The 129585-nt window shown below is 44.1% G+C and overlaps 1 protein-coding gene across 1 annotated transcript; it reads left to right on the top strand.

Annotated features, from left to right (window-relative positions):
* Nucleotides 1–27867: 27867 nt before the first annotated feature.
* plxna3 (plexin A3) lies at nt 27868–87504 on the top strand. The gene is made up of 34 exons (XM_072366357.1): nt 27868–28000; nt 28895–28911; nt 29031–29171; nt 37065–37165; nt 39995–40118; nt 40200–40356; nt 40453–40552; nt 40660–40774; nt 47924–48124; nt 59157–59253; nt 61499–61689; nt 62362–62510; nt 62580–62700; nt 63268–63404; nt 63486–63656; nt 64727–64820; nt 65399–65518; nt 65617–65736; nt 65821–65964; nt 67504–67738; nt 73109–73251; nt 73473–73628; nt 75711–75811; nt 75954–76020; nt 76213–76359; nt 78802–78961; nt 79724–79827; nt 82273–82369; nt 82852–82929; nt 83013–83125; nt 83807–83976; nt 84051–84263; nt 85647–85797; nt 85899–87504. The coding sequence occupies exons 1-34, from the start codon at nt 27868–27870 to the stop codon at nt 85992–85994; spliced, it is 4464 nt and encodes a 1487-aa protein (XP_072222458.1). The 3' UTR covers nt 85995–87504.
* Nucleotides 87505–129585: the final 42081 nt, after the last annotated feature.

Below are 129585 nucleotides of genomic sequence, written 5' to 3'. Positions count from 1 at the left end.
TTTCCCTTCCTTAAGAACGGCTTCTTGACAGCCACCCTTCCATGGAGCCCATTTCTGATGAGGCTTGGGCCAACAGTAGATGGATCAGCTGAAGGTCCAGATGCATCTCTCAGGTCCTGTCAGGTCACAGCTGGATTTTTTCCTCTTTCTTAAGGACATCACTTTCAGATCCTGTTCATCTGCTGGAGATAGTTTTTTAGGCCTGACACTTCTTCTTTTGTCCTCCACTTGTCCAGTTTCCTCAAATGTTTTAAGGACACACTGCACACCATGCTGAGATATGCCAAGTTTTCAGCTAATAGCTCTTTGGGAATCACCTTGTTGCTGCAGAAATCCTATTTTCTGTCTGTCAAACTGTGTTTTCTTTGCTGTTTTTCATAGATGCAGCTAAAGAAATGGGAACAAATGATGTGTCTTTGTGACAAAGTGCCTAAAGATCCAGTTTAAAATGGCTTCTTTGCTAAGTTGTCTGTTCTGTGTCGACACAACACTGGTTCATCCCTTGAGTTAGGAGCCTTTTTCTGAGTTAAGTAGTCACAGTTGATGAAAACAAAGTTTTTATGGGACATAGAAGAAAAAAGTCGATATGAAACTGTTATAAATGGGAGGATTGACCAGTTTTAACTTGAACAAACATTTAAAGTCCAAACAGGTGCAGATTTCAGAGCTTCGTCTTGATCCTCCGACTCAGAGACATCATGTTTTATAGATCAGATCCTGAGTTTACAACCTTTCCTTCAGCAATGCTCAGAAACCAGAGCCTGGAGCATGTTGGCTGTTTAGGAGCCAGACTCGTGTGATTCAGGCAGGTTTTCCTCTGTGAAGCTTCCAGGGAAGCTTCAGGCTGCCAGCGACAGTCGCAGCTGATGTGATTATGTTGTTAGAGGAAGACGACCGGGCCCCAGTCCCAGCAGCCCGCTGTGGAAAAACACTGAAGCAAAGAATACCACCTTAACCCGTCCCAGAGCAGACCACCTTAAGCTGCAGCAGGGAGCCTCTCATTAATCAGACGTTTTAATGTCTGAGGTCCTCATGCAGGTAAATAAATCATACTGATGAGTTTATTGATCACCGTGCAGGGAAATGGGAACGTTTCTGTTCAAAGTTATTATTCAGATTTATTCTTTCTTCTGTGCCATCTTTATCTTAGATAAATATATATATATATATCTGGCCAAACTAAAGTTTGCCAGCATGTGTTTTTTAGGTTCATGTCTGACTATTTTCCACTCAAACAAACTTCAGAACATTTTGGTTTTAGTTTCAGTCGATGTCAGAGCTGCAAAGGATTCACTTTCTGCTACAGCAACAAACTGTTTATAATCCATTTAAAACACCACTTTGTTTCTTCAAATACGGTGTTCCACAGGGTGCAAAACTGGGACCTCTTTCATCCACCGTTCTCCACCTGCTCAGATCACACAAAGCAGCAAAATACAGTCATAAAAACAGATACTGATGAGTTTATTGATCACCGTGCAGTGAAATGGGAACGTTTCTGTTCAAAGTGCTTGTTATTATTCAGATATATATATATATATCTGGCTAAACTAAAGTTTGCCAGCATGTGTTTTTTAGGTTCATGTCTGAATATTTTCCACTCAAACAAACTTCAGAACATTTCGGTTTTAGTTTCAACAACAACGTCGCTTTCATCGCTCCAGGGACACGAAAATGTTCTGTTACAGCAGCAAATATAATAAATATATAATAATAATCTATAAATATAATAGATTATAATAAATATAATCTATTTAAAACACTACTTTGTTTCTTCTAATACGGTGTTCCACAGGGTTCAAAACTGGGGCCTCTTTCATCCACCGTTCTCCACCTGCTCAGATCACACAAAGCAGCAAAATACAGTCATAAAAACAAATACTGATGAGTTTATTGATCACTGTGCAGGGAAATGGGAAAGTTTCTGTTCAAAGTGCTTGTTATTATTCAGATATATATATATATATATATATATATCTGGCTAAACTAAAGTTTGCCAGCATGGTTTTTTAGGGCAGGTTCATGTCTGAATATTTTCCACTCAAACAAACTTCAGAACATTTCGGTTTTCGTTTCAACAACAACGTCGCTTTCATCGCTCCAGGGACACGAAAATGTTCTGTTACAGCAGCAAATATAATAAATATATAATAATAATCTATAAATATAATAGATTATAATAAATATAATCTATTTAAAACACCACTTTGTTTCTTCAAATACGGTGTTCCGCAGGGTTCAAAACTGGGGCCTCTTTCATCCACCGTTCTCCACCTGCTCAGATCACACAAAGCAGCAAAATACAGTCATAAAAACAAATACTGATGAGTTTATTGATCACCGTGCAGTGAAATGGGAACGTTTCTGTTCAAAGTGCTTGTTATTATATAACTAAAGTTATCATATAACTAAAGTTTGCCAGCATGTGTTTTTTAGGTTCATGTCTGAATATTTTCCACTCAAACAAACTTCAGAACATTTCGGTTTTAGTTTCAGTCGATGTCAGAGCTGCAAAGGATTCACTTTCTGCTACAGCAACAAACTGTTTATAATCTATTTAAAACACCACTTTGTTTCTTCAAATACGGTGTTCCGCAGGGTTCAAAACTGGGGCCTCTTTCATCCACCGTTCTCCACCTGCTCAGATCTCACAAAGCAGCAAAATACAGTCATAAAAACCAAAGTCCAGCCTCAATAAACCCTCAGTAGTGTGTGGAAAACTATGTGAACCCCTCTGATCCAGCAGCTCGTAGAAGCACCTTCAGCAGCAGTCAGTTGAAATGGTTTTCTGTGTGATGTCATCATCTCCCATGGGACCAGGGGCTCTGGGTCGGTGGTGCTGGGCCGGTCAGATCCCAGTTTAACTGCAGGCGGGTGGAGCTGCAGGTTAACCACCAGTTTCTTGGGTTTAATCTGGGTTTGAAACACCGAGGTTTCGCCTGTGTGTGGTCGTTCAAACCAAACAACCCATGTTGCTGTTTCAGGGTCAGGTCCACTTCCATTTTGAGCTCAGACCACAAGAGCTGGAGCTGGATTTTCAGACTTTGGGTTGTACTTTTTTTAATGATCCGTTCATTTCAGCTGTAATTTACTCATAAAAGTATCTGAAAAGCTCCTGATTCACTGTCCCGACTGAGGAAGAAAACTTTCACCTTTTCAAACCCAATCTGCAGAAATAATCATCCTCTTATCTGAGTTCCTCCCAAGAAAGAGTCTGAAAGTTCCCAAAAAGTCCTAATCCTGCTGTGATTGGTCGGCTCGGTGTGTGTTCTGCTTCCAAAACAAACAAGCCTGCGGCCGAGGAGACACGCTGCGCCGACCGCACACACACACACACACACACCCATCCTCCTGGGACGCCCCGGAGCTTCCTGTTGCTTTGCTGACACTTCGGTGACATCACGCTCTGAGAGCCAATCAGCTGTCAGATCAGCTGACGCTCCAGCAGATGGGAAATCCATCCAGTGTTTCTGTTTACTACGGCGTGTCGGAAGGTTTTTGGGGCAGAAACAGATTCTTTTCTTTGCTGGAACTGTTTTCGCTGGAGTTTAAAGCGTTTTATGAAAGAGGTCGCTGGCGATCGGGGGAGGAAGATAAATCTTCTGTGTTTCTGTGAAACCTTCGTGGTCACGTTTATGGCTGTAACCTGAGAGTTTATGAGCTGACAGAAGGTTCTCAGGTGACCCCCTGAATGAGGTCAGCTGGACTTCTCGGTTCAGCTGAAAGGTTCTTCGGTTCTAAAGGAGTCTGGTGGTGTCTTTATTTTTCATGGTGTGAAACGGCGAGTTTCTGAATATGTCTGAATATTTTCCACTCGAACAAACTTCAGAACATTTCTGTTCTGTAACTTTCTGCTACAACAACAAACTGTTTACAATCTATTTAAAACACCACTTTGTTTCTTCAAATACGGTGTTCCACAGGGTGCAAAACTGGGGCCTCTTTCATCCACCGTTCTCCACCTGCTCAGATCACACAAAGCAGCAAAATACAGTCATAAAAACCAAAGTCCAGCCTCAGTAGTGTGTGGAAAACTATGTGAACACCTCTGATCCAGCAGCTCATAGAAGCACCTTCAGCAGCAGTCTCTTTATCAGTGTTTTTATTTTTTATGGTGTGAAACGGCGAGTTTCAGACCGTCTGTCTGTCCTTTCTGAGCATGACGGACTTCAGCCAGTGGCTGGATTAAGGAGCATCTGGGCGGAGCGTTCCTGAAATCTGATGTTGGCCACATTAAAACCAGTGATATGAACAATAAATCCGATCTGAGCATTGAGGCCCAGACAGAGTCTGTGCCCCACAGATCTGTGGAAACTCTTCTTCTGATAAATCCGACTGAGGAAACATTTCCAGTCTGAAGATTAAAGCTCCAACAGCAGAATATTTCATCCAGAGTCGGTGCAGCGGCTGTTTAATGAGCTCTGAGAGGATCTGAGCTCATTAAAAACAGCCAAACGACCTGTTTGGTGCTCTCTGGGAAACTGTTGACCTGGAGCTGCAAACACAAAGAAAACCTCGGCCCGATCGGCTCTTTAGGAACTCACCAAACTTTTCCTGGAAATGATTCATATTTCATGAACTCTGTCGGCTGAAAACACTTCAGCCTCACTAACAGCTGCTTGGTGGCTGCGACGGGTTTAAATACAGATCCGCTCAGAAGTTCTGATCCAGAGTCCTGATCAGCTTCATTCTTTATATTTTAAATAAAAACAGGAAGCAGCTGCAGAGATTCACTGAAACATGTTCAAACCTGAACATAAACCCAGAATCTGAGGCAGAACCAGAGTTTTTATCAGTTCTCAGCAGCTTTAAAGTGAATATCTGGTCTGAGCTCCTTTATTCTCCAACACAGCCTGAACCCTCTGAGACAAGCTTTCTGTCATTTCTTTAAGGAGTCTTCAGGAATAGTTCTCCAGGCTTCTTGAAGGACATCCCAAAGCTCTTCTTTGGATGTGGGCTGCCTTTTGTTCCGTTCTCTGTCAGATGATCCCACACTGCTTCAATAATGTTGAGGTCCGGGCTCTGGGGAGGATTCATCCCTCCATAAGACCTGTTGCCACTGATTTTCAGTCCACTTCTTGTGTCATTTGGCACAGCTCAGCCTTTTCTCCCTGTTTCCCTTCCTTAAGAACGGCTTCTTGACAGCCACCCTTCCATGGAGACCATTTCTGATGAGGCTTGGGCCAACAGTATTAACAGTAGTAACTTTTCTCCCCGTTTCCTCTGCCTTTTCTCCCCGTTTCCTCGGCCTTTTCTCCCCGTTTCCTCGGCCTTTTCTCCCCGTTTCCCCGGCCTTTTCTCCCCGTTTCCCCGGCCTTTTCTCCCCGTTTCCTCAGCCTTTTCTCCCCGTTTCCTCAGCCTTTTCTCCCCGTTTCCTCAGCCTTTTCTCCCCGTTTCCTCAGCCTTTTCTCCCTGTTTCCTCTGCCTTTTCTCCCCGTTTCCTCTGCCTTTTCTCCCCGTTTCCTCGGCCTTTTCTCCCCGTTTCCTCTGCCTTTTCTCCCCGTTTCCTCTGCCTTTTCTCCCCGTTTCCTCTGCCTTTTCTCCCCGTTTCCTCGGCCTTTTCTCCCCGTTTCCTCGGCCTTTTCTCCCCGTTTCCCCGGCCTTTTCTCCCCGTTTCCCCGGCCTTTTCTCCCCGTTTCCTCAGCCTTTTCTCCCCGTTTCCTCAGCCTTTTCTCCCCGTTTCCTCAGCCTTTTCTCCCCGTTTCCTCAGCCTTTTCTCCCCGTTTCCTCAGCCTTTTCTCCCCGTTTCCTCAGCCTTTTCTCCCCGTTTCCTCAGCCTTTTCTCCCTGTTTCCTCTGCCTTTTCTCCCCGTTTCCTCTGCCTTTTCTCCCCGTTTCCTCGGCCTTTTCTCCCCGTTTCCTCTGCCTTTTCTCCCCGTTTCCTCTGCCTTTTCTCCCCGTTTCCTCTGCCTTTTCTCCCCGTTTCCTCGGCCTTTTCTCCCCGTTTCCTCTGCCTTTTCTCCCCGTTTCCTCTGCCTTTTCTCCCCGTTTCCCCGGCCTTTTCTCCCCGTTTCCTCTGCCTTTTCTCCCCGTTTCCTCGGCCTTTTCTCCCCGTTTCCTCGGCCTTTTCTCCCCGTTTCCTCGGCCTTTTCTCCCCGTTTCCTCAGCCTTTTCTCCCCGTTTCCTCAGCCTTTTCTCCCCGTTTCCTCAGCCTTTTCTCCCTGTTTCCTCTGCCTTTTCTCCCCGTTTCCTCAGCCTTTTCTCCCTGTTTCCTCAGCCTTTTCTCCCCGTTTCCTCGGCCTTTTCTCCCTGTTTCCCTTCCTTAAGAATGGCTTCTTAACAGCCACCCTTCCATGGAGACACTAACAGCTGTTTGGGGTCATGAGACCTGTGGTGTAGCAGTCCAGCTGGTGCCTGACCCCCAGGTCATGATCCTGTGATTAAATGTTTCTGAATCTCTAAAACAGAAACTGTGATGCTGAGCAGGACTGATGGAGCTGAAGCACTGAGCTCCATCTGAAGCTTTGGTGAATCCAAAGTGAACTCAATGAATCACATCTGCAGCCATTCAGCGGAGTTTTTGTTTCTTTCCTCTGCTGTGGCTCCATCTATGACCTGAACTGCTTCATTTGAGCTGCTGGGATTCAGTTTGAGTTGAAATGGACTTCCAGATGTTCTGCCGCACCTCCTCCTGTGGAACAATGAAAACCATAAATTATTGTAGTTCTGGCTGCAGATTGAATCTGACAGACTGAAAGCTTTTTCTTTCTTAAAAAGAACACTTCCTCTTTTCCATTAGCTCAAAGTGAATTAACGGAGATGAGTCAGCCAATCAGCTGCGGCATTCAGAGGGAACAGAGCCATTATTGGCTAATGAGACGACGGGGAATTAAAGCTTTCATTCTAATAACAGTAATGTCTGTTTGTAAGCGAGCCGCTGCACCTGCTTCCCTCTTCTTCTTCTCCTCCTCCAGCAGGGACTGGAAGCTCAGAGAGGGAAATGAATCTGTTGATTTAGATCCATACAGATGATTATTATTAGACGACAGCTGCACCTGTTTCTCTCTTTCACTGCAGAGCACAAATCTGGAGATGAACCAAACCATTTCAGAGCGAGTGAAGCGCTCACAGCTCCATCTTCCAATAATCATTATTGATTAGCTTTCTCTTTTTAAGGCAGTTGCACCTGTGCGTCTCACCTGGGAATCATTTCACACTTTTTACCTGCCAAGACTCAGCGTTTCAGGAATAATTTGAATCAAATGAAGCAAACGAGTTGCTTCACACGTAAATGATGGTTAAAAAGGTTAAAAAAGCAGGGAATGACACCAGGGTGCAGCAAGTTTTAATGAAAATGGACAAACTTTACAGCATTAGTGGAACAGTTTGCCCCACAGGAGACCCGACGTGCTGCAGCTCAAGATAAAAACATTAGTTTTTTATTGATTCCTGATTACAGGAAGATTTGTTGATGATGAAGCAGCAGAAAAAGAAAACATAAAACTTTAACTGAGGGATGAAAATCAATCAAAAATTACCATTAAATGGCCTGAAATATTGTAACTCTGCAGAATCAGTTACTTCTACTAAATCACTTCTTATGACCCATTTTAATCACTTTATTTTGACTGTTTTTAATATTCTAAGCTTTTATTTCCCGTTGTTTGCTTTGATCTTTAGCTTTAACAGTTTCCTGCACCTGCTCTTTGTAAAACTGTTTAAAGGTGCGGTTTAAATAAAGTTATTGTTATTAACCTGAACTGCTCAGAGACTTTTAATAAACACGGCTAAGCTTTAGCAGACGGTACAACCCTGAATATGTGGAGCGAACTCCAACTGCTGTGATGATCTTTAAAAAGCTTTAAACACTTTTTATAAACAAACACATCTTTTAGTCGGTATTTCATTTGAGTTCCAGACCCACTTCCACGGGTTTTATTGTGAATTTGGGCACAGAAAAGTATTGTCACGGTTACTTTCTGCTTTTAGTTTGGTTCTGAATTACATTGAAGATAAAGTGTTGCATTTTGGTTGCATCAACCTCTCAAACGGGAGTGATCTTGTATCCAGTTTCCGGTCTTTCCTGTCCTCTCAGCCCCAGCTGGTCCAGGCAGATGGACCCTTCCTGGTTCTGGTTCTGATGGAGGTTTCTTCCTGTTAAAAGGGAGTTTTTTTCTCTCCAGAGTCGCCTCCTGCAGCTCAGGACGGGAGATTGGATCAAAAACAAGGTTCAGTGCAATCTGATTTGGATTTGATTGGATTGAATTGGACTTTATCTTTTAAGTGTGACGTTTGTTGTGATTTGATGCTTTATGAATAAAACTTTTATAATAAAACTAACTGAGATGCTAACTGAGAGGCTAACAGAGATGCTAACTGAGAGGCTAACTGAGAGGCTAACAGAGATGCTAACTGAGATGCTAACAGAGATGCTAACTGAGAGGCTAACAGAGATGCTAACTGAGAGGCTACAAGGTGGAAAAAATGGAAAAATGTTGCCACCTGGTTGAAATGTGAAGCTGAATTACAACATAAACAGCTTTAAACTTTGAAATAAGAATCATTAACAGCATCTAAATGCTTCAATTTAAATAATTTTATTTGATTGGATTGAATTGGACTTTATCTTTGAAGTGTGACATTTGTTGTGATTTGACGCTTTATGAATAAAACTTTTATAATAAAACTGAGATGCTAACAGAGATGCTAACTGAGAGGCTAACAGAGATGCTAACAGAGATGCTAACTGAGAGGCTAACAGAGATGCTAACTGAGATGCTAACAGAGATGCTAACTGAGAGGCTAACAGAGATGCTAACTGAGAGGCTACAAGGTAGAAGAAAATGGAAAAATGTTGCCACCTGATCGAAATGTGAAGCTGAATTACAACATAAACAGCTTTAAACTTTGAAATAAGAATCATTAACAGCATCTAAATGCTTCAATTTAAACCATTTGGAACATAATTATGGTCACGGACGCACACACAGCCTTACAGAAATTAATTGTTCAACCGTTTAGATTTTAATTAAGATGACAGCTGAGGCCTGTTATAACCAGTTTACCAGCAATACGTCCTATTAACTGAACCTTTATGAAACTTCTACCACACAGATAATATCTTAAAAACCTTCTGCATTCTCGGCTCCACAATCTCAGAAATATGAAAATAACAAATGATTTTAAAGTAATTTTTTCCTATTTCATCTATAAAGTCAACCTGAGATATAAAAGTTATTTTTAGAAACACGTCATAGAGCCATAAAACACGATGAAATGCAAAATAAAATCACATGAAATCATTCTCATTCACTGCTTTCTTTGTAATGTTCTTAAATTTAAGATGGAGGGTCTGTTAGATGGAAGGTCGCTGTGGTTAATTATCACGCTGAGCTTTCAGCCAATCGTATCTCCATCAGATATTGACTGGTTCAATGTTTTCTAGAAGAGAATTAAAGTGTAAACATTCGTTTTTGGTGCAATCTGTCGTTTTCCTGAGATAAGCACCTTTTTTAACTGGCTCTGTATGAATTGGACTAATTTGGAATTGAATTCTTTGGACTCCATGAAATGAATTGTAATTGGCTTGAATCGGACTGTATCTATGAGGCACCTTGACAGGACATTTGATGTGATTTGGGGCTTTATAGATAAAACGTTTATTTCATGTGTTCACATGGTCCTCACATGGATACAAAAAACCGAAATCCCGAATCAGCCAATAAAGAGGGATCTTTAGTTTGACATAAACTCTGTTTGATTGGTGTATGATTGCAGGATGAAGCTCCACACCTGGTCTCACACACACACTTACATATATACTGTACAGCTCACTCTATTCCCCCTCCTAATACTTAGTGAAGAGCCAGCTGGTGTTTTTGTTTTGATTGGCTGTAAATTAGATTAGAGACGATTGGCAGTTGCTGTGGCAACAGAGAAATCATCCTTAACCCCTGCAACCCCCACCAGTTGGGTTTGGGACCAACGGGGGTTTAAAGATTTGTTTTAGGACTAACAGGCAACTGTGTTTGTGTTGGTTGTTAGAAAAGTCCCATTCCTGACATTAGAGGGAGGACTTTAAAGAATCATCTTAAAGAATCATCTTAAAGAATCATCTTAAAGGATCATCTTAAAGGATCATCTTAAAGGATCATCTTAAAGAATCATCTTAAAGAATCATCTTAAAGGATCATCTTAAAGAATCATCTTAAAGAATCATCTTAAAGAATCATCACTCATAGAGTCTGTGGGAGGCCTGTTGGACACCCTGAAAATCTAACATTATCAATCTATTGTTGAAAACCTGCAACTTCCTCTTGGTCATTAACCATATGAGCATAGAGGCCCTCGACCCCTGAGCAATTCTGTCTTAAAACGAGGTGAAATTAGCAAGTCTCGCTAACCTCAGCTTCATTAACATTTAAACTTTTATAAACTTTCTTGCACACAGTTGAATAAAGTCTAAATAAGCTCTTGTTTTGGATCAAGGACCAAATTTGAACCGAATCAGAACGCCAAAATTGTAATTGAATCGTTGCTCTAATTGTAATCGTGTGACACATCGTCTGTTTGGCTCTAATGAAAAATCATTTGTTTGTGTTCAGCCTTAAAACAAAAGGGGAAATTCACTTGAAATTTGATGAAATTCTCTTTCCTGGTGACTTCCTGGTCCTGCCTGTAGGGGGCATCTGTTAAAATACAGCATATTTCCATAAAAGAAACACCAGAGTGGGTTGATTTTGATTTAATTAGATTTATTTAATCATTTGACGCCAGGCGCCATGTTTTAACTTCCCATTTGAGGCATAAACGCTGCTGTTTTTAAAAGATGAATATTTCATCTTTTATTTTGAACCGTTTTAACCACCAAATTTGAGCTTCCTCTGTGGAAGGATGTCCACTCCTGCCTCTTTCCTCCTGCAAATAAACAAGAGAAAGCAAAACAAACACACGCATACTTTGAAACTCTTTAGTTCAGGGGCCCTCCTCAGGAAATCTTCACCTCTGCACATTAATATTCTGCATCTTATCTCGACTCGGTGTCTTCATATTTGTGCAGATTGTTTGTCACAGACCAGAGAAATTAAATAATATGGATGTTTAAAAGTATTTAGGCCTGAATCAGGGCTTTAAAGTAAAGCAGAACCATAAAACATGGTCACTTTCGTGGTTTTTCTGAAGGTAAAACAGGTGGGAAGAATCAGCTGTTAGCAGCTGAAGCCTGAGTTCTGCAGCCGCCGCTCATTCAGGCCGGAGCGCCATCCTGACCGCCGCCTCCCTCTAATAGGCTCTAAATGGATCAGCGGGACCAGGCCAAGTCTGAGGCCCGGTTGCAGATTTATGTCTCCGCCTGGACGAGCCGCTGCTGTCAGGGTCCGGCCAGACGGCCATAAATCCAGCCTCAGGCTGTGTTTTTGTGCTTACATGCACTTGTTTGCCTGTTTATGTATTCTGTGAGTGTGTGTGTGTGTGTGTGTGTGTGAGTGTGTGTGTGTGTGTGTGTGTGTGTGTGTGAGAGAGTGTGTGTGGACTTTATCCAGGATGTGATTTGGTTTCCATGGCAGTGTAATTCAACCGTTATGGGCTGAAACAGAGGAGGGCAAGGCTTGGCAGGCAGGAATCAATGAGGTGTTAAAACATCAACTTACAGTATGAAATGTGTGTGAAGGGAGTGTTTCCAGATGTGTCGGCTGAAAGCAGATGTGGGGCCAGCTCCCGTCATCTTCAGCTGCCCGTGTTTATTCTCTCTGATGACTTATTTGACTTCTGACTTTGTCATTTCAGGCTTTAATCTTTCCACACTCAAACGTGTTTGTAGGTAATCCATAAAAACCTTGTTTCCAGCGTTCTCTGCCTAAATGAGTCGCAGATGACTCATGAACACATTCAGCTGTGGGACTACAGTTTATCTGCTTCCTCATTGGCAGAAATTGTAAATATTTATACTATAATGTTGCAGTTTTTGTTCAGTTTCCCAAACAGCCCAATCCCCTCTGATTGGTCGGGCACAAAGTCCTCACAGCTTCTTAGATTTACTCTGATTTTATCGTGTTTGCTAAGTTCTTCCATTAAAGAGCAGCTCTGTTTGAGCTGGATTCCCTCCTAAAAGGGCTGCTCTGATTGGTCAGCTGTTGATCAAGCCCCGCCCACCAGTTTGAATCAGATCTCCTGATTTAAAAAAGTTTAACTGAACCTCCTCAGGTACAAGATGGGATCAACATTAATTTATAGTTTATTTCAATTCTAAAGTAAACACATAAGACACATGTTTTTGATAATATTAGTATTACTGGTATTATTGGTATTATTATTATTGGTATTATTGGTATTATTATTATTGGTATTATTGGTATTATTATGACTGGTATTATTGGTATTATTATTATTGGTATTATTGGTATTATTATTATTGGTATTACTGGTATTATTATTATTGGTATTACTGGTATTATTATTATTGGTATTATTGGTATTATTAGCTTTTTTAGTGATGGGATGGACCTTTTTTTAGGAGAAGACGTGTGATTTCTGACTCAGATGTGGTTTAAATGAGTTTTTTAGCTGCTACAAACGGCACAAAACTGGTCCTAAATGTCATGCATCCTGTTAAACTTGATGACCCTTAAAAAGGACCAAAGCTGAATGGAGTGACACCTGTCAGCAGATGACAGGCCGGAGGGTCTCCTGATGCCTTCGGTTCCTGCCACAGAGCGCAGTGACGGCTCACTGTGTCTAACTGTTCCACCTCAGTGTGTTTATGGCACTTTGCCTTGTTTCCAGGAATTATTTTAAGCAATAATTGTTTTTCGTGCAGCTGTACAGGGGCTGGATAGTTTAGTGGTATCATTGCCTCCTTCCATGTGGGAGACCTGGGTTCAAATCCCCTGCATGAAAGGTATTACAGTATTCCAGTAGGGGTCCTTAGGCAAGACCCCCTTACCCTACCTGCCTACCTGTAAGTCGCTTTGGATAAAAGCGTCTGCTAAATGCATAAAGACATAAACATAAACGTGTTTAGAGGCACCTGGAATCCCCTGGAATCCCCTGGAATCTGTGTATACTACCTCTGCTATACTTGTAGATGTGTAAATGTGGGGACCACAGCTATTCATGGACCTTGTGGGGACTTTAGTGGTATTTTTGGTATGAAGGCTTGTGTGGAGCTTCCCCAGAGCAGGTCTGGGGGTGCAGATATTTTAAGTGTTGCTACTTTAGTGTGTTTATACCTTGGATGAAATGAGTCGTCTTACTCCCCTCCAGGCCGTCGGTTAGCAGCTCATCGTTGGTCAGATCAGCAGCTGGCTGCAGATGGAGCTTCTGCCAGCGTCTTACCTTTGTCCTTTTTTACTGTTCCAGGCTCCTGCTGTAGTTCAAAGGCATTCATTGAAGAATTAACAAGTTGTAGCAGGTGCACCCTTCCTGGTTCTGGTTCTGATGGAGGTTTCTTCCTGGTTCTGGTTCTGATGGAGGTTTCTTCCTGGTTCTGATGGAGGTTTCTTCCTGGTTCTGGTTCTGATGGAAGCTGTTTTAATTTGGATCTGTATGAAGCTCGGTGCCCTGAGATGATATTTGTTGTGATTTGATATTTTCAAATTAAAAGACTTTGATTTAATAGAATTTAATAGAAATTAATCCATTAAAATTCAGGATTTAATGGATTGAATTGGGCTGAATTATTAAAAATAGGTTTGAGTTAACAATAGTTTGAACCCAGTTTGTTTTTCTGATTTCGCACCACGGTCTGATCAGAACCAGAACCTTTCAGATCCAGTAGAACTGGAGCCTTCATCCGCTCGGATGTTTGCTTTAAAGCTGTGAATTATTTGAGTTTTCAGGAACATTTCAGAGTCGTATCGATCCTGGCAGGATGTTTTTCCCGGGGTGTGTTGCTCTGCTGGAGGGAAGCTGGGTGACCTCACAAGCGTTTTCATCCTCACATATCACCTCGGGGAATGACTTCATCTCTCCTCCTCTCTCTGTTGTGTCTCCATGTCTTCTCCACCCTCCTGTTATTGACCGTGTTTTAGAGCGAAATCCATAAAGATCGTCCCAAAGGACAAGTTTTAGCTTGACGTCACAAAATAAAAGTGTGTGGTCTGACTGAGAAGTGATTGTAAAAGTCTGTCTGTGTGCTGCCGCTCCCAGTTTAGACTTCAGCTCGCTCCGACAGGCCCAGTAAATGTTTACACTGTTAGGATTTAAAGCGTGGGACCCGTCTCACATCCTGGGGACCCGTCTCACATATTTACATCCTGGGGACCCGTCTCACATATTTACATGGTGGGGACCCGTCTCACATATTTACATCCTGGGGACCCGTCTCACATATTTACATCCTGGGGACCCGTCTCACAGCGTGGGACCCGTCTCACATGGCGGGGACCCGTCTCACATATTTACATCCTGGGGACCCGTCTCACATATTTACATCCTGGGGACCCGTCTCACATATTTACATCCTGGGGACCCGTCTCACATATTTACATCCTGGGGACCCGTCTCACATATTTACATCCTGGGGACCCGTCTCACAGCGTGGGACCCGTCTCACATGGCGGGGACCCGTCTCACATATTTACATCGTGGGGACCCGTCTCACATGGCGGGGACCCGTCTCACATATTTACAGCGTGGGGACCCGTCTCACATATTTACAGCGTGGGGACCCGTCTCACATATTTACATGGTGGGGACCCGTCTCACATATTTACATCCTGGGGACCCGTCTCACATATTTACATCCTGGGGACCCGTCTCACATATTTACATCCTGGGGACCCGTCTCACATATTTACATCGTGGGGACCCGTCTCACATCGTGGGGACCCGTCTCACATATTTACATCGTGGGGACCCGTCTCACATATTTACATGGTGGGGACCCGTCTCACATATTTACAGCGTGGGGACCCGTCTCACATATTTACATCCTGGGGACCCGTCTCACATATTTACATCGTGGGGACCCGTCTCACATATTTACATCGTCTCACATATTTACATGGTGGGGACCCGTCTCACATTTTTACATGGTGGGGACCCGTCTCACATTTTTACATGGTGGGGACCCGTCTCACATATTTACAGCGTGGGGACCCGTCTCACATCGTGGGGACCCGTCTCACATCGTGGGGACCCGTCTCACATATTTACATGGTGGGGACCCGTCTCACATATTTACATGGTGGGGACCCGTCTCACATATTTACAGCGTGGGGACCCGTCTCACATATTTACAGCGTGGGGACCCGTCTCGCATATTTACATCCTGGGGACCCGTCTCACATATTTACATCCTGGGGACCCGTCTCACATATTTACATGGTGGGGACCCGTCTCACATCGTGGGGACCCGTCTCACATCGTGGGGACCCGTCTCACATATTTACATGGTGGGGACCCGTCTCGCATATTTACATGGTGGGGACCCGTCTCACATATTTACAGCGTGGGGACCCGTCTCACATATTTACAGCGTGGGGACCCGTCTCGCATATTTACATCCTGGGGACCCGTCTCACATATTTACATCCTGGGGACCCGTCTCACATATTTACATGGTGGGGACCCGTCTCACATATTTACATGGTGGGGACCCGTCTCACATATTTACATGGTGGGGACCCGTCTCACATATTTACATCGTGGGGACCCGTCTCACATATTTACATGGTGGGGACCCGTCTCACATATTTACATCCTGGGGACCCGTCTCACATCCTGGGGACCCGTCTCACATCCTGGGGACCCGTCTCACATATTTACATCCTGGGGACCCGTCTCACATATTTACATGGTGGGGACCCGTCTCACATATTTACATCCTGGGGACCCGTCTCACATATTTACATCCTGGGGACCCGTCTCACATATTTACATCCTGGGGACCCGTCTCACATATTTACATGGTGGGGACCCGTCTCACACTTTTACATCGTGGGGACCCGTCTCACATATTTACATCGTGGGGACCCGTCTCACATATTTACATCGTGGGGACCCGTCTCACATATTTACATCCTGGGGACCCGTCTCACATATTTACATGGTGGGGACCCGTCTCACACTTTTACATCGTGGGGACCCGTCTCACATATTTACATCGTGGGGACCCGTCTCACATATTTACATCGTGGGGACCCGTCTCACATATTTACATCCTGGGGACCCGTCTCACATATTTACATGGTGGGGACCCGTCTCACACTTTTACATGGTGGGGACCCGTCTCACATATCTACATCCTGGGGACCCGTCTCACATATTTACATGGTGGGGACCCGTCTCACATCGTGGGGACCCGTCTCACATCGTGGGGACCCGTCTCACATATTTACATGGTGGGGACCCGTCTCGCATATTTACATGGTGGGGACCCGTCTCACATATTTACAGCGTGGGGACCCGTCTCACATATTTACAGCGTGGGGACCCGTCTCGCATATTTACATCCTGGGGACCCGTCTCGCATATTTACATCGTGGGGACCCGTCTCACATATTTACATCCTGGGGACCCGTCTCACATATTTACATCCTGGGGACCCGTCTCACATATTTACATGAATGGGACCTGGATGGCGTATAAAGACCAAAAGTTAAAATAATAAATTAAATATTCATATTTCAGGGACCTGAAGGGTTTATGAAGACTTAGCTAACTTGCATGTAGCTTCGTCAGCCATTTTGTATGAATTATTTAAGTATGAGTTTAGGGTGATTCTGTTTATTTTTCTGATTTAGCCAAGTTAATCAGTGGGAATCTATTCTCTATTTTCTCTTTTCTGGTTCGATATAAGGAGGTGTTGCAGTTCATTGTTGATCCAAATGTTGAATTTCCCCCACTGGGGGATGGATAAAGTGGGAAGGTTGCACTCTGTATCTTCCACGTTATGCTAAGCTAACGGCTAAGAACACTTTTAAGAACACAAACTGATTAAAATAAGCGAAGGAAGTTAAGTTATTTAACTTTCGACTGGTCCAGCAAAGTCAATCTTTTCTAATTGGCTCATTATGAGTTTGATTTGAATTTGGAGTTTCATTAAATTGCTTGGATTGATTTTGAGGTACTTTGTTTGTTGTGATGAGCGCTTTATAGATAAAACTGAACTTCAGAGTGTGTTTAAAACACTGAATATCGGACCTGGATGAGAAAGGTTTTCCATTCTCGTTGTGGTCTTTTTCATCTCTGGTTCCACGTCAGTTTCTTCCCATAAAAAGATTTCTCTTCACAAAAGGTGAAAACTCTGCAAAGGTGTGAACATAAATGTGACTTCAGACAGGAGAGGTCCAGGCAGCGGTTTCCTCTGTGGTTCTGTGGGTAATCTGGACGAAACGATGAGCTCTTTATGAGCATTGTTGGTGTTCTGGGGTCAGAAATCTTTGGCTCCATCGGGCTTCAGCAGCAGGATGATATGCCTGAGTCCAGCTGAGCCAGAACCAGGAAAGAAAGTGTGTTGTTGGGAAACTGTAACTCAGTCAAAGCTGTCTTTAAGGAGATTCATTTCCCCCACGGTCCCTGAAGAGGAGAAGGCAGCTCCGCTGCTCCTCATGCTTCCAGAAACGAAACGACACAAAGTCAGAAGCTCAGAGAATGATATGGAGCCGCTAACAGCTGCTGCTGATCGGGTCTGACTGTAGGAAACCAGCAGCTGAGGGGAGGGAGGAAAGGAAGGAAAGGTGAGGAGGAAGGGATGTTAGAGAAGAGGAAGAGGAAGATGGAGGGAGGAAAGGAAGGAGATGAGATGCAGAAGGAGTGAGAGAGGAGAGGAAAAGTGTGGGAGAAAAATGTGAAGAAAGTGTCTGAGGAAGCAGAGCTTTAATCCAGCAGCACCTGAAACTGGGTCAGGTTCCCAGAAGGGGGGGGGGGGGCTCTCTGAAGCCGGTGTTCGTCATGTGATGTGACCCCAGAACAGAGATGAGGCGCTCCTGCACCTCCTGTTTATCTACAGCTGCTCCTGCTGCTCCTGCTGCTCCTGCAGCTTCTTTAGCTCCTGCAGCTCCTGCTGCTCCTGCAGCTCCTGCTGCTCCTGCAGCTCCTGCACCTCCTGTTTATCTACAGCTGCTCCTGCTGCTCCTGCTGCTCCTGCAGCTTCTTTAGCTCCTGCAGCTCCTGCTGCTCCTGCAGCTCCTGCTGCTCCTGCAGCTCCTGCAGCTCCTGCTGCTCCTGCTGCTCCTGCTGCTCCTGCAGCTCCTGCAGCTCCTGCTGCTCCTGCAGCTCCTGCAGCTCCTGCTGCTCCTGCAGCTCCTGCAGCTCCTGCTGCTCCTGCAGCTCCTGCAGCTCCTGCAGCTCCTGCTGCTCCTGCAGCTTCTTTAGCTCCTGCTGCTCCTGCTGCTCCTGCTGCTCCTGCAGCTCCTGCTGCTCCTGCAGCTCCTGCAGCTCCTGCTGCTCCTGCTGCTCCTGCAGCTCCTGCTGCTCCTGCAGCTCCTGCAGCTCCTGCTGCTCCTGCAGCTCCTGCAGCTCCTGCTGCTCCTGCAGCTTCTTTAGCTCCTGCTGCTCCTGCTGCTCCTGCTGCTCCTGCAGCTCCTGCAGCTCCTGCTGCTCCTGCAGCTCCTGCAGCTCCTGCTGCTCCTGCAGCTCCTGCTGCTCCTGCTGCTCCTGCTGCTCCTGCTGCTCCTGCAGCTCCTGCAGCTCCTGCAGCTCCTGCTGCTCCTGCTGCTCCTGCTGCTCCTGCTGCTCCTGCAGCTCCTGCTGCTCCTGCAGCTCCTGCAGCTCCTGCAGCTCCTGCAGCTCCTGCTGCTCCTGCAGCTCCTGCAGCTCCTGCAGCTCCTGTTTATCTACAGCTCCTGCAGCTCCTGCTGCTCCTGCTGCTCCTGCAGCTCCTGCAGCTCCTGCTGCTCCTGCAGCTCCTGCTGCTCCTGCTGCTCCTGCTGCTCCTGCTGCTCCTGCAGCTCCTGCAGCTCCTGCAGCTCCTGCTGCTCCTGCTGCTCCTGCAGCTCCTGCTGCTCCTGCTGCTCCTGCTGCTCCTGCAGCTCCTGCTGCTCCTGCAGCTCCTGCTGCTCCTGCTGCTCCTGCAGCTCCTGCTGCTCCTGCAGCTCCTGCAGCTCCTGCTGCTCCTGCAGCTCCTGCAGCTCCTGCTGCTCCTGCTGCTCCTGCTGCTCCTGCTGCTCCTGCTGCTCCTGCAGCTCCTGCAGCTCCTGCTGCTCCTGCAGCTCCTGCAGCTCCTGCTGCTCCTGCTGCTCCTGCTGCTCCTGCAGCTCCTGCAGCTCCTGCTGCTCCTGCTGCTCCTGCAGCTCCTGCAGCTCCTGCAGCTCCTGCAGCTCCTGCTGCTCCTGCTGCTCCTGCAGCTCCTGCAGCTCCTGCTGCTCCTGCAGCTCCTGCAGCTCCTGCAGCTCCTGCAGCTCCTGCAGCTGCAGCTCCTGTTGCTCCTGCAGCTCCTGCTGCTCCTGCTGCTCCTGCTGCTCCTGCTGCTCCTGCAGCTCCTGCAGCTCCTGCAGCTCCTGCAGCTCCTGCAGCTCCTGCTGCTCCTGCTGCTCCTGCTGCTCCTGCAGCTCCTGCAGCTCCTGCTGCTCCTGCAGCTCCTGCAGCTCCTGCAGTCTCTGAATCTGTTTCCTGGAGTTTTGCTCCCTGAACCTTCCTGCAGGAAGCAATCCTGTTTCCTGCTTCCTGATCCTGGACCTGATCAGTTGAGCTCTGGTGTCCAATCAAATACTGATCTGCAGCTGCTCCCCAAACTGAGCTTTTCAGCAGTGATGTCATCAGTGATGTCATCAGTGATGTCACCACATGCAGATTAGGTGATTAAACTTTCTACCATGGATTCTGTTGTTAAAAAGTGACGTTTTCTTTAAAACAACCCGGTTCTTAAAGGGTTAAATCCACTCAAAGGTGAATAAACTGGTACAGAATTGAAATTGATTTGAACAAATGTGTTGATCAATGGCAGATGGAAGCATCTCTCCCAGCCAGCAGTGCTTTGAGCGCTGTTAAAGAACAGCTTTTAAACTAATTACAGCTAGAAGTTGGTCTGTAGTTGCTCCATTGTTCTGTTTGGAAAAGCTGCTGAAGGTGAAGAGTTCAGATTCAGGGCTGTATTTGTTCTTAGGGACCGCTAACGAAGGAGTCAATGTGGTAACCTGTGGTAGCTTAAACTAAGTGAAAGTAGTAAATACAGTTCTTTTAAATATAAATATAAAGCATTGGTTAACACTGACATGTAAGACTGTAGTTAAAGTGTCGTTTACATTCCTGTAAGTTCTGCTCTTCGTCACCATGAAAGCTGAAACTCAGACTCACTAAACTCACTAAAATCGGCCGTTTTTTGAAGGCAGTTCTGACTGTGATTTGTTTCCTTCTCTTGTTGCATCATCTCTCTGCTGACTGACATATTGAAGGATGGATATCGTTGCATCGCCACGGGCAACGCAAAACATCACACACACACAGAGGTGGATTAATTATTATTCGGTTGCCACGGAGATGATGGAAGAATGAGCAAATCCGTCAGCTCCCAGAAGAGACAGAAGAGGCTTCACACTCCATCCTCTCTCCCTCGGTTTATCTCCACCTCGTTCTCCCACTCAGTCCAGCTGAGTGCAGGGGGGGGGCAGTAAATGGAAATATAGGATCTATTATAGCGTCTGTAATTGTTTCCATGGCAATGAGAAAAAGTGGAACCACTTCTGGGCCACAGATAAGTGTTTCTGTCAATCCTGAGTCAAGCCGATTCATCAATTAGTCGATTTAAGTCGAGTTAAATCAGCTGTTTTTTAAAGGAAGTTTCTGTTTGCAATGATAGTGAAAAGGTTTGGGGCACGTTAATGTTCAATTCAATTCAGTTTTATTTATACAGCGCCAGATTACAACAAATGTCATCTCAAGGCACTTATAATAATATAAAATAATACAGTCCAATTCAAGCCAATTGAATTCAATTAATTCTTTAATAACCGAGCGGCTGACGTCCGGGTGGAGAAACACGGTCAGGTTTACCTGAGATTTATAGCCTGTACAGTGAGCGGTGAGGGTCACCAGGGCAGCTGGTTAGCAGCCGGTTAGCATCTGGTCATCAGCCGGTTAGCAGCTGGTTAGCAGCCGGTTAGCATCTGGTCATCAGCCGGTTAGCAGCTGGTTAGCAGCCGGTTAGCATCTGGTCATCAGCCGGTTAGCAGCTGGTTAAAAGCCTGTTAGCAGCCAGTTAGCAGCTGGTTAACAGCTGGTCAGCAGCCGGTTAGCATCTGTTCATCAGCCGGTTAGCAGCTGGTCATCAGCCGGTTAGCAGTTGGTTAACAGCTGGTTAGCAGCCGGTTAGCAGCTGGTCATCAGCCGGTTAGCATCTGGTCATCAGCCGGTTAGCAGCTGGTTAAAAGCCTGTTAGCAGCTGGTTAACAGCTGGTCAGCAGCCGGTTAGCATCTGGTTAACAGCCGGTTAGCATCTGGTTAACAGCCGGTTAGCAGCTGGTTAACAGTCGGTTAGCAGCTGGTTAGCACGCGTTAGCAGCCAGTTAGCAGCCGGTTAGCAGCTGGTTAGCAGCCAGTTAGCAGCCGGTTAGCAGCTGGTTAGCAGCCGGTTAGCAGCCGGTTAGCATCTGGTCATCAGCCGGTTAGCAGCTGGTTAAAAGCCTGTTAGCAGCTGGTTAACAGCCGGTTAGCAGCTGGTTAGCAGCCGGTTAGCATCTGGTCATCAGCCGGTTAGCAGCTGGTTAAAAGCCTGTTAGCAGCCAGTTAGCAGCTGGTTAACAGCTGGTCAGCAGCCGGTTAGCATCTGTTCATCAGCCGGTTAGCAGCTGGTCATCAGCCGGTTAGCAGTTGGTTAACAGCTGGTTAGCAGCCGGTTAGCAGCTGGTCATCAGCCGGTTAGCATCTGGTCATCAGCCGGTTAGCAGCTGGTTAAAAGCCTGTTAGCAGCTGGTTAACAGCTGGTCAGCAGCCGGTTAGCATCTGGTTAACAGCCGGTTAGCATCTGGTTAACAGCCGGTTAGCAGCTGGTTAACAGTCGGTTAGCAGCTGGTTAGCACGCGTTAGCAGCCAGTTAGCAGCCGGTTAGCAGCTGGTTAGCAGCCAGTTAGCAGCCGGTTAGCAGCTGGTTAGCAGCCGGTTAGCAGCCGGTTAGCATCTGGTCATCAGCCGGTTAGCAGCTGGTTAAAAGCCTGTTAGCAGCTGGTTAACAGCCGGTTAGCAGCTGGTTAGCAGCCGGTTAGCATCTGGTCATCAGCCGGTTAGCAGCTGGTTAAAAGCCTGTTAGCAGCTGGTTAACAGCCGGTTAGCAGCCTGTTAGCAGCTGGTTAACAGCCGGTTAGCAGCCGGTTAGCAGCTGGTTAACAGCCGGTTAGCAGCCGGTTAGCAGCTGGTTAGCACGCGTTAGCAGCCAGTTAGCAGCTGGTTAGCAGCTGGTTAGCAGCCGGTTAGCAGCCATAAACTGCAGCAGATGTTCACAGCAGAAAGTTTCCTTCTTCAGTTCAATTCTTCCTTTGGAAATCTGTAGATTTAACTTGGATTTATGCTGCATGACGATATTTTTTATTCAAATTGAATTATTTCTGAAATCCTACAAAAAAAACCATCAGTTGAGTGTGTGTGTGCACGTGCACGCCTGAAGGCTGAACCATCAGTTGGTGGTCTTACTGTCTGCAGTGTGTGCGTTGGGGGATGGGGATGAACTAATAAGCTTAACTGCCCCCCCGCCTCCTTCACCCTTCAATGCCCTTCCTCCTCTTCGTCTTCCTCCCCCGGGGTCTGACGGCTGACTGAACAATGTTTCATGTCTGTCTGAAGGAGCTGAGCGGACTCGATGCTCCTCCTTCTCACCGTCTCCTCTTTGTCTGGACAGAAAAACCAGGTTTTACAGCAGCTGGGTCATGTGACCCGCCTGTGAAGCCTGATGGTGGCGCTGATGAGCCAGTTCATGATACTGAGGAGTAAATAAACTCTGGACATTAACTTGGATGAAATAAAACTTGTGAAGATTAAAAGGTTAAGATTTAGTTTCTTTATTCTAAAGACAACAAATTTAAAAGTTCAGTGAGAAAATCTGCAGATTTCAGATGGAAGTTTGGCTAAAAATCGCTTATAGCAGAAAGTTTAAAGAAAGTTCGTATATTTAGTGGAAGTTTTGCGTTTAAAATGAAGTTTAAATCAACAGTGAATAAAACAGGCTGAAAGTCCCACATTAACATCAAATCTTCTTCATCTGAAGAGTCTCAAACCTTGCAGTTATGCATTCACTGTGAGGCTGGAAGAAAAACTCAGTTAAAGGATGTTCTTTGTCCTCAGAAACCAAATAAATGCACTTATTAAACTCTCAGCTGTGAAAAGCCTGTTCCAGCCTGCTTTGAACAGATCATTCAAGCTGCTTCCGGCTCTCGCTCGGTGGTTTCGCCGCTCTGTTGTCGCGCTGCTTCGGTTTCAAAGGAGAACTCAAGGAAAACATCATTTTCAAATTTGTCCACATTAAGTTGAACAGGGAGAGCGGCAGCAGCAGCTGAAGGAAACCCGAGTGCAGCATGCTAACATGCTGAGAGAGCTGCAGTGAAAGCAGTGCAGGTGTTGAGTTTCAGCCTCCCTAATGTGTTTGTGAATGACACAGCGAGGCAGACAGATTGAATGAGAGCTCAATGCGTCCGCTAACAGACGCTAATGTGTCTGACAGAACAGGACTTCCTTTAGAAAGCACCAAATTCAAGGCCGCACCAAAATAAAGCCAAACACTCAAAGTGACAGTTGAGAGGCTGAAAAATGCCGTCACGCCACCCTGAAAGGATCCTGGAGGACATTCAGCTCAGGGTGGTCTTTTTCAGTCTGTTGGGGGATGAATTATGAATTAAAGAAAGACTTAAATAAGACGGTTTGGGGTGAAAGTTCAGAATGATTTTAGCTTTGATTCAAGAAAAACGTTAAAAAAGACAATTTAATCATCAGATTTCTGAAAAGGAGTCATTTTTTATCATGAAAAAAGGGTCCAAAGCTTTTGTTTCACCTGCTGATCCCAGAAAAAATGAGAAAAATGATCAACTGCAGACGTTTTTATTGAAAACTGATTTTTAGAATCGTTTTGTGAAAGAAAACATTCTGTTTGCTAGTTTATTTAGATGTAAAATACCGTGAGTCAGGATTGAAAAAAAGCTGCATTTCAATGAAATTTGAAAACATAAATAAGATTTTAAAGGTCTATTTGTGAATGTTGAACATTATAAATGCACATCTTTAGGATCTGACACCTTTTTGCTGATGGAAAGGCGGCAGCAGGCCATAAATATGCAATCATTCAACCTCCAAAGTCCAGCATTCAGCCACATTTGGGCTCTGATTAGATTAAAGATGTCTGGGCCAAGAAATGAACCATAATACAACTTTAACTTGGATTCAACTAAACACAGAAGGGTTAAAATTATTATTAAAATCAGCACATTTATATCTTCTACCTCCTTCAGCTTTGATGATGTTGAAGTGAAGGTTGCAGAAAATTTAGCCAGAAACCAGCGATCGAGTTTCCTTTAGAGAATCAAAGAATCTAATAACCGGCAGCAGGACAGAAGATTTCAGACCTCTGTAACAGTATTTCACATTTCAAGCATCTGTGCATGTAAACAAACTCACTAGGATCTAGTTTTGGATGTTAAAGCGGCAGCGATGAGCCTCTTTGGACCATCACTGAAAAACATTGCTTCTTCTTCTTCTTCTTCTTCTTCTTTCGGCCTCTCCCGTTATTACGGGTCGCCACAGCGAGTCAAGTCATTGATTTATCATTGATTTATGCTAAAACATATAATAAATAAATAAATGGAAGATTCAGTGACTTAGCTTCTACATAATTTTCATTTTGTTGGATTTAAAACCAGTTTTAAATGACACAGATTGAGTTAAACTGCATTAACTGAAGGTTTCAGCTCACTGAGTCTGATCAGAAGTCAAAGTTGAGCAGAATGTCACTGAATCAGCTGCATGAAACAGAAAAACTACGTTACAAACATTTAAAACAAGATAAAGAATAGAAGTGGGCCCAGGATCGATCCCTGGGGAACACCTTTGGTCACACCAGGGAAGCCAGAAGTCAAACCTTCTGCCTGCTAATTATTTTTTAAGCCAGATTGATCTCACAATGAAGGTAAATTTATCAAATTTCCAGTTGAAGCTCTGATTTCTCTACAAAATCATTGTTATTTATAATTTAAGTGTAAAAACAATAGTTTGAATGTTTTAATAAAGACAAGATTCAACTAGGAACACTTCCAGGTGAATAATCTTCCATATATACATATATATCTCTTGGAAATGTGCATGTTGTTGTCATAGAGAGACAATTAGCTCTAAAATGAGATGAACATGAAAAATAAATCAGGAAATGTCGGCCGTAGGTTTTAACCTAAATTGATATAAATGTGGAACATTCGGTGGATCTAACAGGGTCAGAACATGACTTTATCAGCCTTATACACACACACTGGGTCAGTTTTATCAGTAATGGAGTGAGTTTATCTCAGATGAGCTGGCAGCTTTACTCTGGACCTCACAGTTACTGCACACACACACACACACACACACACACTGCATGGGATTGCATTACAGTGGAATTTCAGGCAGCTGGCTGCAGGCCTGTGGGGGGGGGGTGTCATGTTTCCACCAGCATCGGACCAGCTGAGCAGAATAAACACTGAAAATGAACAAAAACAGAAACTCTGCCATCATAAACCGTCTCATTTGAACCAGCCGTGGAAGTTAAATCGGCTTTTTAACAGTGGAAGTTTTGACTGTGCTGCAGAAACTCTGATTATGTTTTGTTCTGCATCTCCAAACAGCCACAAAATGTCCTCCTAATCCAGCAGAAAGTTTTCGGTGGAACTTCTGACTTGTGTTTGTAATCAGGTGCAGACAGCTGCTGCCGACATAAAAGCCAAAATCTAATTTGGAGGCTTGTTTTGGTCACATTATCCCGCTGTTAATGAGACAGAGAGAGTGTGTCTGTCAGCACACAGTAGCTTTCATCCGCCCCAGAGGACGTTAACTTCCAGTTACTGAAGATAACACAAATCTAACCTTATATTTGGAGAAATAAATTACAAACATGAAAGGTTTTCCTTTTTGTCCCCATAAGGAGGGTTAAGTCCACAATGTGGTAAAAAACACAGAATCAAACTCAGAAAGTCCAACAGACGGATTATGTGTGTGTGTTTGGGTCAAAGGTCAAAGGTCAAAGGTCTGTGTGTGTGCGTGTCCTCGGGCTGCGTTCTGAACAAAGCAGGTGTTGACGGTTCGAATCTGAGCCGAAAGTCACAGTTCAAAGGTTAGAGGTCACTTCCTCTGACGCTTTGTCACCAGGTTTTTATTTTTCTTCTTCTCCTCCTTCTTCTTCTTCTTCTGTTGATGGAGGAGTTCTGTTCTTCTTCTTCACTTCCTTCTCCTTCTGTTCCTCCTCCTCCTTCTTCTTCTGTTGATGGAGGAATGGAGTTCAGTTCTTCTTCTTCCTGCTTTCTGTGTGCTGCAGTGTCCTCCTTCTTCTTCTTCTCTTCCTCCTCCTTCTTCTTCTTCTCTTCCTCCTTCTTCTTCTTCTTCTGTTGACGGAATGGAGGAGCTCTTCTTCCTGCTCTCTGTGTGCTGCAGTGTCCTCCTTCTTCTTCTTCTTCTCCTCCTCCTCCTTCTTCTTCTCTTCCTCCTCCTTCTTCTTCTTCTTCTGTTGACGGAATGGAGGAGCTCTTCTTCCTGCTCTCTGTGTGCTGCAGTGTCCTACTTAAACGTCTCCTCCTTCACTCTGCTGTGTCTCTGTTAAACAGATTTGTGTGCACGTGTGTGTGCACGTGTGTGTGCACGTGTGTGTGCAGCTCGTCAGCTCTAATTAAGTCGAGCTGCTTAACGAGCAGACAGCTAATTAACACACTGAGAGCTGCACTCGTCCTTCATCCCTCGCTCTGCTTTCCTCTTCCTTCACTGCCTGTTTCCTTTTCTCTTTCCTTCCTTCCTTCCTTCCTTCTTTTGTTCTTTCCTTCCTTCCTTCCTTCCTTCCTACCTTCCTTTGTTCCTTTTCTCTTTCCTTCCTTCCTTCCTTCCTTCCTACCTTCCTTTGTTCCTTCCTTCCTTCCTTCCTACCTTCCTTTGTTCCTTTGTTCCTTCCTTCCTTCCTTCCTACCTTCCTTTGTTCCTTTGTTCCTTCCTTCCTTCGAACCCATTCCATTTCCATTTTCTCTCCTTCCTTCCTTCCTTCCTTCCTTCCTTCCTTCCTTCCTTCCTTCCTTCCTTCCTTCCTTCCTTCCTTCCTTCCTTCCTACCTTCCTTTGTTCCTTTGTTCCTTCCTTCCTTCGAACCCATTCCATTTCCATTTTCTCTCCTTCCTTCCTTCCTTCCTACCTTCCTACCTTCCTTTGTTCCTTTGTTCCTTCCTTCCTTCGAACCCATTCCATTTCCATTTTCTCTCCTTCCTTCCTTCCTTCCTACCTTCCTTCCTTCCTTCCTTCCTTCCTTCCTTCCTTCCTTCCTTCCTTCCTTCCTACCTTCCTTTGTTCCTTTGTTCCTTCCTTCCTTCGAACCCATTCCATTTACATTTTCTCTCCTTCCTTCCTTCCTTCCTACCTTCCTTCCTTCCTTTGTTCCTTCCTTCCTTCCTTCCTTCCTTCGTTCCTTCCTTCCTTTGTTCCTTCCCTCCTTTGTTCCTTCCTTCCTTCCTTTGTTCCTTCGTTCCTTCTTTCCTTCCTTCCTTCCTTCCTTCCTTCCTTCCTTCTTTCCTTCCTTCCTTCCTTCCTTCCTTCCTTCCTTCCTTCCTTCGAACCCAGTTCCATTTTCTCTCCTTTTTTGCTTCCTTTTATTTTCTCCACCTTTTCTTTCCTTCTTTTAAAGCACATTTCCTCACTTTCAGTGTTGAAAACTCCTTTTCTTTGGCTGTTTCTTCCTCTTCATGTCTTATTTTTCCAGTTATTCCATGTTTTTTTTCTCCTCTTCCTTTCTTTCATCGTTTCCTTCCCCTCCTCTTCCTCTGTGGTGTTTTTCTGGGTCAGGTTGGGGGATGGGGGGGGTGTTGGAGAGATTTGGTGAATCTTATTTTAGTCGCTCCACATTTCCAGGCGTTCGCCTCTTCATCGCTGCTCTGCTGTATTTAACACTCCTCCTCAGCATCGTCGGCCTTCCTCCACTGAAATGTAATCCCATTTCTCGCCCTCTCGTCTCAGAAATGGCGGGTGTTTTAATGCGAATCAGAAACGCTTCAGAGTGAGACCTCCTCTAAAGCTTTGGGGGATGTTGTTGGTCACAGAGGAAGACTCTGGATGAAGATGATCAGATTTGCTCTTCACATGACTGTCATTGGACAGATTATAGGATCACATGATGCACAGGTGGGGAAGTCACAGGAGCCAAATCCACTTCATTATGGACTTAAATGATGTTCTGATTGAATCTCAGTTCATCAACGTTCAGCACGTGAAAAAGATTTGACCCAAAACAAGAAAAGTTCAATCGATGCTTCGGTTTGGATTTCAGGCTTAGTCAGGTTTTAATATTGTTTTAGAAATATAATAATGACCTGATGGAGGATCTGATGGAGGATCTGATGGAGGATCTGACCTCTGATGGAGGATCTGATGGAGGATCTGATGGAGGATCTGACCCCTGATGGAGGATCTGACCTCTGATGGAGGATCTGATGGAGGATCTGACCCCTGATGGAGGATCTGACCTCTGATGGAGGATCTGATGGAGGATCTGATGGAGGATCTGATGGAGGATCTGACCCCTGATGGAGGATCTGACCTCTTATGGAGGATCTGATGGAGGATCTGATGGAGGATCTGACCTCTGATGGAGGATCTGACCTCTGATGGAGGATCTGACCTCTGATGGAGGATCTGACCTCTGGAGGATCTGATGGAGGATCTGACCTCTGATGGAGGATCTGATGGAGGATCTGACCCCTGATGGAGGATCTGATGGAGGATCTGATGGAGGATCTGGTTTTCGGCTGGTTTTCTGAGTGATTTTGCCCTGATTTCAGCTCAGTTTCAGACTGATTTAAACTGTGTTTGGTCTGGTTTTAGCTCGTCTTTCGCTGACGGTCTGACCGGCTCAAAGAGTTTATTTAGACTTTGGACTTTAAATGTATTTTAAACTGATTTAAACATCTTTATTCTGTTCCCATCAGGGTTCTAACATGTTCTCCGCCCTGTGTTTCAGATCCGTGTGGATGGGATCCCACCGCCGGCCCAGAATGCTTTGCTGTACGAGACTGTAATGGTGGTGGAGGGGAAGCCGATCCTGAGAGACATGGTGTTCAGTCCGGACCACCAGTTCATCTACCTGCTGAGTGACAGACAGGTAAAGTTTTTCAGCAGTTAATTACAGGACCGCTGTGTTTGTGAAGCAGGAATTTAGTTCTGTTAACATCTGCAGACGCTCACATGCAAGTTAATGCTCTTATTGTGCCTCTGAGAGGAAGCAGGCTGAGCTCAACAATAGAAGCTGATTTTCAGATAAATCAGGGTTTACCAGCAATAAAGTTCAATAAAGTTCAATAAAGTTCAATAAAGTTCAATAATGTTCAATAAAGTTCGATAAAGTTCAATAATGTTCAATAAAGTTCGATAAAGTTCAATAATGTTCAATAAAGTTCAATAATGTTCAATAAAGTTCAATAATGTTCAATAAAGTTCAATAATGTCCGATAAAGTTCAATAATGTTCAATAAAGTTCAATAAAGTTCAATAATGTTCAATAATGTTCAATAAAGTTCAATAAAGTTCAATAAAGTTCAATAATGTTCAATAAAGTTCAATAATGTTCAATAAAGTTCAATAATGTTCAATAATGTCCGATAAAGTTCAATAATGTTCAATAAAGTTCAATAATGTTCAATAAAGTTCAATAATGTTCAATAAAGTTCAATAAAGTTCAATAATGTTCAATAATGTCCGATAAAGTTCAATAATGTTCAATAAAGTTCAATAATGTTCAATAAAGTTCAATAATGTTCAATAAAGTTCAATAAAGTTCAATAATGTTCGATAAAGTTCAATAAAGTTCAATAAAGTTCGATAATGTTCAATAAAGTTCAATAATGTTCGATAAAGTTCAATAAAGTTCAATAAAGTTCAATAATGTTCAATAAAGTTCAATAAAGTTCAATAATGTTCAATAAAGTTCAATAATGTTCAATAAAGTTCGATAATGTTCAATAAAGTTCAATAAAGTTCAATAAAGTTCAATAATGTTCGATAAAGTTCAATAAAGTTCAATAAAGTTCGATAATGTTCGATAAAGTTCGATAATGTTCGATAAAGTTCGATAAAGTTCAATAAAGTTCAATAATGTTCAATAAAGTTCAATAATGTTCAATAAAGTTCAATAATGTTCAATAAAGTTCAATAAAGTTCGATAATGTTCAATAAAGTTCAATAATGTTCAATAAAGTTCAATAATGTTCAATAAAGTTCAATAATGTTCAATAAAGTTCAATAAAGTTCAATAATGTTCAATAAAGTTCAATAAAGTTCGATAATGTTCAATAAAGTTCGATAATGTTCAATAAAGTTCAATAATGTTCGATAAAGTTCAATAAAGTTCAATAAAGTTCGATAATGTTCAATAAAGTTCAATAAAGTTCAATAAAGTTCAATAAAGTTCAATAATGTTCAATAAAGTTCAATAAAGTTCGATAATGTTCAATAAAGTTCAATAATGTTCAATAAAGTTCAATAAAGTTCAATAAAGTTCGATAAAGTTCAATAAAGTTCAATAAAGTTCGATAAAGTTCAATAAAGTTCGATAAAGTTCAATAAAGTTCAATAAAGTTCGAGGTTACTCAAAGTAATGATGGACCTTAACTGTTATCAAATATATAATCAAAGTTAATTCAATCATTAATCAAGTTCTGCCTGATTTTTATCCTTTAAAACAAAAGTAAACTGTTGAGAAGAGAGTTTGATTAGAAAGAAACGTATGAAATGATGTCAGAAGTAAATATGTTGGAAAAATTATAGTTAAACTATGAGAAAAGCTAAGAGTTCTGGAGGGAGGTTTCCTCCCCCCATCTTTTCTCTTCTCATAATACTTTGTATCAAGCAAAAGGTTTTTGACTGCATGCACTAGTCTTTCCCATAATATTAAGTGGCGAGAACTGCCTTTTCCCATAACATTGAACGTCTCTTCCCATAATATTAAATGGCAAGAAGCGCCTTTTCCCATAACATTGAACGTCTCTTCCCATAATATTAAATGGCAAGAAGCGCCTTTTCCCATAACATTGAACGTCTCTTCCCATAATATTAAGTGACGAGAAGCGCCTTTTCCCATAACATTGAACGTCTCTTCCCATAATATTAAATGGCGAGAAATGCGCCTTTTCCCATAACATTGAACGTCTCTTCCCATAATATTAAGTGGCGAGAAGCGCCTTTTCCCATAACATTGAACGTCTCTTCCCATAATATTAAGTGGCGAGAACTGCCTTTTCCCATAACATTGAACGTCTCTTCCCATAATATTAAGTGGCGAGAACTACCTTTTCACATAACATTGAACGTCTCTTCCCATATTAAGTGGCGAGAACTGCCTTTTCCCATAACATTGAACGTCTCTTCCCATAATATTAAGTGGCGAGAACTGCCTTTTCCCATAACATTGAACGTCTCTTCCCATAATATTAAGTGACGAGAAGCGCCTTTTCCCATAACATTGAACGTCTCTTCCCATAATATTAAGTGGCGAGAAGCGCCTTTTCCCATAACATTGAACGTCTCTTCCCATAATATTAAGTGACGAGAACTGCCTTTTCCCATAACATTGAACGTCTCTTCCCATAATATTAAGTGACGAGAAGCGCCTTTTCCCATAACATTGAACGTCTCTTCCCATAAAAATGAGTGGCGAGAACTGCCTTTTCCCATAACATTGAACGTCTCTTCCCATAATATTAAGTGACGAGAAGCGCCTTTTCCCATAACATTGAACGTCTCTTCCCATAAAAATGAGTGGCGAGAACTGCCTTTTCCCATAACATTGAACGTCTCTTCCCATAATATTAAATGGTGAGAAATGCCTTTTCCCATAACATTGAACGTCTCTTCCCATAATATTAAGTGGCGAGAAGCGCCTTTTCCCATAACATTGAACGTCTCTTCCCATAATATTAAAAGAATCTTTCAGAGCCAAGAAGCGATGAGATAAAAAACCCGAGCAGCATAAAAACTGGACGTTAAATCAGTAGATTTCCGATGGAAGTTCTGCACAAACAGCTGAAAGTAAAAACTGTCCGACTGAGAAGTGCAGAGTCGGCTGGTTTGGAGATGAAGCCGGACAGAAACAGCGTCTCTTTAAGAGAAACCTGATAATGAGGTCAGAGTGGAGATGGAGCCGTGAAACAATGAATGCATTCATGTGTGAACGCATGAATGGGACACACAGTTTGGTCTGTTTACTGTCTGCCTGCTGCAATGACTTCTGGGTAACGGATTTGATGCTCGTGTTTGTGATTCTTTCCCTGTGAGGACTCTTATTGACACGATTCATTCATTTTTGTTCCTGTTCAACTGTGTTGGTACATGAAATATTACAGACAGCAGAGGATTTATTGATTGACCGAAACTGAATTAAAAACACAGTCGTCAATCAATATTAGTTTAACGGTCATTGTCCAGGTTACAGCTATTTATCTTTTTTTATAGGCAAGAGAGATGATTTAATGCCAAAGATGTTAAAAGCCATGCAGTCTGGCACCAAAGCACAAAAACCAGTTCAAAAGCAAGCCTGAAACCAGATTAAAACCAGTTCAAAAGCAAGCCTGAAACCAGATTAAAACCAGTCCAAAAACAAGCCTGAAACCAGATTAAAACCAGTCCAAAAACAAGCCTGAAACCAGATTAAAACCAGTCCAAAAACAAGCCTGAAACCAGATTAAAACCAGTCCAAAAACAAGCCTGAAACCAGATTAAAACCAGTCCAAAAACAAGCCTGAAACCAGATTAAAACCAGTCCAAAAGCAAGCCTGAAACCAGATTAAAACCAGTCCAAAAGCAAGCCTGAAACCAGATTAAAACCAGTCCAAAAGCAAGCCTGAAACCAGATTAAAACCAGTCCAAAAGCAAACCTGAAACCAGATTAAAACCAGTCCAAAAACAAGCCTGAAACCAGTTAAAACCAGTCCAAAAGCAAGCCTGAAACCGGATTAAAACCAGTCCAAAAACAAGCCTGAAACCAGATTAAAACCAGTCCAAAAGCAAGCCTGAAACCAGATTAAAACTAGTCCAAAAGCAAGCCTGAAACCAGATTAAAACCAGTTCAAAAGCAAGCCTGAAACCAGATTAAAACCAGTTCAAAAGCAAGCCTGAAACCAGATTAAAACCAGTCCAAAAACAAGCCTGAAACCAGATTAAAATCAGTCCAAAAGCAAGACTGAAACCAGATTAAAACCAGTCCAAAAACAAGCCTGAAACCAGATTAAAACCAGTCCAAAAGCAAGCCTGAAACCAGATTAAAAACAGTCCAAAAGCAAGCCTGAAACCAGATTAAAACCAGTCCAAAAACAAGCCTGAAACCAGATTAAAACCAGTCCAAAAACAAGCCTGAAACCGGATTAAAACCAGTCCAAGACCAGCCAAAAAATTAACCTAAACCAGTTCAGAACCAAATTTAAACCAGACCAATGCCAGCCTCAAAGGATAAACTTAAAATTGGATCAAAACCAGTTTAGAACCAGTCCAAAAGCAAGCCTGAAACCAGATTAAAACTAGTCCAAAATCAAGCCTGAAACCAGATTAAAACCAGTCCAAAATCAAGCCTGAAACTGGATTAAAACCAGTCCAAAATCAAGCATGAAACCAGATTAAAACAAGTCCAAAAGCAAGCCTGAAACCAGATTAAAACCAGTCCAGAAGCAAGCCTGAAACCGGATTAAAACCAGTCCAAAAGCAAGCCTGAAACCGGATTAAAACAAGTCCAAAAGCAAGCCTGAAACCAGATTAAAACCAGTCCAAAAGCAAGCCTGAAACCAGATTAAAACCAGTCCAAAATCAAGCCTGAAACCAGATTAAAACCAGTCCAAAAGCAAGCCTGAAACCGGATTAAAACCAGTCCAAAAGCAAGCCTGAAACCAGATTAAAACCAGTCCAAAAGCAAGCCTGAAACCGGATTAAAACCAGTCCAAAAGCAAGCCTGAAACCAGATTAAAACCAGTCCAAAATCAAGCCTGAAACCAGATTAAAACCAGTCCAAAAGCAAGCCTGAAACCGGATTAAAACCAGTCCAAAAGCAAGCCTGAAACCGGATTAAAACAAGTCCAAAAGCAAGCCTGAAACCAGATTAAAACCAGTCCAAAAGCAAGCCTGAAACCAGATTAAAACCAGTCCAAAATCAAGCCTGAAACCAGATTAAAACCAGTCCAAAAGCAAGCCTGAAACCGGATTAAAACCAGTCCAAAAGCAAGCCTGAAACCAGATTAAAACCAGTCCAAAAGCAAGCCTGAAACCGGATTAAAACCAGTCCAAAAGCAAGCCTGAAACCAGATTAAAACCAGTCCAAAATCAAGCCTGAAACCAGATTAAAACCAGTCCAAAAGCAAGCCTGAAACCGGATTAAAACCAGTCCAAAAGCAAGCCTGAAACCGGATTAAAACCAGTCCAAAAGCAAGCCTGAAACCAGATTAAAACCAGTCCAAAAGCAAGCCTGAAACCGGATTAAAACCAGTCCAAAAGCAAGCCTGAAACCAGATTAAAACAAATCCAAAAGCCAGCCTGAAACCGGATTAAAACCAGTCCAAGACCAGCCAAAAAATTAACCTAAACCATTTCAGAACCAAATTTAAACCAGACCAATGCCAGCCTCAAAGGATAAACTTAAAATTGGATCAAAACCAGTTTAGAGCCAGTCCAAAAGCAAGCCTGAAACCAGATTAAAACCAGTCCAAAATCAATCCTGAAACCAGATTAAAACCAGTCCAGAAACCGGTTTAGAACCAGTGGAGGATGAAGCCTAAAACCAAAGTATCTGAATCAGCTGATCAGACAAACCTCTCATTGGTCACAAATTCATGATCTCTGATGGGAAACAAACTTGAGCCTGATATTTTTGGTTGCTTGGCAACAGCCTCGCAGGAGGACGCGCTGACATGTGTGCATGTGTGTGTGCATATGTTTGGGTGTGCATGTGTGTGTGCATGTGTGTGTGTGTGTGTGCATGTTTGGGTGTGCATGTGTGTGTGTGCATGTGTGTGTGCATGTGTGTGTGCATGTGTGTGTTATCTCGGTTTGGTGGGTTTCACTGACAGTAACAGCCTGAGGCCTGAGTGAAACACATTTGTCTGGATTTTGTAGACAGTGTGTGTCTGTGTGTGTGTGTGTGTGTGTGTGTGTGTGTGTGTCTGTGTGTGTGTGTGTGTGTGTGTCTGTGTGTCTGTGTGTGTGTGTGTGTGTGTGTGTCTGTGTGTGTGTGTGTGTGTGTCTGTGTCTGTGTGTGTGTGTGTGTGTGTGTGTGTGTGTGTGTGTCTGTGTCTGTGTCTGTGTGTGTGTGTGTCTGTGTCTGTGTGTGTGTGTGTGTGTCTGTGTGTGTCTGTGTCTGTGTGTGTGTGTGTGTGTGTCTGTGTCTGTGTCTGTGTGTGTGTGTGTCTGTGTCTGTGTGTGTGTCTGTGTCTGTGTGTGTGTGTGTGTGTGTCTGTGTGTGTGTGTGTGTCTGTGTCTGTGTCTGTGTGTGTGTGTGTCTGTGTCTGTGTGTGTGTCTGTGTCTGTGTGTGTGTGTGTGTGTGTCTGTGTCTGTGTGTGTGTGTGTCTGTGTGTGTGTCTGTGTCTGTGTGTGTCTGTGTCTGTGTGTGTGTGTGTGTCTGTGTGTGTGTCTGTGTGTGTGTCTGTGTCTGTGTGTGTGTGTGTGTCTGTGTGTGTGTGTGTGTCTGTGTCTGTGTCTGTGTGTGTGTGTGTCTGTGTGTGTGTGTGTCTGTGTGTGTGTGTGTGTCTGTGTCTGTGTCTGTGTGTGTGTGTGTCTGTGTGTGTGTGTGTCTGTGTGTGTGTGTGTGTCTGTGTCTGTGTCTGTGTGTGTGTGTGTGTGTGTCTGTGTCTGTGTGTGTGTGTGTCTGTGTGTGTGTCTGTGTGTGTGTCTGTGTCTGTGTGTGTGTGTGTGTCTGTGTGTGTGTCTGTGTGTGTGTCTGTGTCTGTGTGTGTGTGTGTGTCTGTGTCTGTGTGTGTGTGTGTGTCTGTGTGTGTGTGTGTGTCTGTGTGTGTGTGTGTGTCTGTGTCTGTGTGTGTGTGTGTCTGTGTGTGTGTGTGTCTGTGTGTGTGTGTGTGTCTGTGTGTGTGTGTGTGTCTGTGTCTGTGTGTGTGTGTGTCTGTGTGTGTGTCTGTGTCTGTGTGTGTGTGTGTGTCTGTGTCTGTGTGTGTGTGTGTCTGTGTGTGTGTGTGTCTGTGTGTGTGTGTGTGTCTGTGTCTGTGTCTGTGTGTGTGTGTGTCTGTGTGTGTGTGTGTCTGTGTGTGTGTGTGTGTCTGTGTCTGTGTCTGTGTGTGTGTGTGTCTGTGTGTGTGTGTGTCTGTGTGTGTGTGTGTGTCTGTGTCTGTGTGTGTGTGTGTCTGTGTCTGTGTGTGTGTGTGTCTGTGTGTGTGTCTGTGTGTGTGTCTGTGTCTGTGTGTGTGTGTGTGTCTGTGTGTGTGTCTGTGTGTGTGTCTGTGTCTGTGTGTGTGTGTGTGTCTGTGTCTGTGTGTGTGTGTGTGTGTGTGTGTGTCTGTGTGTGTGTGTGTGTCTGTGTGTGTGTGTGTGTGTCTCTCTGTGTGTGTGTGTGTGTGTGTGTCTGTGTGTGTGTGTGTGTGTGTGTGTGTACTTTTTTACCCACTTTGTGAGGACCCTTGTGAGTCTTAGACCTCATCAAAGTGGGAACATTATCAGTTTTTATTTTTATTTGTTTGTGTTTGTTTCATTATTCAAAACAACTACAAACGATAAAAATGTTAATTTGAGAAATAAATTAAGATGAATTTCCTATGAAAATGTGATTTTTGCGAGCTTCAGTTTCTGTTTTCAAAGGAACACAAAGTTTTAAATATACTTTAGAAAATGTACAGCTCTTTTACAGCAACAGTTGTCCTTGAAATTAACGTAAAAAACAGAAGTTCCTCCTGTTTTTATAAATGAGATTACAAAGATTTAAACTTTAATCAAACATTTCTGCAGAATAAAGCTTGTAAAGTTCCAGAGAAAGCCTGACTTTGCTCGGTGGTAACGTTCCTGTTTGTCTGTCAGGTGAACAAGCTGCCGGTGGAGAGCTGCGAACAGTACAGCAGCTGCTCCAGCTGTTTGGGTTCAGGAGACCCTCACTGTGGGTGGTGTGTCCTCTTCAACAAGTAAGAACCTCAGATCCTGCATGACTCACCTTGAAACACCCTTAAGGTCCCTGTTTTCCTTCAGGGAACATCTAAAGTCCCGGCTAACAGCGCAGAATACTCCTGATAGAGCTTTAAATTGTGCCTTACTCCTGCAAAATGGAGCGGTAACACTAAACTAAACAGAAAACCGTCACCTTTAAAGGCTTAAAAATGACCTTTATTGCTTGCCCTTCTGTCTCTGTCCATCTTTTATTTTCTCACGGCCTTTTAACCGTGTATAAATGTGCTTTATGGATAAATTTCCCTGCTTTCGCTGTAAAATCAGCTGCAGAATGAAGTGGGAAAAGGAGATGAGGAAACGGTGTGTGTGTCGGTGCAATAATTAAACGCCTTTATGTGTTCCCATGAGGTGTCATTAATGTTTCTATAAATGCTTCCCACACACACTCGTTAGGACCTTTGATGTTCAGCTTCCTGGCAGGTGGAGGAAGTTCCTCTTTGGACTCCCATCAGTTCCTCGTCCCTTCGAATAAAAAGCTGCCGCTGGCTTCCAAGCTTTCACCGAAGCGAAAGAAGGAAAAAGGCGGTTTTTATCTGGGATTCTTTGGATGAGAGACGCTCTTATTGGACAGAACCTACCTGGCCCTGTGAGCCCTGAGCTTCGTCTCTCAGGCTCTCCATCTTTGCTGTTTGATTTAATTTGATCGAATGATTTGATTTAGAGGCCCAGCTGCATTCTGCTCCAGGAAAAAACGACTGATTCGGTTCATCAGAAGTCCAACTGCACCATCTCCATCTTCCTCCTCTTCCTCTTTCTGTCCATCTGCTGTTAATTAGAAGTAAACAGATCATTACTGCAGGCTGCTGTGTTGCGTGGAAGCGCATATGTCGGCGCTGCTGCTCTCTGCAGACTCACAAACAAAGCTAACCTCAGCCCGACTCCACCTGCACCACATCGATAACTCGCCGTTGTTTTAATTAATTCTGCCATAAATCACATTCACAGCAGCTTGACTCAGGAAACAACATGTTGTGTCACAGAGAAACAAAAGTATTCTAAAAACGTTAAACACTCAAATGAATTCATTTTTAAAGGACAAAACAATAAGGAACTAATTAAATACAAGATGAGAGAAAAATTAATGAATAAGTTCAGTTTGTAGATGAAACATTAACGTTCAAAAACAGGAAACCACTGATGTTCAACAATTAAATACATAAAAATGTGTTAATATGTGAATTCAGTCGATATTCAAATAGAATTATAGTCAGTTTCATGAATAAATACCAAAATGTTCAAAGAATTTAACTGAAATTAAAGTTATAAAGCTTCGATGATCATATTTTTCCAAAATGGAAATGTAAAATTAAGAAAAATGATTATTAATTAATGTAATAATTAGTATGAATAATTGTAGAACTAATAATGCAAAATAGAAAAGAAATGATATTTTGGAGGAAAAATTGAAAAGTGAAAATAAAAAGGTATAAAACAGCATGAAAAACAAAAATCTATATAAATGAAACTTTATTAATCCCTGAAGGTAAATTATATTCATTATAGTATTAATTATTATTAAAGATCAGCTGCTGTTACAGATAACAAAATAAGATATAAATCAGCTGAAGTGCAGCAGAGAGGAAGGTAGAAACCTTCAGAGGTCTCCATCAGTGGTTGGGCTGCTGTTTCTGTTGCTTAGCAACAACTCAGCTGATGATGTCACACACAGCGTCAGCAGGTAACTCAGGTGAACTCTCCCAGGATTCCACCATCTGTTGTTAACCAGCTCTGTGATCCTCCTCCTTTACTGTTAGCGCTCTGTCTGCAGTCTCTGTCTGCCCGGATAGTCTTAAAGCTGAGCAGAGAGCTGTTAGAGTTGTTCCTGCAGCCAGGTCCAGGATTCCACCATCTGTTGTTAACCAGCTCTGTGATCCTCCTCCTTTACTGTTAGCGCTCTGTCTGCAGTCTCTGTCTGCCCGGATAGTCTTAAAGCTGAGCAGAGAGCTGTTAGAGTTGTTCCTGCAGCCAGGTCCAGGATTCCACCATCTGTTGTTAACCAGCTCTGTGATCCTCCTCCTTTACTGTTAGCGCTCTGTCTGCAGTCTCTGTCTGCCCGGATAGTCTTAAAGCTGAGCAGAGAGCTGTTAGAGTTGTTCCTGCAGCCAGGTCCAGGATTCCACCATCTGTTGTTAACCAGCTCTGTGATCCTCCTCCTTTACTGTTAGCGCTCTGTCTGCAGTCTCTGTCTGCCCGGATAGTCTTAAAGCTGAGCAGAGAGCTGTTAGAGCTGTTCCTGCAGCCAGGTCCAGGATTCCACCATCTGTTGTTAACCAGCTCTGTGATCCTCCTCCTTTACTGTTAGCGCTCTGTCTGCAGTCTCTGTCTGCCCGGATAGTCTTAAAGCTGAGCAGAGAGCTGTTAGAGTTGTTCCTGCAGCCAGGTCTCTGCCTGATATTCCTGCTGTGTCCTCATCAGGGCTCCAAGCTCGTCCATTTTATCCACCAGAGATCTCACATTTCCCCTGATGATTAAAAGAAGAAATGCTTTAAACTTCCTCCTTTTTCACTATTTTGTTCCTTTTTATTAATTAAATATTAAAGTCCAAAAGGGAAATTAAGAAATTCTATGTTTAGTTATTGTTATGATTTAAATTAATACAAAAACTTTGACAAAATAGAAAGAACTGTTCAATCATTTCTAAATAAACAATAAAAACTTTCTCCGTTGACGGTTTTTCTTACTGTTAACAACAGACTTTTTTGTGACTTTCTGCTGTAAATAAAAACAAGATAAATCTGATGTGAAAACATAAAAATTCTGACCTTTTCGATGACCTTTGACCCCAGGTGTTCCAGACAGGAAGCGTGTGATAAGTGGGAGAAGCCCCAGCACTTCAACACACATCTGGACCAATGTGTCAGCATCGCAGTCATCCCTAGCAACATGTCCGTCACCTCCCCGGCAACACAGGTGCACGTGCACGCTGAGGCTCACTCTGTAGGCCGCGACTTCCAGTAAAATGCTGACTTTGGTCGTTCTCTGCGTGTCCAGTTGACCATTCAGGTGCAGAACGTCCCGGTGCTGTCGGGCGGCGTTTCCTGTGTGTTCGAGGACCTGACTGAAACATCTGGAGAGGTGCTGACCAAAGGCCAGCTGATGTGCATGTCGCCGTCTCTGAGAGACCTGCCGACACACATCCTCCCCTACGGTAAGACTTCAGAGTTTGTGTGGGTCTCCCACATCATTGTTATGGACTTCAGCTCGATATTGATGATATTAATCAGTATCAGTGGTGTTTATTCAGGGGAAAAGAGGGTGGTGCAGCTCAGCCTTCGCTCCACAGAGACCGGACATCAGTTCATCGCCACCAACCTCGTCTACTACAACTGCTCAGTGCTCAGCTCGTGAGTCCTTTTAATTCCTCCCTTAAACCCTCTTCTTTTTGTCCTTCCTCAAACGTCAGCCCAGCTCACAGATGTCTGACCAATCAGAGCGTCCTCCTTTCTTTCAGGTGCACCTCTTGTGTCAGCAGCGTGTTTCCGTGTCACTGGTGTAAATATCGTCACATCTGCACCAACAACCTGCAGGACTGCTCCTTCCAGGAAGGTCGCGTCAGCAACATGGAGGTAAAGCACACTTTAGCCACAGCTCCTTAGATTAGCTCCTGAGACCGTCTTGAGGGCAGGAAACATGATTAAAACACTCCAACGTTGTGTTTGCTCTGTTTGGAAACACTTTGAGAATCAGTGCCTCCAAATCCGAGACTCTGGTTCTCAGCCGGAAAAGGGTGGAACGCTCTCTTTGGGTCGGGAATGAGATCCTTCCCCAAGTGGAGGAGTTCCAGTATCTCTGGGTCTTGTTCACAGTGAGGGACGAATGGAGCGTGAGATTGACGGCGGATCGGTGCAGCGTCTGCAGTGTTGCTGCACCGACCCGTCGTTGTGAAGAAGGAGCTGAGCCAGAAGGCGAAGCTCTCTACTTACTGGTCTGTCTACGTTCCCATCCTCACCTATGGTCCCGAGCTGTGGGGAGAGACCGAAAGAACAAGATCGAGAATACAAGCGGCTGAAATGGGTTTCTGGGCCTCCCTTAGAGATAGGGTGAGAAGCTCAGTCATCCGGGAGGGGCTCGGAGTAGAACCGCTGCTCCTCCAGAGAGGAGTCAGATGAGGTAGCATCTGGTTAGGATGCCCCCTGGACGCCTCCCTGGGGAGGTGTTCTGGGCCCGTCCCACTGGGAGGAGACCCGGGGGAGACCCAGGACACGTTGGAGAGACTATGGCCTGGGAACGCCTCGGGGTCCCCCCAGAAGAGCTGGAGGAAGTGGGACAGGGAGGCCTGGGTTTCTCTGTTAAAGCTGCTGCCCCCCCGACCCCCGGAGAAGCAGCAGATGATGGATGGAAACACTTTGACAGATTAACCCACGAAGGAGGATGTTTTTTCTCTACTAATTCCATCCCACCGACAACCTGTTGCAAAGCACACACTGATGTGGCGCTGAGGCGCCTCTGATTGTTCGGTAATAACAGAAAATCGGTCCTTTCAGCACCAAAGCTGTGTGAAAACGGCTGGTGATGAAGTCACTCTCCCTCCACTTGATCTGTGAAAGCTGTAATCATGAACCTAATGAGTTAATGGTCTTAATCACTGGTTTTATGTTCGGTTTAATACAGCACGATGCTTGTTTTACTCATCATGGTCACATTCGGAGTGAATAGAATAACTAGAATAACCAGAAAGAGCATCAACACCTGCAGGCTGTTTATTTACCTCTTTTCATCCATCTATCATGCCTTTATTGGTGTGATGCTGATTATCACCGGCTCATTACTTTGTGTTTACAGTGGGATTTTTCAGCTGTTTGAACACAAGCTGACAGTGTGTCAGTGTCTCTAAATTGAGCTGCTTTTCAGTCATTTTCTGCAGGAAGGAGCAGCGATGGAGGTCAGAGCTGCTGCCTCTGTCATTACACGGTTGAGTAAACAACAGTAAAGCTTCAGGTCAACATCCAAGGGTGGAAACACACACACACACACACACTTCCACGCTTAAATCTGTCCTTGCTGATGCGTTCAAGGACTCTGTGACTGATGGGATTTAGGAGTCTGCTGCTGCTGAGTTTCAGAGACGAGCTGAATTAGACTGTTTTAAAAAGGCTCCTGTTAAATCTCTCGCTGACGTTCTTCATGCATGTAAAACACCTGGAACGCACACCTGTCCTTGATATGCGCTCTCAGCTGGAGGATGGTGCACTTTAAGAGATCCTTGAGCTCTCTGATCATCCTGCAAAGACTCAACTGAGCAGAAATGCCTCATTTACTTCCTAATTAACCAGGAAATAAAACTCCAGAGATGTGTCTTTTTAAACAGTTTCCTTGTTAATACAGGTGGCTGCTGAGGTCAGCAGTTCTTACACAATGGGACACAAACTACTTTGAATTAATTAACAGAAAGCAGCTCCCTGAGATTCAGGTGATTTTACAGCTGATTCAGAGCAGGAAACAGATGCTGATGGTTGAGTTTTCTGCAGAACAAAGTACCGTGATGTGTGTAAAACTCAGACAACTGCTTACAAATGGGTCATTTATGAGATGATATTATACTGAATTAGATTAAACTTCATTACTTTCTCTTTAAAGAGTCTTTTGTTTTGAATCATTGCTGTAAAAGAGCTGAATCTGTTCAAACAAGATGGGTGCACATGAAGAGACAGCAACAAGTCTAATAAGTCTCTGCAGATTAAATAAACGAGCTTTAGAGCCCCCCTAAAACAGAATAAGAGCATTATGTAAAACATTACAACACACGGAATACAGAATAAAAAGAAAAGTAGAATTCTTCAAGATAAATGTGAGTTAGGACAGTGGATTCACTGTCATCTGTTGGTTTCCTCACATATGAATACTGTTCAAATTAAAAGGATTTAATTGGAATTTGATAAATAAAGGGGCCCCAGGACGGCTCCCTGTGGAACACCTTTAGTAACTCTGAGGTAACCGGCTTATACCAGCTACATCTGATGCTGTTTTCATAAAACAAAACCAAAAAATGACCGATGATGCGACGGAGCGTTCAGGTAACAGCAGAGTTTTTAATAACCAGTAAAATGTCACAGATTTAAAACCCTTTGACTGCAGTAATAATAAGATACTTGTTTCTATGTGGAATTTATCTTGATGAAGACACAAAGCGTCAAAGTTTAGGCTCAAACTGAACAGAAGGATTATTCTTTGCTCTTTGCTTCGTTGTATTTTGTATTTTTTGTGCCGGAAAAGGTTGATGAAAACCTTCAGAAACGTCTCTTGAAAGAAAAGTTTCTCTGCTGCTTTCAGGTGGTTCCTGCAGACATCTCTGCATGTTTCTGTCTTATTCCTCTAAGTTTAGATTCAAGTCATCCACCATGTTAATTACAGCCATGGAACAGCGCCACCTGCTGACCACAGAGAGTCTAATGTTTTATTTAAACAGTTTGAGTCCGATTCTTTGATGGAAACCTGGTGTTCGGGCTTTTTGTTCCTTCAGCTCTTTATCAGGACATCATCTGAGGCCTTAAAATCTGGGCCTTCGAAGTTCTTACCTCCCCAGAGTCGTGTTGATGCTTTGAGGCTGCAGAGCCGCGGTTTATCCTGGACGATATATCTCTCTAACCTTTCCTGATACCTGCAGGGAAAGGTATTTATCGCCTGCCGGTATGTTACCTGCAGCAGGTGGCGGTCGGCACGCCTCCATCAGCTCAGCCGACTGATCTCTAACGAGCTGCTCGCCGCCAGCTCCTCGGCTCGTTAGCGGGGACGATGGCGAGCTTGGATCCAGTTGTTTGGACGTCTCGTTGACTTGATTGGTGCTCGGTGTCACTGCAGCCCGACAGTAACAACCTCTGATTGGCTAATTAGTTAATAGGAGATGAATAGCCACTTAATTGACATGAAAGAGTCCAATCACAGCAATTAATGTTAATTACCAGGCAATTAGGCGGGGAACCGAGAAGAAGAGGGGAGAGACGAGGGAAAAGAGCAACAGGAGGAAAGGAGGAGGCGGGATTTCATTATTTCTTATTTAACCTTTATTCAGCCGGGTCAGAGTCTGTTGTTCATGTTGGAGAGTTAACGAGGGAAGAAGAGAAGCTGCTGTGATTCATCCACAGCTGAGAGATGAAAAGACTGTAAAAACTGACCAAATAACCGTTTACTGCGTCCATCTTTCAGATGGCAGCAGCTGTTTCTCACCTCTGCTGTTCCACCGGTTTTCATTTATCAAGCAAGAGGTGAAAAATACTGGAAAAGAAAGACTTCAAGTGCTGCAAATATGACACAATATGAACTTATAATGTTCAGTTTTATTCAAACACTTCAAAGATGCAGTTCAGTTATAATCCAATTCATTGTGTCCAGTCAGAAAATCTAATTCCAAGTTAGTCCAGTTTAGAAAAGGCCCGTTAAAAGGTTTCTGAGCAAAGGAAACCAACATAAACTCTGCTAAAAGCTGCTTCTCCTCCTGATAAAAGATTCAACTCGTTACAGACCAAAGAATCTTTGAGTTTTTCCATTTTCACCAACATGCAACTTAACCGAAATACAGAAACATGGAAGGAACCATGATCCAAGTGAAGCTCCGAGTGAATAAAACAACGTAAAATACGCAGAAATGCTGACAGGTTCAGGAGAACCGACACGAATCAGAAGCTGATTGGGAAAATAAACTGTTTTTTACTGCGAAGAAGCAAAAATACGATTAAATAAATCGGTTTGAGGGAAGCTAAACATTCATAGAAATGTTTTAACGCACAATAGAACAGTTATATTTGGAATTTAGCCCTCATTCAACTACATTAATATATTATATATATTATATATATACAGACAGGGTGACATCCTCCTTAAACTTGAATCCAGCAGCTTCAGACTGTTTCTCTGACACATCGAACCTTCTGGGTTCCTTCTACGTAGCTCATTGTTAGCTTTGATGCTAAAGCTTGACGTTACATCCTCATTTGTAAGATAAAAACACAACAGTTTACTCTTTGGTTGATTTTCTCACAGTGTGGTCAGGTTTGGGCTCAGTTTAGACGCCTAACTTAAGGAAACCAGCAGCTTCAGACTGTTTCTCTGACACATTGAACCTTCTGGGTTCCTTCTACGTAGCTCCTTGTTAGCTTTGATGCTAAAGCTTGACGTTAAATCCTCATTTGTAAGATAAAAACACAACAGTTTACTCTTTGGTTGATTTTCTCACAGTGTGGTCAGGTTTGGGCTCAGTTTAGACGCCTAACTTAAGGAAACCAGCAGCTTCAGACTGTTTCTCTGACACATCGAACCTTCTGGGTTCCTTCTACGTGGCTCATTGTTAGCTTTGATGCTAAAGCTTGACGTTACATCCTCATTTGTAAGATAAAAACACAACAGTTTACTCTTTGGTTGATTTTCTCACAGTGTGGTCAGGTTTGGGCTCAGTTTAGACGCCTAACTTAAGGAAACCAGCAGCTTCAGACTGTTTCTCTGACACATCGAACCTGGTTTCCTTCTACGTAGCTCATTGTTAGCTTTGATGCTAAAGCTTGACGTTATATCCTCATTTGTAAGATAAAAACACAACAGTTTACTCTTTGGTTGATTTTCTCACAGTGTGGTCAGGTTTGGGCTCAGTTTAGACGCCTAACTTAAGGAAACCAGCAGCTTCAGACTGTTTCTCTGACACATGGAACCTGGTTTCCTTCTACGTAGCTCATTGTTAGCTTTGATGCTAAAGCTTGACGTTATATCCTCATTTGTAAGATAAAAACACAACAGTTTACTCTTCGGTTGATTTTCTCACAGTGTGGTCAGGTTTGGGCTCAGTTTAGACGCCTAACTTAAGGAAACCAGCAGCTTGCAACACGACTTCTCTCCGATTCAACGCCCCATTGAGTCAGGGCTTTGCTGTAACCATGGCAACAAAGATGCTCTGGTTCTGCAGCTGAACTAAAGGAAACGCTGTGAGGAGGAGCTGTTAGTTTCTGACATGAGGACAGTTCTGAGGTCTTTCACATGGAAACTTTCACACTTTTCAGTCCACCGAGCCGCTGCCGGCGCCCGCTGAGCTTCGGTCCACTTCCTGTGGAGCTAATGGTCTTCCTGTCAGTCATAAGGCAATTAATGCTCGTTAATAAAGGTTTCACCCACCGAGAAACGCACAGTGTGTGTTTGTGTGTGTGCTGGCAGCCACAGGAAAGCTGGATCTGTCACCAACTGTCCATTACTGTAACACAGCATCTCTGATGACAGGCTCTGATAAGCTATCTGGATTCGAAAAAGGAGTCTGTGTGTTTGGAAATGTCTTTCTGTGGGTGTGTTGACGGATTTTATCTCAGAGCCGGCGATCAACAAAGTGAGGAAACTGGGGAAGTTTGAGGGATAAAAGGACATTTATAGAAACGGTGGAAACCATGACGTCCAGTTCTGACCCAGAGTCCCGAACAACAGTTCTGCAGCTTTCTGAAGCTCTTTCACAGTTTTTCTTTGGACATTTTCTGCTTTTTCCCTCATCTTCAGTCCTTGTTCCTGAACATTTTCAGTGTTTTTTCTCTGTTCAGCCACTTAACTCTGACCTTTGACCCATTCAGGCAGAAAAAAGGCTCCTAACTCAAGGGATGAACCAGTGTTGTGTCGACACAGAACAGACAACTTAGCAAAGAAGCCATTTTAAACTGGATCTTTAGGCACTTTGTCACAAAGACACATCATTTGTTCCCATTTCTTTAGCTGCATCTATGAAAAACAGCAAAGAAAACACAGTTTGACAGACAGAAAATAGGATTTCTGCAGCAACAAGGTGATTCCCAAAGAGCTATTAGCTGAAAACTTGGCATATCTCAGCATGGTGTGCAGTGTGTCCTTAAAACATTTGAGGAAACTGGACAAGTGGAGGACAAAAGAAGAAGTGTCAGGCCTAAAAAACTATCTACAGCAGATGAACAGGATCTGAAAGTGATGTCCTTAAGAAAGAGGAAAAAATCCAGCTGTGACCTGACAGGACCTGAGAGATGCATCTGGACCTTCAGCTGATCCATCTACTGTTGGCCCAAGCCTCATCAGAAATGGGCTCCATGGAAGGGTGGCTGTCAAGAAGCCGTTCTTAAGGAAGGGAAACAGGGAGAAAAGGCTGAGCTGTGCCAAATGACACAAGAAGTGGACTGAAAATCAGTGGCAACAGGTCTTATGGAGGGATGAATCCTCCCCAGAGCCCGGACCTCAACATTATTGAAGCAGTGTGGGATCATCTGACAGAGAACGGAACAAAAGGCAGCCCACATCCAAAGAAGAGCTTTGGGATGTCCTTCAAGAAGCCTGGAGAACTATTCCTGAAGACTCCTTAAAGAAATGACAGAAAGCTGGTCTCAGAGGGTTCAGGCTGTGTTGGAGAATAAAGGAGCTCAGACCAGAGATTCACTTTAAAGCTGCTGAGAACTGATAAAAAACTCTGTTTCTGCCTCAGATTCTGGGTTTATGTTCATGTTTGATCATGTTTCAGTGAATCTCTGCAGAAATATGTAAAGAAATGAAGCTGAATCAGTTGATAAATATCATTATGTTCAAAACTTTCATGAAGACTAATTCCTGATAAGTTAAGATGAAATTGTTTACTTGCAATAATAACTAAAAATGTTGTTTTGCGGTTGAGTTTCATTGTTGTGCGCCCTCTGCTGGCGGTGCATCAGTAAAGCTTTCTAAACACACCCTTTTCCTTTCATCTATCCTGATGTAATAGCAGGTCATGTGCTCACCTCTGTCTGTCTCTGCAGGGCTGTCCTCAGATCCTCCCCACCGCCGACATCCTGGTACCGGCCGGGATGGTTCGTCCAATCACGCTGCGAGCTCGTAACCTCCCCCAGCCTCAGTCGGGCCAGAAAAACTACGAGTGCGTGTTCAACATCCAGGGAAAAGTGCAACGGATCCCCGCCGTGCGCTTCAACTCCTCCTGCATCCAGTGCCAGAACACCTCGGTGAGATACACTACCCAGCATGCACTGCTTCTCAGAGTATACAGCAGGATGGAAGATTTTCTTCTTCAGCTCAAACTTTATGTAAATATTTAGCATCATGTATGTTGGTCAGTGGAATCCATTCATTCATGTGGGAATATTTGTTTATTTATTTAATCTTTGTCCAAAACTTTCCTTTCTGTTTTATTATTAATTTCAGAATTTGTAGGTTGAAAATCTAATTAGCTTACAGGCTAATTAACCACTTCAGAAGGATATTTAGCTAACATTAGCTAACATTCGTATTAAGGTCCCGCCCATACTAACTTGAATGTTTGGAAATCAAACTTTTTCTTTTTCTACTTTGTACTTTTTTCAGTCAGGAAAGCAAATATTTTTAAAAGCTAAAGAACTGAAAGTTATTCAGAAACAGCAACCGTCCCTGTACAGTTTTCTACGTCGGACTAGCTTAGCTTAGCCTAAATATATGTTTACAACTACATTTGGAAATGTTGCATCCAACCAAGTTTTAGCCATCACTGATTTATTCTCGTCTGGAACAAGTAAATAAATAGTTAAATCCTTAAATAGTTTAGTTAAAACCTAAATGGACGGCAGTGTAACACACAACTGTTCGTATATCCTGACGACACACCTGTCAGGTGAACTAAACTTAATTCAATTTAATTCAGCTTATTTATATCAAATCACAACAAATGTCATCTTAAGGCACTTTAGTGATATATTCCAATTCAAGCTAATTACAATCCAATTCATTGTAATCAAATCCAATTAATAAAATTCAACATTAGTACAATTTATTCAACCAGAGTCAATTAAAAACAGTTTCAAGTTAATGACAGCAATGATGTCATCTGTACATGGAGGGAGGAGAGGTGCATCATGGGAGCTCCCCCAGCAGGCTGGGCCTGTAGCAGCAGAACTATGGGATGTTTCAGGCTCACCTGAGCCATCCCTAACTATAAGCTTTATCAGAAAGGCAAGTTTCAGCCTGATCTTAAAGGTAGAGAGGGTGTCTGCTTCCTGAAGCCAAACTGGCAGCTGGTTCCACAGAGAGGGGCCTGATAACTGAAGGCTCTGCCTCCCATTCTGCTTTTAGGGGCCTGATAACTGAAGGCTCTGCCTCCCATTCTGCTTTTAGGGGCCTGATAACTGAAGGCTCTGCCTCCCATTCTGCTTTTAGGGGCCTGATAACTGAAGGCTCTGCCTCCCATTCTGCTTTTAGGGGCCTGATAACTGAAGGCTCTGCCTCCCATTCTGCTTTTAGGGGCCTGATAACTGAAGGCTCTGCCTCCCATTCTGCTTTTAGGGGCCTGATAACTGAAGGCTCTGCCTCCCATTCTGCTTTTAGGGGCCTGATAACTGAAGGCTCTGCCTCCCATTCTGCTTTTAGGGGCCTGATAACTGAAGGCTCTGCCTCCCATTCTGCTTTTAGGGGCCTGATAACTGAAGGCTCTGCCTCCCATTCTGCTTTTAGGGGCCTGATAACTGAAGGCTCTGCCTCCCATTCTGCTTTTAGGGGCCTGATAACTGAAGGCTCTGCCTCCCATTCTGCTTTTAGAAACTGGGAACCACAAGGAAACCTGCAGCCTGAGAGCAAAGTGCTCTGTTGGGGAAATATCCAACTGTGAGATCTTTAAGATGTGATGGAGCTCGGTCATTAAGAGCTTTATATGTGAGGAGAAGAAGCTTAAAATCTATTCTGAATCTAACAGGGAGCCAATGAAGAGAAGCTAAAACTGGAGAAACATGATCTCTGCTGTTAGATCTCATCAGAACTCTGGCTGCAGGGTTTTGGATCAGCTGGAGGCTTTTCAGAGAATCTGTGGGACAGCCCAATAATAAGGAATTACAGTAGTTCAGTCCTGAAGGAGCAGATGCATGGAGCAGTTTCTCTGCATCACCCTGAGACAGGATGTTCCTGATTTTAACAATAAACCTTCTCCACTCGTTCCTCTGTTTCTACGCAACAGCATGTGTTTGTTTTAACTATAAGCTCAGGGATAAACTTATTTCACTCCTGCTGGTCCTGTTTCTGTCATAGTGATGCTTCATGCTAATATTCCAGTATATAAGTGGAATAAAGCTAATAAGACCTGCAGAGGTCAAAGGTCAGGCTTCAGGTGGACAACCTGCTTCTGACTAGTATTCAATTATTAGCAAAACACCTAAAACAAGGACCAAGAACCGTTAAACAGACAAATGTCCACTTGGTTGCAGTTAAGTCGTTGAACCTCATTGACATACTTTGAAGTCCTTGACCCAAACCTGAACCAAGGTCCTCACAAGCGCACATATACACACGGACGCTACAGATTGATTATGGTCCTCTGCTGAGCTGACACTCTCCATTCACTATCCCACATCCAGACAACACCCACAAACACTCACACACCAAATGTTGTCAGTCTGCTCGCTCTCATTTCCTGTCCGTCATCTGTCTTCCTGTCGGTGTGGCTGCCCCAAAGACTCCTAACACACACACAAACACATGCACGGACATGCCGCTACTGCAGCATACAACAGAAAACACACGTGCAGATGGCCAGTGTGTGTCTGTATTTAATTAAGTTACTATTCCCAGTGGAAATTGGCCATTTAGTACAGAAACACAGAATTCCTGCTGAAATCGACTGGTTCTGTGTGAGTTTCTGGTCTTTTTAACAGCTGAAATAGTTATTGTGAACAAGCTAAATCATTTATCTTGTTTTTATTTTATACATTAATTTAATTTTCTGCAACTAAAGAGTTTAAAATAAAGATTCAGGGTATCTATGACACAAAAACTAATGTTACATTGATGAATGTGCGGTTTTGTTAAGTGGTGCCATTTATTTATAAAAATCAGTGGTCCTAACACAGCTTTGGGGTACACCGAAGATTCACTAAGAGCAGAGACAAGAGACAAATCTGATGCCTTAATGTTTATATAATTACACGAGACTGAAAGATCCTGCTAAAAAAGATGCTTTGGAGCAGTGCTGCCACCAACAGGTCACCTTGTGATTTACACTGTTGCTGTAAATTTCAGCGTTTATCTTTTAAAGTTTAGTGGCTTTTATTGAAGTGAGATATTTTGATAAATCTGTCCAGATTAGCTTAATGGGGAAAACAGCTAGCTTAATTAAACATGAAGTTTTACCTTAAAGCGAAACTAGCGCCGGAATTAAACTTTTTGTGAATGTACGCGAGTCAAACATCCCTTTTAAAAGCATAATTATGATGGAATCCGTGAGATCAAGCGTGTACGTTTTTGGCTTTTCAATGGGACATTATAGGGACTCTCAAACTAGCTACTTTTAAAACACTCGGAGGCTCGATACAAACTTTCCCCGTAGGTAAAGACCTGGGAACCCAAAGGTGGCAACATTTTTGTTTTCAAGAAGTCTATTAAAATAAAGGTTTTAAACAGCTCACTTCTCAGTTTCCGCCATCTTTGTAGTCCAAAACAGTCCGCTTCCATCGTAATTACGCTTTTAAAAGGAATGTTTGACTCGCTTACATTCACAAAAAGTTTAATTCTGAAGCTAGTTTTGCTTTAACCTGCCAAAAGCTCCACTCTGACCAACATGAGACAAAATATTAATCACCTGATGAAATATTGATCACCTGAATTAGCCACACTGTTTATTCAATGGTTCGACACACATTTTATTAGCTGTTGGACAAAAATACAAACAAAAGTCCTTCAATCTTTCAAATTTTGGATCTCGGAATCTTGGAAAATGACTCTTTTCCAAGAACATTTTGTTTTCTTTTTTGTCTTTTTTGCCCCCAAATACTCTGATAAATGTTAGTCTATGTTAGTATTTGACGTCGACACCAGAGTTAAAGACTCTGGGTCTACGGCAGCTGCTCGGCTCGCTGATTAACATGCAGCACATTGTAAGCATGGCAGTCATTAGTGTGGTTGGTCTGGGCTTGATGTACGATCATGTGATGAAGCTCACATGTGGAAGCACATGTGATAGATTAAAGCTTGATGTGAACTGACGGTGGGATGGTGAAATGTTGGCTCTCACCCTCCTGCTCATTTAAAAGTGTATCTACTCTCACTCCATCCTCACCTCCAGTTATTCCAGAAGGAATTCTTCTCCATGCCCTCCTGGTCTTTCCCTCCCATATCTCCTCTTTTATCTCTTTATTATTTTAACCTTCTTAGTCATGTTCCCTCCATCTCCCACACGATGAAGGCAGAATGTGAAAGTACTTTTAATTCAATGAGCAGGAAACAAAATTAAAGATACATACCGCAAGCATGAATTCCACATCCTTGTCAAATTAAATGGTTTCGATGGGAGCAGTTCATGTTAATCTAATACACACAATTAGTTTTCCACATTTCCTACGTTTGAAGCCATAAGATCTCATTAACTCACCTGAAAAATGTTTGTTATTTTTTAAGGAAGAAACAGTCATGTTTTAAGGTGTCAAGCATCAACCTGAGAGGAAATAAACCTCAGAAAAGTTAGCAGATTTTCCACAGCAGCACCCAGTGGTCCTCAGAGGGACTGCAGCTAAACACACCAGAACAGCTGTTTAACGCACATTGACCCCAGCCCCTTCCCGTACTCGTGCTGTAGCAATAATTAGGTACTTTAGTACATCAGTTTCTTTCATCTCGCCATCAAATCAGGCTGCTTCCAACAAAAGGGTCCGAGTCCAAATAACGTTTGTTATCTCTGATTTCAAATAATGCTGTTATGTTCCTTAATTAGCTTGATTTTGTTAGCAAAATTTCATTTTCTTAACAATAAAGGTGCCGTGTTCATCCATTCTAGTTCTTATAACTGAATGCTATTTTAAAATAACTTCAAATCTAATCCTTAATCATTCATAAACGTCTGTCAAAACCGCCATGCATTACATGAGATAGTAAACAAATAGTATACTGACAAAAATATATAACTGTGAGCAAAGGGGAGTCATGTTTACCTTAAAAAAGCTGTTGAAGTAGTGCCTCTGCATCAGAGCACCTTTTGTTTTTAAAGGAACAGGAGTGTAAAAGGAGTCTGAGAGAGGAGGGCGTCTGGTTTGGGAACTTCAGGGCTACAGCTCTGCTTTTTGCAGATGATGTGGTTCTGTTGGCTTCATGACCTTCAGCTGCACTGGAGCAGTTCACAGCTGAGGGTGAAAGTCAGCTATTCCAGATCTGAGGCCATGGTCCTGGGTTTGTTCCAACCCTCACCTGCTCACAGATCTGGGTTCTGACCCAAAGAATGAGGTCGTGGATAAAAGCGGCTGAAATGAGTTTCCTTCAGAGGGGGGCGGGGCTCAGCCTTAGAGATAGGGGGAGGAGCTCCACCATCCAGGGGAGGAGCTCCACCATCCAGGGGAGGAGCTCCACCATCAGGGGGAGGGGCTCCACAATCCGGAGGGAGGAGCTCCACCATCCGGAGGGAGGAGCTCCACCATCCGGAGGGAGGGGCTCCACAATCCGGAGGGAGGGGCCCCACCATCCGGAGGGAGGAGCTCCACCATCAGGGGGAGGAGCTCGGAGTAGAGCCGCTGCTCCTCCAGAAAGAAAGGAGTCAGCTGAGGTGGTTCCTCTGGTTAGGATGCCTCCTGGGAGGAGGCCCCGGGTCAGAACCAGAACTCACTGAAGGGAATATATATCCCATCTGGCCTGGGAACACCTCTGGCTCCTCCAGAAGGAGCTGGAGAGAGGGGCTGAGTTTCCCTTCTTGTTGGCTCTGCAACCCGACCTCAGATCAGAGGAAGATAAAGGAGTTGACGGCTGGATGGTGTAACAGGCGCCGGCAGCAAGCAGGGAAGCGCTGCCTGCTGGTGTTTTACGACATGGTGACAGTAGTAACTGTTTATGCTGACCACAGAACATATTTACATTCAACAAAATATCAAAGCAAGATAGTCGAGGAAATTAAATGATGCATAACCTATTCTAACCCCTACCTGTAAAACCAAGCTTTAACCCTCAAAAATGACTTTGGACTCATGGGAGGTCCCCATAACTGTCTCTGCTCTGAGATTGTGGCCAATAATGCTTTAAAACTAGTCCACACACACACACACACACATTCCTGTTGTTGTTGCCAGGCACCTCTGACCCCATAGCGACCAAGCAGGGGTTGCCATGGGAACAGCAGATCCACACACACACAGCCCAACAGCGTCCACCAACTCAGTGAAATTAAGACACAGCAGGAGAGATGCAGAAAGAGGAAGAGAAAACAACAGAGAAGAAAGAAACCGGAGTTTAAATCGACCTGAGTTTATTGTCCCGGCGGGAGAAATATTTCCCAGCGAATTACTCCACATAACAAGCCAAGTGACACAAAACATACATCACACAATTACATCAGAGCGCTCAGCAGGTCTCAGACAGCCAATAGACTTCAGTGGGAAGCTTCACGAAGACAGAGCGGCGGCTGGTCACACTGAGCGGCTCGGCGAGGACCAGACGGAGGGTTTTTAAAGCCACCTGCACAAAGAAATGTTTTCAGAAGAAAAGCCTGAAACCTGAAAAACGTTCACAAAACCCTGATATTTTTCTCTCAGTCTGGGAAGAAACCAACAACAGCCGTTTGAATCAGTCCAGGTCTGAAAGGGACTCGGTCCTGGACCTGCTGGTTATTTACTCATTTAACTCTAAAAGCGCCACAGAATAAAACAGGCTGAAAGTCCCACATTAACATCAGATAACAGACATGTTTTATCTGAATTATCCCTGAATTAAGCTGTCTTCATGTTCAAAATGTTCCAGTAAACAGAAAAATTAAATAAAACGCCGTATCAGTGAAGCCGTTAGCTCATGCAGCTAACAGTGACGCCGTTAGCTCATGCAGCTAACAGTGACGCCGTTAGCTCATGCAGCTATCACTGACGCCGTTAGCTCATGCAGCTAACAGTGACGCCGTTAGCTCATGCAGCTAACAGTGACGCCGTCAGCTCATGCAGCTAACAGGAAGTGTTTGGCTATTAGCTCATGCAGCTATCAGTGACGCCGTTAGCTCATGCAGCTAACAGGAAGTGTTTGGCTATTAGCTCATGCAGCTAACAGGGATGCCGTTAGCTCATGCAGCTAACAGTGACGCCGTCAGCTCATGCAGCTAACAGTGACGCCGTCAGCTCATGCAGCTAACAGGAAGTTTTTGGCTATTAGCTCAGGCAGCTAACAATGACGCCGTTAGCTCATGCAGCTAACAGTGACGCCGTCAGCTCATGCAGCTAACAGGAAGTTTTTGGCTATTAGCTCAGGCAGCTAACAATGACGCCGTTAGCTCATGCAGCTAACAGTGACGCCGTCAGCTCATGCAGCTAACAGGAAGTTTTTGGCTATTAGCTCATGCAGCTAACAGTGACAGAATTTTCTGATTATAAATACAAAGATAATCTCAGATAACTATATATATAAATATATATATATAAATATTATAACTTGGTTCATATGAGGCTGCAGACTTTTCCAACATCAATACACAGTGACTCAGTGCTAGAAAGTATGATTATTAATCCTCTTTCCAGCTTTTAGTGCCTAAAGTTTTTTTCTGTGTTGTTGGTCCCGAATGGCTTTGAATTCAATCCAGTTAAACTTTATTTATTCCCAGAGGGGCAATTAACAGCTATTATGCAGCAGATCTGACACATGAACACGTTTCTCAGCCGAACACAGACTAAAACAACAGAAAACCTTTCTGTCAGCACTGATGCCCAGAGTTTGTGTCGTGGGTTTTATGTCGGAGCTGCGTTGCCGTGGGAGCAGCGGATCGGAGCTGCGTTCGCCAGCATCGCTGCTGAGCAGTCGGAGTGCGTTCAGCAGCACTTTGTTTAATCCAGCCGGTGTGTGTTAGTCTGAGTTATGATGCTGCTCCGCTGGGCTCAGCTGGCTGCTTTTAATGGAAAATCAGGACATTAGACACACAGCTCTCTCTGCAGATTGGTCCTGCTATTCCACATTTTTCATTTGTGTGGTCATCGCACAAACTCACACACATTTGTGTATCTGTGAGGACTTTCTGTGCATTCACAGTTAATTCAGTTAGTTCCTGAACAATCAAAACGATTCAAACCTGAACCCTGAAAAGTTCTGTGTGCCGGACACAGTGTCCTCACAAAACTGTCTTTCTGTCCCAGAAACGTCCTCATAGTGCCACGTTGGTCCTCACAAAGGTGGGCTAAATCAAGCTGTGAATTATGAGGTCACAGAAAAGATTGTTTTAATTTCAGCGCAAATACAAGAAAATGTGTTTCTGTGTGTTTCTGCAGGTGTGTGTTTTTGTTTGTGTGTGTTTTTGTGTGTGTGTTTCTGTGTGTGTTTCTGTGTGTGTTTCTGCAGGTGTGTGTGTGTTTTCATGTGTATTAATGTGTATTAATGTGTATTAATGTGTATTAATATGTATTAATGTGTATTAATATGTATTAATGTGTATTAATGTGTATTAATGTGTATTAATATGTATTAATGTGTATTAATGTGTATTAATGTGTATTAATGTGTATTAATATGTATTAATATGTATTAATGTGTATTAATGTGTGTTAATGTGTATTAATGTGTATTAATGTGTATTAATGTGTATTAATGTGTATTAATATGTATTAATGTGTATTAATATGTATTAATATGTATTAATGTGTATTAATATGTATTAATGTGTATTAATGTGTATTAATGTGTATTAATGTGTAATAATGTGTATTAATGTGTATTAATGTGTATTAATATGTATTAATATGTATTAATGTGTATTAATGTGTGTTAATGTGTATTAATGTGTATTAATGTGTATTAATGTGTATTAATGTGTATTAATATGTATTAATGTGTGTTAATGTGTATTAATGTGTATTAATGTGTATTAATGTGTATTAATGTGTATTAATGTGTAATACGTGCACGTGCAGCAGAGTCAGTCAGTAGATCTGTACATTAAGTATTTGAGCTGAAGTGAAGTGATTCGGCCGTTAATTAATCTGTGTGTGTTTGTCAGAGTGTTTCCGTGCACACGTACGTGCACGGAAAATGAAATGAGCAGCAGAGTCATTAGGACGCATTGATTTTCAAATCTTTTAGAGAACTTCTCTCTCAGAGTGTGTGTCTGTGTGTTTCTGTGTGTGTTTTTGTGTGTGTTTCTGTGTGTGTTTCTGTGTGTTTCTGTGTGTGTTTCTGTGTGTGTTTCTGTGTTTTTGTGTGTGTTTCTGTGTGTTTCTGTGTTTCTGTGTGTGTTTCTGTGTGTGTTTCTGTGTGTGTTTCTGTGTGTTTCTGTGTTTCTGTGTGTGTTTCTGTGTGTGTTTCTGTGTGTTTCTGTGTTTCTGTGTGTGTTTCTGTGTGTGTTTCTGTGTGTGTTTCTGTGTGTTTCTGTGTGTGTTTCTGTGTGTTTTGTGTGTTTCTGTGTGTTTCTGTGTTTCTGTGTGTGTTTCTGTGTGTGTTTCTGTGTGTGTTTCTGTGTGTTTTTGTGTGTTTCTGTGTGTGTTTCTGTGTGTGTTTCTGTGTGTTTTTGTGTGTTTCTGTGTGTGTTTCTGTGTGTTTTTCTGTGTGTTTTTGTGTGTTTCTCTGTGTGTTTCTGTGTGTTTTGTGTGTTTCTGTGTGTTTCTGTGTTTTTCTGTGTGTTTTTGTGTGTGTTTCTGTGTGTGTTTCTGTGTGTTTTTCTGTGTGTTTTTGTGTGTTTCTGTGTGTTTCTGTGTGTTTCTTTGTGTTTTTGTGTGTGTTTTTGTGTGTTTCTGTGTGTTTTTGTGTGTTTCTGTGTGTGTTTCTGTGTGTTTTTGTGTGTTTCTGTGTGTGTTTCTGTGTGTTTCTGTGTGTTTTTGTGTGTTTCTGTGTGTGTTTCTGTGTGTTTTTCTGTGTGTTTTTGTGTGTTTCTCTGTGTGTTTCTGTGTGTTTTGTGTGTTTCTGTGTGTGTTTCTGTGTGTGTTTCTGTGTGTGTTTCTGTGTGTGTTTCTGTGTGTTTCTGTGTGTGTTTCTGTGTGTGTTTCTGTGTGTTTCTGTGTGTGTTTCTGTGTGTGTTTCTGTGTGTGTTTCTGTGTGTTTTTGTGTGTTTCTGTGTGTGTTTCTGTGTGTGTTTCTGTGTGTTTTTGTGTGTTTCTGTGTGTGTTTCTGTGTGTTTTTCTGTGTGTTTTTGTGTGTTTCTCTGTGTGTTTCTGTGTGTTTTGTGTGTTTCTGTGTGTTTCTGTGTGTTTTTGTGTGTGTTTTTGTGTGTTTCTGTGTGTGTTTCTGTGTGTTTTTCTGTGTGTTTTTGTGTGTTTCTGTGTGTTTCTGTGTGTTTCTTTGTGTTTTTGTGTGTGTTTTTGTGTGTTTCTGTGTGTGTTTCTGTGTGTTTTTGTGTGTTTCTGTGTTTTTCTGTGTGTTTTTGTGTGTGTTTTTGTGTGTTTCTGTGTGTGTTTCTGTGTGTTTTTCTGTGTGTTTTTGTGTGTTTCTGTGTGTTTCTGTGTGTTTCTTTGTGTTTTTGTGTGTGTTTTTGTGTGTTTCTGTGTGTGTTTCTGTGTGTTTTTGTGTGTTTCTGTGTGTGTGCTGTTGGATAATCTGGTTCCGTTCAAGTCAAGCCGACATATTCAGGACTCGTTTCTTGTCTTTTCAGTCGTTTTTTCATTGTTCTTCGCTCTCGAGTTACATGTTCGAACTTTTCCTCCATTAACTTCCTGCTGTTCGCCTCCGAGGAGACACACAGAGACCAGCAGGTAGATCAGGTTTCTATCACCCAGTTGTGTTTTTGTGGCGTTACCATGGAGACGTGCAGCCGCCATGACAACGCCGCTTCGCCAAATCTGTGCTTGTGCCCATTTCTGGTCCTTTCACAGCGAAATCCATCCTGAGCTCAGCAGAAACCAGCTGATCAGACCTCTGTGGGGGGGGGGGCGTCCACGGTCGCCTCGTGCACGGTCGCCTCGTGCACGCTCGCCTCGTGCACGCTCGCCTCGTGCACGCTCAGGACGGGTTTGGATCAGAGAGAAGTTTCAGTCTGTTGGCTTCCTGCAGCCTCACTGCATCAGACTGAAACTGATGTTCATCAACCCAGAATCAAACCTTCGGCGTCCTAGCGGCGCCCTAACGGCGGGACTTTCTGTGTTTCTGTAGTACTGGTACGACGGGGACGAGGCCGGAGATCTGCCCGTGGACTTCTCCATCGTCTGGGACGGAGATTTCTTCATCGACAAACCGGCCTACATGAAAGGTAAAACTGTTCCACATTTAATCACAGACACCTGAGCGCCTGTTTGTCACCACCTGCTCTGTGAGGCCGCATCATTCAGGTCGCCATGGCGACACGCCAGAGCCTTACAGCTGCCGTGAACACTGCGCTGTGTGTTAGTTTTACTAATAAACTCTGGTTATCTTCAGCCTCTGCGTCACATTTAACAACAAACCGGCTTTAAATCACATAGAGACACGAAATCCTGGTTTATTTAGCAGCAAATCTGTGATCAAATCTACTAATGACTAAATTATGCATTAGATTAATTTAAGGAATTGGTTTTTATTTGGTTTGCATTTTATATCTTTGATAAAATCCCTCCTAAAGTGATGCAAAGTAACATTAGCTGCAAACACTGTGATACATTTTCCTTTATATATGTACATTCTATGAGTCCCTGTCAGATAAACCATGAATAAATTAATAAATGCATGTTAGTATCGTGCACTTTGCCTTTTACCCAAAGATTCCCCTTTAAATGACTGAGGCTGGGAAAAACTGCACCGTCACCACTTCGTTTTCTTCCACGCCGAATGTTTCCAAAATGTTTTTACACATTTTTACAGGCGCATTTGTCTCTGTGCAGTGACTAAAATCCATTAAAGATGCAGATAAATGCAGACTTTTTACAGCCTTTCTGGAACTACTTTGTTTTAAAACGCTCCGCTGTTGACCTTATGACCCCACATCTGATCCCAAAGGTCACCTACGGATCGCAGCTTGGTGACGTGCACAAACGGCGCTCCACACAAACACGATAGGATGCAAAGCAGCTTTAATAAACACTCAAATATTCAGAAACCGCTGCAAACTTCAACTGTTACTGGGTAAAATAAAAGGTTTTATTACTGTGTAAAAACTGCAAAATACCAGCAGTCGAGATGTAAGGAGCAGAATTACCAGTGAGGGCTGGTGGTGACATTGAATGGGGGGGCTAATGTATTATAAAAGCCAAGTAGTTGTATTTCAACATAAAAGGTGTCCTGTTAGAATTTAAACTATCCCAACAGCACGGGCCTTTTCAACAAACCACTAAACACTATTTAGAAGAATGCACTGATGGAAAATATACCATCTACCATCTCTCTGTAAATACAAATACTTTCACACCATAAAAGGTTTTAAAAAAGGTCAACCCAGACTTATAGCCTATTGCAATTAGCTTTGGAACACAATAATCCAAACATCAGCACAAAACTAAAATAGTAACTCCAGAAAAACACTCCAGAAAGACGTTAAGAAAAGAAATACTCCACAAAATGTTCCATCTGTGTGACATGAATCTACCTTATTTGAAGAGAAGCTTCAAGAGGCCGTTAGCTGTTAGCCGTTAGCCTTTCTAACGTTAGCCGTTAGCCTTTCTAACGTTAGCCGTTAGCCGTTAGCCTTTCTAACATTAGCCGTTAGCCTTTCTAACGTTAGCCGTTAGCCTTTCTAACGTTAGCCGTTAGCCTTTCTCTCAAACCAAGTTACACAAAAGCTACGATTCTGGCGCTTTTCTTTCTGTGTAATTTGGATATATCCTTTGGATGATGTGCCCCTACTTTTTTCACCTGAGGACATTAAAGAAAACGGATTCGAAAGTAAATAATCCACTTCGTTAACGCCGATGCCTGCAATTGTCAAAGTTTCACCCGACACACGCAGTCAAGTAGAGTCGTCTGTGATTGGCCCAAATCTGCTGGCTTTGGGCTGTACAGATTTAGCCCAAATGGAGGGGGCGGGACTTTCAACCTGTCACTCAAATGTTGAAGAAAAGTCAAGTGTAACTGAGCTGCTTCGCTTGGGCTGTAGATAATTAGCCCGTTTTCACCGATTTCATGGGTTTCAGTTCAGATTTTGCTCCGCCTCTGATCAAAAATTAAAAAACAATTTGTTTAAAGTTTTTATTGAATATTTATATATTATATTCTGATTTTTATTGAATAATGTAGGGAGGGCTGAGCCCTGTTAGCCCAGTTATACCAGCTGTCCCTGGGTATAACCATCCATCCATCTTCTATCCCTTAATCCTGCTCAGGGGCGCGGGGGTGGAGCCTATTCCAGCTAAACGAGTTAAAGTACAAAGTTCTGCATATTTAACAAATAACATGATAAAAAAGTTAACAGTTTTATGACTTTAACAGTTGAAAGAAAGCAGAAGAAACGTATTTACAGCCTGTTAAAGATGTTTGTGCCGCTCTGCAGTGACTCAGGAGTCTCACCCTGTTTGCCTCCTTCACAGCGCTGCTGTATAAGTGCGAGGCGCAGCGCTCCAGCTGCGGTCAGTGCCTCAAAGCGCCGTCCGCCTTCGAGTGTGGGTGGTGTGCTGAAAGCAGGAAGTGCCTCCTGCGACAGCACTGTCCGTCACCTGAGCAGAACTGGATGCACCACGGCCGACACAACCTGCGCTGCAGCCACCCGCGCATCACCAAGGTGCGGCATCGAACCGCCGGCCCGTCCGTTTTACTTGTTTCTTTATTAAAGTTCATGTTTTATTGCATTCATTTCACCAAAGCATCAATGTTTCTGTCAGGATTGTAGTTGTAGAAAGTTGGAGCCACATTTTAATGCATATTTCTTTAGATATGTATTTATTTATCTCCTTAAACGGACTAAACTTACCTTGTACTTCCCTCCCCCCTCTATCTCTGCACTTTATCTTTCTGCACTTCCTTCTATGCCTGCACCCTATCTCTACTCTGTCCCCTCTGACAGAGTCGGACTCCTGGGTTCCTTCTATGGAGCTTATTGTTAGCTTTTTATGTAGCTGTTATATCTTCATTTGTAAGTCGCTTTGGATAAAAACGTCTGATAAATACAGAAAGATAAATTAGCTTTCTGTAAAATGTTTGAGCGACTTCAGCGAGGAGAAACAGCGAATTCAAACAGTAGAAACAGCGAATTCAAACAGGAGAAACAGCGACTTCAAACAGGAGAAACAGTGAATTCAAACGGGAGAAACAGCGAATTCAAACGGGAGAAACAGCGAATTCAAACAGGAGAAACAGCGAATTCAAACAGGAGAAACAGCGAATTCAAACAGGAGCAGATCAGCATCTGTTTAACAGCCGATAAGTGATTGATCTGCTGCCCCTTCGCTTGCAGATTGATCCTCTGACAGGACCTCGGGAGGGAGGAACCAGGGTGATGATTGAGGGGGAGAACCTGGGTCTGCAGGTGAAGGAGATCACCCACGTCCAGGTGGCGGGCGTCCGCTGTAACCCCGTCCCGTCGCAGTACATCAGCGCTGAGCGGTCAGTGCGTTTTATCTGTACGAATGCGTCAGAGAAGGCGGCGTGTTCTGACTCCCTTTGTCTCTGCAGGATCGTGTGCGACATGGCCGAAGCTCTCCTCCCCCACTCCCCCGGTGGCCCCGTGGAGCTGTGCATCGGCGTCTGCAGCGCCGAGTTTCGAACCCTCTCCACCCAGACGTACTCCTTTGTGGTGAGTCTTTCACTGCTCAGCAGAGAGCTGACACAGCACCAGGCTTTCATGGCTAAATCCAGTTCTTAGGGTCCTTAGTTCGCTCTGGACCAGAACTGGAGCTACTTAGGTGAGAAAAACCCAGAGAAGCCACAGAACTGTTTGGTCCATGGACTGGATAGTGTAGTGGTATCATTCCCACCTTCCATGTGGGAGATCTGGGTTCAAATCCCCTGCATGAAAGGTATTACTTCCAGTAGGGGTCCTTAGGCAAGACCCTGACTGCCTACCTGTAAGTCGCTTTGGATAAAAGCTAAATGCATAAACATAAACATAAACATATGGGTCAATTGTGCACCAGAAAGTTGAAATTTAGTTTGAGCCGGCCGGAGTCAGGAGGGCCCGACAACAACCGATTTCACAACAAAGAGGACGAAATGCCAAAAAATATGAATACAAAGAAACACAGTTTAAAAGCAATAGAAACAGAACCTAAAACCTAAATTAATCTGTATATTTAACAGTTAAACTAAAATAAACATGATAAGAAGTCCTTTCAAGTGAAGGATTCTTTTGTTCTTCCTCCAGAGCCCCACATTTAGTCGGATTCACCCAGTTCGGGGGCCTGTTTCTGGTGGAACCAGGCTGACCATGACGGGGCGATTTCTGGACGCCGGCAGCACCGTCACCGTCTACATCGACAGGGAGGAGTGTCTGTTTGTCAAGTCAGTCTCAATCTCTACATTCATCGATTAATGAACCTGCTCTGAAAGAAAGAATGGATCCGTAACTTATTTCCCCACCAGGAGGACCTATCGGGAGATAGTCTGCATAACTCCCACTTCCACGTCTGGCACTGGCTCCGCCCCGATTCGACTGATGATTGACCGGGCCGAGGTGAAGAACTCCGAGGTCAGCTACAAGTACACCGAGGATCCGACCATCACCAGCATCGAACCAAACTGGACCATCCTCAAGTAAGAATCTAAATCAGGTTTATTTCTATGACAAAGAACTGATCAGAACGATTTATTTATAACTGTTTTATTACTGTTTATTTTATTTATAACTGTTTTATAACTGTTTATTTTATTTAAAACTGTTTTATAACTGTTTATTTTATTTATAACTGTTTTATAACTGTTTATTTTATTTATAACTGTTTTATAACTGTTTATTTTATTTATAACTGTTTTATAACTGTTTATTTTATTTATAACTGTTTTATAACTGTTTATTTTATTTGTAACTGTTTATTTTATTTATAACTGTTTTTATAACTGTTTATTTTATTTATAACTGTTTTATAACTGTTTATTTTATTTGTAACTGTTTATTTTATTTATAACTGTTTTTATAACTGTTTATATTATTTATAACTGTTTTTATAACTGTTTATATTATTTATAACTGTTTTATAACTGTTTATTTTATTTAAAACTGTTTTATAACTGTTTATTTTATTTATAACTGTTTTATAACTGTTTATTTTATTTATAACTGTTTTATAACTGTTTATTTTATTTATAACTGTTTTATAACTGTTTATTTTATTTATAACTGTTTTATAACTGTTTATTTTATTTGTAACTGTTTATTTTATTTATAACTGTTTTTATAACTGTTTATTTTATTTATAACTGTTTTATAACTGTTTATTTTATTTGTAACTGTTTATTTTATTTATAACTGTTTTTATAACTGTTTATATTATTTATAACTGTTTTTATAACTGTTTATATTATTTATAACTGTTTTATAACTGTTTATTTTATGTATAACTGTTTTATTACTGTTTATTTTATTTATAACTGTTTATTTTATTTATAACAGTTTATATTATTTATAACTGTTTTATAACTGTTTATTTTATTTATAACTGTTTTTATAACTGTTTATTTTATTTATAACTGTTTTATAACTGTTTATTTTATTTATAACTGTTTTTATAACTGTTTATATTATTTATAACTGTTTTTATAACTGTTTATATTATTTATAACTGTTTAATAACTGTTTATTTTATTTATTTTATAACTTTTTATAGCGGCAGCACACTGATAACTGTGACAGGAACCAACCTGCTGACCATCCAGGAGCCCAAAGTCAGAGCCAAATACGGAGGCGTGGAAACTAATAATGTAAGTGCCTGTTTAAGCTTGAATACCTTCAGGTGTCACCTGGATGCCTTCAAATGTAACCTGGATTCCTTCAGGTGTCACCTGGATACCTTCAGGTGTAACCTACCTGGATACCTTCAGCTTAAATCCTAGGATTGCCACCATGGTTGCCAGTGCTTCTTTTATAGTCTCCACTTGGCCTTTTTGCTAAAATACCTGAGCATATCTTTAGCGAAACCTCTATAAAATGATCATTCTTTGAGTTATTGTTGGCTAACTTTGAACTAGACCTCAGTAAAGCACCAGGATCATATTCTTCTGACAGGTGGAAATCATTTTTTAATGTTTTATTAGTAAGTTTTGCTCTCAGTTATTTGACTGTTTGGGTGATAGATTAAAAATCAAATGAGGCAGTAATTCAGCATTGACTCCTAAAGGCTTTTAGAACAGCTCTGTTGCTTTGGAAGAGGTGTGAAAACATCAGCCCAAAACCTCCTGGAACCTGCAGTTATTAACAGCCATCTATCCATTGTATGATAGAGAAAGCCAAGCTGGAGAAGTTTAAACCCTGCTGTAATACCTTCTTCTTCTTCTCTCAGTACTGCAATGTAGTCAACGACAGCTCGATGACGTGCTTGGCTCCCGGACTGGTCTACGGTAAACTCAACCCACCAGAGGGGGCGCTGCGGCCCGACGAGTTCGGCTTCATCTTAGACCAGGTAACACTCACCTGCAGCAAGGGAAAGGAGTTTCATTAGAGGTGACAGCACACCTGGACGCTTTGGTTAACATTGTATTGTGATGTCCACCTGGACAGGTGACCTCTCTGCTCGTCCTGAACTCCACCCCCTTCACACACTACCCAAACCCGACCTTTGACCCGCTCGGGACCTCTGGGATCCTGGAGGTGAAGCCAGGCTCACCCATCATCCTCAAGGTGAGAGATCAGAGAAGTGACACGGTCTGGTGTGGACCGTTTATCACCTGAGCTGACGAAACGTGCGTTTTCTGTGCGTTTTAGGGTAAAAACCTGATCCCTCCCGCCCCCGGCAACAACCGGCTGAACTACACCGTCCTGATTGGAGAGTCTCCCTGCCTGCTGACCGTGTCAGAAAGCCAGCTGCTCTGCGATTCGCCGGATCTCACCGGAGAACAGCGTGTCATGGTGAGTTCAGCCCGTCTTATTCGGTACCTGAGAGGAACGCCTCGTGTGATTGGCCCACAGGGGTCAGGGGTCAGGGGTCCTTCAGTTTTACTTCGCCAGTTAGGACCTGAGGCACCCTTTGGATATGGAAACTTTCATAGCATCAGATTTTAATTAAAACACATAAAAAAAGTAATTAAAGAGACATAAAATAACAACTGAGGCACAAAACATCCACAAAGAGATGCAAAGTTACCACAAACAGTTTATATGAGAACTGCAGCAGCAGTAACAATGAATAAAGAATAAATTATCCCTTTATTTATGTTTTACTGCGATAATAAATCAGTATTTATTAAGTTACATTTAGTTTCTCTGCAGCAGGAAGGAAAAACACAGTTGACCTTCAGGGATTTATTGTTTTTAGTTGTTCTTTGGCTGGAATCAGGTGACTGAGGTGTGATGAACTGAACTTTTAATCCTAAAAAGACCAGAAAATACATTAAAGAAACACAGCCACTGAGTGTGTGAACGTGTCATAATTCAGTTTTTAGAATAAGAGCAGGAGGGGGGGGGGTCTGTAAAGGTGAAAGTCATTAAGTGGAGCCGCAGGGAGTCATGGGTAATTGGTCTGATGTCACAGATCACAGGATGACACACTCAGAATGATGTTTCCATCCCTTCAGAGGACATAAGACCAAGGCCAAGCTGACGGGAACCTTTTCTTATGACTAACACTAAACTCCTTATAAAGGACACATACAGGTTTATATTCACATGAATATAAACACTAAATATTAACTTTATATAAAGATTAGATAATAATTACAGAGCAACGATCCGCTTCCTGGTGAAGGTCCAACAGAGAAATATTTACACATAAATCCATCCAAACCTAATGAGTCCCCACATTTACCCATTTAACTGCGGTCCCCACAAGGTACATTAAACAGAGTTCACACACACACACACACACACATAAAGTAAAATAACAATCAATGATCCCAGTCTCCTAACTGATAAACCCTTGATTCATTATTAAAACCATTGATCATTAAACATTATGGGTGGTAATGGGTGTTCAGATCTTCATCATTTATTCATCAGTTTGTTCAAATGATCTGTTGTGGAATCGATATTTACAGACTGTGAAGAAGAAGAAGCGCTTTAATAAAACATTAAAGACTACAAAGATGTTAAAACACACATAAGTTCAAGAGCAGTGTGTGTTTGTTGGGTTTTATTGTTATATTTATTCACTTTTTGTGCTCAGATTTAAGGAAAATGTGATTTGGAGGGATTATTTTTGTAAAATAAGGCCATAAATATGCTAAAATCTGTGTTTTTCCGGCGTCTAATGCAAGTAAAGGGAGATTTTCTTTAATAAAAACCTGTTTATATTGTTTAATTAGTATTTGGAACCTTTACAGTGACAGAATTAGGTAAAACTGGGACTTTTTCCTTTGTTTCCATAAAAAAAAAGTGTGAAATTATGTTTTTCTTACTGCCCTCTTGTGGTGAAACAGTCAGAGAATACCTGTCCTCCTGCTTCTCCTGTAGATCCTGGTGGGTGGCCTGGAGTACTCCCCGGGGACGCTCCATATCTACTCCGACAGCGCTCTGACGCTGCCCGCCATCATCGGGATCGGCGCCGGTGGCGGCGTCCTGCTCATCGCCATCATCGCTGTGCTGATCGCCTACAAGCGAAAGACTCGAGATGCCGACCGGACGCTGAAACGCCTCCAGCTTCAGATGGACAACCTGGAAAGCCGAGTGGCGTTGGAGTGCAAGGAAGGTGCGTTCTGTCTCCTTTCCTGCTTCCTTCCTTCCTCCATCCTTCCTTCTTCCTTTGGGTTTCTAACATTTCTTTCCCTTCCTCCATCCTTCCTTCCTCGCCTCCTTCCTTCTTCCTTTGGGTTTCTAACGTTTCTTTCCCTTCCTCCATCCTTCCTTCCTCGCCTCCTTCCTTCTTCCTTTGGGTTTCTAACGTTTCTTTCCCTTCCTCCATCCTTCCTTCCTCCATCCTTCCTTCCTCCATCCTTCCTTCTTCCTTTGGGTTTCTAACGTTTCTTTCCCTTCCTCCATCCTTCCTTCCTCGCCTCCTTCCTTCTTCTTTTGGGTTTCTAACGTTTCTTTCCCTTCCTCCATCCTTCCTTCCTCCATCCTTCCTTCTTCCTTTGGGTTTCTAACGTTTCTTTCCCTTCCTCCATCCTTCCTTTCTCGCCTCCTTCCTTCTTCTTTTGGGTTTCTAACGTTTCTTTCCCTTCCTCCATCCTTCCTTCCTCGCCTCCTTCCTTCTTCCTTTGGGTTTCTAACGTTTCTTTCCCTTCCTCCATCCTTCCTTCCTCGCCTCCTTCCTTCTTCCTTTGGGTTTCTAACGATTCTTTCCCTTCCTCCATCCTTCCTTCCTCGCCTCCTTCCTTCTTCCTTTGGGTTTCTAACGTTTCTTTCCCTTCCTCCATCCTTCCTTCCTCCATCCTTCCTTCCTCCATCCTTCCTTCTTCCTTTGGGTTTCTAACGTTTCTTTCCCTTCCTCCATCCTTCCTTCCTCGCCTCCTTCCTTCTTCTTTTGGGTTTCTAACGTTTCTTTCCCTTCCTCCATCCTTCCTTCCTCCATCCTTCCTTCTTCCTTTGGGTTTCTAACGTTTCTTTCCCTTCCTCCATCCTTCCTTTCTCGCCTCCTTCCTTCTTCTTTTGGGTTTCTAACGTTTCTTTCCCTTCCTCCATCCTTCCTTCCTCGCCTCCTTCCTTCTTCCTTTGGGTTTCTAACGTTTCTTTCCCTTCCTCCATCCTTCCTTCCTCGCCTCCTTCCTTCTTCCTTTGGGTTTCTAACGTTTCTTTCCCTTCCTCCATCCTTCCTTCCTCCATCCTTCCTTCCTCCATCCTTCCTTCTTCCTTTGGGTTTCTAACGTTTCTTTCCCTTCCTCCATCCTTCCTTCCTCGCCTCCTTCCTTCTTCTTTTGGGTTTCTAACGTTTCTTTCCCTTCCTCCATCCTTCCTTCCTCCATCCTTCCTTCTTCCTTTGGGTTTCTAACGTTTCTTTCCCTTCCTCCATCCTTCCTTTCTCGCCTCCTTCCTTCTTCTTTTGGGTTTCTAACGTTTCTTTCCCTTCCTCCATCCTTCCTTCCTCGCCTCCTTCCTTCTTCCTTTGGGTTTCTAACGTTTCTTTCCCTTCCTCCATCCTTCCTTCCTCGCCTCCTTCCTTCTTCCTTTGGGTTTCTAACGTTTCTTTCCCTTCCTCCATCCTTCCTTCCTCCATCCTTCCTTCCTCCATCCTTCCTTCTTCCTTTGGGTTTCTAACGTTTCTTTCCCTTCCTCCATCCTTCCTTCCTCGCCTCCTTCCTTCTTCTTTTGGGTTTCTAACGTTTCTTTCCCTTCCTCCATCCTTCCTTCCTCGCCTCCTTCCTTCTTCCTTTGGGTTTCTAACGTTTCTTTCCCTTCCTCCATCCTTCCTTCCTCCATCCTTCCTTCCTCGCCTCCTTCCTTCTTCCTTTGGGTTTCTAACGTTTCTTTCCCTTCCTCCATCCTTCCTTTCTCCATCCTTCCTTCCTCGCCTCCTTCCTTCTTCCTTTGGGTTTCTAACATTTCTTTCCCTTCCTCCATCCTTCCTTCCTCGCCTCCTTCCTTCTTCCTTTGGGTTTCTAACGTTTCTTTCCCTTCCTCCATCCTTCCTTCCTCGCCTCCTTCCTTCTTCCTTTGGGTTTCTAACGTTTCTTTCCCTTCCTCCATCCTTCCTTCCTCGCCTCCTTCCTTCTTCCTTTGGGTTTCTAACATTTCTTTCCCTTCCTCCATCCTTCCTTCCTCGCCTCCTTCCTTCTTCCTTTGGGTTTCTAACATTTCTTTCCCTTCCTCCATCCTTCCTTCCTCGCCTCCTTCCTTCTTCCTTTGGGTTTCTAACGTTTCTTTCCCTTCCTCCATCCTTCCTTCCTCGCCTCCTTCCTTCTTCTTTTGGGTTTCTAACGTTTCTTTCCCTTCCTCCATCCTTCCTTTCTCGCCTCCTTCCTTCTTCTTTTGGGTTTCTAACGTTTCTTTCCCTTCCTCCATCCTTCCTTCCTCGCCTCCTTCCTTCTTCCTTTGGGTTTCTAACGTTTCTTTCCCTTCCTCCATCCTTCCTTCCTCGCCTCCTTCCTTCTTCCTTTGGGTTTCTAACGTTTCTTTCCCTTCCTCCATCCTTCCTTCCTCCATCCTTCCTTCCTCCATCCTTCCTTCTTCCTTTGGGTTTCTAACGTTTCTTTCCCTTCCTCCATCCTTCCTTCCTCGCCTCCTTCCTTCTTCTTTTGGGTTTCTAACGTTTCTTTCCCTTCCTCCATCCTTCCTTCCTCCATCCTTCCTTCTTCCTTTGGGTTTCTAACGTTTCTTTCCCTTCCTCCATCCTTCCTTTCTCGCCTCCTTCCTTCTTCTTTTGGGTTTCTAACGTTTCTTTCCCTTCCTCCATCCTTCCTTCCTCGCCTCCTTCCTTCTTCCTTTGGGTTTCTAACGTTTCTTTCCCTTCCTCCATCCTTCCTTCCTCGCCTCCTTCCTTCTTCCTTTGGGTTTCTAACGTTTCTTTCCCTTCCTCCATCCTTCCTTCCTCCATCCTTCCTTCCTCCATCCTTCCTTCTTCCTTTGGGTTTCTAACGTTTCTTTCCCTTCCTCCATCCTTCCTTCCTCGCCTCCTTCCTTCTTCTTTTGGGTTTCTAACGTTTCTTTCCCTTCCTCCATCCTTCCTTCCTCGCCTCCTTCCTTCTTCCTTTGGGTTTCTAACGTTTCTTTCCCTTCCTCCATCCTTCCTTCCTCCATCCTTCCTTCCTCGCCTCCTTCCTTCTTCCTTTGGGTTTCTAACGTTTCTTTCCCTTCCTCCATCCTTCCTTTCTCCATCCTTCCTTCCTCGCCTCCTTCCTTCTTCCTTTGGGTTTCTAACATTTCTTTCCCTTCCTCCATCCTTCCTTCCTCGCCTCCTTCCTTCTTCCTTTGGGTTTCTAACGTTTCTTTCCCTTCCTCCATCCTTCCTTCCTCGCCTCCTTCCTTCTTCCTTTGGGTTTCTAACGTTTCTTTCCCTTCCTCCATCCTTCCTTCCTCGCCTCCTTCCTTCTTCCTTTGGGTTTCTAACATTTCTTTCCCTTCCTCCATCCTTCCTTCCTCGCCTCCTTCCTTCTTCCTTTGGGTTTCTAACATTTCTTTCCCTTCCTCCATCCTTCCTTCCTCGCCTCCTTCCTTCTTCCTTTGGGTTTCTAACGTTTCTTTCCCTTCCTCCATCCTTCCTTCCTCGCCTCCTTCCTTCTTCTTTTGGGTTTCTAACGTTTCTTTCCCTTCCTCCATCCTTCCTTCCTCCATCCTTCCTTCTTCCTTTGGGTTTCTAACGTTTCTTTCCCTTCCTCCATCCTTCCTTCCTCGCCTCCTTCCTTCTTCCTTTGGGTTTCTAACGTTTCTTTCCCTTCCTCCATCCTTCCTTCCTCGCCTCCTTCCTTCTTCCTTTGGGTTTCTAACGTTTCTTTCCCTTCCTCCATCCTTCCTTCCTCCATCCTTCCTTCTTCCTTTGGGTTTCTAACGTTTCTTTCCCTTCCTCCATCCTTCCTTCCTCGCCTCCTTCCTTCTTCCTTTGGGTTTCTAACGTTTCTTTCCCTTCCTCCATCCTTCCTTCCTCGCCTCCTTCCTTCTTCCTTTGGGTTTCTAACGTTTCTTTCCCTTCATCCATCCTTCCTTCCTCCATCCTTCCTTCCTCGCCTCCTTCCTTCTTCTTTTGGGTTTCTAACGTTTCTTTCCCTTCCTCCATCCTTCCTTCTTCCTTTGGGTTTCTAACGTTTCTTTCCCTTCCTTCAGCCTTCCTTCCTCCATCCTTCCTTCTTCCTTTGGGTTTCTAACGTTTCTTTCCCTTCCTCCATCCTTCCTTCTTCCTTTGGGTTTCTAACGTTTCTTTCCCTTCCTCCATCCTTCCTTCCTCCATCCTTCCTTCCTCGCCTCCTTCCTTCTTCCTTTGGGTTTCTAACGTTTCTTTCCCTTCCTCCATCCTTCCTTCCTCGCCTCCTTCCTTCTTCCTTTGGGTTTCTAACGTTTCTTTCCCTTCCTCCATCCTTCCTTCCTCGCCTCCTTCCTTCTTCCTTTGGGTTTCTAACGTTTCTTTCCCTTCCTCCATCCTTCCTTCCTCCATCCTTCCTTCCTCGCCTCCTTCCTTCTTCCTTTGGGTTTCTAACGTTTCTTTCCCTTCCTCCATCCTTCCTTCCTCCATCCTTCCTTCTTCCTTTGGGTTTCTAACGTTTCTTTCCCTTCCTCCATCCTTCCTTCTTCTTTTGGGTTTCTAACGTTTCTTTCCCTTCCTCCATCCTTCCTTCCTCGCCTCCTTCCTTCTTCCTTTGGGTTTCTAACGTTTCTTTCCCTTCCTCCATCCTTCCTTCCTCGCCTCCTTCCTTCTTCCTTTGGGTTTCTAACGTTTCTTTCCCTTCCTCCATCCTTCCTTCCTCGCCTCCTTCCTTCTTAGTTTGGGTTTCTAACGTTTCTTTCCCTTCCTCCATCCTTCCTTCCTCGCCTCCTTCCTTCTTCCTTTGGGTTTCTAACGTTTCTTTCCCTTCCTCCATCCTTCCTTCCTCGCCTCCTTCCTTCTTCCTTTGGGTTTCTAACGTTTCTTTCCCTTCCTCCATCCTTCCTTCCTCGCCTCCTTCCTTCTTCCTTTGGGTTTCTAACGTTTCTTTCCCTTCCTCCATCCTTCCTTCCTCGCCTCCTTCCTTCTTCCTTTGGGTTTCTAACGTTTCTTTCCCTTCCTCCATCCTTCCTTCTTCTTTTGGGTTTCTAACGTTTGTTTCCCTTCCTCCATCCTTCCTTCCTCGCCTCCTTCCTTCTTCCTTTGGGTTTCTAACGTTTCTTTCCCTTCCTCCATCCTTCCTTCCTCGCCTCCTTCCTTCTTCCTTTGGGTTTCTAACGTTTCTTTCCCTTCCTCCATCCTTCCTTCCTCGCCTCCTTCCTTCTTCCTTTGGGTTTCTAACGTTTCTTTCCCTTCCTCCATCCTTCCTTCCTCGCCTCCTTCCTTCTTCCTTTGGGTTTCTAACGTTTCTTTCCCTTCCTCCATCCTTCCTTCCTCGCCTCCTTCCTTCTTCCTTTGGGTTTCTAACGTTTCTTTCCCTTCCTCCATCCTTCCTTCCTCGCCTCCTTCCTTCTTCCTTTGGGTTTCTAACGTTTCTTTCCCTTCCTTCAGCCTTCGCAGAGCTGCAGACGGATATTCAGGAACTGACCAACGACATGGACGGAGTGAAGATCCCTTTCTTAGAGTATCGGACCTACACCATGAGAGTCATGTTTCCTGGAATCGAGGAACACCCCGTCCTTAAGGAGCTCGACGTACGTACGATAAAATCTGAAACAAAACAAATAGATTCAGAGTTTTATGAAGCCAGCCGGAGTCTCTGATCTTTGTCTGAGTGAACAGGTAGCTCAGAAAGGCTCTTAGTCTCGATTTACCTGAATCCAGATTTGTCCAGTTAGCAGGAGCTGTTTGTAAATGTAGCGCTGATACGATCTGTTGCCGGGTCAGAACTCTGACTCCTCATCTCTCTGTTTAGTCTCCAGCTAACGTGGAGAAAGCTCTGCGTCTCTTCAGCCAGCTGCTGAACAACAAGATGTTCCTGCTCACCTTCATCCACACACTGGAAGCTCAGAGATCGTTCTCCATGAGAGACCGAGGGAACGTCGCCTCGCTGCTAATGGCCGCTCTGCAGGTAGCCGCTAACACAACAACCAGGATTCCACTATCTGTTGTTAACCAGCTCTGTGATCCTCCTCCTTTACTGTTAGCGCTCTGTCTGCAGTCTCTGTCTGCCCGGATAGTCTTAAAGCTGAGCAGAGAGCTGTTAGAGTTGTTCCTGCAGCCAGGTCCAGGATTCCACCATCTGTTGTTAACCAGCGCTGTGATCCTCCTCCTTTACTGTTAGCGCTCTGTCTGCAGTCTCTGTCTGCCCGGATAGTCTTAAAGCTGAGCAGAGAGCTGTTAGAGTTGTCCCTGCAGCCAGGTCCAGGATTCCACCATCTGTTGTTAACCAGCTCTGTGATCCTCCTCCTTTACTGTTAGCGCTCTGTCTGCAGTCTCTGTCTGCCCGGATAGTCTTAAAGCTGAGCAGAGAGCTGTTAGAGTTGTTCCTGCAGCCAGGTCCAGGATTCCACCATCTGTTGTTAACCAGCTCTGTGATCCTCCTCCTTTACTGTTAGCGCTCTGTCTGCAGTCTCTGTCTGCCCGGATAGTCTTAAAGCTGAGCAGAGAGCTGTTAGAGTTGTTCCTGCAGCCAGGTCCAGGATTCCACCATCTGTTGTTAACCAGCTCTGTGATCCTCCTCCTTAACTGTTAGCGCTCTGTCTGCAGTCTCTGTCTGCCCGGATAGTCTTAAAGCTGAGCAGAGAGCTGTTAGAGTTGTTCCTGCAGCCAGGATTCCACCATCTGTTGTTAACCAGCTCTGTGATCCTCCTCCTTTACTGTTAGCACTCTGTCTGCAGTCTCTGTCTGCCCGGATAGTCTTAAAGCTGAGCAGAGAGCTGTTAGAGTTGTTCCTGCAGCCAGGTCCAGGATTCCACCATCTGTTGTTAACAAGCTCTGTGATCCTCCTCCTTTACTGTTAGCGCTCTGTCTGCAGTCTCTGTCTGCCCGGATAGTCTTAAAGCTGAGCAGAGAGCTGTTAGAGTTGTTCCTACAGCCAGGTCCAGGATTCCACCATCTGTTGTTAACCAGCTCTGTGATCCTCCTCCTTTACTGTTAGCGCTCTGTCTGCAGTCTCTGTCTGCCCGGATAGTCTTAAAGCTGAGCAGAGAGCTGTTAGAGTTGTTCCTGCAGCCAGGTCCAGGACTCCACCATCTGTTGTTAACCAGCTCTGTGATCCTCCTCCTTTACTGTTAGCGCTCTGTCTGCAGTCTCTGTCTGCCCGGATAGTCTTAAAGCTGAGCAGAGAGCTGTTAGAGTTGTTCCTGCAGCCAGGTCCAGGACTCCACCATCTGTTGTTAACCAGCGCTGTGATCCTCCTCCTTTACTGTTAGCGCTGTGTCTGCAGTCTCTGTCTGCCCGGATAGTCTTAAAGCTGAGCAGAGAGCTGTTAGAGTTGTTCCTGCAGCCAGGTCCAGGATTCCACCATCTGTTGTTAACCAGCTCTGTGATCCTCCTCCTTTACTGTTAGCGCTCTGTCTGCAGTCTCTGTCTGCCCGGATAGTCTTAAAGCTGAGCAGAGAGCTGTTAGAGTTGTTCCTGCAGCCAGGTCCAGGATTCCACCATCTGTTGTTAACCAGCGCTGTGATCCTCCTCCTTTACTGTTAGCGCTGTGTCTGCAGTCTCTGTCTGCCCGGATAGTCTTAAAGCTGAGCAGAGAGCTGTTAGAGTTGTCCCTGCAGCCAGGTCCAGGATTCCACCATCTGTTGTTAACCAGCGCTGTGATCCTCCTCCTTTACTGTTAGCGCTCTGTCTGCAGTCTCTGTCTGCCCGGATAGTCTTAAAGCTGAGCAGAGAGCTGTTAGAGTTGTCCCTGCAGCCAGGTCCAGGATTCCACCATCTGTTGTTAACCAGCTCTGTGATCCTCCTCCTTTACTGTTAGCGCTCTGTCTGCAGTCTCTGTCTGCCCGGATAGTCTTAAAGCTGAGCAGAGAGCTGTTAGAGTTGTTCCTGCAGCCAGGTCCAGGATTCCACCATCTGTTGTTAACCAGCTCTGTGATCCTCCTCCTTTACTGTTAGCGCTCTGTCTGCAGTTACTTTATTATTTAATTTATCTGAATATGTTGGGTTGAATAGTTCCCTTTCATTAAATAAACACACCCCGTCTCTTCAGGGTCGGATGGAATACGCCACAGTGGTTCTGAAACAGCTTCTGGCCGACCTGATCGAGAAGAACCTGGAGAACAGAAACCATCCCAAACTGCTGCTCAGGAGGTTGGTGCATCACCTGTGACCTCAGATACTTCCTGCCTCCTTCCTGCTATCATTGACCTTGTTGGGTGTCATGTGACCCGGCAGGTCAGAGCTGCGCTTTATATCACAGGTAATGACCTTTGACCTGTGTGTGTGTGTTCAGGACGGAGTCTGTCGCTGAGAAGATGCTGACAAACTGGTTCACCTTCCTGCTGCATCGATTCCTCAAGGTACGCCTGTCCTTCCTCTGCTCCTGCCTCACTTCCTGCCATTTTTCCTCATCTCCTCACTGACCTCGTTAGGCTTTCCTTCTCCTCTCTGACAGTGACCAATCAGATCAGAGCTGCGGTTAATTTATTCATAGGATTCAGAGGCAAAATCTTTCAAACTGAGGACTAACCTTCCCTGCTTCCTTCCCTCAGGAGTGTGCCGGCGAGCCTCTCTTCATGCTATATTGTGCCATAAAGCAGCAGATGGAGAAAGGACCGATTGACGCCATCACAGGAGAGGCTCGTTACTCTCTGAGTGAAGATAAACTCATCCGACAGCAGATCGACTATAAACAGCTGGTAACACACCTCAACATGATGCATACGTTCACTCTTTTAGATATCCTCAGGAAACGTAACCCAGTCTAGTTTCAGATAAAACCGTGTATACATCCACCCAAGTAGAAATAGTTCTGGCTCAAACCATCATTTTTAGTTTAGCTTTAGTTTCCCTCTGCTTCCAGTCTTTATGCTAAGCTAGGCTAAACACATTCTGCTCTGTGCTGGGACCAGTTTCTAGCTGGTTTCATTTCGGATCCGGTACGACACGACACAAACAAACCTTTTTTACCAACTATATTTAAGTTTCCAGTAACCTTCAATCTGAAAAAATGTACCATTTATTCCCGTTAATTACCATAAATTGTGGAATCCATGGTGCCACCATGCAGTGATGTCATTAGTGATGTCACCAACATGCAAATTAGGTGATTAAATCCACCACCTTAATAAACTTTGGGTCACAGTATTTTTTTCTCTTTATCTCTGAGCATTTCGAACCTAAACCCAAAGCGTCCTCAGATGTCCAAACACAAACAGGTCCTCACAAATATAGCTGTACAACAGCACTGAGTTATTTCTCATCCATTAAAAATCATCACCAGCTGAATCTCCGTTCTACTCAGACTCGGATGGAAAACAACACAGAGTTGTAAACATGTTGTTTCTGTGTTCCTGTAATGCCCGTTTCTATGGATACCGCTCAACGCAATGCCCACCCCCTTTGAGCCAGTTAAAGGACTCATCTGTGACACTTAATGCAGCCTGCCGCTTTGAGGATGATTTCATCATATGAAACCAGAAGCCAGAAAAACACAGGTTCCTGCTGTAAAAACACAGGTTCCTGCTGTAAAAATGAGCTGCTGTGGGGAGAGAAACACCTCAACATTTGAGAGAAAATAGAAATATTTAATACTCTAGATGTTCATTTAAATTCTGGGCATCAACAAGAAGATCGCTGGAAACCGAAGTGAAATTTGGGAAAGCTCTTCCAATAACTATAATAACCATGTTATTTTTAACATTCTAACAAAGAAAATGCTTCAAATCAAATGCTTTGAACTAAATGCTTCGAGCTAAATGCTTCGAACTAAATGTTTCTAACTAAATGCTTCGAACTAAATGCTTTGAACTAAATGCTTTGAACTAAATGCTTTGAACTAAATGCTTCGAACTTAATGCTTTGAACTAAATGCTTCGAGCTAAATGCTTCGAACTAAATGCTTCGAACTAAATGTTTCGAACTAAATGCTTCGAACTAAATGCTTCGAACTAAATGCTTCGAACTAAATGCTTCGAACTAAATGCTTCGAATTAAATGTTTCGAACTAAATGCTTCGAACTAAATGTTTCGAACTAAATTCTTTGAACTAAATGCTTCGAACTAAATGCTTCGAACTAAATATTTCGAACTAAATGCTTCGAATTAAATGTTTCGAACTAAATGCTTCGAACTAAATGTTTCAAGCGAAATGCTTTGAAGTAAATGCTTCGAACTAAATGCTTCGAACTAAATGCTTTGAACTAAATGCTTTGAACTAAATGCTTTGAACTAAATGCTTCGAACTTAATGCTTCGAACTAAATGTTTCGAACTAAATGTTTCGAACTAAATGCTTCGAACTAAATGCTTCGAACTAAATGCTTCGAACTAAATGCTTCGAACTAAATATTTCGAACTAAATGCTTCGAATTAAATGTTTCGAACTAAATGCTTCGAACTAAATGTTTCGAACTAAATTCTTTGAACTAAATGCTTCGAACTAAATGCTTCGAACTAAATATTTCGAACTAAATGCTTCGAATTAAATGTTTCGAACTAAATGCTTCGAACTAAATGTTTCAAGCGAAATGCTTTGAAGTAAATGCTTGGAACTAAATGTTTTGAACTTAATTGTCAGCGAGCAAAACTTTTCTTAGTCTCTGCTGTTTTTGAGTCTAAGACGTCCTCTGATTTTAAGTCGATGGACAAAAGTAAAACTCTAAAATTGACTCATCTTTCTTGTAGTTTAAAATCTGATTTCAATACTTTGATATGAATATGATGAGGTGGGCTTGTTTTAATTTGTAACAAACTAGGCTTTAGATTGTTTTGTCTAAGTTCACAAAGAATAAATCTAATGCTCTGCAGCTTCAATATCCTGAGCAGCAGAAGTGGTTAAAAAAATCTTATTTTTGCCACTTTTTCTTATTTTTTCTACAACCTGTTTTACTTTAATTTAAGAGGTTAAGAACCTGAGAATGCTTCGTGTAAACATGGGTCCTCACAACATCACCGTTAGCTGTGGTCCCCTTATAGCCTGAAAACAAATGTGTGTGTGGTGGTTAAAATTTTGGCATTTAACAGTCAGTTAATGATCATATTTCCCTCTCTGTAACAGCAGCAGACACACTTTGTGTGTAGTTTCTGTGTGTTGATGAAGGTTGTTGCAGACTGATCACAGTGATGTTCTCTCTGGTACAGACGCTGATGTGTATCCCACCGGAGGGCGAAGCTGGGAGCGAGGTACCGGTAAAGGTGCTAAACTGTGACACGGTGACCCAGGTCAAAGACAAACTGCTGGACGCAGTTTACAAAGGAATCCCGTTCTCACAGAGACCTCAGGCTGATGACATGGACCTTGGTATGACCTCTTATTCCACCATCAGTGCCATTTTTACTCATCAACGAATGCACCAGCTCACATAACAGTAAACCCTGGCTAAACGTAGTCCAGCTGAGGCTGATGGTGTCATTGACCTGTAATAAAACTAATTATTGAACATGCTGACCTGCTCAGTAGCCGCAGAAATATTGAAGTACGTTGTTTTGCTTTTTTCTCAATGAAAAGTCAGAACTACTGACAGCTCGTTAAGTCCACATAGTTTATCCTCTGGATGCCATAAACGTCTCTATTTTCATGACTAAACCCTAAAAGTCAAGTTTTTAACCTTGTTCATGTGTCCATAAAATGTATTTATGTCTTAAAACATGTCATGAGAAACATAAGCCATCAGTGGCTGTGGCTGAGCACCTATTTTTCATGTGCCACGAGGAAATGCTAATATGAAAAGAAGTTACCAAGGAGCTAGCAGGGGCTATTAGCTGCCCCAGGCAGACAGAACAGGTGGAAGTTGCCTGAACGAGGCTTGACTAACTGAGCCGGTGTCACTCACTACCCACCTGGACCCGTCTCCAGGCCAAGCAAGTGGTCACTGGCCGCTAGCCCCCAGCTAACTTCTTAGCGCAGCTTATGGTAGCTTCTCCTTTTACAGCTAGCACATATGTGGGCGATCCTGTGATTTTGCTGGTCATTTTATAGATTTTGATCAGAAGTTGTAACATGGATGTAACCAAACCAGGGTTAAAGTCAGAATGCTAACTGTGTGCTGGGCTGTGTTGTCAGAATGGCGTCAGGGTCGACTGACGAGGATCATCCTGCAGGACGAAGACGTAACAACAAAGATAGAAAGTGACTGGAAAAGACTGAACACTCTGGCTCATTACCAGGTACAAACACTTTATTTATTAACTAACCCTGTTGGATTCCATTGTGGACTTAAACTAACAAATTAGCTAACCCGTAGCCGCTGAGACTGTTATTTCTTAGTTTGCAGCTTATGCGATTAAACCAGGTTAAATTCTCTGTTTTAGGTGAATGGGTCATTTAAACTGATCACTGTTACATTAATGTTCTCCACCATGTTGATACAGTAGCCCAGAAGGGTCAAACCAAACACTGGATGTACAGGAGACACATATTTAGGTGAAAACTACTGTGGGGGGTCATTCTACTCACTGGACCTTTAACGGAGTGGTCTGATAATTACTATGCCACCTAACTGTATAACTTACAATTTGAAAGAGAAAAAGTACACCTTTCAGTTCTAAGGTTTTATGCACCAGGACATAAGACTATAACATCGTCTTAAAACTCGGTGAATTCAACAACACGTGACATATTACAGCCATGAGAGGCATTATTTATTATTTATGGAGACAAAGCACAGAAGCAGTTTGTGAGAAACTAAGTGAACCCCTGATCCAGCTTTAGCTGTGGGACAGATGGCCTCACATCTGACTCTAGAATACTTTGGTATCCAGAGGAGTTCATGGTGGACTCAATGCCTGCAAGGTGCCCAGGTCCTGTGGCTGCAGAACCAGCCCAGATCATTAGCCCTCCACCACCGTGCTTGACAGCTGGTATGAGGTGTTTGTGCTGATATGCTGTGTTTGGTTTCCTCCAAACGTGCTGCTGTGCATTAGGACCAAACATCTCCACTTTGCTCTGGTCTGTCCAAAGGACATTGTTCCAGAAGTCTTGAGCTTTGTTCAGATGCAGCTTTGCAAACCTAAGCTGTGCTGCCATGTTCTTTTTAGAGAGAAGAGGCTTTCTCCTGCAGCCCTTCCAAACAAGCCATCCTTGTTCAGTCTTTTTCTAACTGTGCTGTCATGACCTTTAACCTTTAACATGCTAACTGAGGCCTATAGAGTCTGAGATGTAGCTCTGGGCTTTTTCACCTTGGGGTGACCTTTAACCTTTAACATGCTAACTGAGGCCTGTAGAGTCTGAGATGTAGCTCTGGGCTTTTTCACCTCGGGGTGACCTTTAACCTTTAACATGCTAACTGAGGCCTGTAGAGTCTGAGATGTAGCTCTGGGCTTCTTCACCTTGGGGTGACCTTTAACCTTTGACATGCTAACTGAGGCCTGTAGAGTCTGAGATGTAGCTCTGGGCTTTTTCACCTTGGGGTGACCTTTAACCTTTAACATGCTAACTGAGGCCTGCAGAGTCTGAGATGTAGCTCTGGGCTTCTTCACCTTGGGGTGACCTTTAACCTTTGACATGCTAACTGAGGCCTGCAGAGTCTGAGATGTAGCTCTGGGCTTTTTCACCTTGGGGTGACCTTTAACCTTTAACATGCTAACTGAGGCCTGTAGAGTCTGAGATGTAGCTCTGGGCTTTTTCACCTTGGGGTGACCTTAAACCTTTAACATGCTAACTGAGGCCTGTAGAGTCTGAGATGTAGCTCTGGGCTTCTTCACCTTGGGGTGACCTTTAACCTTTAGCATGCTAACTGAGGCCTGTAGAGTCTGAGATGTAGCTCTGGGCTTCTTCACCTTGGGGTGACCTTTAACCTTTAGCATGCTAACTGAGGCCTGTAGAGTCTGAGATGTAGCTCTGGGCTTTTTCACCTTGGGGTGACCTTTAACCTTTAGCATGCTAACTGAGGCCTGTAGAGTCTGAGATGTAGCTCTGGGCTTTTTCACCTTGGGGTGACCTTTAACCTTTAGCATGCTAACTGAGGCCTGTAGAGTCTGAGATGTAGCTCTGGGCTTTTTCACCTTGGGGTGACCTTTAACCTTTAGCATGCTAACTGAGGCCTGTAGAGTCTGAGATGTAGCTCTGGGCTTTTTCACCTTGGGGTGAACTTTAACCTTTAACATGCTAACTGAGGCCTGTAGAGTCTGAGATGTAGCTCTGGGCTTCTTCACCTTGGGGTGAACTTGCTGGGACGTCCACTCCTGGGAAGATTGACAGCTGTCCTGAATGTTTTCCACTTGTGAATAATCTTTCTCTCTGTAGAATGATGGACTCCAGATAGTTTGGAAATGGCCTTATAACCCTTCCCAGACTGATGGGCAGCAGCAGCTGCTTCTCTGGTCTTACTTAGTTTTTCACGTTTGTTCACTAATATAAAATGATCAAAAGGGGCAGAATAAGAGTGTTAATATATGGATTATTACAGGGAATAAAGGTGGACATGATAATAATATTGAGACTGAAAACATCTCCTCCTGCTGAATTAAAACGAGCTTCTTTCCCATCAGTTGGAGCTCAGAATGAGTTCAGGTTCCTCATCAGCTGTAACACACTCAGAGTTTATCAAGATTGTTAACAGGATAAGAATCGACTCACTGGAAGGACAATTAGTGACTGACTGATGTTTCCAGGTAACGGACGGCTCCCTGGTGGCGCTGGTCCAGAAGCAGGTTTCTGCCTACAACATCGCCAACTCCTTCACCTTCACCAGATCCCTGAGCAGATATGGTACGTTTCAGCTTTTTGTTATTTATTCTGATCTCCTTTCGTCCGTCTGGAGGATAATTCTGGTTTATTTAGTCCTGAATATACATGTAGTTAAATAAATGATTCCTTATAGTTCTTACTGGCCCATCTGAACCTGGTCAATGCTGGATTTTGTAGAATTTTGCAGCTCCGATATAAACTCTTTCTGTGTAACTCCTTGTTTTTCTGAATCTGCACCAGAGGAGGAACTTTAAAGGTTAGAAAACAAAGCGCTGAAATAAACTGGAATTATCCTTCAGCTCATAAACCTGGCTGTCGGTCGGATGTTTTGGTCTCTTTGTGTGGAGTGACTCAGATGTTGTTCTTTGGTGAGATTTAACTCATCAGTCTAAAAGAGGAAGTGTTGTCATGGAAATGAAACTTCGGCTCATCAGGATCCAGATGTTCGTGAGCTAAGCTGAGAACGTTAACTCTTTCCTCACCGCTCGTCTGTCTCTGCTCAGAGTCGTTACTGCGGACGTCCAGCAGTCCCGACAGCCTGAGATCCAGAGCTCCGATGATCACCCCGGACCAAGAGACAGGTACTGTGGGGGGGGCGGTCCGGCAGCTGTTCAGAGCACAGATGTTGGTTGTGATGCAGCTTTGGTGCTTTGCGTGTTTCCAGGAACTAAACTGTGGCACCTGGTGAAGAACCATGAGCACAGCGACCAGAGAGAAGGAGACAGAGGCAGCAAGATGGTGTCTGAAATCTACCTGACCAGACTGCTGGCCACCAAGGTAAGGCGACACAAAGCCAGCCTCGGGGTTCGTGATCACACAAAGGTGGAAACGTTCAGAAACCAAGCAGCAGCAGGTGGAGCAGGTGGAGCCTCTTTAGTTTAACCAACACGTAAATGTACAGATTTCCCTTTTTAAACCATTTATATCATATATTTGTACCATATATAACACTTTAAAACAGTCAGATACATAAATGGCTAAATTAATAAGTTTATATGGTGATCATTTATAAATAGATTATTATAAATAGTTTATGCAGAAATGTCTTTATTTTCACTGCATTCATTTAAACTTTTACTTGTCAGTTAGTTTTTTATTGGAATATTATCTCTTTTCCCTCAAAATGATTTTTTGTCATTTATTTATTCATAGATTAATTTATTTCTGTTATTTCTCCCCCGATTTGTTAATTAAAAGACAGTTTTTGTTCTCTTTGTCACAGATTGTTTATAAAGCTGTGCAACTGACTTAAGCTAACCGCTAACAGCGTTAGCCTTCCCTACTCTTGTTTCTGTGGCGTGTGACATCACAGTTCATCATTTTACTTTCTTGTGTTCCTTTTTTGTTTTTTGTTTTTCCAAATGAAAATATAGATTTTAGGTCGTGTTTTTTTTTACTGAAATTCTTTGTTAAGTCTTTTAAACACTCGGTCCTGTTTGTTGGTCCTCCCACCACCAGGGGACGCTGCAGAAGTTTGTGGACGACCTGTTTGAGACTGTGTTCAGCACCGCCCATCGCGGCTCTGCGCTCCCATTGGCTATCAAATACATGTTCGACTTCCTGGACGAGCAGGCCGACAAACGTCAGATCTGTGACCCGGACGTCCGGCACACCTGGAAGAGCAACTGGTGAGACGACGTCACACGACTGTGTTTTCTCCTGTTTTTCAAACATCTGCCTGATCTCTGCTCTGTGTGCGCAGCCTTCCTCTCAGGTTCTGGGTGAACGTCATCAAGAATCCTCAGTTTGTGTTCGACATCCATAAGAGCAGCATCACCGACGCCTGCCTGTCAGTGGTTGCTCAGACCTTCATGGACTCCTGCTCCACGTCCGAACATCGGCTCGGCAAAGACTCGCCATCCAACAAGCTGCTCTACGCTAAAGACATCCCCAACTACAAGAGCTGGGTGGAGAGGTAGCTAACCTGCTAACTGGAGATACACTTATTAGATAACCTGTCGGAACAAACACTCAGATGGACCTTTCATATGAATTTAGTTATTTAGGAGCAATTTAAACTGTCAGAAACTAGCGTTAGCATTTAGCATTAATTCTATTTACAGGATGGAGTCCAAGTAGAGCAGGTCAGGATGTACAGAGTTGGGTTTATTAACTCTGAGAAGATGAAAAGTTAAGAGAAAAGAAGGTGAAAGCAACATCACAGATTTGGACCAGAATTCCATCATAATTTAAAATGACCGAACAGATAATCGTGAGCTAACTTTATTCGTTACTCTTCACACAGAACATGCAACTATTTAAACAAAAATAATAAAAAAGTAAAAGCTAAAGTAATCAGAGAGTCTTTTAACACAGAATAGATGGTGTTTTCTTATTAAAAATGCTCTCAGGTCAAATAATATTACATTTATTATAAAAACTGTAATTATCTTCGTACATTGGTCTAAAACCTCTTCTGGAAACAGAAGTTAAGGAAGTCTGCTCTCATTGGTTGGCTCCAACGACCTGATCAGACCCCATTCTGTAACAGCTCCTATCAAATTTTAAATTTAAAGTAAAAACCGATTGCTTCTGTAAATGCTCTGGATCAACAACCATGACCCTAAAAGCTGGAATAACCAGATTTATTCCTCTTTCACCTCTAAGCCGTCATCTTCAGTTCAAAACGGACCAAATAAACATCAGATTTTATTTAACGGGGACTTCTGTCCCAACTGGGTCCCTCCGTTGGTCCCAGGATTGTCGTCTAGCAGCTCCTACACCACGCCTAAGACAATCCAAACTCTGTTCATGTGTCGTCCCACGATGGTGGAATGACCTACCGAGCGCTACCAGAACAGGGGCGTCCCTGTCTATCTTCAAGAAGCTCCTGAAAACCCAGCTCTTCAGAGAGCATCTCCTATCCCAGCACTTACCTTGTACTTCCCTCCCCCCTCTATCTCTGCACTTTATCTTTCTGCTCTTCCTTCTATGCCTGCACCCTATCTCTGCTCTGTCCCCTCTGACAGAGTCGGACTCCTGGGTTCCTTCTATGGAGCTTATTGTTAGCTTATTGTTAGCTTATTGTTAGCTTTTTGTTAGCTTATTGTTAGCTTTTTGTTAGCTTATTGTTAGCTTTTTGTTAGCTTATTGTTAGCTTTTTGTTAGCTTATTGTTAGCTTATTGTTAGCTTTTTGTTAGCTTATTGTTAGCTTTTTGTTAGCTTATTGTTAGCTTATTGTTAGCTTATTGTTAGCTTTTTATGAAGCTGTTATATCTTCATTTGTAAGTCGCTTTGGATAGAAGTCTCTGATGAATACAGAAACAGAAACTTAACTCACTACTAATGACTCTGCAGGTACTACCGGGACATCGCAAAGATGCCCAGCATCAGCGATCAGGACATGGACGCCTACCTGGTGGAGCAGTCCCGTCTCCACGGCAACGAGTTCAACACACTGAGCGCGCTCAGTGAGCTCTACTTCTACATCAACAAGTACAAGGAAGAGGTGAGAGTTTGGTGAACCGCAGCCAGAGAAGGTTCCTGGTGATGGAGTCACCGCCTGAGGCCGGATTAAAATCTCCCGTGTTGTCTTTGTTGCGTCCGCAGATCCTGACGGCGTTGGACCGGGACGGGTACTGTCGCAAACACAAACTGAGGCACAAACTGGAGCAAGCCATCAACCTGATGTCTGGGAGCAGCTGAGAGGAGGCGACGCACAGATGGACCGATGGGGGGGTGGGAGGAAGAACGGGGGAGGGGGAAGCGAGGACGTTTTATTTTTCTGAACTGTCTGAACAGTCAGCTGAGCAGCTCCAAGTCGGACTAACTGACCGCCAAAGCTTCTGCTGCTCCACCAATCAATTTATCAGTCATTTATCTGTCAGCTGACGCATCGACTGGCTGGACGACAGACTGATTGGTTGGTTGGTTGGTTGGTTGGGACCCCAGCTACCTCCATCTTGTGACTTTGGGGTGGAAAACTTTCCAAGAGATGTGAAAACACTTCCTGCAGGAGGTGGAGTCATTTTAGGGGGAAAAACCAAACATTTTAGATGCATCTGCTGTTTGAATCCATCTTTAACTTGGATCAAAGCGAGGATGGCGCGGCAGTGGAACTACAGACTGAGCCAGGTTTCACCAAACAATAGATGGCCGAGGTCGCTCTGGTCTCCAGGATAAAGAATCGCTGAACAGTCTGGGTCAGTTCAGGCTTCGTATCTCCAGGTCGAGTCGAGGCAAACCACGAGAGTTGAAAGCCTCGATACTGATGTCGTCACTTTGGACATTTATCCTCACCTTGAACCCTTAGCCTTTTCTGGAAGGACCCGGATCCACTGTAAAACAATCAGGGCGAGACTCATCGTTTGGAATTGGATTCAGGAGGTTGTTTCAAGCTTTAATGAAGGAGAAAAAGGCGAATGAACGGATGACTTGATCTGAAGTTGGAATCAGGGTTCAGTCTTGGCTGAATTCAGACGGATTTGGAGATGAACCTCGTCAGGATCCAGACGTTTCTTCGTTGCTTGATTTGTTTCTCTGGACAATCACTTTTACCACAGCACACTGAGCCCGATGCCTACCGACCAGTTCCTGTGTCCATACCCTCCGCCATCTTTATTTCCTGTCCACCTTTCCCCACCCGTTCCTTCTCCCCATCCCTGCCTCGTCATTGGTCAGTCATGCTGGCCTCTGGCCGCCCTATTGGCCAGAAAGACTCTTTAGTAACGTACTGCCCGACCAATGAAGACTGTGGAATTCGCCAGAATTGTGACAAATTTACTAGAAAAGAATAGAAACTAATTTAGAATTACGTTTGAATACATTCCAGCACAGGCACACAGGCAAGGTCTGTAAATAAGTGAGCTGACTATTCAGAACCGTCGAAAGTGGACTCACCGTGTTTTTCAGGACCAGAACAACTGGAAACGGGGTTCTAGATTCAGCGCCGGTGTGGCGCCGCACTGCTTTATAGTCGGACCTTACAGCCATGCTAACCGAGCCCAGGGGGAGATACTGTGCCATGTAAGGACCGGACCGGATCGCATCAGAACTGGGCCGAAATCGGACCAAATCTGGAGTAGAGTTCAACCGGACCGGACTCAAGAACTCTTTAGACTTGTGGCCATAATTGTAAACAAAAGACAAGAAAAAAAAAAAGAAGTTAAAAATGAGGAAGAATAAAAAAAAAAAGAAAAGAAAAGAAAGAAAAAAATGTTGAAATGTTAAAATGTAATCAGAACTTTGTGGATTTAAAGAGCAGAACTTTGTGGATTTAAAGAGCAGAACTTGTATAAAGCTGAACGTTGTTCTACATCAGAGTCTGGAGACGGAAAGAGAGCCGGGAGACGACCGCAGACCGGACCCAACCCTCAACCCTGAAGGTGCGAGAACAAACCGGACCTTTGGTACTTTTTAACGAGCAGAAGAAGAAGAGGGTCGTGCGTGGGATGGCGAGGCGTCCTGGAGGTTGAGGTTGAAGGGTTTGATTGATGTTTTTGGATGATTTCACACGTTTGGACCAAACCCAACACAGATAACTGTGTGAAGCGGTCCTTCTAACCTGGCTGGACCCCTCAGAACCGCCCACGTCTGTTTTCTGTGGTAGAACTTTTCACATTGCACTTCCAGCTGGTCTATTTTCCATCTTTGCTCCATTTTATGACACTTAACCCTCAGTTACTGCTTTAATGCCAGAAAAGCTCTGGTTCTTGAACCGTTTTTCCTCTGCACCCTGATTTTTAAGGTGCTCCTTGGAGTCCAAGCCGGTTCCTTGGTTAGCCGGGTCCATGCGAGCTGTATTCTTCTTCGGCTAAAGACTCAAACGATGGGCTAAAGCAGTCGATCCCACCTGATGAAACGCTTCATTTTTTATACAAACAGCCACTTACGATGCCAGCAAATTTAGGGTGAGCTCAAATAAAGGAGAAGGGATTTCCCTTTGCTGATTTGTCCCTTTAAGTCTTAATTTATCAGGATAAAACTGTTCCTCAGGTTTGGGTTTAAGCAACAAATCCAGATGTTCAGTGTGAAAAGGTTCTACCACAGCTGGAGCGTCTCCTCCGGCTCTCGACGATGCCATAAAGCTACGAAGCACCTTTTTTCTTTCTTGCTGATGTTTCACTGTCATTTGAATCTTTGGGGCCAAAAGGACCCCAGGGAGGAGGGAGGGTCCTGATGAAAGACTGCCTTTTTAGATGATTAATAATAGAACAGGGAGGGAAGCCACTACCATGCCACTGTTCCCCCACCCTGTGTGTGTATATATATATATATATATATATATGTGTGTGTGTTTTCATGCTGCTGCGGTGGAAACTCAGCCGTTAAATCACTGATCGTATCTGCAGCTCAATTAAAAACCTTTTCTTTCAGCTTTGCACCATTTAAATCAGCTGATCTGTATCTTTCCTTCAGGATTTTAATGTTATTAAAATCTTAGATCACCTTTTAAACTCGTGAGGAACTGGCATCAGATCTTTGTCTTTAGCTGTCATCGGTTGGATGTCAGGGAGGAAGAATAAATGAAGAGGAGGAGGATGTGTAAAGGACAGGAGGAGGAGAAGGAGGGAAACCTGAGAGGAGAAACATGTGAGAGTAGAACAGAGGAGGAAGAAAAGAGGAGGTCAGACTCGCTCCTTGCATACTAAAGAGGAGGAGGAGGAGGAGGAGGGATGCAGCCGGAATACTGAGGAGGAGGAGACAGGGAATACTGATCAGGCAGGAAAAGATGGAGGAGGAGGAGGAGGAGGAGGAGGAGGAAGAGGAGGAGGAGGAAGGAAGGAGAGGAGGAAGAGGAGGAGGAGGAGGAGGAGACGGGGAATACTGATCAGGCAGGAAAAGATGGAGGAGGAGGAGGAGGAGGAGGAGGAGGAGGAGGAGGAGGAGGAGGAGGAGGAGGAGGAGGAGGAGGAGGGATGCAGCCGGAATACTGAGGAGGAGGAGACGGGGAATACTGATCAGGCAGGAAAAGATGGAGGAGGAGGAGGAGGAGGAGGAGGAGGAGGAAGAGGAGGAGGAGGAAGGAAGGAGAGGAGGAAGAGGAGGAGGAGGAGGAGGAGGAGGAGACGGGGAATACTGATCAGGCAGGAAAAGATGGAGGAGGAGGAGGAGGAAGAGGAGGAGGAGGAGGAGGAGGAGGAGGTAAAATTAGAGTCCAGCGTTTGTTAAATTACGTTGAGTTGGCGTAAAATTCAGTTTCTGTTCTTCAGGTTGAAACGAACATGATTTTCAGGTTTCTGAAGCAAATCCAAAGAGATTTTTTAAGAAAGAAAAGAAGAAACAAACGATGGTTTGAAGTGAATGAAGTGGGCTGTGTGGCGTCACCACAGGGGGCGCTATAAGCTCCACTGTTAGCGGCTGTAATTCAGCAGAGGAAGAAGTTGTTTTTATCCAGAAACAAACCTCAGGGAGGAAATAACAACAACTGTGGTGGACATCCACAAGAGGAAAAGGCCTGTTTATGGTTCAGAAACAGCTGCTGAGTCGCATCTTTTTAATCTCTGAAGGTCAGATCAGAGTCAGAGTGGTTCTTAGATTCTTCTTTTTGTCACTTCTTCTAAATTCAGATCTCGGCTGCAGTGATTTGAAGGCGAATAACTGACCTGATCTGGATCACCTGTTAGCAAACAGAACAGTTTAAATTGGGCCGAGTGAATCGGTGTCGGGGCGAGTTTCCACTGTGGCAGCAGGAGTGTGTTTGTGAGCACATTTTAACATCGTTTCCATCCTCTGAACGCACACATTCAGCTGGGAGGAGGCAACAGAGACTGAAGATGCTGGTGGGGGGCCGGGTCTAATTCCTGGAACAATAAGGCGGAGGAAACGGGTTGGGATGACATCACACACACACACAGTGTTTTAACATTCTCCAGTGGTGGGATATTTATTTTCCTTTTAATTTATTTCTTATGAGGGGTTCTATTTATTGTGGGAGGATGTACACAGTTTGTTAGTTTGTACAGCGATAAAGAGAAGAAAGAAACATCACAAATATTCATTTTAACGTGTTTATATGCCGGCTGGGAAGAGACCATCCGCCGCCAGAAGATCTGCTTTATTCTGACTTTAAAACCATTTCTACTGTTCCTCGGGTTGAAGATTCAACCAATCAGAGGCCGCGGTTTTTGTTAAAGAAAATGTGAGGAATTTCCAGTTGTTTATGATCACTGCATCAGATTTATTCATCTGTCCCGAGCGATAGGGAGGGGGCGATCGATCGGATCGATCAGAATCAGTGAGCAGTTATCGGGGTCGTTCTTACTGCCGACTCTTCATCCAGATGTTCTTCAGGAGTTCTGAGGCTAAGAAACAGAACCGTCCCGCTGGGAATCAATGGGCCGAACGCTGATCCGTCTCTGGAAATGATCAGAGATCGTATCTGAAAGGTTTACTGAAGCTGCCATTGATTTCCTGTCAGAAAGTAGACGAATGCAAAGTTAAATGAATGGAAATGTTCATGAAAGACAGTTTCAGTTCTTTAAAAGTATCTCAGTTGAGCTTCTCGTGGATGGATGAACCTCAGATCTTTAGAGCGAACTGGTAATTCTCCCATGAATGGAAGTTTAAACCATGATCAGCATCAGATCAACTGATCCTGCCTCATTAAGCCCCTCCCACTACTGCATACTCCTGCTAAACGATTGGTCGGTTGACTGAGCTGATGGCGAATCCCAGCGGGCGTAATTGTATCATAGCAACAGGAAATCACTGGACTCCCCTCTGGGTCTGGAGGGGAGTCGGATGTCTTTATTGTACCATAATATGATTATTATTACTGCGATTATAATTCTTATTGATAATCTGAGCTGGTGCTGCTCAGCTGCAGGATCCACCGCTGCGTTCGAATTATTTATGTGTCAGCACTTTTCTGAACAGTGCTTCAAACGCGCTGTCCTAAAAGGTCCTGGTCCGGGTCTCAGATCCGCCGGCTGACCAGCACCAGCTCACTCTGGATCTTGTGTCTTAGTTCAGGCTGGGATTGTTCATTCAGGCGGTGCTGCAGGTGCTGATCAGGAGGCTTCGCCACAGGATGGACTCTTAACTACAAACTCTCATTTACAGTTCTGAGCTGCAGATATTTCAGAGTCCAGCTTCTTCGGGTTATTTTCTATTTCAGTGTCAGAAAGATTTTAACTTTCTTTCTGTCTACAACTGTGCTCGTTGCTGTGAGTTTGGAGTTTATAACTACTGTCTCTAAGCTATAAAGCTGAGATCTGTATTATACTGACCCTACATAACCCTACTTAACTCTAACCCTGGTAACCCTGCCTAACCTTATGTAACCCAAACCCTGGTAACCCTGCCTAACCTTATGTAACCCTAACCCTAGTTACCCTAACCCTGGTAACCCTAGTAACCCTGCCTAACCTTATGTAACCCAAACCCTAGTTACCCTAACCCTGGTAACCCTAGTAACCCTGCCTAACCTTATGTAACCCAAACCCTAGTTACCCTAACCCTGGTAACCCTAGTAACCCTGCCTAACCTTATGTAACCCTAACCCTAGTTACCCTAACCCTGGTAACCCTAGTAACCCTGCCTAACCTTATGTAACCCAAACCCTAGTTACCCTAACCCTGGTAACCCTAGTAACCCTGCCTAACCTTATGTAACCCTAACCCTAGTTACCCTAACCCTGGTAACCCTAGTAACCCTGCCTAACCTTATGTAACCCTAACCCTAGTTACCCTAACCCTGGTAACCCTAGTAACCCTGCCTAACCTTATGTAACCCAAACCCTGGTAAGCCTGCCTAACCTTATGTATCCCTAACCCTGGTAACCCTGCCTAACCTTATGTAACCCTAACCCTAGTTACCCTAACCCTGGTAACCCTAGTAACCCTGCCTAACCTTATGTAACCCAAACCCTAGTTACCCTAACCCTGGTAACCCTAGTAACCCTGCCTAACCTTATGTAACCCAAACCCTAGTTACCCTAACCCTGGTAACCCTAGTAACCCTGCCTAACCTTATGTAACCCTAACCCTAGTTACCCTAACCCTGGTAACCCTAGTAACCCTGCCTAACCTTATGTAACCCAAACCCTAGTTACCCTAACCCTGGTAACCCTAGTAACCCTGCCTAACCTTATGTAACCCTAACCCTAGTTACCCTAACCCTGGTAACCCTAGTAACCCTGCCTAACCTTATGTAACCCTAACCCTAGTTACCCTAACCCTGGTAACCCTAGTAACCCTGCCTAACCTTATGTAACCCAAACCCTGGTAAGCCTGCCTAACCTTATGTATCCCTAACCCTAGTTACCCTAACCCTAGTAACCCTGCCTAACCTTATGTAACCCAAACCCTGGTAACCCTGCCTAACCTTATGTAACCCTAACCCTAGTAACCATGCCTAACCTTATGTAACCCTAACCCTAGTTACCCTAACCCTGGTAACCCTAGTAACCCTAACCCTAGTAACCCTGCCTAACCTTATGTAACCCTAACCCTAGTTACCCTAACCCTGCCTAACCCTATGTAACCCTAACCCTAGTAACCCTGCCTAACCTTATGTAACCCTAACCCTAGTAGCCCTGCCTAACCCTAGTAATCCTACCTAACGTTATGTAACCCTAACCCTTTTGGGATGATGGACGGTGCCTTTCCTGTTTCCGGCCGGAGACAGGCTCCTATTCCAAACCCTAACCCTAACTAACCAGCCTGGATCGGACTGCTGTTAAAAAGATCAGGCTGTAGAGTGAAGATGTTTCCACAAACTCTCGTTGCACTGAAACCACCAATTTCTGAAGCAGAACTTACAAAGAAAGTGGAAAATTTTAACACAAACATGACCCTCCCTCTCTGCTGGGCTTCAGCTCTTCTCTTAAAGCCCCTCCCCCCCTGCTGGTAACCACGGCAACCGTAGAGGTAGCAGTGATTGGCAGCAGTTTGAGAGTCCTTGTTTTCACTCGGGCACACGGTGAATTGCTGAGGATTCAGAATGAGCTGATTACTGAACCATAAGTTATCTTTAAAGTTTACGCCTTATCAAATCAATGCTCCGCAACTGAAGGAATACAAGAAGTGACTCGACTCTGGTGAAAGCTGCGTGACGAAGATGCAGCGACAGAATGTTTCCACCTTTCTGTCTTAACGTGAAACACGAACCAGCTTCGAAGCCTCTGATCAGCAGCCTGCAGCGCCGCCCTTCATCATGTCTCGAGGTCTTTCTTTTCCCACTGAAAATGCTGAAACTTGTCGCCTTGATGAAGCACTCTGGGGTGTAGTCGGGGCCCATTTTTGATACCATTCGCCATTGCCTTGTTTTTTATTTGTCATTTTTGCTGATTTAAAATGTAATGACGATGAATCATGTAATAGCCTGTGTCTGTTTTTATATCATTGCCATTGCCTTCTGCTGAGTTTGTATATTTGTGTGATTTCACTAAAGTGTAAAGGAAAACTTGGACTGAAGACGTGTGCTGTCGTTACTGACTATTTCCAGTGTGAGAATATCAGAAACATGGTCAGAATCCACGAGGAAGCGACAGAAACGGCTCTCAGACTCTTTCCTGAGGTTTAATCTGAGTGTTGACAGGCACGGATCAGACGACTTCCTCCACATTTGTGAAGGTTTCAGTCTCCTCCTGCGCCTCCGTCAGCCATCAACTGCTGGCAAGGGTACAGGCTAATTACTGGAGAACAATGATCCAGGCTTTGGAGTTCTTATCAGCCGCCACAAGAAGTCGTTGCGGCAGATTTTCATTATCAGGAAACGTTCCTGATTAAAATGAGCCTGAAAGACATGAGGAGGGACAGGATGGGAGCTGATGACTCGATTTTTAAACCTCCCAGAAAGGAATAAAATTATTTACCAAACAAGTTATTTATTAGTTTAATTAACTGAGTTTAGTTTTAACGCGTCAGAACCGTCCATCTCATGAGGATCTTTGGTGATTTCGGTCCTCAAACCTGGACTGGATAGTATAGAGGTATCATTACCACCTTCCATGTGGGACACCTGAGTTCAAACCCCCTGCATGAAAGGTATTACCTCCAGTAGGGGTCCTTAGACAAGACCCCCTAACCTTATGTAACCCAAACCCTGGTAACCCTACTTAACCTTATGTAACCCTAACCCTGGTAACCCAAACCCTGGTAAGCCTAACCCTATGTAACCCTAGTAACCCCTAACCCTAGTAACCCTAACCCTATGTAACCCTAACCCTAGTAACCCTAACCCTAGTAACCCTGCCTAACCCTAGTAACCCTAACCCTAGTAACCCTGCCTAACCTTATGATACCCTACCTGTAAGTCGCTTTGGATAAAAGCGTCTGCTAAATGCATAAACATTTTCAAACTGTCCTCCGTTTATCAGAGGATCAAACTGTCTTTATTTCAGCTCCAGTAGGATCGCGTTTTCCAGAGTTTCTACGGGTTCCTTTCAGTGTGGAGGAGACCCAACCTTTGTTTATGCATTTAGCAGACGCTTTTATCCAAAGCGACTTACAGGTAGGCAGGTAGGGTAAGGGGGGGTCTTGCCTAAGGACCCCTACTGGAGGTTGTACCTTTCATGCAGGGGATTTGAACTCAGGTCTCCCACATGGAAGGTGGCAATCACACCTACATACACTATCCAGCCCCCTTTCTCTGAGCCCCTCTGAGTTACTGAGCTGCTGACCCCGGACACCTTTCCAATGAGGCTCATTTCGCTTGTAGTTGGGACCCGATTCTTTCTGTCATTAAGCTCGTGGCCATCGGAGAAGGTTGGCTCATAGATGGACTGATAAACCTTTTATCGCTTCAGTCCACCTGCCGATGTCTGACAGGGAGGCGCCGACATATCGGCCGAGCATCGGTATTCAGCTTGTTGATTAAACCGAAGGCAGCAGCCGATGTTTATCTGATGTTTAATTAGTCAGATACCGCTTCATTTCTTACAGGCTTTAAAAGTCTAAACCTTAATGCTGGGTTTGAAATAAACTTTGATGCCCAAACTAGAAGAATTAAAACCTTGGAGCAGTGTAAGTAAAAAGTGTATCTCTTCCTCTTTCAGTGTTTTACAGGAAATGTTCTCCAGTCACATGTTGTTTATTCACTATTTACAGCGTTATGCATTATTATTATTATTCACTATTATGCAGCATTATGACCTGAATTAAAGGCAAGTTTATTTTATAGAACAATTCAACAACAAGGTGATTCAAAGTGCTTTATAGAGACATTAAAACAGAAGAAATAAATAATAAAAAGCATGATTTAAAATTTAAGCAAAAGAAAGAAATAGGAACAATAGATAAAATCAGAAAAAATTACATATATGAAAGATAAAATCAGGAGTTAAAATCTGATTCCGTTTTGAAACTCAAGCTTATTCAAATGCAGCTGAAAATAGATAGAAATGGACTTAAATCCTGAGTGTTTCAGCTGATCTGAGGCTTTCTGGGAGTTTGTTCCAGACATGTGGAGCATAGAAGCTGAATGCAGCTTCTCCAGGTCTGGTTCTGACTCTGGGAACTGATAAAGAACCGGATCCAGATGACCTGAGGGGTCTGGGAGGTTCATAGTGGGTCAGGAGGTCACTGATGTGTTTTGGACCATTCAGAGCTTTATAGAGCCAAATAACAGAAAATATCTAAAACCTCGGTTCCAGGCGGTTGGGACGCTGTGTAAAATGAAAACATGAAACCATGTAGGAACAGACTTTAATGTTTCAGCTCATCCTCAATCTGATGCCGTCCCGACAAAAGGTTGGAAAGAGAAGAAGCCACATGTGGACCCAGGAACTCTGCCGCCTCCTCTGGACCGGAGCTCATTTAAGATGGACCGAGGTCCAGAGAGGAAACTGTTCTGGGGTCAGATGGATCAGAAACCTGCACATCTGGAAGGTATGAACAGGTGTTAGAGCAACATCTGCCTCTTCTTCAGGGAAGGCCTGAAATCTCTGGTCTGAGCTCCTTTATTCTCCAACACAGCCTGAACCCTCTGAGACCAGCTTTCTGTCATTTCTTTAAGGAGTCTTCAGGAATAGTTCTCCAGGCTTCTTGAAGGACATCCCAAAGCTCTTCTTTGGATGTGGGCTGCCTTTTGTTCCGTTCTCTGTCAGATGATCCCACACTGCTTCAATAATGTTGAGGTCCGGGCTCTGGGGAGGATTCATCCCTCCATAAGACCTGCTGCCACTGATTTTCAGTCCACTTCTTGTGTCATTTGGCACAGCTCAGCCTTTTCTCCCTGTTTCCCTTCCTTAAGAACGGCTTCTTGACAGCCACCCTTCCATGGAGACCATTTCTGATGAGGCTTGGGCCAACAGTAGATGGATCAGCTGAAGGTCCAGATGCATCTCTCAGGTCCTGTCAGGTCACAGCTGGATTTTTTCCTCTTTCTTAAGGACATCACTTTCAGATCCTGTTCATCTGCTGTAGATAGTTTTTTAGGCCTGACACTTCTTCTTTTGTCCTCCACTTGTCCAGTTTCCTCAAATGTTTTAAGGACACACTGCACACCATGCTGAGATATGCCAAGTTTTCAGCTAATAGCTCTTTGGGAATCACCTTGTTGCTGCAGAAATCCTATTTTCTGTCTGTCAAACTGTGTTTTCTTTGCTGTTTTTCATAGATGCAGCTAAAGAAATGGGAACAAATGATGTGTCTTTGTGACAAAGTGCCTAAAGATCCAGTTTAAAATGGCTTCTTTGCTAAGTTGTCTGTTCTGTGTCGACACAACACTGGTTCATCCCTTGAGTTAGGAGCCTTTTTTCTGCCTGAATGGGTCAAAGGTCCAAGAGGACAGATTGAGCTTCCTGTTCACACCTGATTCTTCTGATAAAGTCTTCTGGCAGCAGCAGAGCTCAGAGAAACTAATCGCACAGCGATCACTTCCCTGTCAGTCTCTGTGACATCACCATCGGTCCCGGGTGGGCGGGGCTAAAGACAGCCGCTGTCATGACGATCTGCAGCAGAGAAACAAATGAGCTCGCTAAAGATTAAAGGTTTGATTTGATTACAGCTCAGTGAGTGAAGCCTTGAGTCCTGCCCAGTCAGCATCCACATTCATGTCTTTGTGAGGACCATTAGTGACAAAAAGCTGCTTTTCGAGGACCCTGAGCTCACACTAAACCTACCTCTGAACCCTAAAACTAAAGAAACAAACCCTCCATTTATTAAAGCGTCTTCACCCCAGCAGTTTATGTCCAGAGATCTGTGGAATCATCATGTAAAAGCAGGACTGTGCACACACCCTGAGGCAGAAAAGCTCCTCAGTTTACAGCCAATAATTATTCAAAAACACTTAACAGTCCAGCGCCCCTGTTTCCGAATGAGATTTAAGGTGGACTGAAGCAATGTCCTCGTAAAAAACGTCCTAACGTTTTAATTTGTTCCTCAAGTTCGTAGAATTTCTTGATTTTGTCGTGACGAGGTGCAGAAACCTGAAGGTCCCCACAAGGATAGCTGGAGCAGGACGCCTCCACACAGCCACTCTCCCAAATTAACTGTTAATCATAAAGGGTAAGAACAGCTGAGTCATGCGTTTCCTCAGCTGTGCTGCTGCAGAGCTCTGATCTTTTCTGCCGTCAGTGCGTTTTATTTTCTGCTGATGTTTGTGGGCCAGACTTTTATTTCAGAGCTTTAAATCTGACACATCATGTGATCAAATGAATCGTTTCGTGTCAACCTGTCGCTGTTTGCTGCTTCTTCTCTGTTACTGAGGGGAGTATGGAGCACGGCGAGGGACAAAAAGCTCTTTCCAGAGCTGATGTCATCAGTGATGAGCAGGCGCTGGAAGCTGATTGGCTGCAGGTGGAGGATCCCAGAAAGATGTTTCTCATCAGCTGTTTGCAGTAAATGTGCTTTTCTGTCAGCTCTGATCAACCATAAAAACCATAAAAACCATAAAAACCATAAAACACTACCTCAGAATTCAGAGTTTTATTCAGAAAACTGTAAACTGACCATATTTCTGAATAATCTCAACCGGTTGTTGTTTTTTTATTTAACTGAACTATTAATTTACATAAATGATGTAATTCTTCTTAATATGTTGCTGCAACATAAAAACATTTAACAGAAATAACCACTGCTGGTTGGATAGAAACGTCACAAATGTGGTTGATCTCAGATTCAGTTTCTTCTTTTTTAATGAAGTTTAGCTTCGAGGTTCCGATCTGAAGACATGTTGGCCGGTATATTATTATTATTATTATTATTATTATTATTATTATTATTATTATTATTATTATTATTATTATTATTATTATTATTATTATTATTATATTGTTATTGTTGTTATTATTATTATTGTTATTATTATTATTATCATAGTATTGTTATTATTATATATTATTATTTTATTATTATTATCATTATTATTATAAATTATTATTATTATTATTATTATTATTATTATATACTATTATTATTATTATATATTATTATTATTTTATATATTATTATTATTATTACTCTATAGGATTATTCACTGGTTCCATTTCTTTATTTTATTTTCATTTTCTTTTTTTAGCACAAATTTCTTGTGTTTACCTTAAAAAAGATTTTTATCCGTGCACGTTATCTGTGCACGTTATCTGTGGCAGAGTGGGATTTATCCCTGACCGGAGCCTTTTTATGGGGGTCCAGACCTGCTCTGGGTCTGTTCTGGGCTCCAGAGGAGGTCTGTCAGCTGTTCTCAGCTCCAGATGTTCTGAGGTTTAACCAGACGAGTGTCACTATTAAAGTTAACGATCACACCGGCTCATTAAGCCTTAATAAGTGAGGCCGCAGCTCTATTCTGCTGAACAGAACATGATTGTTTCATCATCAGGAGGTCAGATCTGCTTCTGCTAATTACACCGAAGAGGGGAATCTTTTCTCCCTCAGCAGCTTTAATTAGCTCCAACATTCAGAAACATTTTCAGCCAATCAGCAGCAAACGTTGCTCCTGGCTCTTATTCTCCAACCTGGTGCTGAACCTCAGGAGCTAAAACTCTGGGTTGTTTGCTTCTTCACTGCAGCTTCTTCTTCTTCTGTGAGCAACAGTTAGGTTTAAGTTTCCATGAGCTGAGCTGAGGAGGAAAAACTGGGAACCAACGCCGAGCTGCAGAGGAAACGGTAAAAATGTGGTAATAATGCACCTGAAAAGAGGATAAAAGACATGAGATTCTACATTGAAATGAATCCACAGAGTTGGTTTGACCTGAATTGTCTCTTGTGAGGTTTAGAGTTGTTGTGAATCTTTGCTCAGAGCACAGAGTTGTTTGATTGGAGCTGAAATCCCTCAGAAACCATCAGCATCATCAGTGAAACGCCGTTTAAGAGCCGTTTAACAGGTCCAGCATCTCACCACCAGACCCGAGACACAACATGAGGCCAGAAGGGTAAAACTGGGAGCTCACATCGGCAGATATGTCAAAAATAAAGACTCACACAATCCAGATTCAACACTTTAATGAAGCACATCATCATGGGCGGTTACCATGGTTACGGGATCAGAGTCCACGTCCTGCTGCTCTTACACAACAGACGGCTCTCCACAGTGAATCATGTCATCGCTTCCAAACCATGAATTCTGTGCCATGGAGCTGCTTTCAGGACACATTCAGGGAATAAGGAGCTCCAGTTCCAGCTGTTATTTTGTCCCATTCTTCCTTAAACAGGTCTTAAGCTGTGCAGCAGGGCGGGGGGGTGGTTGTATGTGTTGATTTTCAGCCTTTACTCATTCTGTCAACCCCATAAACAGACTAAACTGATCAGTTTTACATGTTATAACATTCCTAAAAGGCTTAAAATAACTTTTACAGCCACAAATTGGAAAAACTTGGGATAGTTTTCTGCAAAAAACGTTATTTTGATGTTTTCTCTTACTTTTACTTCCTGTCAGACGGTCTGAACTCAACATGTTTCCTGTTCAGCTTCATTTAATCTGGTAACAAACATCATTTCTACACCTCAGACCTGCAGCATCCCATAAAGTCAGTGAACCTTTTCCCACTTTGTGTCCTTCTGCCAACACTTAAAGCCGCTCTGACTCTGAGGAAACCAGGTGATGCAGAGTTCCAGCTGTTATTTTGTCCCATTCCTCCTTAAACAGGTCTTAAGGTGTGCAGCAGTGCGGGGGGGTGGTTGTTTCTCTGCTGGGGACAGGTCAGGACTGCAGGCAGCCAGTCCAGCACCCGTACCTCTTCTTCCTCAGCCAGGCCTTTGGACTGTGGCAGAATGTGGTTTTCCATGGTCTGCTTGAACAATGCTGGGACGTCCCAGGAAAAGATGTGGCCCTGAAGGCAGCATATGTTGCTGTAAAATCTCAGTGAACTTTTCTGCATTAATGCTGCCGTCACAGAAGTGGAAATGAGCTTTGCCCCCTGATCCAACCCCATACCATCACAGAGCCTGGCTGCAGGGACTGGCTGCTGACAGCAGGCTGGATGCTGCTTTTGCTCTTTGCTCCATTTCTTCCAACAAAGATGTGGAATACTGATGGGTCTGACCACAGCACACGTTTCCACCGTGTGACGGTCCATCCCAGACGCCTCCGAGCCCAGAGAAGTGGACGAGGTTAACATCAGGCTTCTTTCCTGCACAGTAAAGCTTGTGAATGGAACTCTGTATTGTGGTGCTGGACAAAGGTTTCCACAGTAATCCCTTGTCCATGTGCTTCTATCAGCTGCTGATGAATGACGGTTCTTGATGCAGCGTCTGAGGGGTCAGAGGTCACGGGGTCCAGCTTAGGCTTGCTCCCTCGTCCTTTACACTGAAACTCCTCCAGATTCCCTGAATGCTTTAATGATATTCTGCTCTGTAGAGGCAGAAATATGCAGATCCCTTCCAGTCTTTCTCTGAGGAACTTTGTTTTAACACAAACTGGAGCTCCTCTGAACATCTCTGCTGCTCAGACTGTGATGGCGGCTGTTTCAGGACGTTTAGAACGGCTTTAAGTCTCCTTTTAAAGGTGGTTTTTTAATCGTTGCACCTGAGGCCGGAGGTTTTCTGTTTCACCGACTGAACACACTCTATTCCTGGCATCTACAGAGGAGCGAGTTGTCCAGGGATTAGCCTGAACCTTCCCTCCCTCCGTGCTGTACTTAATGAGGCTCTGAGTGTTTGTTATTGAGGTGAAAATACCCACAATCCCTCAGGAGAACAAACCGCCAGCCCCTCCAGAGATTAGACTGATTACAGAACTGCTGGAAGACATTTACTGTTAAAGAATGTAATTTCTAATTAATGTTACTGACCTTAAAAGACTTCCAAGTTTTATTTACATTTGTAGAGTCTAATTTGTCCCGGTGGACTGGGCTATTCTTTTGTGCTTACCAGTAAATAGACACGACCAAGACTTGTTGCAGCAAACACAGCCCTAAAAAGCTAAATTAAGGGACACTTCCCATCCAGAGATTAGTCTCCACCAAGAACTATTCCTAAGTCCTTCGAGGGTTTATAAAACTGAGTCTGTTTCCAAGCGATAGACTTGGTCTCAGCTGGGGTCTGTAATGGAAACGGTGAATAGAAATGTTGGTTCTCCAGAGACGAAACCAGACCGAAGCTCTCACACACCTCTGCGGGATCTGAAACTAGGTGAGCATCATCATCTTTATTATTTATAGGCAGAGCCTCAGCTTCAGGAGGGTTTTGGCTCCTTTTAGCTCCTCATCGGCAGTTTCAGCAGCATTTAGACTAATTCTACTGATCTTAGATGGTCAAACCCAGGAGTTATTTGAATTATATACCATATTATCCATATTATATTATAGATTCACCCAGAATTTACAAAGGAACACACTCTGATCCAGGATGAGACCCTAACTTTGATTTGGAACTAATTCAAAGCTAAAATACTCAAATTACACAATAATCAGTTTAATATTTTACCTGAAAGTAAGTAAAATTTTAAAGAGAAAATAACATAAATGGTCTAAATTCAAGCTTATAAATGCAGAACCAGGTACCAGTGATCTTGGACCAACCCGGGTTTAATGACCCAGATGCACGAATCTGTGTTTAAATAACCTCTGAATGACAGGTGCATGATGGGAAATAAAGTTAAGGTAAGACGCTGGTTTCCTCCCGTCTGCTCGTCCTTTATATCTTTCATTTTTTAATCTCGTCTTCTGCTCATCGATTGAAGAGTATTAATGTCATCTGTGTAAAATGGGATCAAAGGAAACTCACTTTGGACTGAGACACGCACACGTGCACGCACACACACACGTGCACGCACACACACACGTGCACGCTGTCTTCGGTGGCACTCCCACCAATTAGCTAATGGCTCGTTAAGGTTGACCTCCATTAGAGCCTCTAATCAATCAATTAAACAGAACAGACGAGGATTTAATTGATCTGCTTCAGCTTCCCCGTTGACCTCATCATGTGGTTACCGCGGCAACCACGCCGGACAGAAAGGGAGGCTGAGTCAGCAGGACTCTGTATAAACTAATACAGGGAAACCTTTTCGCCTTCCATCAAATCTCAAATAACACGAATAAATAAATGTCGACATATTTGGAGCAAAGTTTGCGACTGAATTAGTTTTATAAATATTAACTTCTTAAAAGTAACGATGACATACAGGGAAGAGTGTGTCCATGTAGAAAATGTAGAATTACACGGAAGAACCTTTATTAGCTGCTCGGTTTAGTTTATCTCTGATCATTACAAACCTTTTTTTAATAAAGCGCCAAATTACAACAAATCTCAAAAATACAGTTAAATTCAAGCCAATCACAGATTAGTCAAATTCATCCGGAGCCAATAAAACAGTCTCTGAGCAAAGGAAATGGAACATTATAAGGGACAAAAAAGCAGATATTTAAGGCTTTTAGTTCAAGGACCAGACAGTCAGAAACTGAAGAATCTTAGTTTTAGTTTCACATTCTGCAGCTCTGTAGTTAAATATCGATCCGCTGCAGGATCTCCTCCAAAAAGCTGTTTTCAGCATCATTTATTTCCAGTTTTACCAACACAAACAGCAACAATTCAACACAGAAACCCAGTGAGAACATAAAGGAAAACTGTGTGCTTCACTCTGGGACCCATAAAGTCTCATTAATTTCATGGCAGCCGGCCCATTGGACCGCAGACAGAGCTGAAGCTTCTGCTAAGTGAGGATGTTCAAATGCCAGCAGACTGACTGTTCCACGGCTTCCTCTGGAGTTGGCTGATGACACGTTGTGTTTTGGTGGCCCACATTTCCCTCATGATCAGTAAATCACATGTTCAGAAGATTAAATTAAAAGAATACCAGAAATTAACTGAAGAGAAATTGATGCTTTCACTCATTTTATCAGCAAGTCTTCCAGAGCCGTCAGTCGAGTGCAGAAAAACTGACACAGATGTTAAAACAGATGTTTGGCCTCATTAGAGTGAATCTGGAGTCTTTCTGTTGTTACATTTGTTGATTACAGTGCATCAGAATTCCTTGGACTTCTCTTAATTGGTTCAGGTTCTAAGCAGATTTGTGCATCAGTGACCTGAATCAGCCTTTGACTCATGGAGTACCTCAGGGCTCCATATTGGAGCCCCTCTTTTCCCTCTTTTCCCTCTTTTCTGTCTTCTCAAACCCCAGCTGGTCGAGGCGGATGGCCACCCTTCCTGAGTCTGGTTCTGCCAGAGGTTTCTTCCTGGTTCTGGTTCTGCCAGAGGTTTCTTCCTGGTTCTGGTTCTGCCAGAGGTTTCTTCCTGGTTCTGGTTCTGCCAGAGGTTTCTTCCTGATTCTGGTTCTGCCAGAGGTTTCTTCCTGAGTCTGGTTCTGCCAGAGGTTTCTTCCTGGTTCTGGTTCTGCCAAAGGTTTCCTCCTGGTTCTGGTTCTGCCAGAGGTTTCTTCCTGGTTCTGCCAGAGGTTTCTTCCTGGTTCTGGTTCTGCCAGAGGTTTCTTCCTGGTTCTGGTTCTGCCAGAGGCTTCTTCCTGGTTCTGGTTCTGTCAGAGGTTTCTTCCTGTTAAAGGGAGTCGTTCCTTTCCACAGTCCCTCAGGCTCAGGACGGGAGATTGGACTGAAGACAAGTTTCGGTGCAATCTGTTGGTTTCCTTAGCTCGGATATTATTTTTTAATTGGCTCCATATGAATTAATTGGATTATGATTACAATGAATTGAATTCCAATTGTCTTGAATTGGACTTTATTATTTAAGTGCCTTGAGATGACAATTGTTGTAATCTGGCGCTTTATAAATAAAGAATTGAATTGAATTGAATATTGGGCCCACTCCTGATTCACGTGAATCTGAATCAGCCTTGGCACGTGGAGTACCTCAGGGCTCCATACTGGGCCCACTCCTGATTCACATGAATCAGCCTGTGGCCCAAGGAGTACCTCAGGGCTCCATACTGGGCCCACTCCTGATTCACGTGATGACTCAGTGTACTTTTTAAACTCAGCTGCCTGAACCCAGAGGTGTTCAAAGTAAATCTCAAGTCCAAGTCATTGACAAGTCGTGAAGTGTTTTTCACAGAATGTGATCTAATTTAAACTTTATGATAAGAATTATTGTTTTTAAAACCTGTGTAATTATTTCAACAACTTTGCATCAAAATGTCATTTAAAATAATTAGAAATAACAACAGATTAAATTTCAAATGTTCCGTCTTGTATCTAATCTCATATATTTTAATATTATCTTCCCAAATTTCCCAGATATTTTCTGTATTGATTATTGTTCTGAAAAATCTGAATTTGTTGATTAATCTTCATTATATTCAGTTAAATTCTACTTTTAAAAATCACAACAAATGTTCTTAATGCACTTCAATCATATGCAGGCCCATTCAAGCCAAAAACAATCCGATTCATTGTAATCGTGCATCAGGAAACCAAAGCAAAAGGCTTTGAAAGCTGTATTCGACGCCCTGTGATGAACACATTCAGTTATCTACCGGAGGTGGAAGACTCATCCTTCCTTTAGAGGGTTGCTGGTACGATTCCCCTAATCCCCCAGTTCAGATGTTGAGGTGGCTTCACTTCAGAAACTGACCCCCATACAATGAATATAAAAACCTTCCAAGTCCAAATAAATGATTTTAAGCGTCTTCACCGACCAGCTTCACTGTATTTAGAACCAAAAGCAGAATCTGAAGCATCAACACTCAGTAAAAGCTGCTCCAGACTCATGTTTCCCATCGTTTTCCTTCAGCTTCTCTTAACTTTTCAATGCTTTGGGAACTGAGGACACTGATTGCTGCAGTTTTTCAGAGGAATCTGTGTCCATTCCTGCTGAAAACAACAGTTAAACGTTTGAAAATGACTAAAAACTGAATCTGAAAGAGCTCAGATAGAGAAAAGAAACTTGTGTTTGAACAGGAAGGCGTCAGGATCTGAGCTGGTGAGCGTGAGAGGTGACATCATGGCGCCGGTGAGGTCATACAGTAGATATCACTGATGGAGGCAGTGCCAACATAGAATATTCTATTAGACTGTATGTGTCCACTCAGGCCCTCATTATTAATACATGTCATCACTTCCAGTCTGTTTCCCACACATCTGAAGCCTCCACGGGAGATTTTCAGCTCAATCGCGGGTTTTCTGTGATGCTTGTCTTTGTTTCCAGGTGTCTGAAGATAAAACCGTCACAGCCAATGAGATCAGAGACCAGTTTAACTCCTGCAGATGCTGTTTTCATCCTGATATATCATTCTTCTCATTAAAGCTTAATAACTCTTCATGTAAACATCAAAAACGGCGCTTAATGGCTTAAAATGACATTAAAAATACTTTGTTTATCCATCAAAATATAAAAGTTTAATTTTGGATGCACAATTTCCTTTGAGAAACTTAATTTTCACTTTAATTTCTGTTCTTTGAAATCTCAAACATTAAGATTAGGTAATAATCACTCATTAGGCAGATGCTTTTATCCAAAGTGACAAATCAGGAACACTTTGGGGCTCGATATTTTACCCAAGGATGAGAAAACTATAAAACAATTAGACTCTGACGCCATGTGATCCGAGTCAGGAGGAGGCAGAAACCCCTGGTGAGGCTCTGGGTTTAGAAAAAGGTGTAGAAAGAACAGTCTGATTGGCTCAAAAAGCAGCAGGTAAGAAGATGATTGGACCAGAAATGATAAAAAGCAGAATATCCCTTTAATTTTTCACAGTAGTCGTCTGTTTATTCACTTGCTGCTCGTAGAATAATGAAAACATGAAGAAAATATGATTCCTGTCTTCATATTATATATATATATATATATATCACCCTCAGATTTATCTTCAGAAGAGGCAGAAATTCACGGTAAAAAGCGGTTTAAGAAGATGATTGGACCAGAAATGATAATAAATGGATAAAAAGCAGAATATCCCTTTAATTTTTCACAGTAGTCGTCTGTTTATTCACTTGCTGCTCGAAGAATAATGAAAATATAAAGAAAACCTGTTGTAGTTTAAAGACTTCCTGTCTTCATATTCATCTCCAGGCTGGTGTTTATCGTGTCACCCTCAGATTTATCTTCAGGGGAGGCAGAAATTCACGGGGAAAAGCGGTTTAGTATCGTCAGGTTGTGCATCTAAAGCAGGCCTCGGTCTAATGTGGTTTCCAGCAAACAGCTGAGCCGAGCAGCAGTTACCCACAGACCTGCTTCATCAGATTACGGATAATAAAGTTGTTCACATCTGCCAGGGTTTCTGTTCAGTCTGAAAACACTGTTTTAATATTTAACTTAATGTTGTTTCAGGTCTGAAAGTCGGTGTGAAGCTGAGCAGCAAAGATGCAGTCAGATGGGGTTCCTAAACTTTAATAAACTAAAGACACCAAAGATAGAGTGTGTGTGTGTGGGGGGGGGGGGTGGATCTGATTGTGAACAATGAAAAACCCAAAAGTCCCCCAGAAACAAGCCCCCATCAGCAGGTGACGTCCTCAGGACCTGTGGGGGTTAAACTGCCCGGCAACAGCCGAGCAGCTGCTAAATAATTTATGATTGGGTGTCAGCTTGTCACATGATGCTGTTCCATATTTCATAAATGACGTCTGGTTACAGACACATTAATGGTCTTTACATTAGAGGGAACTCAGAGGTGATGGGTCATGTGACCACTTCTCTACTGAAATATGAATATAAAAATATATTTTAGCAGAAAACCAGAACGGCTCCTTAAATGAGGAACTTTCACACAAAGGGAACTAAATAAATACCAGGGTTGTGTTTTTGGGGAGTTTTACACCTGCTGGTGACCTCAGACGCCCTGATATATGCTCCCAGGAACAGGAAGAAGGAGTTTTACACTTCAGACGCCCTGATATCTGCTCCCAGGAACAGGAAGAAGGAGTTTTACACTTCAGACGCCCTGATATATGCTCTCAGGAACAGGAAGAAGGAGTTTTACACTTCAGACGCCCTGATATCTGCTCCCAGGAACAGGAAGAAGGAGTTTTACACTTCAGACGCCCTGATATCTGCTCCCAGGAGCAGGAAGAAGGAGTTTTACACTTCAGACGCCCTGATATATGCTCCCAGGAGCAGGAAGAAGGAGTTTTACACTTCAGACGCCCTGATATATGCTCCCAGGAACAGGAAGAAGGAGTTTTACACTTCAGACGCCCTGATATATGCTCCCAGGAACAGGAAGAAGGAGTTTTACACTTCAGACGCCCTGATATCTGCTCCCAGGAACAGGAAGAAGGAGTTTTACACTTCAGACGCCCTGATATATGCTCCCAGGAACAGGAAGAAGGAGTTTTACACTTCAGACGCCCTGATATCTGCTCCCAGGAACAGGAAGAAGGAGTTTTACACTTCAGACGCCCTGATATATGCTCCCAGGAACAGGAAGAAGGAGTTTTATACTTCAGATGCCCTGATATATGCTCCCAGGAGCAGGAAGAAGGAGTTTTACACTTCAGACGCCCTGATAAATGCTCCCAGGAGCAGGAAGAAGGAGTTTTACACTTCAGACGCCCTGATATATGCTCCCAGGAACAGAAAGAAGGAGTTTTACACTTCAGACGCCCTGATATCTGCTCCCAGGAGCAGGAAGAAGGAGTTTTACACTTCAGACGCCCTGATATATGCTCCCAGGAGCAGGAAGAAGGAGTTTTACACTTCAGACGCCCTGATAAATGCTCCCAGGAGCAGGAAGAAGGAGTTTTACACTTCAGACGCCCTGATATATGCTCCCAGGAACAGAAAGAAGGAGTTTTACACTTCAGACGCCCTGATATATGCTCCCAGGAACAGGAAGAAGGAGTTTTACACTTCAGACGCCCTGATATATGCTCCCAGGAGCAGGAAGAAGGAGTTTTACACTTCAGACGCCCTGATATATGCTCCCAGGAACAGGAAGAAGGAGTTTTACACTTCAGACGCCCTGATATATGCTCCCAGGAGCAGGAAGAAGGAGTTTTACACTTCAGACGCCCTGATATATGCTCCCAGGAGCAGGAAGAAGGAGTTTTACACTTCAGACGCCCTGATATATGCTCCCAGGAACAGGAAGAAGGAGTTTTACACTTCAGACGCCCTGATATATGCTCCCAGGAACAGGAAGAAGGAGTTTTACACTTCAGACGCCCTGATATATGCTCCCAGGAGCAGGAAGAAGGAGTTTTACACTTCAGACGCCCTGATATATGCTCCCAGGAACAGGAAGAAGGAGTTTTACACTTCAGACGCCCTGATATATGCTCCCAGGAACAGGAAGAAGGAGTTTTACACTTCAGACGCCCTGATATATGCTCCCAGGAGCAGGAAGAAGGAGTTTTACACTTCAGACGCCCTGATATACGCTCCCAGGAACAGGAAGAAGGAGTTTTACACTTCAGACGCCCTGATATATGCTCCCAGGAGCAGGAAGAAGGAGTTTTACACTTCAGACGCCCTGATATATGCTCCCAGGAACAGGAAGAAGGAGTTTTACACTTCAGACGCCCTGATATATGCTCCCAGGAGCAGGAAGAAGGAGTTTTGCACTTCAGACGCCCTGATATATGCTCCCAGGAACAGGAAGAAGGAGTTTTACACTTCAGACGCCCTGATATATGCTCCCAGGAGCAGGAAGAAGGAGTTTTACACTTCAGACGCCCTGATATATGCTCCCAGGAGCAGGAAGGAGTTTTACACTTCAGACGCCCTGATATATGCTCCCAGGAGCAGGAAGAAGGAGTTTTACACTTCAGACGCCCTGATATATGCTCCCAGGAGCAGGAAGAAGGAGTTTTACACTTCAGACGCCCTGATATATGCTCCCAGGAACAGGAAGAAGGAGTTTTACACTTCAGACGCCCTGATATATGCTCCCAGGAACAGGAAGAAGGAGTTTTACACTTCAGACGCCCTGATATATGCTCCCAGGAGCAGGAAGAAGGAGTTTTACACTTCAGACGCCCTGATATATGCTCCCAGGAACAGGAAGAAGGAGTTTTACACTTCAGACGCCCTGATATATGCTCCCAGGAGCAGGAAGAAGGAGTTTTACACTTCAGACGCCCTGATATATGCTCCCAGGAACAGGAAGAAGGAGTTTTACACTTCAGACGCCCTGATATATGCTCCCAGGAGCAGGAAGAAGGAGTTTTACACTTCAGACGCCCTGATATATGCTCCCAGGAGCAGGAAGAAGGAGTTTTACACTTCAGACGCCCTGATATATGCTCCCAGGAACAGGAAGAAGGAGTTTTACACTTCAGACGCCCTGATATATGCTCTCAGGAGCAGGAAGAAGGAGTTTTACACTTCAGACGCCCTGATATATGCTCCCAGGAACAGGAAGAAGGAGTTTTACACTTCAGACGCCCTGATATATGCTCCCAGGAGCCGGAAGGAGGAGTTTTACACTTCAGACGCCCTGATATATGCTCCCAGGAGCAGGAAGAAGGAGTTTTACACCTCAGACGCCCTGATATATGCTCCCAGGAGCAGGAAGAAGGAGTTTTACACCTCAGACGCCCTGATATATGATCCCAGGAACAGGAAGAAGGAGTTTTACACTTCAGACGCCCTGATATATGCTCCCAGGAGCAGGAAGAAGGAGTTTTACACCTCAGACGCCCTGATATATGATCCCAGGAACAGAAAGAAGGAGTTTTACACTTCAGACGCCCTGATATCTGCTCCCAGGAACAGGAAGAAGGAGTTTTACACTTCAGACGCCCTGATATATGCTCCCAGGAGCAGGAAGAAGGAGTTTTACACCTCAGACGCCCTGATATATGCTCCCAGGAGCAGGAAGAAGGAGTTTTACACCTCAGACGCCCTGATATATGATCCCAGGAACAGGAAGAAGGAGTTTTACACTTCAGACGCCCTGATATATGCTCCCAGGAGCAGGAAGAAGGAGTTTTACACCTCAGACGCCCTGATATATGATCCCAGGAACAGAAAGAAGGAGTTTTACACTTCAGACGCCCTGATATCTGCTCCCAGGAGCAGGAAGAAGGAGTTTTACACCTCAGACGCCCTGATATATGCTCCCAGGAGCAGGAAGAAGGAGTTTTACACTTCAGACGCCCTGATATCTGCTCCCAGGAACAGGAAGAAGGAGTTTTACACTTCAGACGCCCTGATATATGCTCCCAGGAGCAGGAAGAAGGAGTTTTACACTTCAGACGCCCTGATATATGCTCCCAGGAGCAGGAAGAAGGAGTTTTACACTTCAGACGCCCTGATATATGCTCCCAGGAGCAGGAAGAAGGAGTTTTACACCTCAGACGCCCTGATATCTGCTCCCAGGAGCAGGAAGAAGGAGTTTTACACTTCAGACGCCCTGATATATGCTCCCAGGAGCAGGAAGAAGGAGTTTTACACTTCAGACGCCCTGATATATGCTCCCAGGAGCAGGAAGAAGGAGTTTTACACTTCAGACGCCCTGATATATGCTCCCAGGAGCAAGAAGAAGGAGTTTTACACCTCAGACGCCCTGATATATGCTCCCAGGAACAGGAAGAAGGAGTTTTACACTTCAGACGCCCTGATATATGCTCCCAGGAGCAGGAAGAAGGAGTTTTACACTTCAGACGCCCTGATATATGCTCCCAGGAGCAAGAAGAAGGAGTTTTACACCTCAGACGCCCTGATATTTGCTCCCAGGAGCAGGAAGAAGGAGTTTTACACTTCAGACGCCCTGATATATGCTCCCAGGAACAGGAAGAAGGAGTTTTACACTTCAGACGCCCTGATATATGCTCCTAGGAGCAGGAAGAAGGAGTTTTACACTTCAGACGCCCTGATATATGCTCCCAGGAACAGGAAGAAGGAGTTTTACACTTCAGACGCCCTGATATATGCTCCCAGGAGCAGGAAGAAGGAGTTTTACACTTCAGACGCCCTGATATATGCTCCCAGGAACAGGAAGAAGGAGTTTTACACCTCAGACGCCCTGATATATGCTCCCAGGAGCAGGAAGAAGGGGTTTTACACTTCAGACGCCCTGATATATGCTCCCAGGAGCAGGAAGAAGGAGTTTTACACCTCAGACGCCCTGATATATGCTCCCAGGAACAGGAAGAAGGAGTTTTACACTTCAGACGCCCTGATATATGCTCCCAGGAACAGGAAGGAGTTTTACACTTCAGACGCCCTGATATATGCTCCCAGGAGCAGGAAGAAGGAGTTTTACACTTCAGACGCCCTGATATATGCTCCCAGGAACAGGAAGGAGTTTTACACTTCAGACGCCCTGATATATGCTCCCAGGAGCAGGAAGAAGGAGTTTTACACTTCAGACGCCCTGATATATGCTCCCAGGAGCAGGAAGAAGGAGTTTTACACTTCAGACGCCCTGATATATGCTCCCAGGAGCAGGAAGAAGGAGTTTTACACTTCAGACGCCCTGATATATGCTCCCAGGAACAGGAAGAAGGAGTTTTACACTTCAGACGCCCTGATATCTGCTCCCAGGAGCAGGAAGAAGGAGTTTTACACTTCAGACGCCCTGATATATGCTCCCAGGAGCAGGAAGAAGGAGTTTTACACTTCAGACACCCTGATATATGCTTCCAGGAACAGGAAGAAGGAGTTTTACACTTCAGACGCCCTGATATATGCTCCCAGGAACAGGAAGAAGGAGTTTTACACTTCAGACGCCCTGATATATGCTCCCAGGAGCAGGAAGAAGGAGTTTTACACTTCAGACGCCCTGATATATGCTCCCAGGAGCAGGAAGAAGGAGTTTTACACCTCAGACGCCCTGATATATGCTCCCAGGAGTAGGAAGAAGGAGTTTTACACTTCAGACGCCCTGATATATGCTCCCAGGAACAGGAAGAAGGAGTTTTACACTTCAGACGCCCTGATATATGCTCCCAGGAACAGGAAGAAGGAGTTTTACACCTCAGACGCCCTGATATATGCTCCCAGGAGCAGGAAGAAGGAGTTTTACACCTCAGACGCCCTGATATCTGCTCCTAGGAACAGGAAGAAGGAGTTTTACACTTCAGACGCCCTGATATATGCTCCTAGGAACAGGAAGAAGGAGTTTTACACTTCAGACGCCCTGATATATGCTCCCAGGAGCAGGAAGAAGGAGTTTTACACTTCAGGCGCCCTGATATATGCTCCCAGGAACAGGAAGAAGGAGTTTTACACTTCAGACGCCCTGATATATGCTCCCAGGAGCAGGAAGAAGGAGTTTTACACTTCAGGCGCCCTGATATATGCTCCCAGGAGCAGGAAGAAGGAGTTTTACACTTCAGACGCCCTGATATCTGCTCCCAGGAACAGGAAGAAGGAGTTTTACACTTCAGACGCCCTGATATCTGCTCCCAGGAACAGGAAGAAGGAGTTTTACACTTCAGACGCCCTGATATATGCTCCCAGGAGCAGGAAGAAGGAGTTTTACACTTCAGACGCCCTGATATATGCTCCCAGGAGCAGGAAGAAGGAGTTTTACACTTCAGACGCCCTGATATATGCTCCCAGGAACAGGAAGAAGGAGTTTTACACTTCAGACGCCCTGATATATGCTCCCAGGAGCAGGAAGAAGGAGTTTTACACTTCAGACGCCCTGATATATGCTCCCAGGAACAGGAAGAAGGAGTTTTACACTTCAGACGCCCTGATATATGCTCCCAGGAGCAGGAAGAAGGAGTTTTACACTTCAGACGCCCTGATATATGCTCCCAGGAGCAGGAAGAAGGAGTTTTACACTTCAGACGCCCTGATATATGCTCCTAGGAACAGGAAGAAGGAGTTTTACACTTCAGACGCCCTGATATATGCTCCCAGGAGCAGGAAGAAGGAGTTTTACACTTCAGACGCCCTGATATATGCTCCCAGGAGCAGGAAGAAGGAGTTTTACACTTCAGACGCCCTGATATATGCTCCCAGGAACAGGAAGAAGGAGTTTTACACTTCAGACGCCCTGATATATGCTCCCAGGAGCAGGAAGAAGGAGTTTTACACTTCAGACGCCCTGATATATGCTCCCAGGAGCAGGAAGAAGGAGTTTTACACTTCAGACGCCCTGATATATGCTCCCAGGAGCAGGAAGAAGGAGTTTTACACTTCAGATGCCCTGATATATGCTCCCAGGAGCAGGAAGAAGGAGTTTTACACTTCAGACGCCCTGATATATGCTCCCAGGAGCAGGAAGAAGGAGTTTTACACCTCAGACGCCCTGATATATGCTCCCAGGAACAGGAAGAAGGAGTTTTACACTTCAGACGCCCTGATATATGCTCCCAGGAACAGGAAGAAGGAGTTTTACACTTCAGACGCCCTGATATATGCTCCCAGGAACAGGAAGAAGGAGTTTTACACTTCAGACGCCCTGATATATGCTCCCAGGAGCAGGAAGAAGGAGTTTTACACTTCAGACGCCCTGATATATGCTCCCAGGAACAGGAAGAAGGAGTTTTACACTTCAGACGCCCTTTTTTTTACACAATATGGAAGCTTGAAGGACAAAAGCTGTGATTAGTGGCATTTTTAACAGTCTTTAGGAAGAAAACTCTACAGGACTGTGTTTTTTCCATCTGTTTCCAGTCCTTCATAAAACACCTCATATTCATTAAACCATATTCTGAAAACTGTCTATTTTATTAGATATATTCATCTTTTCCTGTAATTTACTGACTGCATCTGGTCTGTTGGAGTTAATCTGAGCCCAGTTTCAGCTGAAAACAGTCCATTAAAACCTCACTTGGACAATTCAAATAAACTTTTCAAAGTAGTTTTGCAGCTTTGGAGCAGAGGTCAGAGGTCATTCGCAGCCTGTCACCTGTCACAGCAGCAAACAGCAGAATAATCCTCCGTCTGCTGCTGTTAAACTGGAACATAAGCAGTTAATCTGTCAGACACAGAATCTCAGTCATGACTCAAGCTTCAAAGACTTCTCCTCTTCATCCTGTAATCCCTCGCTGCTCCTCATCCCTCTGTCTCCTCTCCTCGCCATCCGCCTTTCTTCTTCTGATCATTTATTCCCCCTCCATAGCATTCTTCATCTGCCTCTCTGTCTCCCAGTTTCAGCAGAAGGTGTTTGTTCACATGAAGAAGCGTCACAATCCATGTTTTATGGCTCATGTTGAGGTAAAGACGGGCGCCAGATGAACCACGGTTTTATTAGAACTAAACAAAAGGCGCTGCTGAGGCAGGATACAGTTTATTCATCCTCTACGTTATGTAGCTGCAGGATAATTAACTCTTTGAGGTTTTCCAAAGAAAACATTTTAACCACCAGATTTTAAAAATGCTGCAGCTCAAAAACGGTCAAAGATAAAAGGAAAATATACATAAATATCACATGGACTCAAGGTTTAGGAAGGCAGTGAATATAATCACCTCATACGTATGTGATGACATCACTGATGACATCACTGTATGGCGGCGTCTTGAATTCCACAATTTGTAGTGAACATTGGATTCTGAACATATTTCTACTTGTTTTTCTTTTATTCCCTCTGAATCTTCATCAAATATCTGAACCAAAACAGCTTCCGTATAAATACTTCCTGTTAGCTGCATGAGCTGACGGCGTCACTGATAGCTGCATGAGCTAACGCCGTCACTGTTAGCTGCATGAGATAACGCCGTCACTGTTAGCTACATGAGCTAACGGCGTCACTGATAGCTGCATGAGCTAACGCCGTCACTGTTAGCTGCATGAGATAACGCCGTCACTGTTAGCTACATGAGCTAACGGCGTCACTGATAGCTGCATGAGCTAACGGCGTCACTGTTAGCTGCATGAGCTAATGGCGTCACTGTTAGCTGCATGAGCTAACGGCGTCACTGATAGCTGCATGAGCTGACGGCGTCACTGATAGCTGCATGAGCTAACGGCGTCACTGTTAGCTGCATGAGCTAACGGCGTCACTGTTAGCTGCATGAGCTAACGGCGTCACTGTTAGCTGCATGAGGAAACCGCGTCACTGTTAGCTGCATGAGCTAACGGCGTCACTGATAGCTACATGAGCTAACGGCGTCACTGATAGCTGCATGAGCTAACGGCGTCACTGTTAGCTGCATGAGCTAACGCCGTCACTGTTAGCTGCATGAGCTAACACCGTCACTGATAGCTGCATGAGCTAACGGCGTCACTGATAGCTGCATGAGCTAACGCCGTCACTGTTAGCTGCATGAGCTAACACCGTCACTGATAGCTGCTTGAGCTAACACCGTCACTGATAGCTGCATGAGCTAACGGCGTCACTGATAGCTGCATGAGCTAACGGCGTCACTGTTAGCTGCATGAGCTAACGGCGTCACTGATAGCTGCATGAGCTAACGGCGTCACTGTTAGCTGCATGAGCTAACGCCGTCACTGTTAGCTGCATGAGCTAACACCGTCACTGATAGCTGCATGAGCTAACGCCATCACTGTTAGCTGCATGAGCTAACGGCGTCACTGATAGCTGCATGAGCTAACGGCGTCACTGTTAGCTGCATGAGCTAACGCCGTCACTGTTAGCTGCATGAGCTAACACCGTCACTGATAGCTGCATGAGCTAACGCCGTCACTGTTAGCTGCATGAGCTAACGGCGTCACTGATAGCTGCATGAGCTAACGGCGTCACTGATAGCTGCATGAGCTAACGCCGTCACTGTTAGCTGCATGAGATAACGCCGTCACTGTTAGCTGCATGAGCTAACGGCGTCTCTGTTAGCTACATGAGCTAACGGCGTCACTGATAGCTGCATGAGCTAACGGCGTCACTGTTAGCTGCATGAGCTAACGGCGTCACTGTTAGCTGCATGAGCTAACGGCGTCACTGTTAGCTGCATGAGCTAACGGCGTCACTGATAGCTACATGAGCTAACGGCGTCACTGATAGCTGCATGAGCTAACGGCGTCACTGTTAGCTGCATGAGCTAACGCCGTCACTGTTAGCTGCATGAGCTAACACCGTCACTGATAGCTGCATGAGCTAACGGCGACACTGATAGCTGCATGAGCTAACGCCGTCACTGTTAGCTGCATGAGCTAACACCGTCACTGATAGCTGCTTGAGCTAACGGCGTCACTGATAGCTGCATGAGCTAACGGCGTCACTGATAGCTGCATGAGCTAACGGCGTCACTGTTAGCTGCATGAGCTAACGGCGTCACTGTTAGCTGCATGAGCTAACACCGTCACTGATAGCTGCATGAGCTAACGCCATCACTGTTAGCTGCATGAGCTAACGGCGTCACTGATAGCTGCATGAGCTAACGGCGTCACTGTTAGCTGCATGAGCTAACGGCGTCACTGATAGCTGCATGAGCTAACGGCGTCACTGTTAGCTGCATGAGCTAACGCCGTCACTGTTAGCTGCATGAGCTAACGCCGTCACTGTTAGCTGCATGAGCTAACGCCGTCACTGTTAGCTGCATGAGCTAACGCCGTCACTGTTAGCTGCATGAGCTAACGGCGTCACTGATACATTTTTTATTTCATTCTTCAGTTTACTGGAACATTTTGAACATGAAGACAGCTTAATTCAGATAAAACATGTCTGTTTTCTGGTGTTAATGTGGGACTTTCAGCCTGTTTTATTCAGGATGGGGGGGGTTCCAACACTCAGGACGAGGAGACATGTCAGAGGCTTCACAGGTGAGGACAAATTATGGCAGGCTGAAGCCTCCAGAATCTCCCAGAGATCACCTGTTATCAGCTCTTTGATCGATTGGTTTAGTTCCTCTGCCTCCATCATGTGGCAGAAGTGTTGTTACTCAGTCTGTCGGTTTAAAACCACGGCTGGTTATTTTATCTGTTGCTGCTGGACGTCACCAACAGCAGCTCAAAGGTTCAAATCCAACATCAGCTCAAAGGTTCAAATCCAACAGCAGCTGAGAAGAACTCCTGCAGTCACCGAGCTTCATTTCAATGCTCATTAATTAAAGTTCATCAGTAGGAAAAGAGCCGCAGCTTTGTTTCACTTCCTCGTCCAAGCAGTACCGATTCCTCCTTTCCTTTCCTTTCCTTTCCTTTCCTTTCCTTTATTTTCCTTTCCTTTCCTTTCCTTTCCTTTATTTTCCTTTCCTTTCCTTTCCTTTATTTTCCTTTCCTTTCCTTTCCTTTCCTTTCTATAATTTCTTCATCCTTCCGTCCTCCCTCCCTCCCTCCCCCCTCCCCCCCCCTCCTCCCTCCCCCCCCTCCCCTTCCCTCCTCCATCCTTCATCCTTCCTTCCTTCCCCCCCTCCTCCTTCCCTCCCCCCCCCCCCCATCCTCCATCCTTCCTTCCCTCCTCCATCCTTCATCCTTCCCTCCTCCCCCCCTCCTCCCCCTCCCCCCTCCCTCCTCCCTCCCCCCTCCCCCCCTCCCTCCTCCATCCTTCCTTCCTTCCCTCCTTCCATCCTCCATCCTTCCCTCCTTCCTTCCTCCCCTCCTCCTCCCTCCTCCATCCTTCCTTCCTTCCCTCCTCCCTCCTCCATCCTTCCTTCCTTCCCTCCTCCCTCCTCCATCCTTCCGTCCTCCATCCTTCCCTCCCTCCCTCTCTCCCTCCCCTCCTCCTCCCTCTCTCCCTCCCCTCCCTCCTCCATCCATCCTTCCTTCCCTCCTTCCATCCTCCATCCTTCCCTCCTCCATCCTTCCTTCCCTCCTCCTCCCACCTCCATCCTTCCTTCCTTCCCTCCTCCCTCCTCCCCTCCTCCATCCTTCCCTCCTCCCTCTCTCCCTCCCCTCCTCCTCCCTCTCTCCCTCCCCTCCCTCCTCCATCCATCCTTCCTTCCCTCCTTCCATCCTCCATCCTTCCCTCCTCCATCCTTCCTTCCTTCCTTCCCTCCTCCCTCCTCCCCTCCTCCATCCTTCCCTCCCTCCCTCTCTCCCTCCCCTCCTCCTCCCTCTCTCCCTCCCCTCCTCCTCCCTCTCTCCCTCCCCTCCCTCCTCCATCCATCCTTCCTTCCTTCCTCCCCTCCTCCTTCCTCCATCCTCTCCTCCCCCCCTCCCTCCCCCCCTCCCCCCCTCCCCCCCTCCTCCCCTCCCCCCTCCCTCCCCTCCTCCATCCTTCCATCCTTCCTTCCTTCCCTCCTCCTTCCTCACCTCCTCCTCCTCCCCCCCTCCCCTCCCTCCTCCCTCCCTCCCTCCCTCCCCCCCCTCCCCCCCCCCTCCCCCCCCCCTCCCTAATCGTTTTATCCATGCAGCATGACTCACTCGCACACCCTCAGCAGAAGGACACATTAGCCCCTGCATGAACCGCCTGGCGCTGCCAGGATCGGGGTCTGCACGGCGCTGATAACAGCCTCTCCCTCCCAGGAGGTTCATCCTCTCTGGTTTCATGCGGCATCGATCCATCGGGCTGAAATATAATTCTGTCAGAGCAGACGGCGGCTGGAACTGATGATGAAGACAGTGAACACGGCCGATCATAACGTCCAAGAGCCAAATGTCCTTTTAAAGAATGAAAAGTGAAAGCAGAGAGATTTGGTTTATCAGTGTAACAGAGTGGGAAGTTCTGCCAGCGCCACCCAGAGGCCGCAGTCCTCATTACAGCCAAAACACGACTGTCCTGCTGTTCCTGTCCTGCTGTTCCTGTTCCTGTTCTGCTGTTCCTGTCCTGCTGTTCCTGTTCTGCTGTTCCTGTCCTGCTGTTCCTGCTCTGCTGTTCCTGTCCTGCTGTTCCTGTTCCTGTTCTGCTGTTCCTGTCCTGCTGTTCCTGTTCTGCTGTTCCTGTTCTGCTGTTCCTGTCCTGCTGTTCCTGTTCTGCTGTTCCTGTCCTGCTGTTCCTGTTCCTGTCCTGCTGTTCCTGTCCTGCTGTTCCTGTCCTGCTGTTCCTGTCCTGCTGTTCCTGTTCTGCTGTTCCTGTTCTGCTGTTCCTGTCCTGCTGTTCCTGTCCTGCTGTTCCTGTCCTGCTGTTCCTGTTCTGCTGTTCCTGTCCTGCTGTTCCTGTTCTGCTGTTCCTGTCCTGCTGTTCCTGTCCTGCTGTTCCTGTTCTGCTGTTCCTGTTCCTGTCCTGCTGTTCCTGTTCTGCTGTTCCTGTCCTGTTCTGCTGTTCCTGTTCTGCTGTTCCTGTCCTGCTGTTCCTGCTCTGCTGTTCCTGTCCTGCTGTTCCTGTCCTGCTGTTCCTGTCCTGCTGTTCCTGTCCTGCTGTTCCTGTCCTGCTGTTCCTGTTCTGCTGTTCCTGTCCTGCTGTTCCTGTTCTGCTGTTCCTGTCCTGCTGTTCCTGTCCTGCTGTTCCTGTTCCTGTTCTGCTGTTCCTGTCCTGCTGTTCCTGTCCTGCTGTTCCTGTCCTGCTGTTCCTGCTCTGCTGTTCCTGTCCTGCTGTTCCTGTCCTGCTGTTCCTGCTCTGCTGTTCCTGTCCTGCTGTTCCTGCTCTGCTGTTCCTGTCCTGCTGTTCCTGTCCTGCTGTTCCTGTTCTGCTGTTCCTGTTCTGCTGTTCCTTTTCTGCTGTTCCTGTTCTGCTGTTCCTGTCCTGCTCTGCTGTTCCTGCTCTGCTGTTCCTGTCCTGCTGTTCCTGTCCTGCTGTTCCTTTTCTGCTGTTCCTGTTCTGCTGTTCCTGTCCTGCTGTTCCTGTCCTGCTGTTCCTGTTCTGCTGTTCCTGCTCTGCTGTTCCTGTCCTGCTGTTCCTGCTCTGCTGTTCCTGTCCTGCTGTTCCTGTTCTGCTGTTCCTGTTCTGCTGTTCCTGTCCTGCTGTTCCTTTTCTGCTGTTCCTGTCCTGCTGTTCCTGTCCTGCTCTGCTGTTCCTGTCCTGCTGTTCCTGTCCTGCTGTTCCTGTCCTGCTGTTCCTGTTCCTGTCCTGCTGTTCCTGTCCTTTTGTTCCTGTCCTGCTGTTCCTGTTCCTGTCCTGCTGTTCCTGTCCTTTTGTTCCTGTTCTGCTGTTCCTGTTCCTGTCCTGCTGTTCCTGTCCTGCTGTTCCTGTTCTGCTGTTCCTGTCCTGCTGTTCCTGTTCCTGTCCTGCTGTTCCTGTCCTGCTGTTCCTGTCCTGCTGTTCCTGTCCTGCTGTTCCTGTTCCTGTCCTGCTGTTCCTGTCCTTTTGTTCCTGTTCTGCTGTTCCTGTTCCTGTCCTGCTGTTCCTGTTCTGCTGTTCCTGTCCTGCTGTTCCTGTTCTGCTGTTCCTGTCCTGCTGTTCCTGTTCCTGTCCTGCTGTTCCTGTCCTGCTGTTCCTGTTCTGCTGTTCCTGTCCTGCTGTTCCTGCTCTGCTGTTCCTGTCCTGCTGTTCCTGTTCTGCTGTTCCTGTCCTGCTGTTCCTGTCCTGCTTTTCCTGTCCTGCTGTTCCTGCTCTGCTGTTCCTGTCCTGCTGTTCCTGTTCTGCTGTTCCTGTCCTGCTGTTCCTGTTCCTGTCCTGCTGTTCCTGTCCTGCTGTTCCTGTCCTGCTGTTCCTGTTCCTGTCCTGCTGTTCCTGTCCTGCTGTTCCTGTCCTGCTGTTCCTGTTCCTGTCCTGCTGTTCCTGTCCAGCTGTTCCTGTCCAGCTGTTCCTGTTCCTTTTCTGCTGTTCCTGTCCTGCTGTTCCTGTCCTGCTGTTCCTGTCCTTTTGTTCCTGTTCTGCTTCCTTCAGCTCGCTCAGCTTCTTAATTTATCTGTCGGGTCGCATTAAGCTGCCAATCCTTCCTCACTGTAAACATTCAGGGAACAAATCAGTAATTGTCACAGTAAAAATATTCCCTTCAGTTCCTAAAACACCAGAATTCACAGGAATAATTATGAATGTTTGTTTTTAGAAACCTGAAAATATTAACTGACATTTTGCTTTATTACATCTTACAGCAGCTCATGTTCCCATGAAGAGTCTGATCCTATGGTGCACGGTTACATCCATTTAAAAGCTCACTTAAGGTTTTAGTTTCACCAGGAAAGGACACGAGAGGTTTCAGCTGCAGACAAAAGGAGAATCTGAGGTGGGATTCCTGACCTGAATCCATCAAAGTGTAACCAGAGAATCATTAAATAACCATCATGTGTGACAGCTGAGCTTAAAGGGCTCAATTTCACTCAAACTGCTGATTTAAGATAAATTTAAGATAAAAACTCATTCATGATGAAACAGCTGGAGACCTGAGAGGATTTCTTCTGCACATCAGTGTCATATTTCTGTTTCTGAGTTAAAAGATTTGAACATTTTCTGAGTTAAACGCCGACAGTTTTGGTTTTCTCTGAAAATTCTGCTTTAATTGATTGATTTTCATTTATTTTAGACACGATGCAGCTGCAGAGTTTTGTTTCTAGCTCTGAAAACTCATTTAATTTAGTTCTGATTAACAGTTTATTATGTAGAAAAGTCCCAGCAGTTCACATATTTTACACAAAAGAATCAAATATGAAAACATTTCAAACATGAGTTCACAAATCAAAGCTTCGGGAGCTAAAAGCTTCAGAATATTTAATGACTACAGTCTCAGCAAAGGGGTTAAAAAAGGTTTATTTCTGCCTGCAATCAGTTAAATGAATGAATCAACCTTTTATCCAACAAGAAGTCACCGGATTTCTTCTGATTCCTGTTCCTTATACAGCCTTTTGGATCCGTTAATCGGCAGAAATCTTTGGGTTTACACTCCAGAACCGCCTGGAGCTTCGGATTTAAGTCAAAGTTTGGATTAAAACTCATCAAACTCACATTAGCAGGGAGACGAGGCTCAGTATCAACGGGGTTCTGCTACATTTAGGCCTTTTTAAGGTTTCTTTTTGAGATATTTTGAATGTAGATCATCTTATATTCGTCTTATTAATCACTGAAACACCTTAAAACATCTGGCAACAGACCTGATTTAATGCTGTGGCAGAGACATGAAAAATAAGAAAATACTCAACAGCTTGTTTTATTGATCCAGCCAAAGACAACCGGCTCAAATGAAGCTCAAAGTGATCAATTTATCTGTGAAAGACAAGTGATCAGGTCAGATGAATTACACAGATGTGGCTGACAGATGTTACAGTTCAAATACTAATCAGAAATGTGGGAAATATTATTCATTTCTGCTAAAACTTTTACACATTTTAAATGTCGGGGTCAAAAAGCAGGTCCCCATAAGGCCTGAGACATCAGCCTGAGAGTGTGTGTTTGTCCTCTGTTTGTGGGGACATTTTGGCTGATTAAACATGCAGATGTGATGGTTTAATACAGATCACGGACCTCACAAGGGCAGGAAAACGTGGATAATTAATCTCTTTGTCGTGCGGTTGCTCGCCTCGCTGCTTTTTAAAGATTGTTCTTTTCTCCTGTTTTCTATTGGCTGTTCGGAGAGCTCCTCCAGCCAATGAGCGCGTCGCTGCCTGCGTGTGACGGCGATCCAGTTGGCGAGCGGCGGAAACCTTCAGTGGGATGGCGGGCTGGGAGAAAACAGAAGAAGATAGAAACAGTCAATGAAGCAGACTGGGTGTGTGTGCAGTTTCAGTTCTGGTCACTTTATGGGGTCCAGTGTTAATTAAAGACAATGGAGTAATTATGTTCTCTCTGCTGCCCCCTGTGGCTGTTCCCAGGTACTGCACCACGTGTATCGGGCTACCTTCACACTGCAGGTCAAAGCGGCCCAAATCTGATGTTTTTGCCCATTTGTGACCCATATTTGATTTTCTTATGACAGCCTGAACACCACAAATCCGATTGTTTTCAGATCAGAGCGAGGCCACCTTCAAATGTGATCCTTAGAAGAACATTTATAAGAATATTTATCTGATGTTTTCCAAAGCAACTCCAGTCTGAATGGAGTTCTGGTTCTGACCCGGGCCTCCCTGCTCGTTGACCTTGTTGTCTCTCAATGACACCAGGCTCAGTCACAGAGATTTAAACTTCCTGTTACATCTTTATTTGAGCTTTCAGTTCAGAGAATCAGGAAGTGGAGTATTTGACTTGGAGCATTTCATTTAAAATGTCTCTAAAGATGGATCAGATACTGAAAGAGTTCTTGTTTCAGGGTCAGGTGGGCTGTTGCCTTGAATTATCCTCCTGAAGTCTCATGTGACTAAGTCTGTTTGATTCAGTTCCTTTTAGATAAGCTGCTGAGTTTCACTGGTTTAAATGCCCATCTGGGTATTGGAGTGACATATTAGCTGAAGCTGTGAAAGCTTTGGTGACAACATTCAAAGCCATTTTTCACAGGAACTCTGCTGATGAAGACAATGAGGTGTGGTTTGATCACACTTTAAAACTAAAAGAGGAGACAGGTTGTTTTAAGGATGAGATACATCTGTTTGCTTTCTCTGATATTCAACACCTGATGCTGAAATACATGCTGACATTTTTCCTACCTCCTTTCCTATCTCCTTTCCTAGCTGCTTCTTTCAGGCTGCTTCCCTCAGGCACCAATAAAGTTCTGTCTTCTAACTTGTCTGCACATACTTAATAATTCACAGTGGAAACAAAACCAGACTGACCACAAACGACAGAGGAGGAGCAGAATGCTGCACTGGTTTATGGAAAAACCATCAGAGTGACACGTCTGTGTTTTAGGCCCATCTCTGTTTCCTCTCACAGATAAACTCGATGAGCAGAGATGGTTTTCTGTGGAGAGAGTCTCCCTCTGCTGGACAAATCCTGTAACTGACCAGGAGGGGAAAAGAAAAACAAGAAGGGAGATCCATCCATCCATCTATCATCCATCCATCCATCCATCCATCATCCATCCATCCATCCATCCATCCATCCATCATCCATCCATCCATCCATCCATCCATCATCCATCCATCCATCCATCCATCATCCATCCATCATCCATCATCCATCATCCATCATCCATCATCCATCCATCCATCCATCCATCCATCATCCATCCATCCATCCATCCATCCATCCATCATCCATCCATCCATCCATCCATCCATCATCCATCCATCCATCCATCCATCATCCATCCATCATCCATCATCCATCATCCATCCATCATCCATCCATCCATCTATCATCCATCCATCCATCCATCCATCCATCATCCATCATCCATCATCCATCATCCATCCATCATCCATCCATCCATCATCCATCCATCCATCCATCCATCCATCCATCATCCATCATCCATCCATCCATCCATCCATCCATCCATCATCCATCATCCATCCATCCATCTATCCATCCATCCATCATCCATCCATCCATCCATCATCCATCCATCCATCCATCCATCCATCATCCATCCATCCATCCATCCATCATCCATCCATCATCCATCATCCATCATCCATCATCCATCATCCATCCATCCATCCATCCATCCATCATCCATCCATCCATCCATCCATCCATCCATCATCCATCCATCCATCCATCCATCCATCATCCATCCATCCATCCATCCATCATCCATCCATCATCCATCATCCATCATCCATCCATCATCCATCCATCCATCTATCATCCATCCATCCATCCATCCATCCATCATCCATCATCCATCATCCATCATCCATCATCCATCCATCATCCATCCATCCATCATCCATCCATCCATCCATCCATCCATCCATCATCCATCATCCATCCATCCATCCATCCATCATCCATCATCCATCATCCATCCATCCATCTATCCATCTATCATCCATCCATCCATCATCCATCCATCCATCCATCATCCATCCATCATCCATCATCCATCCATCCATCCATCATCCATCCATCCATCTATCCATCTATCATCCATCCATCCATCATCCATCCATCTATCATCCATCCATCATCCATCCATCCATCTATCATCCATCCATCATCCATCCATCATCCATCATCCATCCATCCATCCATCCATCATCCATCCATCCATCCATCATCCATCCATCATCCATCATCCATCATCCATCCATCCATCCATCCATACATCCATTCATCCATCCATCCATCCATCATCCATCCATCCATCATCCATCCATCCATCAATCATCCATCCATCATCCATCTATCATCCATCCATCCATCATCCATCCATCATCCATCCATCCATCAATCATCCATCCATCCATCCATCCATCATCCATCATCCATCATCCATCATCCATCATCCATCCATCTATCATCCATCCATCATCCATCCATCCATCCATCATCCATCCATCATCCATCCATACATCCATTCATCCATCCATCCATCCATCATCCATCCATCCATCATCCATCCATCCATCAATCATCCATCCATCATCCATCCATCCATCAATCATCCATCCATCATCCATCTATCATCCATCCATCCATCATCCATCCATCATCCATCCATCCATCATCCATCCATCCATCAATCATCCATCCATCATCCATCTATCATCCATCCATCCATCATCCATCCATCCATCATCCATCCATCCATCAATCATCCATCCATCCATCCATCATCCATCCATCATCCATCATCCAACATCCATCCATCTATCATCCATCTATCATCCATCCATCCATTCATCCATCCATCCATCTATCATCCATCCATCCATCCATCATCCATCCATCATCCATCCATACATCCATTCATCCATCCATCCATCCATCATCCATCCATCCATCATCCATCATCCATCTATCATCCATCCATCCATCAATCATCCATCCATCCATCCATCATCCATCCATCATCCATCATCCAACATCCATCCATCTATCATCCATCTATCATCCATCCATCCATTCATCCATCCATCCATCTATCATCCATCCATCCATCCATCATCCATCCATCATCCATCCATACATCCATTCATCCATCCATCCATCCATCATCCATCCATCCATCATCCATCATCCATCATCCATCATCCATCTATCATCCATCCATCCATCATCCATCCATCCATCATCCATCATCCATCTATCATCCATCCATCCATCATCCATCCATCCATCCATCCATCATCCATCCATCATCCATCATCCAACATCCATCCATCTATCATCCATCTATCATCCATCCATCCATCATCCATCCATCCATCATCCATCCATCCATCAATCATCCATCCATCCATCCATCCATCCATCCATCCATCATCCATCCATCATCCATCCATACATCCATCCATCCATCCATCTATCCATCTATCATCCATCCATCCATCATCCATCCATCCATCATCCATCCATCATCCATCATCCATCCATCCATCCATCCATCCATCCATCCATCATCCATCCATCCATCCATCCATCCATCCATCCATCATCCATCCATCCATCCATCCATCCATCCATCATCCATCCATCCATCTATCCATCTATCATCCATCCATCCATCATCCATCCATCCATCAATCATCCATCCATCCATCCATCCATCATCCATCCATCCATCTATCCATCTATCATCCATCCATCCATCATCCATCCATCCATCATCCATCCATCCATCAATCATCCATCCATCCATCCATCCATCATCCATCCATCATCCATCCATACATCCATTCATCCATCCATCCATCCATCATCCATCCATCCATCATCCATCCATCCATCATCCATCCATCCATCATCCATCCATCCATCAATCATCCATCCATCCATCCATCATCCATCCATCATCCATCATCCATCTATCCAACATCCATCCATCTATCATCCATCTATCATCCATCCATCCATCATCCATCCATCCATCATCCATCCATCCATCCATCCATCCATCCATCCATCCATCCATCATCCATCCATACATCCATCCATCCATCTATCCATCTATCATCCATCCATCCATCATCCATCCATCCATCATCCATCCATCATCCATCATCCATCATCCATCCATCCATCCATCATCCATCATCCATCATCCATCCATCCATCCATCCATCCATCCATCATCCATCCATCCATCCATCCATCCATCCATCCATCATCCATCCATCCATCTATCCATCTTTCATCCATCCATCCATCCATCCATCCATCCATCATCCATCCATCCATCTATCATCCATCCATCCATCCATCATCCATCCATCCATCAATCATCCATCCATCCATCCATCATCCATCCATCATCCATCATCCATCTATCCAACATCCATCCATCTATCATCCATCTATCATCCATCCATCCATCATCCATCCATCCATCATCCATCCATCCATCCATCCATCCATCCATCCATCCATCCATCCATCCATCCATCATCCATCCATACATCCATCCATCCATCTATCCATCTATCATCCATCCATCCATCATCCATCCATCCATCATCCATCCATCATCCATCATCCATCATCCATCCATCCATCCATCATCCATCATCCATCATCCATCCATCCATCCATCCATCCATCCATCATCCATCCATCCATCATCCATCCATCCATCCATCCATCCATCCATCCATCCATCATCCATCCATCCATCTATCCATCTTTCATCCATCCATCCATCCATCCATCCATCCATCATCCATCCATCCATCTATCATCCATCCATCCATCCATCCATCATCCATCCATCCATCTATCCATCGATCATCCATCCATCCATCATCCATCCATCCATCAATCATCCATCCATCCATCCATCCATCCATCATCCATCCATCATCCATCATCCATCATCCATCCATCCATCATCCATCCATCCATCTATCCATCTATCATCCATCCATCCATCATCCATCCATCCATCAATCATCCATCCATCCATCCATCCATCCATCATCCATCCATCATCCATCCATACATCCATCCATCCATCTATCCATCTATCATCCATCCATCCATCATCCATCCATCCATCATCCATCCATCCATCAATCATCCATCCATCCATCCATCATCCATCCATCATCCATCATCCATCATCCATCTATCTATCATCCATCTATCATCCATCCATCCATCATCCATCCATCCATCATCCATCCATCCATCAATCATCCATCCATCCATCCATCATCCATCCATCATCCATCATCCATCATCCATCTATCCAACATCCATCCATCCATCCATCCATCCATCCATCCATCCATCCATCAATCCATCAATCCATCAATCATCCATCCATCATCCATCCATCATCCATCCATCCATCTATCATCCATCTATCCATCATCCATCCATCATCCATCCATCCATCCATCAATCATCCATCATCCATCCATCATCCATCCATCATCCATCCATCATCCATCCATCCATCTATCATCCATCTATCATCCATCCATCATCCATCCATCCATCCATCAATCATCCATCATCCATCCATCATCCATCCATCATCCATCCATCAATCCATCAATCCATCAATCCATCAATCATCCATCCATCATCCATCCATCATCCATCCATCCATCTATCATCCATCTATCCATCATCCATCCATCATCCATCCATCCATCCATCAATCATCCATCATCCATCCATCATCCATCCATCATCCATCCATCATCCATCCATCCATCTATCATCCATCCATCATCCATCCATCCATCCATCCATCATCCATCCATCATCCATCCATCCATCCATCCATCCATCCATCATCCATCCATCATCCATCCATACATCCATCATCCATCTATCCATCATCCATCCATCATCCATCCATCCATCAATCATCCATCATCCATCCATCATCCATCCATCATCCATCCATCCATCTATCATCCATCTATCATCCATCCATCCATCCATCCATCCATCATCCATCCATCCATCCATCCATACATCCATCCATCATCCATCCATACATCTATCCATCTATCATCCATCCATCCATCATCCATCCATCATCCATCCATACATCTATCCATCTATCATCCATCCATCCATCATCCATCCATCCATCCATCCATACATCCATCCATCATCCATCCATACATCTATCCATCTATCATCCATCCATCCATCATCCATCCATCATCCATCCATACATCTATCCATCTATCATCCATCCATCTATCATCCATCCATCCATCATCCATCCATCCATCCATCATCCATCCATACATCTATCCATCTATCATCCATCCATCCATCATCCATCCATCCATCATCCATCCATCCATCCATCATCCATCCATACATCTATCCATCTATCATCCATCCATCCATCATCCATCTATCCAACATCCATCCATCCATCATCCATCCATCCATCAATCATCCATCCATCCATCC

The sequence above is a fragment of the Leuresthes tenuis genome, unplaced genomic scaffold, assembly GCF_036924035.1.
Source record: "Leuresthes tenuis unplaced genomic scaffold, fLeuTen1.0.hap1 SCAF_16, whole genome shotgun sequence".
NCBI lineage: Eukaryota > Metazoa > Chordata > Actinopteri > Atheriniformes > Atherinopsidae > Leuresthes > Leuresthes tenuis.
Note: the sequence above shows the minus strand (reverse complement) of the source record. Positions and strands in the feature narration are given on the sequence as shown.

Excerpts from the sequence above, each read along its gene's own strand:
- plxna3 (XM_072366357.1), top strand. The coding sequence starts at position 27,868 with ATGGGGGGGGTGTTGGAGAGATTTGGTGAATCTTATTTTAGTCGCTCC. Across the intron at positions 40,553-40,659 it reads AACTGCTCAGTGCTCAGCTC|GTGCACCTCTTGTGTCAGCA; the intron begins GTGAGTCCTTTT and ends CCTTTCTTTCAG. Across the intron at positions 40,775-47,923 it reads GTCGCGTCAGCAACATGGAG|GGCTGTCCTCAGATCCTCCC; the intron begins GTAAAGCACACT and ends CTGTCTCTGCAG.